This window comes from Protobothrops mucrosquamatus, unplaced genomic scaffold (assembly GCF_001527695.2).
Source record: "Protobothrops mucrosquamatus isolate PMUCROS unplaced genomic scaffold, P.Mucros_1.0 scaffold2164, whole genome shotgun sequence".
NCBI lineage: Eukaryota > Metazoa > Chordata > Lepidosauria > Squamata > Viperidae > Protobothrops > Protobothrops mucrosquamatus.
Window position 1 is genome coordinate 180882 of NW_015388260.1, and position 129558 is coordinate 310439.

The window sequence follows — 129558 nt, forward strand, 5'->3', positions numbered from 1 at the left end:
TGCCCTCTTCCCCCATGATCTTTCAATTTCCCCCCCCCCCCCATTTCTATCCATCTAGGAAGAAAAGACCAATGTTAGTTACATTAACTTTACCTACAAGTATCCCAGGAAGTCAGGAAGTTCAAGATGGGGGAAAAAAAGAGAATTAAAACTCCATTTGCTCTTTTAAAAGATGTGGTTTTTTTAGGTGGGATAATGAATAGAAGTAATAATAAGCAAGGAGAAGGGCGGGGTAAAAAATTCAATAAATAAATAAATAAATAAATAATAGTACATATAGCTTAAATTTTGGCATTTTTACCAAGTAAAATTACTAGAGACACTTCTGCACACTTGTTACTTTTGCCTCCCTTATCTTCTGCATCAGTCTTATGAGAGTATCTTTACTCCCCTCAATGCCTGTGAAAGGTCACAGAATTACAATATCTTCATAGTAAGAGGCAGGCTGAGGAAAAATTCAGGAACTAAGGGAATTAAATTAGTAGGGAACCACTTATTCTGCAGTTCCAGTAAATACTGCAGACGTACCTCCACAATTATGCATTGTGAAGATACCTGGAAATTGTGTTGCTTTTTGGGAGTAGGGGGTGAGGGGTGTCACAGGCCAAGCAATCTTATCAATGGAAGGGGCCTGACAGCACAAACCGGTTAAATGGGGGTACTTCCAAGTAATTGATTAAAACAAAAGTAAGAAACCTTTTAGTGGCTGAAGGCCATACTTAATACAAGTGGTGGGAAATGATGGGGAGAGTCAACCTTTTTTTCGGCATCAGAATGATGCAAAGTTGATGCACTGATTCTCCATGAAGTTTACTGCAACCTACTTATCTATCTGTCATCTATGTATTATCTCTATGTATTGCTATCTTCTCTCTCTCTCTTTCTTGCTCTCTCTCCACATACCTTAAAAACCTCTGCCTCAATTATGTCACTACAGGTAGTCCTTGCTTACAATTGGCTTCGTAGCAACCGTTTGAAGTCACGACAGACTTCCCAAAAGGTACAACCTGCTTTGGAAATTCTGATGGCTGGGGGCCCCTGCAGCTAAGTGACTGCCTTTTGGGTCTGTGAGGTACATAATAAATGTATATGTTAAAAATTTTCATAATATAAATTAGTTTATATTTTATAAAAACTATTTAGAGCCAATATTTTAAGGTATAATCGTATAGGCAAAGTGCAGCCATATTTAACCTTGTTAAAGTGATGACATGCACAACTTTTGGTTTGAAGCAAGCATTAATTACATTGTAGATAGATAGGCAAGGGAACAGGGTTGAAATATTTGTATCATCCAGCTTAGACAAACACAATCCTATTGTGAGCTGGTTGAATGTCACGAACATGAAAAGGGAAAGATAAAGGTAAAACAAAGGAGAATTGTGAATTGTACAGCTGGAGTGTCTACTAAGCAGTTAGAAAGCATGTGACCAGACTGGACCTATTAACTGGGTCTGGAAAAGAAGGATGTGGTGTATTCTACAGGACAAGTATAAAGGTTTACAGTATGCTGAACTAATCTAGGTGTGGCCCTTTACTTGCAGGTATAAGGGTCCACCAGCCTTTGCAAATGCTTCAATAAAACTTGTTTTGTTTTCCAACAACCTTGGAGTTAAATTTCATTCCTCACAGGCCCTCAGCAACTACCTGCATTTATGTCGATTTGCAGCATTCCACGGTCATGTGACCATAATTTACAAATTTTTTTGCTGCGAACTGGCCTTTACTTCAGGTTTTCGGCAAAAACACCCCATGACTATCTCAATTCACTTTACATCCATAATGATTGGCTTACAGACTGCCACCCAAAAAGGTTGTAAAATTGGGTCAGTCACATGATGACCTACTTTATGACTGTGGTAATTTACGAACATAATGGGCAGGCACCATTGTAGTCGTAAGTTGAAGGCTATCTATATAATGCTTAGTTACAAAAATAATAAATGCAGGATATAAATAAATAAAATAAAATAGTCCTAGAATTGGCAGGCCCCCAAACCCCTAACTCAGTCTTGCCAGGGTTCAACTGAAGTCTGTTGTTCTCCATCCAGACCCTTGCAAAGGACCACCACATCCAACAGCCCTCTTGTGTATATTGTAATAATGTTGTCGTATGCATAGTACATCCACCGCACCTCTCTCCCATCTCCAAATTGTAGTTTTCCAATTCTCTGCTAGCAGAGAACTGTTTCCTGCCATGCTTTCCTATGGTCACTCATTACATGACCTTCATCTGATGTAAAAATATTGCTAAGAAGATAGAAATGAGCTATACTTCTGGAATGTTTATACTGTAATATATTTCTAAATCTTTTTGGAGGTTGGGGTGGGCAATAGACAAGCATCTGGAAATTATATATTTCTCCTGCAATGTCTGTATTTACCTATAGATGGCAGACAGTTCACAATTAAGGCGATAATAAATGACAGCATCTGTGTCCTTTCTGCCCTGCTTAGCCTCACGTAGACAGACCNGACCTAGGGAGGATTTTATTTGGGGTTTATTTTTTAACAATTTGACAGAGACACAACTTTAAAATTTGATTTAATTCGGTTTTATCGGGGGGGAATGTATTTATGTTTTGTTTTAAATATGTTGTGCGCCGCCCTGAGTCCCGTCGGGAGAAGGGCGGCATATAAATTAAATTTATTATTATTATTATTATTATTATTACAGTTTTCAACAGAGGCTGTGGAGATATTTCTGGGTAACCAAATAAAAGGACACAGAGAGAACTAGATCTCCCTTTTTTTATGTTCTGACAAATAATACTCTGAACATACAAACTATAGGCTGCCATCATGATTAATCACATTTCAGAGTCCCATACTTCAGATATAATGTATTGCTACTAAATGGGTAGTTACATGACAGATATTGCCCAAAGGTAAAGTTAAATATCCCTATTATTTAGTGGGTAGTAAAAATTTAAACATGGAACAAATTATTTGAGAAATCAGAAACATGAGGCAGAAACATGAGGCAGGCCAAAATATGTAGGGCAAGAAAGAAGGCCCTAATTCCTACTTTTAGGAAGAAAAAGGAAGGAAAATCTAGAGTCTTTTTCAGTCTTAAAAATTATTGGAGCATTAAGAAACACCCACTGAAAACCTCAGTTAACCAAATGCCTAGAAAAGGCCTTTTGATTTCGGCCTTCAATTTTGTATTCACAACACAGAATTCCAAAGATTGTTCATTTGTTTTTTCAAAATTAATGTCCTAACTCTTCCCTGCCCTCTTCCCCCATGATCTTTCAATTTTTTCCTTCCATCTAGGAATAAAAGACCAATGTTAGTTACATTAACTTTACCTACAAGTATCCCAGGAAGTCAGGAAGTTCAAGATGGGGGAAAAAAAGAGAATTAAAACTCCATTTGCTCTTTTAAAAGATGTGTTTTTTTTAGGTGGGATAATGAATAGAAGTAATAATAGTACATATAGCTTAAATGTTGGCATTTTTACCAAGTAAAATTACTAGAGACACTTCTGCACACCTGTTACTTTTGCCTTCCTTACCTTCTACAGCAGTCTTAGTACCTTCACTCCCTTCAACGCTTGTGGAAGGTCACAGAATTACAATATCTTCATAGTAAGAGGCAGGCTGAGGAAAAAATCAGGAACTAAGGGAATTAAATTAGTAGGGAACCACTTATTCTGCAGTTCCAGTAAATACTGCAGACGTACCTCCACAATTATGCATTGTGAAGATACCTGGAAATTGTGTTGCTTTTTGGGAGTAGGGGGTGAGGGGTGTCACAGGCCAAGCAATCTTATCAATGGAAGGGGCCTGACAGCACAAACCGGTTAAATGGGGGTACTTCCAAGTAATTGATTAAAACAAAAGTAAGAAACCTTTTAGTGGCTGAAGGCCATACTTAATACAAGTGGTGGGAAATGATGGGGAGAGTCAACCTTTTTTTCGGGATCAGAATGATGCAAAGTTGATGCACTGATTCTCCATGAAGTTTACTGCAACCTACCTATCTATCTGTCATCTATGTATTATCTCTATGTATTGCTATCTTCTCTCTCTCTCTTTCTTGCTCTCTCTCCACATACCTTAAAAACCTCTGCCTCAATTATGTCACTACAGGTAGTCCTTGCTTACAATTGGCTACGTAGCAACAGTTTGAAGTCACGACAGACTTCCCAAAAGGTACAACCTGCTTTGGAAATTCTGATGGCTGGGGGCCCCTGCAGCTAAGTGACTGCCTTTTGGGTCTGTGAGGTACATAATAAATGTATATGTTAAAATTTTTCATAATATAAATTAGTTTATATTTTATAAAAACTATTTAGAGCCAATATTTTAAGGTATAATCGTATAGCCAAAGTGCAGCCATATTTAACCTTGTTAAAGTGATGACATGCACAACTTTTGGTTTGAAGCAAGCATTAATTACATTGTAGATAGATAGGCAAGGGAACAGGGTTGAAATATTTGTATCATCCAGCTTAGACAAACACAATCCTATTGTGAGCTGGTTGAATGTCACGAACATGAAAAGGGAAAGATAAAGGTAAAACAAAGGAGAATTGTGAATTGTACAGCTGGAGTGTCTACTAAGCAGTTAGAAAGCATGTGACCAGACTGGACCTATCAACTGGGTCTGGAAAAGAAGGATGTGGTGTATTCTACAGGACAAGTATAAAGGTTTATGCTGAACTAATCTAGGTGTGGCCCTTTACTTGCAGGTATAAGGGTCCACCAGCCTTTGCAAATGCTTCAATAAAACTTGTTTTGTTTTCCAACACCCTTGGAGTTAAATTTCATTCCTCACAGGCCCTCAGCAACTACCTGCATTTATGTCGATTTGCAGCATTCCACGGTCATGTGACCATAATTTACAAAACTTTTGCTGCAAACTGGCCTTTACTTCTGGTTTTAGGCAAAAACACCCCATGACTACCTCAATTCACTTTACACCCATAATGATTGGCTTACAGACTGCCCCCCAAAAAAGGTTGTAAAATTGGGTCAGTCACATGATGACCTACTTTATGACTGTGGTAATTTACGAACATAATGGGCAGGCACCATTGTAGTCGTAAGTTGAAGGCTATCTATATAATGCTTAGTTACAAAAATAATAAATACAGGATATAACTAAATAAAATAAAATAGTCCTAGAATTGGCAGGCCCCCAAACCCCTAACTCAGTCTTGCCAGGGTTCAACTGAAGTCTGTTGTTCTCCATCCAGACCCTTGTAAAGGACCACCACATCCAACAGCCCTCTTGTGTATATTGTAATAATGTTGTCGTATGCATAGTACATCCACCGCACCTCTCTCCCATCTCCAAATTGTAGTTTTCCAATTCTCTGCTAGCAGAGAACTGTTTCCTGCCATGCTTTCCTATGGTCACTCATTACATGACCTTCATCTGATGTAAAAATATTGCTAAGAAGATAGAAATGAGCTATAGTTCTGGAATGTTTATACTGTAATATATTTCTAAATCTTTTTGGAGGTTGGGGTGGGCAATAGACAAGCATCTGGAAATTATATATTTCTCCTGCAATGTCTGTATTTACCTATAGATGGCAGACAGTTCACAATTAAGGCGATAATAAATGACAGCATCTGTGTCCTTTCTGCCCTGCTTAGCCTCACGTAGACAGACCTATAACTGCTAGCCATTTTTTACATGAAATTCACAGTCATTTTTCTCTTACTCTCTGAGCTGCCAGCTCTCTGAGCCGAAGATGCCAAAAAGGCTATTTAAAAATCAGGTTTTTGCTTAATGAGTACACCTATAAAATGATTTTAGCAAAACCTCTTGCTCTTTGGTTCCTGGCCCCAAATAAATGCAGTTGTTTAGTATGACATTAGTGCTGTAAGGCCAAGTGATTATTTAGCTCATTTTTTTTTAGCAAATGGGCTTTGGTTGATGTTGCCAGGCACTGACAGTATTATTGAAATGGGAACTTACTGCATTGCTTCCCAGTTTGAGTGTAACAGAGCTAAAGAGAGAAAGAATTAAATTACCTGAAAAATTCTGGCTGGTTTCACAGATTCTATGAATCAGAAGTGATGGATACAGGAGGGAATATTTCTTCATATCCTAATTTACTAAACCACAGTGTATTAAACTGAAGGCATCTAATTATGCTTCAATTCTCTCCCCCCCCATTTGCTATCCTAGTGAGTGACGAGGATGGGAATAGAAAGGGTGCTTTTAAATTTGTTCAGTACTAAGCCAACCGTTAACGCGTTAATTAAAAATTAGCATTGACATTTATTCACCTGTTGCCTGAAATATGAAAAAGTCGATACTAGAACCCGGGAGTGTCCCTTTCCCCTACCCTCAGGAAGACTTCTCAGTCATGGTCCCTGGAGAGTATTTATAACTGTAATTACAGTAGAAGATCCTGAATGGACAATAAATGACTTATAACTGGTGCTTGGAATACAAGCCTTTCTTTACAAAATCTGAGCATAAAATTTGGATCCCCAGCAGTCTGCTTGTTAGTTCATTCCACCCAACATCTGACCCCATCTTGTTCAACAACCAGAATGCCCAGAGCAGCTATGAAATTTCAGACAGGATCATGTGGGAGAAAGCATCTTTCCAGAATTTGTCTTCACTGGTGGTCTATATTTCCTAATCAAGACATCCCTAGTCTATTTAATTCTTGTAATTTTAATTGTTCCTATATTTATCATTTTTATTTCTATTTTTAATGCATTGTAAGCTGTCCGCTCTGGATAGTGAGATGGGCAGTATATGAATTTAATAAACACATAAGTAATAAAAATGTGGAAAAAGTGAAGATGGAGGCTGCAACAGTGTGACACAAGCTCTGCAATCCACATAAAAACCAGGCAGAGCTTGGACTGCACTGTCTCTTTTTTTCCACCATACCCTGTGGAGAACCATATTTCTAATTTTAAAAAAAGCCTGTTCTGTGGCTGTTTTTTCTGTTAAAGCAATACTTAATTGCAGAAAAAGAAGTGCAGACAAACATACTTCAAGTGCAGAGTTAAAAAACATAGCTTATGTACCAGAATACATTTGGAAACTCAAGGAAAGCATTCAAGATGACTGTCACGGGCTGAGATTGTCTTGTCAGAGAGAGAGAGAGAGAGAGAGAGAGAGGGAGAGAGGGAGAGAGAGAGAGAGATCAGTTGCTCTCAGTGGTTTTCTTAGTACCAGATATTTTTTGCAGGGCCTATTACTATTTGGCAAAACTTTTCGAGTCAACTGAAAAACTACTTTGTTTGGTCCATTTGGGGATCTCAGAAATCCTAAAAGGCCAGACTGGAATCTTGCTGAATAGCTGCAAGAATTTAACTGTTTCTTTTCTGATAGTACACATTGTGGTCTTTTGCACAAAATTCATTACATTTTTTAGGTTCAGGGCCTGGTGATAAGGACTATTCAGGCTTGGCATATTGGCAGTATATAAATGATGTGGGGTCAGTGGTACGATTGTACAATCTGTCCTTAGATACTTGCAAATATTTATTAAGTATACACCCACTTTCCATCAACAAATGCTTTCCAGGGTGGCTTATAATTTAAAAAGTAACAAACTTCACCTACCTAGCTGATATTATATAGAGAAAATAGAACCCCAAAGAAAAAGTTGTATAGGAAAATGCCCTGTCTGATAATACTTTCCACACCTAATTTATTGTTTAGAAGGGTCTACAATCCTTAGGTTTGTTTTATCGAAATCTTAAGGTTCTCAGAAGCTTCTTTCTTCTTTCCTAGATGGACAAATAAGGAATGGTGAATTATGATTTTTCTTAGCAAGTATAGTCACAGTTTCACTCAGTGCTTTTTTTGTAAAAAAAAAAAAAAAAAAAAGGTGCCGGAACTCAAACATGTCATACAACTCGCCTTGCCTAACCTACAAGGTTCTATCCAAAAAAGGTGCCGGAACTCCGTTCTGGGCGTTCTATGACAAAAAAAGCCCTGGTTCACTTAATGTCTGAGTTGCTAGGCCAATTTTGATAGCTAAACGAGAACCACCTGTATACCAAATTGTAGTAGAGAATGCTCTGGTTTACTGCCCAGCCAGTCATGCCCCTTTCAAGAATATTCCATTCCATTGCCTCAGGTCTACCCTGTGAGCTTCCCATATTCATCCAGCATTCCATTTCCTCTGATAAAGTTCCCCAGGATTTATTTTTTACATGCAGTGGAAATTCTTGACCTTGCCAATTCTCCTTTTGTGAGTGTTTTGGTTACCCGGTGACTCCATTCTAAGTATATGATGATAAATTATCTCTAAATTGTATAGTGGTTTTTTTTTCCAGTTCAAGGCCTCATTTGGGTAATAACAATTAATTGCTACTATTTTATAGTTCTGGCAAAATAAAAAAAGTAATGGTACTTGCATTCTAATCCCTTGTGGGCACAAGAATATATCAAGTGCAGAGTTCAATATAAAACTTAAAAGAGCGTCCCTAGATTTTGTTGATTTTTCTTTATAAGCTTTGAGGAGAGACAGCATTATCTTGATAAAACATTGATTAATTGGACAATTAAAAGGAACACATATAATGGGGGGCGTTAATTAACCTTTCTTGCTTTAACAGGAAAAACAATAGAGGACCCTATTTGGCAGCCAGATATAAGAAAAGCAGTCAGCAATAAAAAGGATCAAATGAAGCATAAGTAAGAATAAAACCAGTAGAATAAGTTTAATATGTTTACCAGATTAATTGCAAGGGATTTACCAGATTAATTGCAAGGGAACTGAGTTTTGAGCACACAATGAGTCAAAACGTGTGCTAGAATAGAATTTTGGCTGCTCTCTTGTAATGGCATGACTAATTTTGAAAAGGCCAGGGACAAACTTCCCATGTTACTTTCCCATGCCTGTCCCACTTTCTCTTCCCTTACTTTTAAAACTACTCCCACCCCAAATCTCTGCAGCATTACATTAGCTACTCCTCTCCTTTCCCACTTGCCATAATATCGCCTGGCAAGTTCCAGTGAGCAGAAACAAGGCAGCACAACTGTTTTTAGTGGAGATCAGTTGAGACTGATAACCATGGAAAAAGGGGAGGAGGAATGGCAGGATGGCTCCACATCTCCAACCAAGGCTGGTGGTATCAACCAGATGTATCCTTTCGAGTCCCAACATTCCAGAATTGCAAGGCAGTAATGGTGGTTGACCTCTGACAAATTAGCCATCAATAGACACTAGACATAAACAATGTCTACACCTACTATGCAAAAGAAGCAATCAACAAGCCAAAAAGGGATCAAAAAGACCCAAACATTCCCGCCAGCAATCAGCATCCAGATGAGCATAGATTAACTCCAAGATTAATAACAGACCAATAATCAAGTCAACAATACCCAATCAAGGAATGCCAAACAAGCCAACAGTAAACAGCCCAACCAAGAATCTCTAAGACCACCCTCACCAACACTGACAGGCAAGCCACTAGAATATAAACTCAGAGCAAACCCCATTACTTATTAGCAATGAAGATGTTAGCTAGTTTGGGTAATGAAAGGTCTGCAAGAAAATAAGCAAGCTCAGAGAGCACCAAGTACCCCTTATGTCAACCCTAAGATCCACATATTCTCATTTCAGATGGGAATAGAAACCAGTCAACTGCAATCTTGGCTCCTGGAGAATTACATTGCTTAATCCAGCATTAATCCATCCACTGGCACTCACTTGCCAAACTTCAGTGTGGTTGGGAGAACACCAAGCTGCGTCCAGAGGTTCAGCTTCCTGAGGTTTTTGATGGCACAAGATTGGCATAATCTTTTGCACCTGCAGAAGATTATGCAGGCCACCGTTCAAATAATCCAGCAGCTATAAATCAAACATCCAAAATCAAAGAGAGCTTTCTAGCTGACTTAGTCCTGAGGTCTGCAAAAAATGCCTGTATGAGCTCCAGTGAACTTACGATTTCCTTGATATTCTAATGACACACTTACCTTTTCCTCAACTTTTTAAAAATATTTTTTAATAGTCAAAATTTAAAATCCATGTAAAAGCAAATTAATCTCCAGCATTAAGCGTAGTTCTAGAAAGGTTAGAACCTCATAGCATTCTTGGAAAATAATGTACCACTGCCTTGCTTGGAAGTTTACCCAGAAAGAGAAGAGAAGAGAAGAATAAGCTGGATTGTTTTGGTGGATTAGAAGGAGGATAAACTTCAGCAAATTCCACCATCTGGTGGATGGCCCGTCCTAGCAGCCATTTGGTCAGAGCACCGCTAAAACCCATTCTAAATTTGAAATGTGTCCACAGACTCCCACATTTTGGAAGCTCAATCCCAAATAAAAGACAGAAGGTTCAGAGCTAGGCTTCAAATGAAATCCTGGCTTTGACGGGCACCACACCCATTTTGCAAATTAATAAACAACATTCTTGAGAAGATAGTACAGGTGGTGGTCCTCGACTTACAACAGTACATTTAGTGATTGTTTGAAGTTACATAGGCATTGAAAAAAGTGACTTACGCCCATTTTTCACACTTACGACCGTTGCAGCATCTCCATTGTCACGTGATTAAAATTTTGCCCCTTGTCAACTGACTCATATTTATGACGATTGCAGTGTCCCAGTGTCATGTGATCCCCTTTTGTGACCTTCTGACAAGCAAAGTCAGTGGGGAAGCCAGATTCACTTAACAACCATGTTACTAACTTAACAACTGCAGTGATTCCCTTAACAACTGTGGCAAGAAAAATTGTAAAATGGAGCAAAACTCACTTAACAAATGTCTCACTTAGCAACAGAAATTTTGGGCTCAATTGTGGTCATAGGTTGAGGACAACCTGCATAAATGGGAATAGAGCAAAGGCTGGATGTGTTGGTAGGATGATCAGCAGTCTAGAACAGGTTTTAGATGGGACTCAGTAAGTGGAACACAATGTAAGTGTTTGAAATTATACTTTTTGAAACTTGTCACAAATGATAACTGTTCTGTTCTGTGCGTTGGTAAGGCATTGAGACGAGGCAGGCGAACAACAGATACTTCTTTATTGAATCTCCAACAGAACCAACACAAAATGGCGCAGATTCCTTTATATACCCCTTTGCAGGGACAGTGTCAGCCAATCAATGCAACGGATTCTCCCGCCTTGCGCGTGCGCAATAGGCTGGAGACAGCCTGTCTGGTCCCGGGCAACCACGTGGTCTGGTCCCGGGGCTCTCTGCAGCTTCCTGCACCTGCTGAGTCACTCAGCAGGCCCAGGTCATAACAATAACTATTACAGCAGAATGCCTAAATTTATTGATAAGGTTTACAAACTACTCTATTCCAGAATTCTAGGCAATATACAAAATCAAAATCTAGGAACAATCCAAGGATTGGATTTTACAAAAAAAGAGAGGATGTACTGTAATAAAAAAAAAAAAAGAGAGAGAGAACTGTACACAAGAACAAGCAATATTGATGTGGATCTTTCTCTACCTGCTCTGGAAAGACAAGTTTTAATTGTTCTCTGGAGGGCCATAAGAATGAGGGGGGCATTTTTGCCTCAGGGATAAACAGCTAATGAAGGGAGCATTCACCAAGGATGCCCGTCTCCATGCCCTCCTTTCTATGTAAACGTCCTTCTTGGGAAAAGTGCATTTTTTAAGGATGAATCATGAAAGGACTCAGGTTCTTTGACAGAGATGGTTGATGTGGGAGTTGATTCTCAGACTGCTAAAGACACTACAACTTTTATCAGAACCATGAACAGGTGCAAAGCTTTCCTGTCTTTAGACAAACAGCTGGCTTTCAGTCCCCTTTATTGTGAGAGCCTGAGAAAACATATAAGGCTTTGGCTGCCAAAATTGGGTAAATAGAGAAACCTCATTTGAAAAACAAATGGAATTCTTGTACTTTAACCTTCATCTTCTTTCTAATAAATACTACTAGTTTTTGAATTAACCGTTCCTTATCCAGACTGCTAGGAGGAAAACATGGCAGGTATGACTTACAGGCAGAGAGCTATGTGAAAGGCAGAGAACCACTGATTCAGAAGACAAGATCCGTATCCCCATCTCATTGGGCTTTGTAGAGAAGTTCTCCCCATGTTTTTATCATTGTAACCTGATTTCATCTCTTTGGTATCTCTCCTTTTCAGGGACACAGTATTGTCTGGAGGCTGTTAGAGCCTCCTAACAAACTGAAGCTCGGTCCCTGTGAGGTAGCATGGTTTTAAGTGACAATTCCATCTGATTCCAGGAGTATCCCATCTTTAAACAAGGGCGTAGTCCCAAGGTCAAACTAGTTCATAATTTGGGAATCCTTTTTGACCCTCATTTCCTGAGAAGCAGCCATGGCAAAGAGGGCCTTTACACAACTCTGTCCGTATGTCTCCACTGACCCTTCTTACAATGAGCTCCTTCTCTCAATCACATCTTAATTTCTCCTTACATGGGGCTTTCTTTACGACTTTTTTTGGCTTTCTGATCACCTTTTAGCTTGCTGGTGCTGCCTTCTCCTACAGCAGCGGTTCTCAACCTATGGGTCGCGATCCCATTTGGGGTCGATCGACCATTTCACAGGGGTCGCCAAGCAAGGCTGTCCGCCATTTTTCCCCCCCTTTTCCGGCGGGTGCCTTACCTCCCTTGAGCTGGGCCAGCTGGTGGTCGGCCTGCTCCGTCTCTGCCGCTTGCCAGCTATGCCTCGGCCGGTGCATGGGGCGGAACCACGCATGTGCGGCGCTCCCGGGCAGGGAAAGTCCTCGACTTACGACCGGTTGGGTAGTCCTCGACTTACGACCGGTTTAGTCCTCGACTTATGACCAGTTGGGGGTCGCGGCATTAAAAAGGTTGAGAACCACTGTCCTACAGGGAGGAAGGATTTATTTGATCAGTTCATTCAGGTGACTAATAGATCCAGATGGATTTCACAGAGGGCTTAGGCTTTTTCTTGGGGATGTGTACGTAGTTCAACTAAGGTTTTAATCTCTGCATCGAATGGGTATGTGATGAGGGCTTTGGATTAGATTGTACCTATGTGTGCATCAGTCAAGTGGTACTCTGGTTTTCTGAGCGGTTGAAGTAGCAGAAGAGACACTTAGAGCATTCAAGTGAGAACTTTGGCTTGAGTTGTTTGATTATCCATTTGTTTATCTACTTGGCCATATCTACATGATATTCCCAGGAATCTTCTCAATGCTCTTTCTCTCCTGCTTTTTCAAATCCAGTTTTCACTTCCATAGAGTGTCACAGGGAAGCCCACTGCCTGCATGATTCTGAGCTTTTGTAGTAGTAGGCACATCTCTGCATCCGAATATCTTTTCCAAGGTCTTCACTGCCTCTCTACTTAGGGCTAGTCTACTATGCATTTCATGATTGCTGATTCTTTTACTGCAGATTATTATTAAGATCAATTGATTATGTGCCATTCAGTCATTGTCAACTCTTAGCAACCAGACACTGTTTATTTTGACTCTTATTTACAAAAAAGGTATATGGAAACTGCTCAAGAGTTGGTTACCAACTAGAGCAGTATATACAGCCTGAAAATAAATGAATAAAATATACATTTGAAGAGGAACTCAAGATCCAGGGAATAAAGGGAACTTGTGCATCACGTCTGGACAGAAAAAGGACTGGTTGGCATTTTACTGGGTACTGATATTCTGAGAGACAATAATTCCAAACCTCACCTTCTTTGAAGCAAGAAAAAGGCTACTTAGCTGGAACTCCTTTCACAGAAAGAAGAGCAAATTCTTTTTTTTTTAACCTCCCTGATAAAAAAAACAGGCTGGCAACTCAGAATAATGCATATTCAATAGCTGTTCTTTCTTGCTCGCATGATGTACTCAGCCATTTCCTGGGCCACTGCCACAACAACCATATGTCTTTATCTAATCACATTGAGATAAGCATATCTGTTCACATAATATTCCAGTTCCCTGCAGCAAGGCAAGGCCAAGTGTTAAATTACCTTGAAAACAAAATCATGGATGCTGGAAATGTAGGTGTCCTCTTATGTTTAGGGGTTGTTGGGGAAGGGGGAAAAATTTCCATGAACATGCCTAAAACAAGAAGCCACTCAAATACCTTATTAGGATTAGACAAATGAGTTACAATACAATTAACCGTAAAATACTTAGGGAATCTTAGCAGCTATTATAGAGAGAGATAGTCTGATATAGCAGTGAAAGCACCAGGCTAGAGATCAGGAGATTATGAATTCTAGCCGTGCTTCAGGCAAAAAGCCAGCTGGGTGATCCTGGGCCAGTCATCCTCTCTCAGCCCTAGAAAGTAGGCAAGGGCAAACCACTTCTGAAATCTTGGTCAGAAAACTGCAGGGACAATTGTCAGGAGTCAATATCTATCATCTGTCTCTCTTAAACTTTTTGTCATAAATAAATTCAATATTACATTAACATCTTGGAATCTATTTCTCTTTCACTTTCTATTTCAGATTAACAATAATATGAATATTGAATCCAAGTGGAACAACTGTAGAGCAAAAGCCAACCATATATGTGATCATTTCAAATATATCACATTTCCAGCATGAAAATTGCCATGTCAAAATAGGAAAAATATCAACAAATATGTCTTAGTGCAGGGGTGTCAAACTCGCCATGTCACATGACGTGTCACGACTTTTTCCCCATTGCCGGAGCTGGGGTGGGTGTGGTTTTGGCATGAAGCATCCGGCCTGCGGGTTGGCAGTTTTACACTCTTGTTTTAGTGTTTTACAGGAAAAAGCTACCACAAATATATCCAAATCAAAATATAAGCCCAACAATAAAGTTGAAAATCAGGAAAATTAAACTCCTTATCTTTATATGGAAGGCACAGGTTAGATTTTAAAAAACCTGCAGAGAGGGCGGAATTTATTCATCCTATAAAAACTCTCTCAATGACTTATCAATATATTTCACATACTTATTAACTTCAGGATCTTTTTTCCTAGTGTGTGTATGTGTCTCTGTATATATAATTTAATTATATTTATTCTTCCCTATTGAGTCATAAGACGTTTTAGCAATTTGTTTGCTATATTCCTTATAGAGGGATGAAATTCAGATATTTAAATATTTATAAAGTCAACATTCAGATAATAGTCAAGACATTTGCTCAAAATAGCCTTCTTCTTCTTCTAAATAGTTTTCTGTGTTTCTAGTAATGTTACATATCTTCCAAGATAGATATACTTTAGATTTTTGTTACGGAACCCAGAACACTTCAGGGTTTAAAATAACATATTTTATGAAATATATTAGAACGCAGGGTTGACATTTAATCCAGCCACAGGCATGGCTGCGATTCATGTCATATCTAAATATTTAGCTGATATGAATGCTAATTGTCTGTGGCACTTAGTAATTTAAATATGGCTTCTGGTTCTATTTTTAAAAGATGCTTTTAGCAAAGATGAGACAACTCTAATATTGACTAATGTGGAAGAAGTTTCTTTGATAATCTTCGTTACCAGGTTAAAATCAATGTTGAAATATGTCTATGTTCTCACTTTCCTTTACAGCCAAATAGCACCCGCCTCTTGGCATTTTATTTCTATCTAATTACAATGAAAGAGCACAGAATCCATCACTCTTTTTTCTTAGGTTATGCATATAGATGGCAGGATTGTTCTTTTTCTAAATCTGTCTAGATACCAGAGATTGTTTTATTCTGAAGCATGTCCCTTTCATGTGCTTTTAGAACCTGTTTTCAGAAAATAAATTCTATATATCCAGATTCTTAGGCCCAAGTTTCCCAGGCGTTATTGAATGCCTTACTCATCAATGGGCTAAGAATGTTTTGCTGTTTAGTTGGCTATGATTAAGATATGTTCCATTAGGTGTGCTGATGTAGTGGTTAAGATGTTGGGATCAGAACTGGGGAGACCCTTAGTCATGGAAACTTGTTAGATGACTTTGAGCCAGCCACCCTCTCTCAGTCCAGTCTTTCAAGGATTGTTCTTGTGGGAGAAAGTGGAGGAGGAAATGGTATGTATGCTATCTTTTGCTGCTAGAGAAAAGGTGAGGTGTGAATGTAAGAAACCAATCAGTGAATAAGTAGTAAAATATGAAGCAAGTGTTATACCAGCTCAGATCATGAGTCCATCCCAGGGGTAGGCAACCTTGGCTCTCTTATGACTCGTGGACTTCAACTCCCAGAATTCCTGAGCCAGCTATAAAAGAGCCAAAGTTGCCTACCCCTGGTCCATCCACTAACCTTTTAAAGGCAGAAAAGCAGGACTGGCCTCTCTTCCTTACTCAGGCAGGAATCTTTGTTCCTAACTGTTTGCATGAGCAAGTAAAGTTCAGATCCAAAGCAATAGCATATCATGCCTCTTCTCCTTTGCCCAGGGATAAAAAATGCTGAAAAAAGGAAATCTAGTAAGATTCTAAATCCCATTCATTTTGTCTCCTTCCATTTGAATTAGTATATAGCCAGTGGTGGGATTCAGCCAGTTCGCACCACTTCGGCAGAACCGGTAGCGAATTTTTTGTTGCCCAGGCCCAGACCTCCGGAAGCGGTATCCACAAAGACCACCGGTTGTTCACATATTTGAAACCCACCACTGTTTATAGCTAGTTCTCAACTTATGACCACAATTGAGATCAACATTTCTGTTGAAGTTCTGTTGAATTTTAGCCTATTTTATGATTATTATTTTTTGCCACAGTTAAGCAAATCACTGCACTTGTTAAGTAAATCATGTGGTTATTAAGCAAATCTGGCTTCTCCCATTAACTTTGTTTGTTGGAAGCGAGCTGGGAAGGTTAAAATGGTGATCACATGACCATGGGACAATGTAACTATCATAATTATACGCCAGTTGCCAATGCCCAAATTTTCATCACGTGACCATGGGGATGCTGCAACGATTGTAAGGGTGAAAAAGGGTCATAAGCCACTTTTTTCAGTGCTGTTGTAACTTTGAACAGTCACTAAATGAATAGTTGTAAGTTGAGATCCATCTGTATATAAATGTATATAAAAGTCACTGGATGGGATTTGATTATCCCAAAGCAGCTAACAATAATCCTGAATGGGGGCTGCTGTGCTGGGACTCATATTTACTTATGGGTGCAAATAATTACTATTGTGACAATTCTTAACATGAGCAAATGTTGCCATGAAGCGATTCCAATTTATTAAACAAATCTTAAATAAATACATATTTCTATAAATAATAATTTATATTGTCCTGGAATGTGGGGCAGAGTCATAGGAGAGAAGGGGTCTTTCCCAAGGAGCTAAAAGGCAAATCATCCTAAAATCCTTGGTAAGCAGGAGGAGTCCCAAGGTGGAAATCCCCCTCCCCCCAGCAATTCACAGGGACTATATATCTAATATGTAGACAGATTGTGCTTTAGTCTGGCAAGAAATCCAGTCTATGGGTGGACAGCAATAAAGAAACTACTCTGGGTAGATCCTGGATTCATTCTTGGTTCCTCGTGCCTGACAACATAAATATAGTACTAATTTATTTCTTAAATAAAAAATATTATTGAAGTTTACTCTAAGCCACCTTCATTGATTTGAAGATGGCTTTTTAGTCAATTTTCAGGAAAGGCTATGAAGGGCATTAACAGTCTCACTTTTTGATAAACGTATAAAAATGCTATATGAAAACATTTATGTTTGTTAAATATTCATGTAATAATGACACAGCGGATTCCATTCCCACTCTGAAAGGAATCAAACGTGGCAATATTTTAGCTCTTCTATTATTTATCTTTTCTGTTAACAATATTGTTTCGGGCTCACACCAAATTTGATTTCCATCCCTGAACCATGGCCCGCCAATCAATTTCTATCCAGCTAAATGCTGATGACATTGCTTCTTGGATTGTGTCCAGGAATGGCCTGCACATCTTGTTCTGAAGATAAAAGCTGGAAATCAACCTTTGAGAATGATGACAGATGCATCACAAAGAGCCAAACGGCTTGCATAACTGGAAATTACGGTATATGCAAATTGAGCAGGTCAAGATATACCTGGAAATTTATTTCAAATCTTCCACTGCCTGAAAAACAACAAATTCATGACCTTTTAGTACAGGCTACTAATGCTAAAATCAAACCTATTAGCCATATGGGTAATAATTGTATTTCAGCCACAATCAAACTATTAAATGCCAAGAAGACAAACTTTCTCATGTAGAGTTTTGCACCTAAATACATGGATGCATTTGCATTTGAAGCAATTCCATGCAAATTTTGGAAATCATCCAGTGTGCCCTCTCCTTTTCCCACACCGGGGCAAATATCGTCCTCCGGCTGTGCCTTGTTAAAGGCCCCAATGAAACCCTGCCAGTTGAAATATTGGTTGAAAGAAGTATTTGAAGATGAGTTCTTGGCTCACCTCTCCTTGGCTGATCAATTTTCCTTTTCTTGGAAGAAATAAATAGCTGCTGATTTGGGTTATTGTGGCCTCTCAACCCACACTTTACTCATGCTGGTTTAGTAAAAGCTATAGGTGAGCTTACACATAAAATATTTTATTCAGATTTTCAAAACGGAATATTTTATTCAGATTTTCAAAACGGAATCTCACCCCTATGTTACTCTTATCAGCACGTCTTCCAAATAATTTTACATATTCTTTTAGTTCCAAGCAGAAGGACATTTTTTTTTTGATAAGTGATCTTTAAAAATCATGGAGAGATTTTTTTAAAATGTTTGTGGTGACCCCTGGAATGGAATGCCCACTCTTATTAGGCATGGCATGGCTAACGAAATGGAACCCCAGGGTGGATTGGAGAACCATAGAACTGTTTAGCCCAGGGATACCAGAAAAAGTCGCATTAAGTGCTGTAATAGACTCTGGCTGCACTTGCTGCCTCATAAGCCCAACCCTGGTGGGGAATTTAGGAATCCCGGTGAGGAGGCTGAAGAAGCCGATTTCATTGGATGAGTGCATTGCAGGGGGGATCCCAGCCACCCTTGCCACATAACCCGTTCAGTTTACCATAGGGAACCACGTAGAGTAACATTTGTTCAAGCAGAGCTTGAATCAATCACATGGGCTTTTTTGGACATGTCTCTGGTACCACACCTGATACCTGGGTTCTGATTATTAACAGTTGTCCAGGCTCATCCTCCTAATCCTAAACTGATTTTTCTTTTCTAGAAAAATCTCTCAAAAGTCTGTTAAAATTTGTGGATCCAGTCTCCATACTGACTTATAATGTCCAATAGCATTTTTGTTATGTTAATATCTGCTTTCATCATTATTTTACTTCCTTTTTTGCTTTTTTACATTCACTTCTTGACACATTTTATCTATCTTTTCTAATTTCTTACTGTTCCTTTGGTTGTGACTGCAATTTTTTAAAATAGATTTCATTAAAAAAAAACTAATTATATTTTAAAAATACACTCAAAGAAAAATATATCAAATGTGAAAAAGAAAAAAGAGACAAAGAAAAAAGGAGATGTAAAAAAAAGAAAAAGAACATAACCCATGAAAAATATATGAAGAAGTGGCTTCTGATTTTCCTCTCGGCAGTTATACAATTGTAATCAAAGCTCTCTCTCTCCAGGGTTACATCATAATTCCCTTTCTATAACCTATTCTTTCTAATCATCAAAACCATACGTCACAAAATCATTATTATTATTATTTTACACAAAAAAGAAAACATCTCTATGAAACTCTGAAGCATTTTATAGAAGAGAAACAACAGGCAAAGACAAATGATTAATGGCAGAATGATCTAGTTGTCAACAGTTTTCCCATTTAATTGCCAGAAAAATTTCAAGTGGATAAAAATACTTATGGTATGGAACAAGGTAAGACAGAAATTTGAAGTGCAACTGTGTCTGGTGATGGCATGTAATTGTTAAAACATATAAACGTTTGTTGAAATTTGAAATAGACAAAGAATAGGTTATTTATGATAAATGGGCTAAGAATTATGGTTATAATATACAGATGGATCAGTGGGAAAATATGTGGTGTAAAGTGTTGAAATGTATGTTATATTTAAGAAAAAAAATTATAAAATGATGTATTGTTGGTACATAATACCAAAGTAACTATCTAGAATGTATAAAGGCATTTCTAATGTGTATTGGAAATGTGAATAGTGTGAAGGGAAATTTTATCATGCTTGGTGGACATGTAAAAAAGCTAAAAAAATATACACTGGTAGAGAATTTTAAAGATTAATATTCAATTGAAGCCAGAACTTTCCTTTTAGAACTGATGGATATATATAGTTAAAAAAGAATCATGAAACATTATTTCAGTATATAATTACTGTGGTAAGATGATTATACGCACAAAGATGGAAAGATTTGGTATTACCCACCAAGGAGGAATGAATGGTGAAATTGACAGAACTTGCTGAGATGACCAAACTATCTTCTTTGATTAGAGAAAGGTGATTATTGATACTCATGGATGCGTGGAGACTCCTTATGGACTTTTTGGGTCTATGAGTATAAATTTAATAGATTACAAGATCACAACCAGGAGGGTCACAGCATCCCTGCACATTGTTAGTTAAAATATCAGATACCAGCTGAAGGATGTGTTCAACTGAGTGCTTTGCTACTCAGTGTTGACAAAACTGACTTGGAGAGATGAATGGTCTTACCTCAGAGAAGGTCTTTCCTATGCTTGTTCTTAGATTTTGCTAAACTGGGCTGAGATTAGGGCTCGAGTGTAGCTTTGAGGAAAGAGCTGCTTCTGGTGATTGCAAGCTGAAAGATGAATACACATGCTATGACAACATATTTAGTTTATTTAGTACAAAATATAAGCTTCCAATAACAGCAGTGTCTTCTACATAGATCTGCTAATGATTTCATGGTTTCAATTAGATTTTGCCCACATCACTTATCTTTTAGTTACTATTGTGCCAGCCACATGTATTTAATATAATTACTACTATATTATTCTATACATTATTAAAAATATCCAATCGATTGCTTTAATCTTCTGACTGACTTCTGCAAATCTTTGACTAGACAGTAATTTCTACAATTATTTTAGAGAATATGCGAGAATTACAGCATGATAAATAGTTTTGGGATCCTGCTCAGCTCCTAATGTTTACAATACTTGAGGCGTGATTACTTAATGTCCCAATAGCAAGACATTGAAATGCTAACCACCATTAAAAAGTAGCTTGTGAACGAACTCCTACATTTGTAGCTAAACTAAAGTGGTTTTGCAAGCAATTTCTTATGTTTGTATTTCAATCCAAAATTCAAAGCAAAGAGACTCCGGATTTTGCTATGCAACTGATGGGAATTCTATTTACAGATCATTTCAGGTGTATGGTAGAAAATGAAAATAAAGTAGAAAACACACCCAACTACAATCACTTGCTGAGAATTCATGATTGGAATAAAATTAACAGGTGTGATACAAGAATAGTATTTCTTTGAAAATGTCAACACTGCAGTTCTACTTCTGCTGTTGTTATAAGTTTATTAGATTAGTGAAATAACTTTGTCTATCTTTTCAACACAAGCAAAAGTATTTAATACAGAGAGGCTTAGGAAACATCCACAGATTTTAATGAAGACATAGTTTTGCTCAACTAAATATACTGGATATATTTTAACATTATTTGGAAGCATTCATGACCTGAAAAATGTTTGAAAATGGTGTAAGTTTGATTTGGGTGCTCTAAAACAGTCTCGTGTTTACAAACCTTTAAATAAACATTATGATAAGCATTATAGCTTGCCTTAACCCATACATCTTGCCTATTGACCAAATGAGCACTTGGCTGCAAGGCTAATATTAAAGATATAAATCCTGTATTAGAGAAATGCAATCTATTTTGAAGATAAAAATAGCTGTGTTCCCAGAAAACAAAAGGCCCTGGAAGGGTTGGAATACAAATCCCAAAATAAAGTCTGGCTAGAGATATTAAAGATTTATTTATGATAGTCATCATACTTTTTCAGGGTTCAGCAAATAAACTTGGAAGAGCAGTGACATTACCCTGAGAGTTTTCTTTCAACAGGAAAAAAAAAAGTATGGGAAATGTAGGAATGATACAGGAAACAGCTGTTTCCTGAAGCCAGCAAATATTCCAGCAATTTTGAAGTGCTTCAGCAATAACACCTATGATCACATCCTTTTCCTGGAAGTTCAGACTCTTGACAGTGTGAGATCTCTTCAGGATAAAAGTATAGTCTATACACATCACCAAGAATAAATAGTCAAGGATACCTTGTAATGAATGGAGCCTACGTGAGTTTGATGTAGTGGTGAAGGCACCAGAAACCAGGAAACCAAGAGTTCTAGTTCTGCCTTAGTGGAAATCTTTCCAAGAAAATTACAGGCACTTGTTCCAGGCAGTCACTGAAACCAACACTCATTTGAAGGTGTGTGCATTACACAGGCTGTAATAGACATGTAGGCTTATGTTAAACTGATCTTTTTGAATTTCACATTTGCATTCTAAGCTTAAAATGGGAAGATACAAAGGCAGTTTCAGGAGGTCTTGGCATTTATCATGTTGGGATTTTATTGGAACTAAGTTTAATGTTGGGAAGTGGGCTCCTTTTAAACCTAACAGGATATGCTACTGTTTTAATAATGCAATATTTGTGTGTTTTAATGGATGTGGTAGTTCTGTATTTTATTGCTATTGCTTGGGATATGGGTATCTAACCCAGGTCATGGTGGTTATATCCAGCCATTAATTAGAAACTTGAGTCCTGGTTCAAAGTTATGTTCCCTTCCAAAGTGGCAGATTGAATCTTCCTGCTTTTGGTGTAACATGTGAGCAACAAATGTTGGTAATAGCTGCAAAGGCAATATAGGAACCATCTCCAGTGCAACCTTTCCTACTATGGTTCCCTCAAAATGTGAGATTACCACTATTGTTAATTCCTACTTGTTTAGGGACAAAGCTGATTTAATCTATTATTCAAGTGCTGTAATGAAGGGCAGTATAAATATTTTCCTATGAATCATAGGCAGCTTGAAGAACCTGTATTAAACCGAATGCCAATGTGTTGAATGAAAATGCTGACAAGCTTAAATTGCTTTGAATGAAAAACCCTTCAGAAAGAGATGCTGTATTGGTGTGTATGCATGCACATTTGTAGAGTATAAACTCTACAAATCATATTTAAGTGACTTCAATATTTACTTTATCATTGTTTTAATTTACTATTTTACTTTACTGACCAAATGTTTGGTTTTTGCATTTTTGTTTTTGGTTCTTTCTTTTAGCTTCTTCTGAGTGGGTTTTTACAGCTACGATGTTTTTCTGTTCTGAAACGTTTTATGTTAATTCTTCTCTAAGGAAACACATTTGGTGAAAGAAATGTTTCACTTCTCACCAAAAGCACCACTTGAGTTTTACACAGTTGAGCCACGTTGCTATTTCTGATTCTTAAATGTATGATGTTTTGAAAAGTAGTAGCAATTTTCGGAGTACTGTGTACCAGAAGAATATTTGGTCGTTAGTTTAAAGAATCGTATTTGTATCTTAGCCAAACATTCTTTGATGGTGGTGGGAAATAACACTCCCTTAGGCATAAAATGAAGAGGGGGGGGGGTAGTAGGAAGGACCATGAATATTGATAGAAACTCCTTGGAAGACTGAGAAAAATATACTGTAGTTCCAAAAATCCTTCTATTACAATTGAAAGTCACCGGATCTAAAGAAATGTGGTCCGGACCACAAAAGTGGTCCATTAATTTTGGTAGCATTTCGTGAACTACTGCAAAAACTAATGAATCACCGTTGGCAGGGTAGGAGCAACACCTACACAAATTTCAATTGAGATTGAACAACCCAAAGGGCGTAATCTATTCAACTCATAGAGGAAGTTGTTTTACTGAGGACGAAGAGTTGTATATTTTAATGATCTAAAAACTGGGCTGTGATCTGTGAAATCCTATTAAAAACACAGCTGAAAGCCTCAGCTATTCATCTATATTAACAAAATGCACAGGAAGCATTTGGAACAATTAGGAAGAGTACTAACGGTGGCTAGGAAATAGTATTATGATATTATCGAATTAATAGGGTTGGAAAGTATCTCTACCCAATCCAGGAATCTCATACCATTATTTAAAGCCGCTAATGCATTGATACAATGAAGTGTATTTTCATGATTTAAGTTATTAATATCTTTTACCCATCAATCAGTATCTTCTGCAGCACAAAAGGTGGTTTAACAGAACGATTCTGTAGCCCTCATTACTATCATTATGCCAGTGCTGGATGCAAATATGAAACTAGAGCTCTAAAGGAACATCAATAAAACAGAGCAGCATCTAAATACATTTTAAAAAAAGTTATATGCATTGTGTTTGTTAAATTGAGTAAACAATTTGGGAATCACCCTTTTATGGGAATATCCCCCAGCATTTTGGAAGTCCAAATTTTTTTTAGTGTCTTTATCTGCAATTACTGATGTTTAGTAGTAGGCTTTGCATCAGCTGCAGTTAAGTTTTATTGCATTTTCTTTGCATATTTTCATCAGTGCAGAGAACTGTGTCCACACTGACACTAATTTTCATAAGAGCATCTCCTCCCTCCAAAGCTGTCAGCCTTAACAATTACTTTTCATCAGTGTCATCTTTCTCATAGGAGAGGTCAACAAAACTTGTGAGTTGAGCTTGCCAACCTACCATTAATTCTACATTAAGATAAAATGGACCAGGCTGAACAGAAATAAATTGAAACTCACCGTGGCCTTTCATTTGCATAATAGAAAATGTGACGTGTGTGGACTTCCAGGGAAGAATGCCGAATTGAAGATGGCTCCAGTAAAAGCAGAAACGACGACCACAGCAATGAAAAGCTGGCAAATAGATTGGCTCTTCATTACTCCTCTCTGGACAAGGAGATACTCGAGATTGCTCACAAGCATTCCAGACAATTGCTCCTCATGAGGGGACAAGAAGACAGCAGTCTCCAGTGGGCTTAGAGCTCTGGGAGATGAGGCAAAGACATCTTCACTCAAACCTAAGTTGGTGCCTTTCAAAAGGGTTCACACTCTTTCCAAAAACTGCTGGTTAACTGTTTTTCAGCTGTTAGGAATCTTTTAATCTAAAATTTTACAGCACTGGGTGATTTTCTTTCAATCCTTAGTAAAAGAAGTTTTACATACAAGTTTAAGGACTTACTCTTTTTTTCTTTTGGAATAAACAGCAAAACAGAATGGAACAAAATATCTTTGCATTGGATGTATTGAAGGGTATTTTTGAACAATGGACCCAGAAGTTATTTTAAGAGTGCCTGCCTCTATAGATAGTGTCCAAAAAACGTTGAGAGGAACAAGTTTTATTGGACAGAACTGAAATGGATAAGATGATTTCAGAATGACAGGTTACAAGAATGATATGGAAAACAATACTGCATTGAATATACAAATGAAACCTGATGTCTTAATAATTATTATTAATAATAAAAGGGATATGCAAATAATAAACCAAAAGATTGACCTGGAAAACTTTCCTATATGAGTTTTACAAAAGAGACCTGTTAAAAGTTTTGAAGGATATTGTGAGGAGGAAGAAAGAAAAAATGAAATAAGACCAAGTTCTGGGACAATGTTTGAAGGGACTAAAATCAAGATTTGTCGGTGGAGATTCTGTTATCCAGGTCATATTTTGAGCTTAAGTTGCTGGATGAAGTTGCCTTTTCCATCACTATTTTCTAAATTTTATTATAACCATATGTTCCTTACACCTTTGTGCCCCTCAGTGTTTTCCAGTGTTCTCAGAAGTGGGCATGTCTTCAGCTCCCCGAGACAAATTGATGAAAAGTAAGATCTCAAATGATACTTGTGATCAGATATAAAATGGAACAACTTTGTCATAGCTTAGGTTATTTTTGGTCTGTAGAAAGCCAAAACAATTCCTTTAAACCTTAATACAAACAGTATCATGTAAACATTCTCTGATATTACTAAACTTCAAAGCGAATGATTCTACAGCAAACATTTTTTGCCAGAACTACATCAAAGAGAAATAACCAGTGAGTGAATTCAAAGTACTTGATAAAGCACTGCAGATGGGGATATGGTCAATGATTCAGATGGCATCTTACCTTGACTTATACGATTGGCATCTTAAGCATTTTGAATTAAAGGAAGTATATAAGCTCAGTCTCCAGGTATGTATCAATCTTCTGCTCAGAATTACAAACATTTTTGTTTCTGCTTGTTCTTCCATCTATGGCTTCATTTTGCTTATGAAGACTGTAATAAGTTCTATTTATGGAGTAGCAGCAATAACACAATCACAACCAGATGCAGATAAGCAACAAATAAATCCTAACTAATTAGAATTGGGTCTAAACACTGGGCCTAAAAAAAGTGAATGGAAATAATGCTCTTAAATGAAAGGAAAAAATGTAGGAAGAGGTACCGGTATATGAGCCAATTGGAAACACTATGGGAATAAAAGAGAAAAAAAGAGGATTTTTTTATATTCTGTATCTTGTATTTTTGAACAGAAAATGAACTGTGAACAGCAAAAAATAATGGATGCTGGGAAATAAAAAAAAAGATGACCAAAAAGTACATAGTTTTGTGTTTCGACAAACAAGAAATAATTCTGGACAACAGAAAAAAAGTGCCAAAAACTTTGCATATGCATATATTTAAATCCATTTTTACAGCTAACAGTGAGCATTTACAACTCTTTTGATCTTTAACAATAAATGTGAAAAATAAAGAAGAATGAGAAGGGAAGTACTTTCCATGGCTGAGATGTCCATATTTATTTTTCCCCCCATAGGCATTAAAATGGCAGTGAAGTCTTCTGAGAAAGAGGCAAAGAATGAGAAAGGTGCAGATATATTTTGACTGAAGTTTGTGCTTCAAAAGTACACTATTTGTTTTAAAAACCAAATGATATTTATTTATAACAATCAACTCCATATGTGTTTTCTCTTTCTCTGGCCAGAGTTGTCAATATTTGAAATCAGTTTTAAAATGACACATGGCATTAAAATGATGGCACTTCTAACCAATGTGGCATTTCCATATTTACAACAACTAAAAAGAAATTTACAAGACATGATAGCATACAATCTTGACATTTAGTAATAGCGGTAAAACAAAATGGCATCTGGGCATCTTTTTCTGTACAACTATGAGAATAAGACTTCTATTCACATTTTTTTTTTAAAAAAAAATCATTTGTAATTTCATCTGATCTACACATTTCCCAAATCCATTTCCCTCAGTTCTCAAACCTTTCATCACGTTGCCCACACCTTCACCGAACTATAGGAACTACAAATAATGAGATCTAAAATCTAAACAGAGCAAACCTCCTCTCTTTCCAATTTCTCTCCCGTCATCCTGATTATTAAAACTCTTCCTTCTTTCCTTCTTTGTAATTCACTTTCACACTTCTCCCTCAAAACAATGAATCCATTACTCAATTTCTTCCCAAGCAAAGTTAGAAACTGTATGATTTATGAATGCTACACCCAAGAATCAGGGGACCCAGGATATTGTTCTGTTCTGTAAGAAGGTCGTCTGGTAGAATAGAAATCGACATAGTTTGTGGTTGATTTCAGTCCATACTGTGTCGTGTAATCTGTAGAAGCTGGGAAGTGAACCCGATCATCAAAATATGGGTCTTCGTAACTATGTGGGGATTGCAAATACAATCTATATGCATCATAATGCTTTCTGTTGGAATCATCTTGACTGTAGTATAAGTGCTGATGCTATTTGGAAAATAAAACAAAAGCACAAGCAATATTATTCACTTTCTTAGAACTGTATAACAGATTTCCATGCATAGAAGTAGCAGTAAATTAGTCGTATGAGAAATGAGTTCTGTGATGACATTTCTACAGTGGGAAATAATATTTATCAAATCTTGCGCAGTTTATTTTTATTAGCCTTTTTTAGATCCACTTTCAAGAAGGCCAACAACGAGCCTGTATAATTTGCAGCATAATGAGTTAGCTCACAAGTACAGTGTGTATATAAAATAATACTTTTGATCTGGTATATGAACCCAAGCATCTGTGGAGTCAAGAGACAGTTTCTTAATCAAGTATGAAGATGATGGTGATTATGCACGCTTCAGTCTTTAATTAACAGTATTTTCATTTTTTGTCCTCCCTAGTGAAGATACAAATAACTAACAGGAGATATTTATTCTTAGGAAACTGTAGTCCATTTCAATCGACACTTTCATTGTTATTTAATAAAACATACCTAAATTACTTTCCTGAGGAATATGGTGGCTCACGTGGTTAGGGTATAGCCGGAGGTTAGAAGCTCATGTTTGAGACATGAGTACTGCCGTGGAGCAGGTTTGAGCCCCCGTCCTTTGCTCCATCTCCTGCCGGGGACATGAAAGGAACCCCAACTGGGAGTCCCCTGGGCAATGGTGATGTCATGAGCTAATCCTTTCAACCCAGAAGTGCCTCGATCTCTTCTTCAAAATAAAGTTGCAGTCTTCCATTCAATACTTGTTCCATTGCCTATTCGTTTATCTTGCTAGAATGCTGAAAATGCATTATTTTCTCTCTAGTGCATTTGTGTTTGGGCATCATACACAAACTAATGTCCTCCTTAGAGAAATCATTCACCTCTCTATAAACTTCCATCTTTGACTACGCCCTGAGAAGAGTTGCTTTTTTTCCTATTATTAGTTTGTACTTTTCCCACAATTCACGAAAATTCAAAATTGTTAAGAATTATGCCCTGCATTTGAACAAAGTTCATTACTATGAATAATGATGGAAAACCAAAGTGTCATATTGTTTCTTCAGCTGTTTCATTAGTAAGCTCACACACTAGCATCTCATCAACCTCCTGCTAAAGGCATTTTTCTGTATTGAGGATTTGGTTCTATGTCATTTTTCATTCTTTACTAATTGCAAATCTTGTTGTGCAATTGATTTTACAATTTTCCTTTTTCTGGTGGCACATTTTAAGGATATGATTAATTATGCCTCTGTAGGAAAAAAATATTTTTCATGTATAGGCCACCTCATGTGCAAATATTGCATATGTGCTTTCAGTGAAGATGCTCCATAACCCATTTTGGTATACCCATGGCTCCTTTGTTTAATTTGTCTATGTGTTATTTGTATCCCTGTTACCTAATGTCATTTTGCTTTTACTTATCAGACAAATTTCTTAAGGAATATAGTTAGACTTTTTAGGACCTTGTTGTGTCTACTTCCCTATCATGGGTATTGGCCAGAGTTTTTCTTGGAGGAAAGAGGGAATACATTTATATTCCTGTGCTATCGGACATTTTTGGTGAAGAGATTTTTTTTCCATAAAATTTTACATGATTCCTCAGGATAATGCCCTGTTTAATGTCCTCAGATTACTGCAATGCCATTAACATAAAATCCACCCACACTGGGACACAAACTGATTATCTTTAGAATAAGCTTCCACACCTTACCTGTAGGCGCCGATTTTGGTCCCTTGCTGGTGAGGAATAGGAACTGATATAAATTGGCGAAGGTTTACTAGAGCCTGTAGGTAAATAGCAGTATTGTATTAAAACCAAATTTCATGCCAAGTGATTATTTTATGCTTTATTGAAAGAAGAACAAACTTTTTCAATCAATATCAAAAATAAACTGGTCTGGTATCAGAAAAGCTCCACTGGCACTCAATACATTATTTTAGAAGCTATTTTATAGGTGATTTGCAAATATAACCTCAACTTGTTTACAGTATGCTTCCCCCATCCCAACCCCTGAACTTTTATAAACAAAGAGGTTAAATAGAGAGAGTAGTTTACATTCCTGCTTTCAGTTTCATCTCACTGGGCCCTTACCAGTATAGATGTCTTTATGTGCAATCCCATCGCCTTGGCTATTATAATATTGCATAGAAGACTGGGTCCTATCATATTCGGAATGAGGGTCTCTAATTCCCAAGAGTGCTGGTGAGGAAGATGTGCTGCCAACTGAGGAAAAGAAGGAGGCAGAGAGAGCGGACCAAACCAAGAAAAAAGAGAAAGAGAAAGAGAAAGAGAGAGGGGGGGGGAAAGGGTTGAGTATCAGATCCATTCAGAAACTATACAACTGATTGATAATAATCAACTACTTGACTAGTGACAAAAAAAGGACAACAGGTGTATATCTGCCAATATTAATTGTGATCTGGAAGAGAGATTTTGCACTCAGTGCAGCAAGTAATCTGTTAAGATTAGAAATATGATGATCCAGTTAAAATGTTAATTTCAAACTCCAACTCCAGCAGTTTATTGGACAATGTGCCCATCTCTAGCTCTCCACTTATCCAATTGCACAAGGCTATTGTAAAGATTAAATTAGTGGTAGCAATACCATGGACATAATGATGGGACACAAGTTTGAAAATATGTAATCAGCAACTAGGTAAAATAGACATTTACTAGACATTAAATACATGGCTTTTAAAACATTAGTTAAGTTCCTAAGTAGTGGAACAGAAATGATTAAACCAAAATAACAACAAACAAACATCTTTAAAAGCAAGGCTATTTCCTAATGTATACAAAGGCATTAGCAATTTTCTAGCGAAGAACCTTTTGACTTTATGGATCTTTAGAGGATGTTTGCTGATACTTTTTCATTATCACAAAAATATATCTACTTATGCAAAGTAATTGCTTTCTTTAAGCAACACAGCCTTCTTTTGGTCTCTGCTGCTCCAAGAGAGAAAATAGCATATATCTCCTGAAAAGAACTTCCCACTTCAGTGGATCAAAAAAGAAAAAAGAAAAGGAATAAAATTCATATCTGAACGCTGGACAACGATAAGCATCAAGGAACATTGATTTCTGCCACTCTTTCATCTCCAATTCAGTGTATCTGATACCACATGTGTATTGCAGCATCTTTTGGAAATCACATACATCTTGACAGCTGGCAAGAAACTGAACAGACCAATATGCTTGGACACTGGAATTTCTAACGCTTGCAGAACTTCAAAGAACCAGCCCCCTGCCTGATATATTCATGATTTCTGATCAGCAGAAAACTTCCTGTGTATCTCTTTTCGTCTTCTTGCCCCTCCCTTATCCTGTGCGATAACACATCTGTGAGGATTGGTCAAAGAAGTTCTAGCTGGGAGGCTGCAATGAATGGCATAGCTGTAGAATGCAGGTGCACAATATTCAAGAATGCAAGTGGATGGGTATAGGGGCTAAAACTATTTGTTGCCTCTGATTGAAGGAAGATGTTGCTGTCTTTGGGGGCAGGACTATGCATACAGAGAAAGGAAGCACTAGTTCCTCTCCTGCTTCCAATAAAATGAAAAGTTGATTAATTGTAGTTAGACTTCTAGGCTGTTGAGCTTAATATTGTCAACACTAATGGGTGGCTAACTGAGAGGGTTTCATTCAAGAGTTTTTCCCTTTCGCATCTATAGAGACAGGAAATTGAACCAAGGGCCATTCAAATACTAAATTTGTACTCTTTCTCTGATCTGAGTGTTCCAGTATGGATACTGTTAAAGTTTAACTTCAAGTATTCTCTCTTTGATTGTGTCAGACTGCTTTATAAGTCACCTTGGAGAGCTTTTGATTAAAAATTTATAGTCTAGCTTTGTCCTATCAAAATCAAGTCAGGAAAGATAGCGTCAACTGCATAGGAGAAGAGAGGCTGACAGAGAACAATTTTCTAAGGTTTCAAAAGATGTGTGCAAAACCTGTTTGGTTAATGAATATCAAGTTTGGCACATACAAAAAAGGTGATTGACTGACCAGATTGAATAATAGGTGACATCTGCTGATTTGCTGTAGACAAGGAGGGATGTGACTTGAATCTATCACGCTCAAGTGTTGACACAGGAGTAATAAAATGATTTTGATTCCAGCCATCCTGTGGAAGAAGGAAAAGAAGGTCACAATAAATAAATTCCATTTAATTAAGAGAAATTGTTCAGACTTCACTATGGCATTGAATCTTAAAGAATATTATCTTTGTGAGAAAAAGTTAATATATTACCTTTTTATAAATGCTACGGAGGTCACGATATTGCCATAATGTGTTGAGCACCTGGGCTGCTGCCTTGACAACCTTCAATGATGATCTAAGAAGGAAAGATGTATCAGACACGCACGCACACACACTACACAATGGCTGGCATCCCAGTGCTAAGTTACCGTTAAAATAGTTTCCTTTAACAGAATTTTCCCCTTGCAACCCCAAAATCTAACTCTGAAAGCAGAGTCTGCACCTCTGAAAGTGAGAAGTTCTATTAAGCTAACATGGGTCTGCTAGCAACATTCCTTGACTGAAAATTAACTTCTGCTTTACGTGAACCATAATCCACTTGAAAGAACATCAGTGTTTTATGATCAAAATGAACTATCAGCAACGAACAGATAAAGGGATAAGTTGGAAAGGAAGTCTCATATCCCTATAAAACAAACAGGTTATGACCCAGATAGCAAAGGACCTTGACTGTACACATGGAAAAAAGATGAGGAGAAAACCAAATGCACCCTTTTACTATGTGCATGGCTCTTCCTTTTTAGGAGACTGAAGTGCATAAAGGCTGTAAATCAGGGGTAGTCAACCTTGGCTCTTTTATGACTCGTGGACTTCAACTCCCAGAATTCCTGAGCCAGCTAAGCTGGCTCAGGAATTCTGGGAATTGAAGTCCACGAGTCATAAAAGAGCCAAGGTTGACTACCCCTGCTGTAAACCAAGAGTTGATAGGTTAACAGAGAACTTATTTCATATGCCTATCCTTTTTGGGTAGCATGGCACATGTATTTCACCTTATAGCAGTTATGCCAGCATACTATGATGTACATTTCAAAACCACCTGGTGTAGGGAGTTAGATTGGCATGGACAGGTGGGCTTTTTTGATCTATCCAGATGTGTTCTTTATTTATGGAATGGCTATGGTAATTAGTTAACAGCACCTAGGAAGAATTAATCTAAGTCAGTGGTGGCGAACCTATGGCACGCGTGCCAGAGGTGGCACTCAGAGCCCTCTCTGTGGGCACGCGTGCCATGCCCCAGAGATGACAACCGTCCCTCTTCAACCAGCCGCCCGCTAACTCACCGAGGTCTCATGTGGCTGGATGCATCCCAGCATGGCTGGTTTCCCTCCCCCCCACCCTGCCTCGCCTTGTCTCACCTCACCCCACAGGACGAGCCTCCTGCCCACTGCCCCACCTGCCAGAGACCCCCTGGATCTCCCCCAACCCTGCCTGGCCCCCACAGGCATCCCTCCCCACAAGCAACATCGAGGTGACCACGCCCACCTTGGCCACACCCACCATCTGCCATGACCACCACAGCCACGCCCACCCAGTGGGCCACGCCCACCTGGCACCTGGTGATAAATAAGTGGGTTTTGGGTTGCAATTTGGGCACTCGGTCTCTAAAAGGCTCGCCATCACTGATCTAAGTGGTTCAGAAAGAGGGGAAGACAAATATTCATTAAATTACCACTAAGAAACGAAGCTCTTTATAGACCTGTAGCACCACCGATCTAATGAGGAAAGGTGCTAAATGCTAGACAGCATAATCTGGAAAATGCCTAATGAGGATGAGGGACTCCAAGTTACTAAAGGGATATGAGATTCTTTCCTATATTTACACTTCTCTGTTGGATGATGCAGTGTCTTGTTCCCTTGCCTATGAATATTTTCTATCTATATTATGTTTTTTAGTTAAAGTTACCCCTTTGCTATGCTTTGCATAATAAACATTTGTGTTTTTATTTGTGTGTTTATTGCTTTCGAGTCCACAAAATCCAAAATCCAGTGTTATTTAAATTTGGGGTATTTCCAGATGAGATCGTAGCAATCTTTTTTTTTTTTTTTTTAATGTGGAGATTGCCACGCAGAGCTTTGAGTATGTAGCCATTCCAAATGAAAACAACAGGGCTCGACACTCATTAGCAGAAACAAGCTTGAATGTATCATACTTCATTTAAAAGTGCCTTAGTTACCACTCCATTTACAAGCCCAATTAAAGATGCAGGTTTTGGCTTACATGATGCGAGTTCTGAACAGCTCCTTCCATATAAGCTGAAAGCAGCGATTCTCAAACTAGGGTCTGTGACTCACAATTGAGCCACACAAGGACAACTGTAGTCTCCCTGCATTCACCATCAGCCAGCTGGCTGGGCAGAACATACCACTTCAATCCCCACCTCTCAGTGTCGTTCCCTGCCAGTTAGCTGCTTCATAGGAATACATAAAAACTGAATTCACTGAAAAGTGGCACATGGGTACTGTATTAAAATAGTAATCCACCCCCCCGAAGAGGCATCCATTTAGTTACCCACCCTGCATCCATGGGGTACCGTGCTGCATGGAATTGTGACTGTGATTATAGCAACTCAAGAAGTAGAATGGGAAGGGGAATAGGAAATTTGATGATTTCTGTTGGAAAATGGGCATGTTTGTGCTAAGAGTTGATACATATGACATATGCTGCACAAAATAATTTAAATTGTATGTTGAAAATTTTGGAGCTGTATTGATATTTAACAAGTTAAATATACCTTTGTTTCAAAAACATTTTTGCAGGTCCATGATCAAAATAAAATGACTGACTGACTTAATTTTTTGGTACATAATAAATTTGATTAAAAGGGACTTTTAAAAAGGGGTGGGTGGGAAGGCACACACAAATGCAACTATAGTTATCGTTCAGTGAAAAATGGTATTTTCTATGAACATGTAGGCAGGGCTCTTTTAACTTGGAGATCCGTGCATTTGGGATTACTTACAAAAGAGTTAACAAACACTGGTCTAACTGTTTATGAAAATCAGGGTTTCTATCAATGATGACCTCTAAACATGACTTTTCTTTCCTTGAAGCTAGAATTTCACTTTCATTCTCCTCCTTTATTTTGTTGGGTTTGATTTACCTTATGAGATTGGAACATGAACACAGCACCATTTATTTATTTATTTATTTATTTATTTATTTATTCATTCATTCATTCATTCATTCATTCCTCGTATCCTTTATTTTATTAATTGCCATTAATTCATTCACATTGTATTCTGCTCTGCCCCAAAGAATCTGAACCACTAAAACACTGAACATGAGAATAACAGAATTCAAAGCCCTAGTAATAAGAATAAAATATTTTTTAAAAATTCTATAATACAACTTAAGAAACAATCCCAGGCACCAATCTTATGATCTCCAAATAATTCTTAAAGAGCCAAGACAAGATTTAGTTCTTTTGAGTGTTGGAGACAAAAGAGACACTGTAAAAAAAAAAACCTACTTTCACACCACTCCTTATAATCTGATGAGGAGACACCTAGACATCTTCTTAAAGGTTAATCAAATAAAATTGGCAGATTCTGTTTGAAGTAGGAAGCCCTGAAGGTAATCTAGACTTATGCATATAAAGCTTTACAAGTAATAACAGGAAACAAGCAGATAACTAATGCAGCACCTGAAGGATCATTGCTATATCATCAAACCAGCTTTTAGGAATTTGATAATTCAACTGAAATGTACTTTTATGCACTTTGACAAATATAATGGCTAAAAAAAATATACTGACACTTTTAAATAATCAAGATTGCATCGGCTGGCAGTATTGACTAGCACGGGGCAACAAAATTGAATACAAAAATGTGTGGTGTTAGGGCCACTGGCTTGGATTGGCAAGTGCTTATGTAAAAATTCAAGGTCTTTTCACACACTTCATTTCATTTAGGAGAATCCCACAAGCTCAGAAACAATTGTTCATGTGTCTAGAAGTAGAGATCAAGAATTCCTTTGGTACAGGTGACCCAGTGTCCTTATATATGCATAAGAATTGCATATTTAATCTAATTTAAAAAATCATCCCTAAGTGGCACTGAGACTAAATACCAAGAGAGATAGCAATAGAGAAAAGAGACTAGACTTCGAACACGATTTAATGCTTCATAATAGCATCCTTCTTTTCGCTCTCTCTTTTTTTCCAATTTCACAGCAGACATTCCCAGCAGCTTTTTCATGCTTTGCCACATAGCCACCTTTTAACGATCAGGCAGACATCGTCTTTTTATGACACCAACCAGCTTTTGGCTGGAGGTTCCGACAAATACATACAGAGAGACATATATATGTGAGCACATATATACCCACATTTTCTTTGATCCGGTGCACAGCATCAACTCGGCAAAGCGATAAATATCACTGGCATTTACAGAAATTTTTAATCCTGAAGCAGTTTGCAAGAAAAGTGCTTACAAATAAATGCTCTGTAACAAGGAAAGCGGCAGGCACTATGTGGACCTTATGAAAATGAAAACTGGAAAGACACTAAGTTCCCTCTATTTCCTCCCAAACAAACAAATATAAGGCTAGTCAGTGAATTTAATAAGCGGACACAGTGCGGAAACAAAGTTCCCCAAATCAACAGCTATTTCCTTAATTTAATACGTTCCTGTTCTCAGAAGCTACCGAAGGTTTCTATTGGAGAAATTCAAACATCCGGTACTGACCTGTCCCCTCTTCCTTTGGTTATGTTCACCAGTTTTTCTATTCCTCCCGTATCCGCCAAAGCTTTGGCATTTTCCATGTTTTTGCTGGTGACCTCGTGCAAAGCACAGCAGATGGCTGCTACTGTTTCGTCAGAGAGAATGTTGGGCCCACTGCCTCCTGGAAGGCGGTTTACCAAGTCCCGCATAGCGTATTTACCTGAAAAGCAGGCGATGAATTATGCCACAGTATATACTTTCAACATCATAAAGAATGATGATACGGAGAAATACAGGCATTCAAAAACAATGGAAAGAGGTTCTATTTAATACGGGAAAATTAATTTCATAAAAAAATAAATAGTCCTATGCAACTCTTTATAGAGCAGTGTTTCCCAACCTCAGCAATTTTAAGATGGGTGGACTTCAGCTCCCATCATTCTCCATGCTGCTTAGGGAATTTGGGGAATTGAAGTCCATCCATCTTAAAAGTTGCTGAGGTTGAAAAACACTGGTTTAGAGGGAAAAAGTTAGGTACTGCAACATCAATTTTCAAATTAAAAAAAATATGTACTAGATTCTTTTATTGGATTAAGGGAAAGTGTGATTAAAACGATTCTGGCAAGAAGCCAAAGTACACAGACATATACAAATCTGTTTACTTATTTTAGATAACCTTGTTTTAGCTGAGCTATTTTTAAAGATAAAAAGGCACAGTCGAATTAATTGCATAGCTTTCAATATGTGGTTTCTTGACACACGGCAGATATTTCATCAGGCTGCTCTCTCTTTTTCTTTCAAGCATAACATGGAATACGCAGACAACAAAACAAGACCAATGTTACGACCTAATCTTGGCTCTAGTGAGTATGGAGGCAATAAAATGTGTATAGAAGAGAAAAACCAGTTCTTCACATTATGGGTCTGTTCTTTGAAAGGTTTGAATAGGGCACAGATATTCTGCTTGCTTCATTTTTCACCTGTTACAAATAATCTCTGTGAATCTCTTAGAAAGAAAAAGATGGACATTGCATGATAAAGAAAAATAATGACCTCAAGCTTTGGCTTGATACAATTTAGGGACTTTTAATTAGTCTCTTTTTTACAAACATGAAATGTATATGGATATAAATCGTAATTAACATTTGGATTTAATTAGACAAGTCATGCCCTACTTGGATCATCCTTTCCCAGATATTTCATTACTGAAATAGAGAAACAGAACGACTATGAACAGACTGCTATTGAATCAAGGAATTCTATTGGAAAATGAGTAGTGTTGTTTCCTTCACTGACAGTACTGAAGGAACAATATTTTTTCATCATTTCGGGGAAACGTGTAATGCATGTGGAATTGATTTTTTTCATTGCTTCATTGGAGGGAACCCAAGATAAGAGTTCTTTGAGAATAGTTCTGCAGGAATCTTCATTGAGATGTAGGAAGCTGTCAGAGTCCGTTTAAAAATATGATTGCATGACTTCCTGAGGGCTAGGGCAGGATTAGTCTACTTCAATGGTTCTCAACCTGTGGTCTGCGAAGGCTTGAAGAAATGTTATGATTTAAATCTTGAGTCTTGGGGGTCCCGTGGTGAAGAAAAGGTGGAGAACCACTAGCTGATCTCCAGTGGCCGAAGGAGGGGCTGGTCAATATTCATTTTCAAAGTAAGAGCAGTTGAAAAATGAAACAGGACTAAGGACTAAGACAAATTGGCTAATGTATTTGACTGAATATCCAGGCTTATGTTCATGCCAGATATAGCTGTTGCTTCTTTAAGAGCCACATGATGAGTCAATTTCTCAGTGCTGGGTGGGGAAGGAGCAAGATTGGCTGGGAAACTGTCATGGAATGTTCAAAATGACTATCATGTGACTGCAGCAGCCTGAAGCACCCACAACTTCCCCAAATTTCATGCTCTAAGGAATCACTGATCCCGTATTTTGGACACATTTGGTAAGTTAGTCCATTTGAGGTCCCTTGGTTCAAAAACTGTTGTCCTATGGAGCACTGTTTCATCCAGATAAAAGACATGGTAAGTTTTTTAATAATATATAGATGAGAAAAGCATTAATTCTGTGCTATAGTAACCACAGACAACTTTCAGTATTTAAGTAAAAACTACGATCGATCATACATTTAAACATTTATATTGTCTCCTTACAGGAGGGGATGGGTCATCCCCTCCAGTTGATGCCAATTTGTGGTTCTCTTAGATTCTCAGCTTGTGCCTCATTGAAATGTGAACTGAGTATGTATCTCATCCTTTTTTCAGCACTTCTCTCAATTTTTATGAGCTGTGTTATGAGGCCTGTCAGATGATAAAACAGATGCAGCATAAATGATTCTTCAAGTTATCGTCTCCATGATTTATCTGCTGCATGAGCCCTACATTTTACAGAAAATGTTGAAGCCTGTTTGAATTTATACATTTTATCATGATATTAAGCATGTCTGAAGAAGCTAGAACATGGCTAACAAAATGTTAGCACATTCTCATCATCTCAGATGCATCACCCTGGTATCATTTCACCAATTGATCAAATACATTGGTTCCTTATCCCAAATCCATTTCTTATTCTTTCAGCTAAACAAAATCCCAAATCATATTATTATGTACAGAGGCATATTATAAGCTTTTGCCCTGCCTATGAATCCCTTTCCCAGGTGTGTTGTTTCCCAGGTAAAGTGTGTTTAAACTTTCCTATTTTCCTAGCTAGGTTTTAATTAGCTTTTTATATTAAGTGATCACAAAATCACTTTTATATATTTTAAATGCTTCCTTGCACAACTTTTTAATGAATTTCATAAGTTTCCACTGCTTTTAATAATTAATTTTGTAATCTCTCCACACGTTGGGAGTATTTGAAGGAATATTTTGTCCACTGCCACTACCAAAAGGCACAGAGTATTCCAAGCACTGCAGCCAGAATGTTATTCTGATTTCTTCTATTTGATTTAAACTTCATAAAAAACTTGGGTTTAGATCTAAAAGTGTAACCTCATATACTTTCTGCTCTACAAGAAGGAACATTTCTTAGCTGGCAAGCTATATTTCAAGCAAATTCATCTGGTTTGATCTTGAGAAATACCAAATCAATTCCTACTCATAGGCTTTTCAGAAACTCAAACCAATAATCTAGACTGTACTAATAAACATATTAATAAACATTCTTCCTTCATTTATAAAAAGAAATCCAGAGGAAGAAGGGAAGAGTGGCTTATTGGTAAGAAATGGGTCTTACGTATCCACATTGCCATTTTGAGAGAAATACAAAAGTTAAAAATAAGATTTTAAAATTATTATTTTTTTTATAAAAAAAACCCTGTAAATCTCCAAAGGAAAAGCATCTTCGGGAGCTGTCAGAACCCACCATTAGATGTAAAAGATCTATGGTTATACTGAAACTGGAAAAAAAATCCAATCAAGTTCAGCAAATATAAATTCCACCCAAATTAATTTATCTTTGGTGGTAGTTTTCCACAGTGGAGAGGCATGGAATGGATAATAGAATTCTAAAATGATTTTTTTAAAAACATGTCTTCAAAGTTTCTCGTATTTATAGTTTGGCTGGTGCCCCTCAATACTCACCAATAAGCTCCTTGTTACGCACATCTAGTGCCATATTTCTCAGGGCTGTTGCCACGGAAGAAACAACTCTATCATTGTCCATTCTTAGCAATTCCACAAGAATTGGAAGTCCTTTCTCTTTCCTGACAGCTGCTCGAATATATGCTGCAAACTGTTGCATAAAAATAAAAGTTACTTACAAAAGTCTTTTCTTATTTATGAATCCATCGAAATTACCTTTCAAAACATAAATTTTTATATCTTTTCAAAATTTATTTTATAGCTTTTCAAATGAGTTTATTCTAACTATAAATGGGAATCCTGCATCCAGGGCCCATTAAATTAAGTGCGGGTTTGGCACTGATTGAGTTCGGAAGGCTTTTTCTTATGAGTCATAGAGAAATAAAATGAATTAAAATACTAAATTATGTGATCATTGTTTCAATCGCCATTAAAGATGTAGTGACACTTATAGAATAAAGACAAAATGTTTGGAAAGTTAAGCTGCTGAAGCAATTTAACATAGCAGTATGTTATTTATTTATAAGTATCTTCCAAAGTAGATATTAAAAAAAAAATCCTTGGAATGACAAAATACTTTGTAAAGTAACGTTGACAAACTCTGTAGTCCAGTATCTTTGTCTTTCACTTTTTTCTGGAAACCTAGCTGTATTTCAGCAAAGTCAATTAGCTAAATTAAATTCTTTTTCTTTTACTAGAAAAATGCTAGATTTTTGAATTTTACTAGAATATAATCTAGAAAGTATGATAAATGATACTACACAGTTATAAAACTATGTTCAGACAAGATGCTCCAGTATTCTTAACAGAGTGCTATTTGTAATGCTCTTCTCCTGAAAAAAAAAAAGATTTTTGTTCCTGTTATATGCTGTAAAAGATCAGATTTATAAACTGCAGAAGGCAGTGATCAAGAACCACCATCCATCTCTAATAGCTTATTTTTTAAAAAAAAAATTAGGAGAGAAGAGTTGTAGCTTTGTCCTTGAGAGGAGCGGGAATTTGAAACCGTGGGACATGTTTTGCTGCATTGCCTTTTTGTAAAAAAAATATGAGATACTTGTATTTCCCTATGTATATAACATAAATACCTAGGCAGCATAGGCCGATTGCCTTAGCCCAGGGGTCTTCAAACTTGGCCCTTTTATGACTTGTGGACTCCAACTCCCAGAATTCCTCAGCCAGGCACGCTGGCTGAGGAATTCTGGGAGTTGAAGTCCACAAGTCATAAAAGGGCCAAGTTTGAAGACCCCTGCCTTAATCTCTTGCTAATTGATTGGAAGCAGGGATTTCAAAGAATGTAGCCTACTTCTGTATTAGAACTATGATTAAACCTAAACAACTCCTTCAAGTGAGGTGATGCTGAACCTTAACGAGGCTTCCATAACTCAATGTATTTTCTCTCCCCATTTCCTCCCTGCCTTTTTTCTCTTTTCCTTTTAAATATGCACATAAAATTCTATGTTTTACTCTGCTATTTCTTGGTTATAATTGATTGGGCCATACTTGCTACAAATAACTAGGACAGATAACTAAAAAAAACCATAATGATATTAGAAATTTTAAGATATTACAAGAATGTAAAGCTATACTAGCTTATATTAAGTCTAATACTTGCTGAAGCCCTGCAAAAGGGTTCATTTTATCCACACCTTATTTTATTCTATCAATTTGAATTTTTTATTTTTATGTTTGTTTTTGAGTAATTGTTATGTCATTAGTTCTATGCTGGTCTATGAACAAAATAAAATGGATGGATACAAAATGTTCAAAATATAAGAATACCTTCAGATGTATCTTAACATTTAGCATTTGTTTGAATTTAGTCATTGGATCTGAAAAGAATGCAATGAATATTCAAACAACTCTCTGATTTTCCACTTCTATTAAACAATGAATGTTGAGGAGCAATTGGCTTTGTTCAATTGGCCTATATATAAAGGCCTAACTATGCATGACAATGATTGGAAAAGCAGTTCTACATTTTGATGTAGAGCTGCGATATACCTGCCAGGATCCCCAAACCATGCTGTTTGTTCTTCAGAAGGACAGAATATTGTTTAGAGGCCCAAATATTACTTTCCTGGTCTTGCAATTGTTGTTGACAGCAATGGTAAGGTCATGAACTACATCAGCTTCAAGGTCAGCATAATTCTTCCTCTATTCTATGACCATATTAGAAGCCTGAGAAAGCTAGGAAAGATTCCTAGCATGCTCAGGGAATGTCTATTAACCTTCTCCCTTTTCTTGCTGGTTCCAGTACCAAAGCTTTTTCAGCTGGCTAAGAAAGAATGCCTAAATACATATACATATTTGCCCTTCAAAATCCTATCTTCTTTTTCTAGCCCTAAAAATATATCGTATGTCTCTGAGGATGCCCTTCCAGACTTCACACAATTGCAACCTAATGTTAAATCTGCAGATAAGTTGCAAATGCACTATAAGGAATCAGGTCAATTAATTTTACTAGCTGAATAACAGTCATATGATCCTACTTGTAAATTCAAGTTTTGTTAGACTGAAGTAACTTTAGAAACATTTCAGGACAGACCTTGTGATTTCAAGCAATTGGATTAAAAAAAACAACGGTTTGCAGTTAGCTGTAATATTGCAACTCATACTCCAAACTTCACAGTCTACATCACAAATATCAATGTTGTAAAGGCAGGAGGAATGAATTATCACTACTCCCAAGTTTCCTACACTACCTACCTTCCAGTTGCCTGCAGAAAGATTCTGAAGAGATCCTGCAGAACCTTCCAAAGTGGCTGGATTGGAACTTTCAGCTAGAAGAGTTAGATATGGTTTTACGACAGATGGGTGCCACAACATTTCCACGCCTTTAGGAGATTTGGACAACCCTGGTATTGGACCAACTCCATCCCACTGTACAAAATAAGCACAATAAAAATAATTACATTCAAACAGTTGTTTCTTTTTTTTAACGTATAGTGACTCAATGTTCTCATAAAAAGCTTCCACTGTAATATAAATAGATAATGGGAAAATTCTTTTTGGTATTCCTAAGAGAGTTACTACGCAAAAAGAAAAAAGAAAAGAAAAGAAAGAACCTGATCCTCTTGCGAAGTTTTCTTCTTCTTCTTCTTCTTTTTTCCCCAGCAGCTTGAGTCAGAATCTTTGCTGGGCGATTCCTTCCCCAAAAAGTCATCCAGCTCACTGATGCCAAGAAGGCGGGCTTGAGGAACCTCAAGCTCTAGACGATAAGAAAGGTTCCGAAGTGTGCACACGCAGTTTTCGACGGTCTAAAAGTGAAACGGAAGAGATTCAAAGAAATCCAATAATGATTTGGGCAGATAAAGTTTAGAGACTATTTAGGGAATAAATGTGTTGAGGAGAAGAAAGAAAGAAAGAAAGGAAGGAAGGAAGGAAGGAAGGAAGGAAGGAAGGAAGGAAGGATCAAGCTATTTCTCCTTAAGTTTTTCACTTCTCCAAGTAAAGCAATGACGATTAAATTTTCTAATCTTTTAATATCATAATGTTATCCAACTCAAGGCTTTTCAACCAGTGGTACGGGTACCACCTGTGGTACATTGGCACCTGGCAGGTGCTACGCGACCATCCTAGAAAAGTGGTAGTAAGGGAGGGGAATGAGCTGAACCGGTGGCAGCACCACACAAGCCTGAGCGAGAGACGGCTGGAGCTGCAGGGCGGTCAGGGCTCAGCGGAAGTGCCAGGATCAGCGCCAGGCTCCAGCTGGAGCTCGGCACTGATCCTACCACTTCTGTTGATCCCAGAAGAAGCGCCAATCAGCTGGAATGTTGCAGCATCTCCAGGGTCTTGTGATTTACATCCAGATGCTTGGCAACTGATTCATATTTATGACGGTCACAGTGTCCCAGGGTCATGTGAAGTGACCAAAACCTGCTGCAACCACCCAGCAGACCGGGGGGGGGGAATAAAAACCAAACACCCCCCCACCCCACCCCCGTTGCCAATCTCAACAGAAATGCTCACAACAATGAAAACCTCGGACAGGAGGAAGAGCACCGCCGGGTGGGCAGGCAGGTGTCTTGCTCGGCACTTTTTTCAGTGCCATTGTAACTTCGAACAGTCACTAAGCGAACTGTTGTAAGTAGAGGACTACCAGCACTTCATCACTTTTTTCCTTTTTTTTTTTTTGGTCATCAAGTTTTTGACACCTTGCTAGGCAACTGGTGGTACTCAGATATTGCCATATCCTAAAAGTGGCACAATGGGTGAAAAGGTTGAAAAGCCCTGATCCAACTCATATGGAATGTTAAATTCCTAAACGACTGCATTTTTCAAATCCTGAATTTGTGATATTGAAGTAATAAGAAACATCAATCCTATCTGAAATTTAACAAACATGGCACCTCAAAGCTGACTCTGTCTTTTTGGCTGTATTGTGACTGTGGGTTTTTTTTTTATCTTTGCTGAAATGATATAAATATTTTAAGATGTTGTGGTATATCCCGACTGTTTTCCTTATTTTGAAGTACTAACTTAATGAATTACTGTCAGTATCAGATAGTGCTAATATAGCTAACACCCTCCTGTAGGTGTTCACAAACTTTATTACAGTGAATCTTCCCTAAACAACAAGTATAGTTTTTTTTCTTAAAAATGCTAAATTGGAATAAGGGGTGAATAGGAATTAGAAAGGGCTGAAAAGTAAACAGCAGCAACAGTAGCAACAACAAACCCCTTGTCTGTTTAAGTTGTCTGTCTGCACAAAAAACATACTAATGATGTCATTTCACATACAAATTATTCAGTAACAAAACGACAAATTCTGACTTAAAATAATATAGACATCTGTCAATTCTACATAACTCTTATTTGAAAAGAAAATTGATAATGAAAACATTTGCATACCTTGCTATCATAATCAGAAGTGTTCACACATGTATGGATCACATATAACAAAGAATCAACCAATCCTTCACAAGATCTCATTTGTTTCCTTGCCTCTTCTCCTGCAGAACTTAAATTCCTAAGGCACAAAATAAAGCAAAAAATACAGAACCTGTGATATATCCACCATATTTTATTATATCAGCTATAATATACCTATACAATAAATTGATTATAAAAGAACATTTATCCAAGATGATACTATTGACTTGTGGGGAAGTATAAAAAATCTGGAAGCGTTCGGTTTGATGTATGATGATGATGATGATATTATTATTATGTACCCATAGTTTATCAGACAGTTCTGACTAGTTTTGCTACTTTTTACTATTGGATCCTTTTCAAGAATCTAAGATAGTTAAACACATTATCTGTTGTTGTTGTTGTACAAGGACATTGTCATTATTGTTTGCTAAATGAACAGGTAACCAAAACAATAATTTAACAGAAAATCTACAGTATTTTCACAATGGGCAACAACTAACATGGTACAAACAGATTTCTGCCTCCTCTTCCATTTCTCTGATTTGCTCTGGTGTTTACCTCCAACACTCGAGTTCATTTGGAGAATATGAACAAAAGGAGAAAAGGCCATTTCACTGGAGAATATAATAGCAATAGTGGATTAGCATCTCTGAATACAACCTATTCTATTTTTTTTCTAAGACCATTCGTATTTGGAGAGAAAATGCAGAAACTTCTACAATATTTAACAAGGTACGGCTTTCTTTAAACATATCAGTTCACACTGATCAAGCTACACATGCAAATTTGACAAATCTGTGAATGAGATCTTCAGCACCTCCCTTCGGAGCCCCAAAACTATTGTGTTTCAAGTATCTCTTTAAAACCTATCTTTTTTTTTGGCCTTCTCTCTAGCCATGGTTCTATTTTAGTTAATTTAATTTAATTTATTTAATTGTTAAGTTTTGTGTGTGATTTTTAATTTATTTTATAACTACTGTAGTTTGCTTCTGGATTTTCAGTAAAAAAATCTCTTTCCCATTATTTATGTAGATAGGTGCCTGATTTTTTTGATTCCCTCAATAGGGAATTAACCCTCCCCATTTATCCGGGCTTGGGACCGGCATATAGATGTGTTACTATCTATATGGCTGGGTTGACAGTACTGGGATAATACTGCTGCAGAGTCAGCTTGGCAACAAGAATACTGTATATTATATACCAGTGATGGCGAACCTTTTAGAGACCGAGTGCCCAAAAAATGGCCCCGTCCCCGCTCCACCCCCTGCCCCGCCCCTGCTCTGCCCCCATCCCCCGCCCGCCCACAGGACCACTCACCGCCTCCAGGGCCCGCCGCAGATCGCCCAGGCAGCCCAGCAGCGCTATGGCGGCCATACCCTCTGCCCGCACCCTGCAGCATCAACTGCATGATGGGGTGTGAAGGCAGAGTCTTGTCTACGCTGCCTGGCTGCCATGTCCTTGGCTGCGCTGCTCCGTGTGGGCCACGCTCGAGGGTGAGTCTTCTTCAGGGGGGCTGCTGGAGAGGAGGGGGTCACGGGGGGAAGCAAGGTTGGGGCAATGACATGTGTGCCCACAGAGAGGGTTCCGAGTGCCGCCTCTGGCACCCATGCCATAGGTTCGCCACCACTGTTATATACTATATTGCACCATCTTGGAGGTCACATGCATAACATCAATGATAACATTTGCAAACCCCATGGTACCTTTACCGAAAAGCTGAACTGATGGAATAATGTTTCCACCACATCTATAGCCACTACGAAATGATGTACCACTTGGAGAAAGAGTTTAGGTTCTCCTCCAAAACCAATACCAGAGGCAAGATCAAGAATCAGAGAGACTGAAGAGGCTATAAAATAACTAAAGCAAGGCACACAGCAGGTTGATGTGATGAGGTCAAAGCAGAAGCACTGAAGTCAGGAGGTAAGCTTTGCCAAGACCTGTGCTCATTAATTATGCCAACCACTAATTCTCCACTTTCTGATCTGGACATCAAAGCAAGCCATCAGAATATCCATATGTAAAAAAAAAGGGGACAGCCACAAGTGCAGACCTTATCATAGGATCAGTTTTACTTTCTATTGGTGATAAAATATTCATATGGACAATGCAACTCCAAATACAAAAACAAACAGAACAAGAGGCTTGCTGGTTTCTCTCCAAACTGCTTTCACCAAATATTTATGCTACATCATGTAATGGAAGAATGAATGAAGTTCAGCTAGCGCTGGCCACTGAGGAAATATCAAGCAAGATCCCATGCTTCCTACAGCACAGATATAATATCTTAATCAGTTGTGTTTGCCTCAAAAGTGAATTATAAGAGGGTTTCCCAGAGCACACTGGGTATGCCAAGAATGTTACTGTTGTTCAATACTGCAGTAGATGCCTTCATGAAAGAAAATCTCCACCATTAAGCATGGACTTGAATATGGTCAGGGACAGCTCACTGACGACTTAATGTATGCAGATGACATTGCAATTTTTGCCATGGGAACATGGTCATTTGGATTGGTAATCGGTATGGAAAATATGAAAATATTGAGTGGTGATGGCTCATCAAGAGTCATGTGGCTAATGAGCTACAATTAAAAGAATTCAAATATTGCAGCTCCATAGTACAGAAAAAGAGAGTCCTCTCAACACCTCAGTGTAGCTGGAGTGATAAAAACTAAATTAGTGCTACCACCACAGCTTTTGGTTAACTTATTTGTTGTCTACTGTTACTGTCTTTTACTTTTACTGTCTAACATTACTGTATACACCAATTTTTCAGTCAACGGTACTACCAGTGCTATTCTATGGGGCTGGATCACAGATACTTCTACAATTAGAGATCTAAAAACAGGATACCTTCCAAATGGAAATGTCTGTGTAAGATCCTTGGCATCATACTGATGGACTGCATAAAAAAATGAAGCCATCCATCAGTAAAAGAACCACTAGCCAGTAATAGCTAATGAATTCCCAAAACAGTTATGGATGTAGCATATTTGCATAACTTTTTATTTATCTGTATTTCTTTATTTTTACAAATAACTCAAGGTGATGAACATATCTAATACATCTTCCTTTTCCTATTTTTCTCACAACAACCTTTTGAGGTGGGGTTGGGCTCTGAGAGAGAGAGAGGGGGGAGAGAGAAGAGAGAGAAGAGAGAGAAGAGAGAGAGGGGGAGAGAGAGAGAGAGACTGGCCCAATATTGGGTATAATTCACTCTGTTGCAAAGTATGCTGGAGAACATGACCTCGTGGCTGGAAAGTTCAGTGCAGGGCACCAAGTAAAACGTAAATAGGCTAAATTGAAACAGAGCCAGTCTGCTGAAAGCAGTTTTCCCAATGGCAGCTACAGAAGTACACTGGTTGTGAAACTGTATTCAGCCAATTGTGATGTTAGGAAATCAAGTTGTGGGATTTTACATGATGACAAACTGCACACAAACACCATCAATAAATAAATAAAGTGGTCAGTAATATGACTGAGCACAGAAAGCATAAGATTTACAAAAGAGAAAAAACCGACCATTTTTTCCCTTAAATGTTTCCATTTTGTTCTTGGGGATCAGCAAGTTCTTACCCAGATACACAGTCATTAATAAATGACCCATATGGCGTATTCCTTGCCATGTGCTGTTGCTGCCTGCCATGTCACTTGGCACTGTAAGGCACTGTCTGATCCAGAAACAGAGCATAACTGAGAACTGTCACCCAAAAGATTTTGGAATCTGCAATTAACTTTACTATTTAGAAAAATGGTGAAGAATTTTATTTGCTCTTTAGATGTGCATAGAATATTCTTCTGTGAAAAGTTCCTGCAGTCTGGCTGCAGTCTGGCTCAGAAGACCTTGTACTAATTCAAAGAACTGAAGAAAGAGGCATATAGATCAGCCACAACTTTGGAAAAAAGAGCATTTGCAAAGAAAAAAGAGCTATGAATGGCCTTTCTGTGGAGATGAGTCAGAGGTGCTGTTACTGGAGCTCACTGAATTTTAGATGACAAATGATGAAAGAAAATGATATGACACAAGAGTGGAGAAACTGAGATGTTATTTCTTTCATCCCTGACACTACACGAAGCAGGCAGCACTTGCTAAAACATGACTACATCTTAAGCTGCTATGATTTGTTGCTTGGCATGATGATAAAGAAGATAGTAATTCCTTGTTTGTTCTTTCCCCCCTGAACAATCACTTGTCTTTCCCTACATAAATTGTTGGTAATAGCCTGTAGGAGCTTGGGGATTAGTGGTATGCTAGGAAAAAGCATTGACTGAATACTGTAAGAATTACATTCTTTGAAGTTGAATTTCCTGCTTTCCCTGTCTGTCAACAGGTTCCAATTTTGGTGCTGGGATCATACTCAAGAGTTATGGAGGTTAAGGTAAATGACAAGGCAAGAAAGTGGTAATTGTCATCCTTCATCTTTAATAGGTTCCCTACTTACCTAGAAGCATGGAGCATAATAAGCAGCTTCTGCTATGCATTCTTGCCAATCTAAGAACCACTGGAAGTAAAGGAATGGGCACCTGGTACACATACCTACTCACTCATAACTGGTGGAGCCTGGATGACATCCAAAACAATATTCAATAGCCATTTGGATAAGCTTACGGGTGGAAATGAAATAAGGTTTATTGGGTCAATGACCAGGAGTTTAAAGGTGGGCTTCCTCATATGGAGAGAGATCTCTTGGTCATTTATCAGCAAGTCTGGAGAAAGAATGGGCGGCCAGTTCAAAACAAAAGCTTTTAAAACCAGTAATCACCTTAATAAATGTATCAGTCGATGAGCTTCCAGAAAAGATTCTAAGTGGCAGTGAAGCAGCACCTGATTTGGATGGCAACTGAACTGAAATCTCCACTAAACCCAAGACTGCTTGAACCAGAGCTGCTAATGCTGAAGGGGCAAAAATCATAGGTAGAACTAATTCTGTAACAGGCAAAGATATATTATCTGGCTCCCATGTCAAAAGTACTACCTACTTTTGAACTTGACATTTCAAAGCCCCTGCAAGCTAATATGAAGATCAGTAGTGCCGAGAGCTTAAGCAATAAGGTTTCCTTGAGAAATTACTGTACTATTGTAAGGTAAGAAAAGCCCACTTTGAAAACATAAAGGCAGTCCAGTGGAAGTAGTAAGTACCTTTTATCCCAAGATTTTATTTATTTGTGAAATGTATATAGTCACTCATCTCACCAAAGGCAACTGATAAAAACCAATAACCAGGAAAGAAGTTCTGATGTTATGGTGCTCGGTAACTAAAAAAAGTTATAAATTGAGTGCGTTTTTAGATTTTGGGGTGAAAATCTATAGATTTATTTTAGAATCTGGATTTATAGAATGCAGCCAAGATCAAAAAGTCTTCCCTGAGCTGAAATTGTGTAGCTTGAACAATAGACTTCCATGCAAAATGGACATATTTGGCACTCATGGGCCTACTGAAACATTTTTGGTAAAATATGAGAAGTACATACATACATACCAGCTATTCTTATATTGATTTTGATGGAAGTACTTTGTCTTAATTTTGCAATGCTTGCATTAATAAAAACCATACAAACATTGATAATATGCTGCAAAATAAATTACTACTTTGATCTGGACCAAATCAACTCGGTGAAGGCTAAATCTGAATGAGCATTTAATCAAATACACAGGATTATTTGATTCATATAACAGTATATCTTTGGGTCTAACATTTGCAGCACTTCTTTCACTACTGAAAAGAAAGAAGATTACCTTGAATGAAAAAACGAACGGTTTAAAAGGATGCATAAGCATTTATTAGTTAAGGTGATTATTATGAAACTATGATTTTACCTTAGACAACCTGTTGTGTTGCGCAGAACTAAAGAAGTCTGGAATTTAATTTTATGATCATCATCAAAGGAAGAATTATTCCATCCAGAATGAGGAACTATCACACTGTTCGTTAATGTTGCTAGAGCATCTCGGATGATTGTCATTTTTACTGCATCACACGAAGACAGGTTCCAGAGGACACCTTTGGAATAAGGATATATCACAGGTTGTAACAGAAAAGATCAAGAGGCATATCAGTTTCAGCTATCATTTCAAAAGATCAAAGAACTCATAGCAGTAAGCCCAATACATGCATTTCTAATAGGAATGCAACCATTGCTAACATCGAACAGCATAAAAAATATCCTTTTTTTCTATGTGTTTTTTGGTCTGCCACCAAACATATTACAAAGAAAGAGCTCTTACTAGGTCTATAAAACATGAAGTGTCATAGCTACTGACGATTTAATAAATCGGAAAGAACTTAGAATGGCACGAGACTGTAGTGCAAATGGTGGATTGATGCAACCTAAACACCAACCCCACATCCATTTTCTTTGGAGTAAGCTGCATTTAATCCAATAAACAAATATAGCATTGTGCACTGCTTTATAAAGGTTTTCCAATATATTTCTGTATATTCTAAGGCAGTGGTGGCGAACCTATGGCACAAGTGCCAGAGGTGGCACTCGGAGCCCTCTGCGGGCACGCATGCTGTCGTCCCAGCCCCGCCTCCCCCCGCAGCCCCCTCCTCACCAGCAGCCCCCCCAGAGGAGAGTCACCCCCGGGTGCGGCCCGCGCGGAGCAGCGCAGACAAGCACATGGCAGCTGGGCAGATGATGCTGTGGGGCGCGGGCAGAGGGTGTGGCCACCATGTTGCTGCAGGGCCACCTGGGCAATCTGCAGCGGGCCAGGGGATGGCCCAGAGGGCGGAGCAGGGTGGGGGCGGGCGGATGGGCCAGGATGGTTTTTGGGCACTCAGTTTCTAAAAGGTTCGCCATCACTGTTCTAAGGAATGAAAGGAACAGCGACCCGCCATTTATAATGGAAGTACAGAGCAGGAGTAATTTAGGAAATATGTAAAATTTTTGACTCAAGGCATTGTTAAAAATTGATTCAGTGTAATAGTGGTTTAGTTATTTTTTTCAAAGAATCAGAACATAAGCAATCACTATAATGGATTTATTGTAGATGAAATTACAAAAGCTATTTTTGTAAATAATGAATATAATGGAATTATATTCCTTATCTTCATAAAGATTGACAAAAAGAAAAAGGAAAGAAGTATTGCAGTATCAATTTGCAAATAAAGCCTATCCTTTCTGCAGCTCTATAAATAATACTCTTAATTCATAGCCCGAAACAAAACATTTAAGGATTTTTTTCTCTAGAAAAAGAGTCATATAAGGGCGATCATTATAAGTGTACTCAGTGAAGCGTGGTGTGGAGAAAATAAATGAGTCTTTCTTCGTCTTTCAAAATTCTGAACAGTGGGGTCATCCAAGGAAGCAAACTGTGTGGGATTCAGAACAGACAAGAAATAACTTTTTTTAAACAGTGGCACAGTTAAACTAGGTAATCATGCTGACATATCCTGATGACTGCTTGCTTGAATGGCTTTAAAAGAAGCAAATTCATGGAAGATAAAAGCCCATTAATGGCTACAATCATAAGCCTGACCTAATGTGTACCACCAATTGAGTCACTATAGTTTGTAAGAGAGAGTTGAAGTGGTTTCAGCATAGCTTTTTCTTTTAAAATCTTCCTGAGCTAATATTTACTTCACTGTTCAAACTTAATGCTTGACAAATACTTACAAGAAGCGAATCTGAAATAACAATAATCTGTCTCACCAAATTGCAACGTATTTTTTGGTCCAAACATTTTTAACAATGTACTTTTCCCCTTAGATAGTTCTACAAAGATAAAATATTTCCAATATCTGGAACTTCTGAGCAGCCTCTTCTTAACAAATATTCTGTTAGTATCTGGGTACCGAAGAAGGAATGTATAATTCCAACATTTCCCATTTTATGGTTCTTTCTCTACTGTCAACATATCCCAAGTCAGTATTAGGGCAGCAAAAATAGGATGCTTTCTATCAAATTAGCTGTCAGCTTTCCTTCCCAGAATCCTTTCTGTTTTATCTGTGACCAAACTTTGGGGAGATTTTCTGTATATGAATCACTAATACTCCTATCCACATGCTTCCTTTGTTATAATTTGTCACTCTATTGAATTGTTTTTATAATATTTATTAATTTTATGGGTATAATTATTCAACCATTTTTTCTTCTTGGTATAAATAGGAATGCCACAAATAAAATCTGAAGTAAAAAAAACACCCCTAAATGTTGGCTTGACAGTGCTATTTAAAATAACCTCTCCAGTATTTGAAATGAGTACTAGACTTTCCAGAATATGAAAAATTGGAAGAATTTTGAGAATTGATTTTGTTATAATTGATCTCTTTCATTATAATTTCATTTCATAATATCCAATTAACCAGTAGGAATCATCTGTAAAGAAAGTGAAGAGTTAATTATTATAAAATATGATTTCCATTCTTTTACCAGTTCAAACCTAATGTTAGGCAACATATTGTGTGAACATGTTAAAAGTCTGTTTCCCTTCTCTCTTCCTTCCCTTGTACATATTATAGATATGGAAAAGGCAAAAGATTTACAGTCCCAGTAAAATGACATTTGCATAATAGATGTAGTCCTTTCTTAAGGACAGCTTCCAACAAGCAGAGTCAACAGAGAAGCCAGCAATAAAACCGCAAGCCAGTCATGTCTTGTTTAATGATTGCGGATGATTTGCTTAACAACCATGGAGGAAGTAAGTCTGTTGTGGTCATGTGATGTCTTACTTAATGACCATGTTGCTTATGACAGAATTGCCGGACCCAATTGTGGTAGTTAAGCAAGGACTACCTGTAACAGATATTTGGAGGAGAAAGTTTTTATTTACAAAGATTTGGGGCAATTATTCAGCAAACAGGGTGGGCTGCAAACAAGAATACGCTTAATTAAATTTGGCATGGTTTAGTTGCAACTAATTACTGACATGCTTACATTAATATCTCAGAGGAAATGGAAAGTGCTATTTTTCGTACTCAACGCTAAATACGACTGATGAGTAATGGCACTACAATAAATGTTAGTCCAGGTGCCTTCATATTCTTTTCTTGAGGCAACTAATCACTTTGCACTGCATATTCTAAAAAGAAGATATAGGAAAAGACACATACTGCCTGAATCACTTCTAAAATGATGAAAATCTTTAATGACAGTTGGCTCTAAAATATTCTGTATCATTTCTTGCCAGTTTTGATTCAGCTTTAGATTGTATGATTTATATTCCCTTATTGTTTGAACAGTAGGATAATTCTATTCTTAAGTTATTACAAACTTAATAACTCTTGCAGATACTTGAGAAAGGAGGATAAATGAAATTTCAATGAGAATTCTAATAATAAAAATGGGGAAATGTCTTAAGATCAGTTTCAATGCCATCTCAAAATGTACCAAGCTGAAATCCAAAGAGCCATGTGTAAAGAACATATTTAAATAGTCATGCATTCATAATTACAGCAATATTATGTATTCTTGCTTGCACTTGCAGGTGTAACACACCAGGAAACCCTGGTTTACTTTGAAATTATGCTCTTCTGTTAATTTGCATGTGCAGAGTCAAACACTTGATGTAAGTAAAATGCCAACTGCATACAATTCCCCCTACCCAATAGCACTGTTTTATTTTTAACATAAGCCTAACATTAAACTTAAATCAGAATATTCTGAGGTCTGCATCTATGATTATTAGCTGTGTCATTTTCCGGCTGCTGTGCTGAACTGTTTTCCATCCAGCAGTGCAATTTATTGGAGGTTTGCATCTGACGCTGGTGTGCAGGGCAAACTGTTGTAGGCATTCGTGCAGAAAGAATAGTTGTTCCTTGGTGGAGGCTTGCCTACATGCAAATTTCTGTCATTTGCGTGCTTATTGAAACATACGACATCCATATGTGGCTCCATCAAAAGAGAATATACATAGCTCAGGACTGAACTATGGAGTGCTTAGTGTTCTCTCAGCTTAGTTGTTTGCAGATGTTTCCTTACCTGACTAGATAACTTCATTAGGTAACAACATTTATTTTATTTATTTATTCAATAAGATTACTTGCCAATCCTCCCAGGTAAAACAGGCAGGAAACATGATAAGCTAAATCTACTTTACTGTAAGGCTACATTGACAGAATCTTGAAAGCCTGAAAGTAAGATTCTTCTGCCATCAATTTTTAATAACCTGATCCTAAGTTTCTTTCTCTGTCTCTTAAGCCATTAGGGAGTTCCCCCACTCTTGGTTGATTATTCTCTAATCCAGGGGTCCCTAACTCATGGGCCTTGAGCCCTTTGGAACCAGGCCGCGGAAGTGGAGGGCGAACGTGTGTGTATGCATGCGGATTCCCACTTGCCGAGCAGTGGGAAAGCATGGCCGTTCCATTTGCGTGAGAGGTGGGCGTGTACGCCCACTTGTGCAAATAGAATTGTCCGCATGTTTGCCTGCCACTCACGCAAAACCATTCTCTCTACCCTGCGCCCCCCACCCCCAGCCAGTTCGCAAAGCCGGAAAGGTTGGGGAACTCTGCTCTAGGCAACATCTTTTTCTCTCATCCATCAAGATCATTCCTACATGCCAATATATTATCCAACTAAGTATCATCATTCATGAAAAACATGAATACCAGAGTCTGAGAGAATCATGGCAGCGTTAGAGCTAATGTTACAAATACTACACTGAATATTATGTAAAATATTATGCATGCCTTCTAGCTATGTAATGGAATATTCAGAATCTTTGGCAGTATGCATAATCCATGACATGGATGGAAAATGGGCCCTGACCAAAACTGGCGTTTGTTATATACTAAATTGCCAGTAGGACTAGTTTAACAACATCATGCTATCTATGTACTCTTTTAATTTAATTTTAAATTTCTTTAATTTCCAACGCAAATTGTCATCTAAGTAGTTAGTATAAGCAACAGTTCAATAATGTCCTGAATGAAATGGTAAAGAAAGAATATTTGTATAATATCCTGGGAAAAAATAAGTACAGGTAGACCTTGACTTATGTCTGTAATTGAACCCAGAATTATGATCATGAATTGTGTTGGTCATTAAGGAACGGCTGCTGGAATTGGGTATGTCTAGTTTAATGAAGAGAAGGACGAGGGGGGACATGATAGCAGTGTTCCAATATCTCAGGGGCTGCCATAAAGAAGAGGGAGTCAAGCTATTTTCCAAAGCGCCTGGAGGCAGGACAAGAAGCAACGGATGGAAACTAAGCAAGGAGAGAAGCAATCTAGAACTAAGGAGAAACTTCCTGACAGTGAGAACAATTAACCAGTGGAACAACCTGCCTCCAGAAGCGGTGAATGCTCCAACACTGGAAGTTTTTAAGAAGAGACTGGACAGCCATTTGTCCAAAATGGTATAGGGTTTCCTGCCTGAGTAGGGGGGTGGACTAGATGACCTTCAAGGTCCCTTCCAACTTTACTACTACTACTACTACTACTATTATTATTATTATTATTATTATTATTATTAAGCAGGTCACTGTGTGAACATGCCTGATTTCATAACCTTTCTTGCGGCAGTTGTTAAATGATCCATGGTTGTTAAATGAACACCACAGTGTTTAAGCAAACCCGTTTAAGCCAATGGATGTTTTTTTTTGCCTGAAATGAAAGTAAAACTAGTTTCTGGGGGGAAAAATAAATGTTGTAAATTGTGGTTATGTGACCTCAAGACACTGCAAATGGCTGTAAAAGTGGGCCAATTGTCAAATGCCCAAAATACAATTACATCACTACATATGGGAGGGATTGACTGTCTTAATTTTGAAACTGGGTCATAAGTAACTCTGGGGAGGTCCATTGTAACTTTGTAAGTTAAGGACTTCCTGGAGCACTATAACCTGCAGTTGCAATATTGTTGTTCAGAGGGACAACAGTGTTTTCCCATCTTTTTTTCTGACTACTGAGGTATTCCAGGATTGGCAAAGAATGTCTCTAGAATTCCAAGCTCCTATTTTTTCCAATTATTGGAGCTACCAAAAATAGCTATATAAGATTATTCTCTATCATAAGCAATTATATCATGATCTTTGTTTCTGTCTTACTTTGGGGAATGGAGAAATGCAGGAAATAGTTGTCAACTCACTGTATGTGAGTACTCAAAGTGAATGACTAAGCAGTGATGGAACAACTTTCTAGGAAATTGAAGGTTTCAGGTTAAATAGGTTAGAAGCAGCAGATTTAGGTAAATAGGTTAGAAGTAGCAGATTTACTGAACTGAAATTTGTCTGCAGAGCAATGGCGAATAAAGATATTTTTCAAGGATGCAGGGAAGCAAAGAGAAAAAAAAAGTTCTCTCTCTTTTTTAATTTACTCCAAGTATTGCAGATTTCCTTGTTCTTTACAACTTGCAAAAACTAACAACATTCCAGAAGTTCAGTTCGGCTAATTCTTAATGCATGTGTCACACTCTGTATAGTGCGAAATGTGTGAATATTTTCTAACACTGTGAATAATTTTCTAAAACTGCAATCAACCACGCACACTCATTTGTGTGGGTCAGAAGTTAAGATTTCTGAATTTGAAAGGGATTATTTTGAAGTGAACAGTTATAGTGTTTGTGAGCACAAGCTACACATAAGATAGAAACCCTCTAATTTCTCAAGCCAGTGCTTGAATTTAAAATAAGATATTGAGGAAGTGAATCTGCACACAGATTTTAGATTCAGCTGGTGTCAATAAATGTTACATCATTGGATTCTCACAGAATATATTTCCCAAATTAGGGGATCAGTCTTTCCTATTGGCATTTGTAAATATCACGGGATTTCAGCTACCCAATGATTAATTTTTTTTAAAACAAGCTTAGATTAAGAGAATAGAACAGAATTTTTATCGTGCAGAAAATACACAGCACATTTCTCACTCTGAACACACAGTGAAATCATATAGATATATACTAAACATTTTACACTGTTTAAATAATTTCTGGAGAGATTGTAGGCTTTTAGGCAATATTTTAAATTTTTGCCTGAGTTATCAATACAATCTTACAGAGAAGACTATTTATAGTTCAGGATTGAACTGTGGGGTCCTTGGTGCTCTCTGAGCTTGATGGTTTTCTTGCAGACATTTTATTACCAAAGTAGGTAACATCATCAGTGCTGATGAGCGCTGATGAAGTTATTTAATTTGGTAATGAAGTATCTGCAAGAAAACCACCAAGCTCAGAGAGCACCCAGGATCCCAAAATACAGTCTTATGCCTATCCAACCAGAGGTAAGACTTACTCACATATAAGATATCATAAATTGTTACCCTCAGATCTTTACAAAAGAACATGATGACCAGAACTGATAAGGAAATGATAGGAGCCGATATACAAAACATCTGGAGGAAACCAGGTTGTCTAACTCTAGTATAAGTCTCAGTGAACCGAACAGACATGACTTAGAGGTGTGGTAAGTATTTTTTTCAAATAAATAAGAGCTATTTCAAAGGAACGCTTTTTCTTGCACACATATTCATTGTACCTGACTATAAATCATTTATTTCCTATCTATTAGCAATTACCTGTGACAAGTTCTCTTACTTCTGCATCAATTGATTTTCTTAGCAACCGTAAAAGTGCAGCTATTCCACCAACATTTTTCATTGCTATCTTATTTTCATCTGTAGATTTCCCAAATACCAGGTTCCGCAGGGCACCGCAAGCATTCTTCTGAACTTCAAGAACTCTGTGGTCCAACAGGTCAACCAAGTGCTTAATTCCACCTAACCTGCATACCTATAAAATACATTGAATAGAGGAGTCGGTGAATACGTGAAGTGAAATTCTGGAAAAATATATTTTTTTCTCTCACACTGGCTGCACATACCAAGCTGACTGTCTGCCTAGTTAATATTTGGCATTTCTAGGGGATATACAGTATGTCTAATTTATTAAAATACAGTGCTGTGTATAGCGTGTGTATTAGCCATCCCCCCCCCATTTTCAGCTAAAATAAATGTTCTGGAATTAAAACATGATTTACAGATATTTTAATAAAACCCATTAATAGTAATTTTTATAAACATGCTTGGCTGTATCTCAACAGTTTAGAGATGCACTTTTCTCAATCTTAAAATCTTTCATATGACTGTAAAAATAATATTCCCAATCCCTGGCCACACAAATATTTAGCTGCTCTGATTGCAGATGATGGAAGCTGTCATGTAACACCTCTGAAAGACAATAGGTTAAAGAAAGTTTTTAGGGAAAATTGTTTTTTCAAACATCTTTATATTAATGAAGGTAACTTGAAGTTTATGTTTAGTATAGGGGGTACCTTGCTCAATAGTAGTAACTGTGAGAGGGATCTCGGAGTCCTAGTGGACAATCACTTAGATATGAGCCAGCAGTGTGCTGCAGCTGCCAAAAAAGCCAACACAGTGCTGGGCTGCATTAACAGAGGGATAGAATCAAGATCACGTGAAGTATTAATACCACTTTACAATGCCTTAGTAAGGCCNAGGAGAAACTTCCTGACAGTTAGAACAATTAACCAATGGAACAACCTGCCTCCAGAAGTGGTGAATGCTCCAACACTGGAAGTTTTTAAGAAGAGACTGGACAGCCATTTGTCTGAAATGGTGTAGGGTTCCTGCCTGGGCAGGGGGTTGGACTCGATGACCTCCAAGGTCCCTTCCAACTTTATTATTATTATTATTAAATATCCAGAAAATTGGCATTAATCCAAATCCCTATATAATATATATATAGCATATGCATTATTATAGTGCATCATTTTTATATGAAATATCCCGTTAGCGGTTTATAGATATATGATAATAAACATGACCTTTTCAAGTGCTCAAAGCTCAAAGCAAATGACATGAGTTTTGTTTTAAGATTGGAATAAAATGTAGAGTTTTATTCCCAAAATTAGCTGCTTCAAATGTTTTCATTGTAGGTGTTTCAAGGGCTGTCTGAGCTTTGTGATTAGGATTCCCCTCCCTTCAAAGTTTTTCTAGTTCAGTCAGTAGAGCAGCAGACACCAATCGTGTACTCAGTACTATTGGTTTGGAGTTACTGTAATGGAGAGATGTAAGAATGGAGTGCTGAAAAGAAAGCAGCAAATAAGGATGCAGGTAAAGATTGCTTGCAGCTACATTTCTGCCAGCCTTTCATATTACTTGGCTTTTTTTTTTAAAGTGTTACTATCAGCAAGTTAGAGTTAATACTTGTGTACATCGTTTGACCCTCTTGCTTTCATAGCCTCTGAAATCCTGCGTGGCCTTTAACTCAGACAATTTATTTAATAATTATTCACAAGTGCTTCTGTTGTTATTATGGTTTGTCACACAGTCAGCCAGATGCTCAGACTGGATTTGGAATTTCTGTCTACCTATCAAGTCTTTTCCAAGGACCTGGGATAGACAGATGTGGATGTTTGATGGTGTTACAGATATCATTGCAGGTTGTAAGCTGTTCTGAGTAAAGCCAGCTTTTACAATTGGCTGATGGTGAATTTGTTAATGCCAATGGTTTTCAAGTGGTGCTCCATTCATTTGGGATTGTTATTATTATTATTAATATATTAATTATCAAAACCTAAAGATAGCTCTCATCTTGTCAGTGTTACAGATGTAACTAAATTTGAAGGAACTTTGATCAAAATGTTATGAGAAGACAAGGTAATCTGTGCTACCTATCTACTACTGATACAGAGAAATTGGCCAAGGGGATTTTTAACTTAAAAAAAAGAAAGAAAAAACATAGGAACAAAAATAATGTAGTATATTTTGTGTTGCCAAGATGGCTTGCTTATCTCCTACTGGAAAGCAAACATTGGAAATAATATAGTTCAAATCATGTCTGTTATTCATAGTGATGCTTCAGTCTCAGCTGAGCTCAAGATTAATGAGTAAATCCCATCTCTGTATAAATAAACTTGCTATTTGAATCGCTAAGGATAAAATCTAAGAAAATATTCATGCTTTTGTCCTAGAATTTAAAAATCTGCAAAAGTCCGCACTGGGGGTTTTAAATTTCCTTATAAAAAGAGAAAGCATGAAAAACAAAACTAGAAACACCTTTCAATTTGTTTATTTTGAAACTGGCTTAACAAGATTATCTTTGTATATATACTTCCTTATATAAATACTGCATTGTGAACACAGGAGAGAAGTGTCCAGAGAGATGGATTTCTTTAATGTTTAAGAGGTGGCAACTAATACTGGAAAGCATACTTTCAAATAATTCGAAGTTAAACACTATTCTTTGTAGTATTATTTTTCCTTCCATTTCATATATGCATAAATTTCACTAAAAACTTCATAAATATTCATATACTTGTTTTAAAGAGCCACACAGAGAAAATTGAGATTTTAAAAATCTCCCCCATTAGCCTTATATGCAAATATTTAGAAACGTTCCACAAAAATCACCAGGGTTTGCGTCTAAGTGTATGAGCAAATTATAATGTTAATGAGGGAAATAGCTAATTGCACAATGTTTTTCTACTGACCATAATAAAGCTTAAAAGCATGACTATATTTCCATTACTGGGTTTCTCAGTTCATAGAGTTTACAGTGTTTAACCTGATGAGTATTTCAACATTAAGCAATATGTTCTAATAGTTATGAAATATTCTTCACCGACAGTTGATCAGTAAGACCTGTTCCATACCTCGGTTTTTACTTTATTATCTCCAAAGCATAGGTGCTGTAGATAGGCTGCTGCGTTGGCCTGAACTGATGGGAACTGGTGTTGAAGCATATGAATGACTTCTGGCAACTCTGGATCCCGCCATGCAAATTCTCTTCAGTAGATAAGAAAATTCAAAGGAAAGAATGAATGCATTGTTATTTTATGAGATTTATTAGTTAGCCCCTAAGAGAGGTGGCTTTGAGAATGTGTATTTGAATCCAACAATAGTTTGAATTTTTGGATATCGGTAACTAAACTTAACTAAATTAAACCAGAGGTGAAAAACTAAAAATGAAATTCAAGGAATCACTTAAGGATTTATCTTTATTACTCTTGTGCTAATTGTACGTAACTGATTAAAATATCATTTATACTTGCCTGGGATCTTTCTGAATGCTGTCTATAGAGGGAGATCGTGTTGTTCCATCATCAGCAGGGACTGCATGTTGCATCCTGTTATAATTCGATTCAGACATCCGATAATGAAGTGACCTATAGGGTTCTGCGTAGGTAACTGATGTGTTCAGCGCGTAATTATTTCTTTGGTATGTAAGAGTGCTACGCTGACTAGATGATCTTTGAAGATTTCCAACACCTGGTATACCAAATAATTATGAGAATACTCCTTTGTACGGTTAACACACATATAGTATACACTATAGATACCAGCATGTATTCTTTGTTGTTGTCTTTCTCTTAATTCCTTTTCAAGAATGTTAAAAAATATATTGAGTGTTTCTCTCTCTATTGGTTTGTGAAGAATGTAGCTAAGCAGAAGATAGTTGTGATCCTAAAATAAGTTGACTTAGAAAAGAATATAGCATTATAAGAAAACTCCCTGCATCAGACTAATGCAGTGATTCTCAACATCAGCAACATCAAGACTTGTGGGCTTCAAAACTTCCAGAATTCCCCTAGCCAACATGCTGGGAGGAGAGGAGGGATAAGTCCACACAGTTTAACGCTGCTGAGATTGAGAAACACTGGACTAACGGCTCCTAGGTTCATTATTTTTTCTGCTGAGCCAATCAAATGCTTATGGGCAGTCCAAGAGTAGACAATTAAGGGTAATAAACTTGTCCTATTATTGCTCACATAAAATATATTTGCAACTAAGCATTAGTCAACATTCTAAGGTTTATTGCTAAATAAATATGAATGGTATTGTTCACACAGTGGAGGAGGGCTTATGTGAGAGACAAATTCCACAATGCCTTTCCTCATATTGCTTGTCATAGATCTACAATCTTCAGAAGGTTTTTATGAGATTCAAAGGAGAGGAATAGTTAATGTATTTCCTTCTATGAACTTCCTTAAGGTAACTTATTTTAGGATGGAAGGTACAGTCTTACTTAAAAAAATATTTTGAAGTTTAATTTCAGTACTGATCGACCTTTTAATCTCTTATTCTGTATCTTCAAAACGAGTTAGTCATAAAAGTGATAAACAGAGAGAGCTAGATCCAAATTTAGCCCTTCTTTGAAGTTAATCAACTAAAATTAATGGAATATAAATTAGCCATGACAAAAACCCGGATTTGGTCTGCAATAAATAATGCATTTGGTTAATGACTTGTTTAGAAGAAAATAAATTTGGCCTACGATAATACTTTCCTACACTTTCCTCCCTGAAAATCTCAACATCTGCTCCGAATTTGCTTTGGATTTTTTTTTAAAGCAACATACTATTTTTTTTCACTAAGCATTCACACTAAACAGGATTTAATCTTTACACTGTTTTATACTTTTTATCAAAATGTAGGAACATTGTTGAAATTCTATATTAAATGAGAGTAAAGTAAAAAAGCCATAAAACAAAAAAGTCTAATATAAATTCAATGTGCCTTAATAGAGACATAAGGCTGTAAGTAATTTTCAGAAGGTGACAATTTTGTTTCCTGATGCTACGAAGGGCTGCAAAAGGCAATCTACTAATATTGTGATGCAGCTGGAAAAGGTATGTCCAAAACCTTTGTCTGGGGTTTTTTTTTTTGTCCTTTGGGGAGTTTTAAAAAAGATTAGGAGGTGCAACCCTGTGAAAAACAGGCTGAAATTCGGCCATTTTGCTGTCAATTCTAGCAGTGTAATCAAAGAGTGCTTAAAGAACCCAAAGGGCCTGGTGAGTGTGTGGGTCTGAGCTCTCCATCTTTATAGTTAAAAAACAAGCAGCAGCTGCAGTTATATATACATAATTGCACAGTCACACTGTGAAATGAGTAGAATGTTGAACTAGAAGAGGATCAATTTCAACTCATTGGTTTGAACCTCACAGCAAATTATCTCTAAATCAGCTTACTTTATACCATGTTTCTGAAGGAAAGGTTGAATATGAATTTAATCACAATGAAAGAATATAATGCTGGTGCAGAGGTTCTAGGATAACAGAGAAATAACTGTTTCAAACTTACCTGAGCCAGTTCGATACAATGCCGTTTGAGATCCTTGGGGTACATCACCTGTTCCATGGCTTGGACTGTGGTACACTGGACTATAATAAGGTCTACCTTCATAAATGGGACTGATATGTAAATCAGGAGATACAGTAGAACGTAACTCCTGTCCAAGTTGACTATGTTGACTAGCATATGAACTCCTTAAACCTAGGAAAAGAAACAGGAAAAAAAGCAATAAATGGGGTATGATGATTACTATGAGTAATCTATTTTTCTTCCTCCAGGTTTTTGTCAGTAGTACTGGGGGGGGGGGGGGGGAAACCACAAGAAAAATTCACTGCCCCAAAAGAGGAGACATTGAAATAAGCAGGAAGTAATTTAAGCTAAATAAATTCATATCCAGACTTATACTTTTTGAATGAATTGGCATCCTGTTATTTATTGCCCTTTATTGTTTCTAAAAATTTCACTACTTACTAACCCACTTCTTTTTGAATGGACTACCCAATTTTCTTAATCAGTTCTTCCACATGATTTAGGAGCTTATTTTTCTCTTTTGGTTTTCTTGTTTTAATTTTGATCTAAAGTGAAAAGTTCAGATTCTATCCTGGTACTTTCTCTTATTTATAACCCTTATGATTTTTGTGCTTGTTTAATCTTCATCCACTCCTCAATTCCACTGTTATCCAGATCTGTGTTCATTGTTCAAGATGGCAGGGAAATAAAATATGTGAAAATTGATGTACTGTAGTGGTATTATAGTTAATAATATTCCATTTATTATCTGGAATATTGCCTTAGGTTTGGAAAGCAATCCCTTTCTTAAGTGATCATTCCAACATAAATCAAAAGTTGTTCCGCAGCCATATATGATGCAGTACAAATAAACTGCCCAAACTAGGAAATGCATCACATTTACTTCATTTCCAATTGTCTGATTGATAGACATGCTTTTTGATCCTTTAAACCAGTGAAGCTTTCTTCACATTTTGACTATGTCACCTTCACTGTTCCATGACAAATGTCTCCTTACAGCTGCAACTTTTCTTCTGAAATGTTTGCCAGCAATATTTAACATTTAGGCAGTATAAGAGCCAGAACACCTTGGATTTTGGAGGACATAGCTGGTGCTTCTGTTATTGAAAAACAAGGCTTTCTTCACGCCTCAGAAGTCTCCTGACCTTTTCTCACCCTTCTAGTTTGGGTCTGGCTACCTGGCCAGCTTGTTGACAAATAATACCACCCACTGTAGTGTTTCAATAGATTGACTGAAATAATAATAAAGTCAGTGAGAATTTGGAAACATATAGATGTACACTTGGCACATACTCAATCATTCCCAACAAATTGTAAGTTATCATTTATTATTTTTTCCTAAATTCATGTGGAATTGTACAATTGAGACTGTTAAACATTTAAATTTACAGTGCATATGAGAGGCTGTGTTTATTTTACATCTGACAACACAATTCCATTCTTCAAACAGGTGAAAAAGCAGTCTTCTATCTATCTATCTATCTATCTATCTATCTATCTATCTATCTATCTATCTATCTATCTATCTATCTATCTATCTATCTATCCATCCATCCATCCATCCATCCATCCATCCATCCATCCATCCATCCTATTTCTACACACAACCTTTCCCATCCACCCATCCATCCACCCATCCATCCATCCATCCATCCATCCATCCATCCATCCATCCATCCATCCATCCATCCATCCATCCATCCTATTTCTACACACAACCTTTCCCATCTCAGCTAAGTTACACTCGACGGTTTCCAAATATGTTATTTAGCTCCAAGAACATGCACTTCTTAGATGGTTTAGAACAGGGCTTTTCAACCTTTTCACTTATTGTACCACTTTTAGGATATGGCAACATCCGAGTACCACCAGTCGCCTAGCAAAGTGTCAAAAACTTGATGACCCCCAAAAAAATAAATGAAAAAAGTGATAAAGTACAGGTAGTCCTCGACTTACAACAGTTCGCTTAGTGACTCTTAGAAGTTACAATGGCACTGAAAAAAGTGCCCCCCAAGCCACAGCCAAGCAAGACAACTGCCTGCCCACCCGGCAGTGCTCTTCCTCCTGTCCGAGGTTTTCATTGTTGTGAGCATTTCTGTTGAGGATTGGCAGTGGAGGTGGCGTGGGGGGCTGTTTGGTTTTTATTCCCCCCTTCTGATGGGTGGTTGCAGCAGGTTTTGGTCAATTCACATGACCCTGGGACACTGACCATCATAAATATGAATCAGTTGCCAAGCATCAGAATATAAATCACAAGACTCTGGAGATACTGCAACATTCCAGCTGATCGGCGCTTCTTCTGGGCTCAGCAGAAACTCCAGGATCAGTGCCGCTTTCGAGCTGATTGGTGCTTCTTCAGGGCTCAGCAGAAGCACCAGGATCAGCACCGAGCTCTAACTGGAGCCTGTCACTGATTCTAGCGCTTCCACTGACAGCCCCGAAGATGCGCCAATCAGCTGGAAAGCGGCACTGATCTTGGTGCTTCCGCTGAACCCTGGCAGCTCCAGCCATCTCTTGCTCAGGCTTGTGCGGTGCTGCCACCGGTTCAGCTCATTCCCCTCCCCTGCTACTTTTCTAGGATGGTCGCGTACCACCTGCAAGGTGCCAATGTACCACAGGTGGTACCCGTACCACTGGTTGAAAAGCCCTGGTTTAGAAGATACCTGAAGATAATTTATGTCACTAAAGCCATTGTGAGTGGTTGTTAAAGAGTTCTGAACTAAAATATCATCAATATTAAGATTTTATAGGCAAGATTTTTTCCTACTATCTAAATGAAATAGCAAATGCTTAAGGATATTTTTGGAAGTCTAAATGAGACTGATAAATTTAAAATGAAATAGATAAAGCAGAGGTACTGAAAAAGGGAGAATGATCACAGAGGTTATTGTGCTTACTCTCAAAAATCAGATTGGTTTCTTGAGGTACAAGTAACCAACCAACCAATCAGAGGTACTGTCTGTTGGATGTTGAGTAGCTTCTGTGAATTAGTCAGAGATTTTCCAAAGTCAGTTAATAAGTGCTTTCTATTAGAGAGGTTAATGACTGCAATGTATAGTAAACTGGGCTAGCTTTGCTCTGTAGAAATAATTTAAATTATTTCTATTCTGATAATCAGGGTTGTTGACTACTATCTTGGAAAGCTCTCAAAGGAGAAATTCATGGAAGGCAGGCCCTTTGAGGCTTATTATTAATTCGAACATTTAATACTACTTTTATGCTGGAGCAGCATGCCTCCAATTACCAGCAAGAGAGCATCATGACTCCATCTGCTTGTGAGCACACTGGAAGCATCTGGTTGACCTTTGCAAGAAATAAAATGCTGGACTAAGATGGGCTTTGGTCTGATCTATTAAGGTCATTCTTCTGTTCTTGTAACAGACTTGTGCAATTAGGCTACTATGGGCTACTATGGGATTGCTCCATTAGAAAATGTAATTGATTATGATACCAACACATTTGTTTGTGGAACACCACTAATTATTACATACTACCCTTTCAGCATCTTTTCAGTTAAATTAGCATCTAAAAACAACAGCCATTTCCAGAGAGGAAACATCCTTAACCAATACTGTATAGACAATAGTGTTACTTCTACAGAAAAGGAAATCCTATTACAATATAAAGTAAGCATTTTTATATTTTGAAATATGTATTTGCTGGCTATGTTTAAAAACAAACTGGACTATCACTTTTTTCCCTTTTTCTTCTTTCTCACTTCTTTTGTTAAGTTATAATCCGCTAGTTTAGAAAATAAAAATGGATGGCCATATAAAGTCCTCTTCATTATCTGAAGATTTACTTTTTATGTTTCAAATTTAAAAAAAATAAAAAAGGCTTCATGTATTACACACAGGAAATCAGAAAATACACACCATAATGAATCAAAGAATGAATAAGGATTTTGAGGGCAGGGGAACGTCAAGTATATAAAATGTTGTCCACAAACAACTGTTATGGTAGGGCATTAAATTTTTCTTCCGTGAAGAACACAAGCCATGTGCAGGAAATATGAAATAAGGTAGGGCATTCATTCAGGAAGAAAAGTTGTACTTTGGTGGAAGTGTCCCTGCAGGCAGTTTTTTCCCATTTGCGTGGTGTCTGTAGATGACACCTTCACCATAATAATAAAGGACCAATGAGAGAACACCATTAAACCATCAACAATATTTTTAAAGAAATCCAGTTTACTAGAGAAAAACAGCAACTTGCTATCCTTCCTGGACATCCTGATGAGCAAAGACCACAATGGCAAACACAATGGCAAACTACAAAAAAATCCCAACTATACTAACCAGGTGCTCCACTATCAAAGCAACAACCCAACCTCCCACAAGAGAAGCTGCATAAGGACTTTATTTAAATGAGCCCAAACACAGTGCAGCAACCCGGAACAGCAGAAAAAGGAAATAGAGCAGTGTTTCTCAACCTTGGCAACTTTACGATGTGTGGACTTCAACTCCCAAAATTCTCCAGCTAGCAATGCTAGCTGGAGAATTCTGGGAGTTGAGGTCCACACATCGTAAAGTTGCCAAGGTTGAGAAACACTGAAATAGAGCATCTATACAACATATTCCAACAAAATGGATATCCATGCAACTTTATCAGAAAGTCCCTGACCACTCAACCCAATACAGCACAACCAACACAAACCCTAAAAAGAATTATATTGCCATACATCTCAGAAACCACCAACAGACTCCTACAACCACATGGAATCAGCGTAGCACACAAGCGAATTAAAATCCTTCAAAAGGACCAAAAGACCCAACAATCCAAGAAAAAAAAAGTCATCTACAACATGCAATGTACCGATTGCAACAACCACTATGTAGGACAAACAGGCAGAAGACTGGCAGAACGCATCCATGAACATAAACTAGCAGTCAGGAGACATGATGAAAATTCTTTAATTTCACAACATATAGACAGATTTAACCATAGTTTCAATTGTGAAAATGTGATCATCCTACACCAGGCCAAGTCCAAAAACGCCAGGGAATTTCTAGAAGCCAGGCACTCTGACAAATCATCCATCAATAGACACAGATATTAACAACATCTGTAGACTATGCAAAACAGACTATCACACAGCCCCAAAAAGGAGCAAAAAGACCAGAGCACCTCTCCACCAGCAATCAGCATCCAGATCAGCACAGATGAAGTCCAAGGTTAACATCAGACCAACTGTCAAGTAAACAATATCCCAGTCAAGAAACTGCCAAAGAGCCAACAGTAAACAGAATCTCTAAGACCACCCCCACCAACACTGACAGGGCAAACCACCAGAATATAAATTGACAGTAATGTGGAATAATGAACAATTACTAAAATAATGATTTGTCTGCATAATTACTAGAATAATGATGTGCCAGGAATAATGCATAATCACTAGGAAAATTCTGTGTCAGTAATATGTGACTAACCTAATGCGCATTGCACATGGATACAATGTATGTAGCAAACCCTCCATTGTATACCCATGAGAAACGAACCTAATGTATTACAATGTGTATTTCAATGTGTAGTCCTTTGTTCCTGAGAAAAGGAAGTATAAAACTGAAGTTTGAACCCGCCCTCAGGGTTCAGAATTGCTTGTCTTTATTGCTTCTGAACCTGCGCAATAAACCTCTCTGCTAAAACCCTCTGGAATTCGTAAGAGTCCTTTCGTTTTCCACAAGAACAGCAAACTGCACTCCTTACTACTGTGTTTCCCTAAAAGTAAGACCTACCCCCAAAATAAGCCCTAGTTTTTGGGCGAGGCGCACGCCTAAAAATCAAGGCAGGGTGGGGGTGTGGAGCTTATCATTGCAGCCAGGCCTCCCATGGATTGACACTTGCCTCGCCGGCCCACTTCTTCTGTGGCCGAAGGAGCAGCTTCATTCTGCAGCTGAGAATGGAGCTCAGGCCTACATTTCGCAGTCAGAGGCTATAGCTCAGTTCTGGGCTGCATAGGCCTTCCGGAAAGGCCTCTGATGGCGAAATGCAGGACTGAGCTCCATTCTCAACTGCAGAATGAAGCTGCTCCTTCAGCCGCAGAAGAAGTGGGCCGGCTGGGTGGGGCTGTCAGTGCCGGAGTTGAGTGGAAAAGACACCCCCCGAAAATAAAACCTGGTGTCTCTTTTGGGGGCAAAAAAATAAATAAAAATAAGGACGGGTCTTATTTTTGGGGAAACACGGTAGCACTGATGTTACCTAGGTTGGTAATGAAATATCTTCAAGCAAACAAGCAAGCTCAGAGAGCACCAAGGACCCCCTCATCCCAACATACAGTATGTTCCCCATATACTATTTTTTAAAATGCGGTCCTGGGACTCCTAGAAATTCTCCAAGAGGCTGTCAGAAATCCACAAAATCAAAATTATTTGCCAGCCTATATTACAAATAATATATTATTAAAATTACATAAAACAATTGTGAGAAGCAAAAGTGCAGCAGATACATCAATTTTAATTTTTAATACAGTAAATGTTGATAAATATAACCCATATGAACAAAAGCTCTCTTGGGATTCTCCATAATTTTTAGAAGTGAGAAGGGGTTCTTAACTGCATAAAGATTTAAAAATCTTAGGGAAATAGAGGGAAATTCCATTTAACAGATCCTTATTTAGCAGTCTTCAAATGCAGCAGATAAATTTTCAATCTGGATATCCATCCCCCTGCCCCCAAATATAATGGATAAGCCCAGGGCACCCAAAGTAGTCTAGATAAGGCAATTGAATATGTTAATTTTAATGATACTTTTATCTCATTTGATATTTGTCATTTGTGTAATGATGTCATTATGTAAATGACATGAATTGAGGTGAATTACATCATTTATTTAACAATATCATTATGCAAATGATACAAATTATTGTAAATTATATAATAATGCGATTTGACAGACATTTGGGAGTAACAGATGCTATCTCCCCACAACTGGTCTGTTAACATTTGTATCAGAACTCTTATTTCAGAATTTCAGCTGTCTTATATGAAATAACTATAAACAAATTTATGCAGATGGATATTTATTTTATTTATTATTTATTTTAGTGAGCTTAAACGCTGCCCCAATTATAACTGATTCTGGGAAGCTTGCATATTCTGTGATATAAGGAAAAATATATGGAAAATGAAGCAAATAATAAACAGATCACAATTCTGTGGATATCATACTTCGAAAGAGACTCATTAAACCAATAAAGGTTTTTCCTTAAAAACATTCTGAGTTTTCTTTTTGGGGGCAAAATGAACATGATGCAGTCATAATAAAGCACTTAAACATATTTTCACTGAAATTTGCTGAATCAAGCAAAAAGTATCAACTTTTACGTATCTCTTATAAGATAAATTTAAACACATTTTCTCGGCTGCCATATTTTATTTCTTAACAAAACCTGTAAAATTTATTCATGCTGGTTTAATCTGTTTTGAAAAATATCACTGCATAAAATGGGTTCATTTCAGAATTTATGTATCTAGTGAAAGCATTTTAAATTGAAACATGAAAATATTCTTATGCTGAAATTATACTAATGATTGTGATGGGGCAAAAGGATAGGAATTTCTAAATAAACACATGCTCCGTTTTAAGATCCAGCTAACAAAGAATATAGAATCTTTCCATTCCCCACCATCCAGTCAGAGCTGAAAAAGCTTCTTGGATGAGAAGCGAAACGTCTTCAAAGAAAAACAAAAAAGTCCAGTTGCCTCTTGAAAAAGCAGTTTTGGGACAACTGTGACCTGGATGACTGAGAATTTCCATAGACATCTAACAAAGAATATAATTACCTGTAAGGTAATGCTGGTGCCAATGTTATCGGATTTTCATGTCAGTTGAAGACCTGATTTTTTAGCTCTCGGATTTGACAATTCATGTTATGTTTCACCAGGCCTTTGTCTTTTAAATGCCTCCCCGATACTTGTTCATTATAGTTTTATATTGTATTTTTAAGTAATTTATTATTGATTTTTTACCCGGTGCTACTCTTTTCTCTTTTTAAAAAAGGATTGCAATTTGCCATGTGAGTCAATAGATTGTGGGTGGGCTATAAATATTCCAAACAAATAATTAAATATCATGTTGGCTACTAAAGATATAATTATCAACTGCAAAAGTAATGTTTCAATAGCTTATTTGCCTGAAGTTTTTTTTCCTGAAAAAGTAGCTTGTGTTTTTCTAATTCTCAAGATACTTTAGAATTTCTTTAGAACAAAAGTTAATGGCATTTTTAACTAACTTCACCATTGCAGAGCAGAAATTGTGTTCATGTTTCATATTTCTTCACCATTTTATAGCCTCCAATATTTTGTGATCTGAAAAAATTCCATGGGGGAAAACTTGTGAGATATTTTGTTGAAATTTAATTGAGGAGTGGAAAGCCAGGGAAGCTGCAGATCTTTAGATCTTTATTATTATTACTGTATAATTACCGTATTTATCGGCGTATAACACGCACTTTTTCCCCCTGAAAATAGGGGGCAAATGATGTGTGCGTGTTATACGCCAATATAATATTATACGCCGATATACGGCCAGCCCGGGTAAATTCGGCCGTATTCTTCAATACGGGCCGGCCCCAGCAGTTCCGGCTGGTTGCCGGCAGTTGGCTGTTCCTCCCTGGCCGCCTCGGCTCCCCCCGGTTTGTCGGTGAGCGCCCGGCAGAGCGCAGCGTTGCCGGGCCTCCCCCCTTCGCGTGAGGCGTCTGGCGTTCCCCCTCGCGCTTGGCTGTGGCGGCCCGGGGTATTCCGTCCCGGCCTCGACACGCAGCGCCGCAGGGAACGGAAGGGGGAGGGCCGTACCTGGAGCATCACACGAAGAATTGGCTGAAGAATACGGCCGAATTTACCCGGGCTGGCCGAGAAAGGTGCACCTCAAGCCTTCCCCGCAACGGGGAGAAGCCCCCTCCCTTTTGCAAGGTCGCCCCCTCCCTGCTTTTGGGATGGGGGAGAATTGAGAGAGAGAGAGAGAGAGAGACACACACACACACACACACACAGAGGAGAGGGGAGCCGGCCGGCCCACCCGTTTCCCCCTTTCCCTGCGCCTGCCCGGGTAAATTCGGCCGTATTCTTCAGCCAATTCTTCATGTGATGCTCCAGGTACGGCCCTCCCCCCTTCTGTTCCCTGCGGCGCTGCGTGTCGAGGCCGGGACGGAATACCCCGGGCCGCTGCAGCCAAATACGAGTTGGAACGCCAGACGCCTCGCGCGAAGGGGGGAGGCCCGGCGACGCTGCGCTCTGCTGGGCGCTCACCGACAAACCGGAGGGGCCGAGGCGGCCAGGGAGGAACAGCCAACTGCCGGCAACCAGCCGGAACTGCTGGGGCCGGCCCGTATTGAAGAATATGGCCGAATTTACCCGGGCTGGCCGAGAAAGGCGCACCTCCAGCCTTCCCCGCAACCGGGAGAAGCCCCCTCCCTTTTGCAAGGTCGCCCCCTCCCCGCTTTTGGGGTGGGGGAGAATTNTAAATTCGGCCGTATTCTTCAGCCAATTCTTCATGTGATGCTCCAGGTACGGCCCTCCCCCCTTCCGTTCCCTGCGGCGCTGCGTGTCGAGGCCGGGGCGGAATACCCCGGGCCGCCGCAGCCAAGTACGAGGGGGAACGCCAGACGCCTCACGCGAAGGGGGGAGGCCTGGCAACGCTGCGCTCTGCTGGGCGCTCACTGACAAACCGGGGGGGCTGAGGCGGCCAGGGAGGAACAGCCAACTGCCGGCAACCAGCCGGAACTGCTGGGGCCAGCCCGTATTGAAGAATACGGCCGAATTTACCCGGGCTGGCCGAGAAAGGCGCACCTCCAGCCTTCCCCGCAACCGGGAGAAGCCCCCTCCCTTTTGCAAGGTCGCACCCTCCCCGCTTTTGGGGTGGGGGAGAATTGAGAGAGAGAGAGACAAACACACACACACACACAAAGAGGAGAGGGGAGCCGGCCGGCCCACCCGTTTTCCCCTTTCCCTGCGCGAGCGTGTGTGGATTTCCCCCCCTTTTTTTTCTGCCCGCCTGGTTCCAGCTTCTCACTATCCAGGTGTTTCTGCAAAGCGGGAGGGGTCGAGGGAGAGGGGGCGGTTGGTGGGAAAAGAAAAGATGGAGCAGCAGCCAAGGATTTATAAAGCAAGCGGCGGAGTCCTGCAGCTCAGAGGCGACACGGGGGGAGGGAATCGGAGCTAACCGAGGAAGGAGGCTGCTGTTTCTGCTGCTGCCGCCGCCAGCCGGGGCATAATACGGTAAATAAATACGAGCATAGGGGATCCGCGTGTGAACGAAGCCCCACTCCCCCTCCCCTTTTGCTTTCGCTCCCGAGCCGGCGCTTTTGAAAAGGGCTTGACTCCAGCCTGGGATTCGGAGCGGGAGACGCCGCCGCTGCTGCTGCCGCTGCCTGCGCTGCTGTGGACTTACAATATCCGAGCAAAAGACTTTGCAAAAGACCACCCCGCCAAGGGGGAAAGGCGCGCAGTTGGGCACCGTCTTCCTTCGGCGTCTCTTTAAACGGTGCTCGGATATTGTAAGTCCACAAAGAACTGGGGAAAAGAACCGGGCGGGCGGGCGAGAGAGGCGGGCAGAAAAAAAGGGGGGGGGAAATCCACACACGCTCGCACAGGGAAAGGGGAAAACGGGTGGGTTTCCCAGATAGTAGCGATTTCTGAGTAAACTTTTGTAAAAACAGAATATCCAAGTTTCTTTGTTAAAACAGTTGCTTTTACTGTCCTTTTACATTATTTACCTTATAAGTGGTAATAATATTAATAAAAAAAAGTTCTGAGCTACCCTTATTTTGCTTCAAAGTTCTTTATTTGAAATTTAAGTTTTTTTCCTGAAATTTCCCTCTTAAAATGAAGGTGCGTGTTATACGCCTGTGCGTGTTATACGCCGATAAATACGGTAGACGCCACCAATGTATAAGTTAAATAAATTGAAAGCCAGTTTGGTCAGTTAAGTCACTAGGCTAAAAAGTAGGAGATTGTGAATACTAGTTCTGCCATAGCCATGAAAGCCAGCAGGTGATCTTGGGTCAGTCCCTCTCTTTCAGCCCAACTCACTTCATAGGCTGGTTGTTGTGGGAAAAACAGTAGGAGAAAGGTGTGTTAGATAAGTTCACTGCCTTGAGTTATTTGTAAAAATAATAAAGGCAGGATACAAATAATAAAATAAAATAAATGCACAACCCTATGGCCAAATAGTGAAAAATCCATAAAAATGTTCTTAGAAAAAATATAAAAACATTTCTCCCCATCAAATTGATTCAGTCTTGAAAAAAATAGCAGAAAGGTATTTTGGAGCATAGTATTAATAATTAAATTATTAGGCAAGATAAATGTAAACTATAGAAGAATATTATTCTGTACTTTCCCCCCTCTTATTTCTAAAAAAAATGCTCTGAGAGATTAAGAGGACACTCTATAATGTGATTATCAATTTTTAGGCCAACTAAGATAATAGATTTTATTTTTACCATTTGTTATTTAGGTTGAGCAGGGGTATCAAACTGCCGGGCTGGATGCGTCACGCCAAAACCACACCCACCCCATTGCCGGCAATGGGAAAAAAGTTCCGATACGTTGCGACACGTCATGTGACGTCGCAAGTTTGACACCCGTGAGTTAGAGCATAATCATTTGTGCAATAAAAGCAAACCTAAATATGTGAGATCTGACATATATTTGCAGCCCAGAAATATTAGTAAGTTTGTATTTTTTTAGATTTGCTTATTCTTTCTTCCTCAGCTTGAAATTCAGTTCTGACTTAGAAAAGAAAAAAAAAGTGAAAATATGCAACCACGCTAACCAATTGTTATTATTTTTTGAAAGAATCAATTCCTTTCTTTAAAACATTCATTTTCAGAAAAATAATTGCAATAATTGCTTCCGATAATTCCATTTGTCATTAATGTAACATATAATTGCACAAAATTTTAAGTTGTGTCTTTACCTTTTTACTAACCTGTAAGGCTGTCTGGACGAGGTGGAACCATTCTTTCATAGATATCATACTGCTGTGCATATTGCTCAATGTCATGAAGTGTCCGTTGTAATGATGTTCCCAAATGTTGTGGAACAGCAGTCATCCCAGAGCGCTTTGGTGACGAAGATCCAACTTGAGTTAAGGGTGGAGAGGCTACTCTTGTCTGCGTATCATTTATTGTGAGAGGTGAACCAACTCTGACTGAAGGCTGGTATTGAGGAGTTCCTCCATTGGGGTTGGTTGATTGCCTAGATGTTATTGAACCAATTCGGCGCACTGCTACTGGTGAGGCAGGCCTCTGTGTAGTAAATGGAGATGCTGCTCTTTGAACAGGTAATGTTGAGAAAACATTAGAGCTGACAGACCGTGACTCAGTAATAGATGGCGAACCATAGCCACCTCCTAAAGAAGTTCTGAGTGATCCCCTTGAAGGGGAAACTCCTGTAGTGGTTACATATGAGGGAGATTGGGCCCTTGATGGAACAGAACTTACACGTCTCATGGCTCTGTTGGTGGAAGCTATGTTTGGTGCTGTCTATTAAAAAGGAGAAAAATAACGATATCAACAAAATAAATTTAAGTGTAAAGATTAAGTGAAAACCTCATATACAGATTTGGGATTAGGCCCTATTGGATGCACTGGAAAGTACTTGTGAACTTGTAAAATACTTTCCTTTTGTTACACTGAGCCTAAAATATTCTTAAACAATTTTATTTATTACAGCATCCATCTAGAATGCATTGTTAGAGAACACTGAACATTCTTTACTAAATAGAAAAATAAAAAATTAAATAGAAAATATTTTTCAGGTTTCCTTGAGAGAGGCTATAAAAAAATAACCCTGTAAAATGATTATATAATTATAACATTATAATTTTGTGTAACTGTATCTTTAGTTTAACAGTCATCTTTCCATTACAAATATAGGCTCAGGTTTATATAGTTGACTATAGTTATTGCAATTTGTAATAGTAAACAATGTTTTTGTTAAGTTTATCTTTACTTTTGTGGAATAGCTGCGATAAATATTGTGTTATTTTATTATTTTTATTTCTATAAATTTTATATGATTTGTTTATAATCTATGGACAATTATGTCTTATGACAATTATATTAATTTGGTAAATATTATTTTTTTATACTGCATATACACTAAGTTATAATTTAGTGGACTTTTCTTAAATGTACATTCATACACACACTTTCAAAATTTAAAATTCACAGCTTTTCAAGTGCTGTGATATTTTGTTTTTTAATGAACAATAAATTGAGTAAATGTTGCAAACTTTAAAACATTGGGCACCTTATATGGCAGAACAGTACCCAGGAAGAGAATATATTCTTCCTATATGCTGCCCATTCTCCACATCTGCTCAAAACAGTTGGAAGCCTTTCCCGAGCAGATTTTGGAGGAAAATGATGAAGGGAGGGGGGAAGGCTGTGAAGAAAGAAAATCCCATGGTACTAGAAACGAGTGCCCCATAGGCAGAAAGAAATCAGTATCATAATAAAGATCAGACCTCTACTACATAACTTAGGGCAGGGGTCCCCAAACCCCAGTCTGTGGACTGGCACCAGTTTGCGGCATGCCAGAAACCGGGCCCCGCAAACAAGCAAAGCCCCATTCACGGGATGCAGGCAGCACAGGAAACCATGCCCCCTCTGGTCTGTGGAAAAACCTCTCTCCACAGAACCAGTCCCTGGTGCCCAAAAGGTTGGGGTCGATGACAAGGCCTTTTCTTATAAAATACAGACATATCTCCTTACACAATGACAAAGCATAACTATTTCCAAATGATCAGCAAATGGAACACTGAATGAAAACAGGTGCTGGAATTTAGCTGTACCTGTACCAAAGTTTGTCCTTCAGCACGTGAACTTCGCACTAAATGGTTATTATTTGCTCCTGCAAAAGAATGCTGCTGTCTGCTCTCTCCTTTTCCTGGGTTCTGGCTGTTATGGAAACTGCCTACTTCCTGGTACCCACTATCAGAATATGAATTCATCTGTGTTGAACTTCTAGAGTTACCAACTGATCCTGCAGAAATAAATCATTACAAGACTGACATTATTACAAGTTACCACAAAAAAACTCTTGAATTGAAAAATGTCAGATTATTTAAAATGTATATAACAGACCCTCACTTTCATGAAGCGATGTCTGCTCTGGAGAGTAAAGATTTCCTTGTTCAGGCTCTGTTCCAACATGATAAGAAGCGATAGGAACACTCTCAGATGTTCTGAGCTTATTTACACCTGTGTTTGGAAATTCTGAAAGCAGAGTTTTGTTAGTCAATAAAAACAGCTTACGTGTACCTTTCTATACATTCATGACTTTATTCTACATAACATTACCAACAAAGATAGGTAGTATGGTATATTCTCCATATGAAAACAGATAAGTAAGTGTATGATTTTGTATGGAATATTTCTATCTGAAAAGTGGCCTCTTTCGCAAATGATCTTTTCTTTTCAGCTCCAAAAAGATGATATCATACATTTCCCATGTAGGGAAATTTGAAAACAATAACTGAAGAAATTGTCAGCTATTCTGGTACCCCTAAAATGAAACCAATACAGATTCCTAAAAGTCTTCAATATCTAGAATGATACCAGATGTTGAAATATGAGGTCTGTATTCAGAAAGTCATTAAACCTCAGGTAATCTTCCTTTCTTTGTTACTACAGAAATGTTAAAAAAAAACCTAGGGCTATCAGATTTGGAAGGCAAAAATGCAGTCTATCTCAAAATGACAGCAGAGTGTTCATATATTCTACTGGTCATCTGAATTTTTATACAGGTAGTTTGCAACTTACAACCATTTGTTTAGCGACCATTTGAAGTTACGATAGTGCTAAAAACTGACTTGTGGCTGGTCTTCCCATTTACAACCATTGTAGCAACCCTGCAGTCATGTGATCAAAATTTGGGTGCTTGGTAACTGCCATTTATTTACCATATGTCACCGCTGCTAACATTGAATGTTCTTGCTTTGACAACATACGAAGATACAGCCTTTTTCTTTCTTATACTTTACTTTTAGAATTAGATGATGCTGAGGGAGGAGGAAGAATGTGATGGGAGTTAGTTAGACATAACAATATTGTACTAGTGTGTGAATTAAGAGATGATAAGAATTGGCGGGTTGGAGAACAGGAGGAAAAGCCTGCATTTCAAACTAATTGGAGAATGTGATTTATGACTGTAAATTAAGGGAAGGGAATTGTATTGATACTATGTGCTAAGGGAAGGGGAATCCAGATTTTGGCCTCAACTCTGTACATGCCGATGCTATGCAACTTGAATAAAGATTCTTTAAGGTAAAAATGCCTCAAAGTTCTGTGAAAAGTTTCATCTGTCGGAACCATGACACCATAGTTGCTGGTCCCAGGTCATATGACTGCCAATTACAACCTTTGTAGGGGGCTTTCAATAAACACAAGTCAACGACAGAAGCCAGATTCGCTTAACAATTGCATGAGTCCCTTAGTGACCATGGCAAAAAAGTCATACAATTAGGCATGACTCTCTTAGCAACTGCTTCACTTAGTGACAGCAGTTCTGGTTCCAATTGTGGCTATAAGCTGAGGACTGTAGTCCAGCTCTGTTAGCTGCAATGATCTATTTTATATACTGTATCTTGTGTTGGTACTAGAAGAAATTTGAGGGCTTTCTGCCTCATGATTTGTTCATGTCCATTGATGGCTCCTTTTCGGTTTCAAGTTGTTACATTTGTCACATCCTGCCAGCTGATGGCCAACCAAAGTAAAAATACCACACAGGATATATACTGTATAAAAATACCTCCTTCCAAACAAAGGGAAGTGGTATAAGTCATGTAAAATCTCCTTGGAATATGACACTCTGTAACATCCATACTTCTTTGCTCTAAGAGCTTAAGGAAAAATGGACTATATATGCCATTCTGATAGTTTAGATATGTTATCAGTTTATTTCTCCAAACAATTCTATGATATTGAATGAAGAAAGTTTTGACGCAATAGCTGGCAACTTTCAATATGTCTTAAATGAAATGAAGTTGAAAGCATTTGCACCAGAAGGAACAAAAAAAAAAAAAAAGATTGGAGCATCTGCGAATCAGTGTTTTAAAATCAGCTTTTGGTTTGTTAGTTATTTAGATAATTTTTCCTTAACTACACAGCTTAAAACAATTAACAGGCTAAAAGCTCAGGCACTTAGCACATAGAAAATATGTTTGGGGGTCAACTCACTATATGAAGGAAGCATTACTAGAATTATGGCCTTGACTTAAAATATCCACTTACTATGAAATAGGCAATGGCTTACATTTTAGACCTATTGATATATTTATCTGCATTATAACCAAGGGAACAGAGAAGATAACAGACACTTAATACAGAAAATAATTAACAGTAAGAAGCTCAGACACTTAACACATTAAAAAGAAAATGAATATGTGTGGGGGTCAACTCATTATATGAAGGAAGCGCTACTAGAATTATGGCCTTAACTTAAAATATCCACTTACAATGAAATAGGCAATGGCTTACAATTTAGTCCTACTGATACATTTGGATTACTACCAAAGGAACAAGCAAGGTAACAGACATTTAATACAGAAAAATTAAATTGAGCTGGTCCTGCAAATCTCAGTCATAAGGAGTTGTTTGGATCATTGACTGCTTGGTGAACAACTTGATGATATTCATGATTATACACAATTCATTGATGTTGAAGGAATTTTCAGGTAAATTAATTTTTATATGACAGAGAAGTATTTATTAAATTAACTTAGCATTAGCTGTGTCACATGCTTCATTCCCTGCTAACTGAAAGATCAGTATTTTGGGGCACATTTTGGCCAATATGCCACAATAGTAGTCAAAGTTCAAGTTTTATCCCCAAATTCAATCATATTATTCTATGCATGCTAGAATCACTAATCTAGTGACAACCTTACGAGCCAATATAGCTTGTATGTCCTATCACCTTAAAGGTTCGTGCAATGTATGACACACAGGCGAGATGCTACATGGAAGTAGGGCTTGGTTGAACCCAAGGAAACATAAAGTGAATCTGGATGCAGTGGGGGGGTGTGTAGTCCTTGCTTACTTACTGCAATGGGGACCAGCAACATTGTTGCTAAGTGGTGCAGTTGTTAAGTAAAACATCAAGTGATCACATCAACTTGCGACATCAGTTCCGTCTGTGGTTGTTAAGTGAATCGCCTGTAGTCATTAAGTATGACATCATGTTATCATGATTTACGACAGGGCTCTTGAAACTTGGCCCTTTTATGACTTGTGGACTTCAACTCCCAGAATTCCTCAGCCAGGCATGCTGGCTGAGAAATTCTGGGAGTTGAAGTCCACAAGTCATAAAAGGGCCATGTTTGAAGACCCCCGATTTATGACTTCCTGCTGGTTCCCCATTGATTTTGTTTGCCAGAAGCTGCCTGGGAAGATCGTAAATGGTGATCATTGACTGCAGAATACTGTGACCAACATAAATGTGTGCCAAGCTATGAAATCATGATCACATGACTGCAGGAAGACTGTGACAACTACAACTTTGAGGACCAGCCATAAATTGTTTTTCAGCACCATTATAACTTTGAAAGGCTAGTGAATGAGTGGTCAGTAAACAAGGGCTGCCTATACTGGAGATTTATGTGAAAACAAGAAGAGTTTGGATCAAGAATGAATGGTGCTGAATGAATGGAGAGTGAGTATGAAAGATGAGCAGTATATTTTTTGGTCTAATATTTCTTGCCCCCTTTCTACACTTTGCATAATGTTGCTTAACCAGAAAGGAAAGCTACGTCATATATCACAATTAGATTTTAGAGTGCTCCTCTGTGTTGGGGTGGGGTTAGGAAACCATCTAAAGAAAATGAAAGCATCACAAAGGAAAAAAGTTCCATTTTTGCATCACAATCTGTGGAAGCTTTCATATTTTCATTTTTCCTTTCTGCTCTTCAAGGAGAACAGATGGACTAATAGCGTAAGCTACACTGGGCAAGTGATGGCAGATGTGGGGGTGGGACTAGGAAGGTTGAGTTCAGATGGGTTGATGGGATATGCTATATTAATTGATGCTGAATGGAGGAAAGAAGGGGGACATGATGCACCAATCTGGCCCTTCCATCCACTGCTCATATTCCTGGCACTTTCTCTATTCTTCCCCTCCCATCCCTGAACTACTTTTGAAAAGTTGAACCCTGTTTTCACCCATGCACAGTTCAAAGAACTCTCTTTTGTTCTGTGTACAGACTAAGTCTGAATGTTTCAGTTAGGGCCTGGATTGCATGAAAAACGCTATTATGTAAATACAACAGATCATGCCAGGAACATTTATACATCTCCTTAAAAGATTATATAACAGCTTGCCTTTAGTGCAACTTATATTATTGTGGTTCAGAACAAGTGGGTTAACCAGGAAGCAATGAATTATGTAGTCATAAAAGCAAAACTATACCTGCAGATCTCCAGGGAAAAGACTTCTCAGTAGAACTATAGAAAAGGAAACAAAGAAACCAAATTTAATTCTTTTCAGGCATTCACATTCTTTATTGTTATAAATACAGAGAGTACAGTGTGATCAGTACCCACACATGTAAAAATTTCTCATGAGGGTAGAACAGTTCTACACATCTCCCTTCACCCACTATCCTTATGGACAATTTTGAGCACAGGAGGACAGTTCAAGGAAAGAAAGTGTGTTCTTCCCACATCTGCATTCAGGTTATCTTTTTAGCTATCTAAAGTTATAAGAGATCCTTATTTAACCAGTGAGAACTGGCTTGGAATGCCCTATCCCAAATTGACCGTTGCACTGCTGTGCCAACAAAAGCGATGATAAACATGGGTCTATTGAACCCCATAGGCTATTTGCTAACATGCCCATTATATCTCATTACGAAAAGCAAGCAATTAATTTAACGATCCTTCACCAGGAAAGCATAGAAGTGGACTAATTAAGTATTCATTAATCTGCCAACTGTTGAAAAAGATCTTGGAGCTCTGGCATATCCATCCAGTGAACTTGCCTATAAAGATCTCTGGGACCGCACAATTTAGAGCTATATTCATTAGCTTGTCGTAATTGCTGAGAGTATGGTGGAGATCATTACAGTGCAAAGATGGCAGTAATAAATACGAAGGTGTATTCCAAGCCCCCTTGAACTCTTATTGACATCAACAGGGGAATTAAAATAAATGTATCCAATCTGCAACATATTAAGTCTTTTTGACTAATTAATAAGGACTAATCAAAACTGTATAGTAAAATCTTTCCTTGTATGATTAATTTTAACATTAACATTTGTTCCTGCTCTTACTCTTCTCATGTTTGAAAATTATTCCTGCTTAACTACCGACGAATTTTGAAATAATACTTTAACAAGCATAACTGAAATATTCATCTTTAACTGTATAAACAGAACTTGCGATTAAAACAGATATTCTGTTCCTATAGGACAGTGGTTCTCAACCTTTTTAATGCCGCGACCCCAACCGGTCGTAAATCGAGGACTAAACCGGTCGCAAGTCGAGGACTAAACCGGTCGTAAGTCGAGGACTAAACCGGTCGTAAGTCGAGGACTACCCAACCGGTCGTAAGCTGAGGACTTTCCCTGCCCGGGAGCGCCGCGCATGCGTGGTTCCGCCCCCTGGGCCGGCCGAGACATAGCTGGCAAGCGGCAGAGACGGAGCAGGCCGACCACCAGCTGGCCCAGCCCAAGGGAGGTAAGGCACCCGCCGGAAAAGGGGAAAAAATGGCGGACAAAGAAAATGGCGGACAGCCTTGCTTGGCGACCCCCGTGAAATGGTCGATCGACCCCAAATGGGGTCCCGACCCACAGGTTGAGAACCACTGCTATAGGATATGTGATTCCCCCTCCCAACCTTGATCTGAATGGTTATAATGCAATTTCCCTGGCAGCCAATGAGAGAAAGGACAAATTGAATGGAAACTTGGTTATATTCACCTCTCCCCCCCTTAGGCTATAGTAACTAGATTCCCTTGTGAGCACCCTGTGAATAACGGCCATACAGATGCTCAAACCTGTACAGGTAAAGTTAGAAAAATTTATAACTAAATACATAGTTTAGTTATGCATCTCAGTTAATCACAATGGTCTCTTCTAACAACCGGTTGCTATTTCAACCACAAATTAGCTCCTAATTTGACCTCAATGATAAAGAATTTTATGGATGGTACCACTGTTACACTAAAAATATTTTTATAAATTGAGGTCCTTCTAAAAAATTATGTCAAGGACCTATGCCAGTGATGGCGAACCTATGGCACGGGTGCCAGAGGCGGCACTCAGAGCCCTCTCTCTGGGCACGCGTGCCGTCGCCCCAGTCCTAGGCCTTCAGCTAGGTTTTATAAAACTTTTCACTTTAGGCCTCCGTTGCCGTGTGCAAAAAAAAAATATTGTTCAATCAATCAGTCAATTTCAACTTCTCGCGGGGAAAAAAAAGATCTTGCAAAGTTGGAATTGATTGAACTTTTAGTCCCACCCAGTCTGCCGTTACCACTGCAGCCACGCCCACCCAATGGGCCACACCCACCCGGCACCCGACGATGCATAAGTGGGTTTTGTGTTGCAGTTTGGGCACTCAGTCTCTAAAAGGTTCGCCATCACTGACCTAGGCTGTACTTCTGCAGGCTTATGCCTAAAGGCAGCTGAAAAATAGTTTAAATTTATGTTGACTGCTATTATTGAAACTGCTTATTCTGGAAACTATAACTTTTGGAGTAGAAAGAGACTAATCACTGGATACATGCTATAATCATGTAATCATCAAATTTTACCCCACTGGTCCTATTCATAATTATTTCAGCTTAGTGGAAAACGTCTATGTGGTTGCTCATGGCTGCTACACCATAGCCAAAAGAGAACTTTGGAGAAATTATGCAGAGATGGTTACAAAAACATGTACAAAAACACGCTTTAAGCCTGGGAAACAAAGAAAGCATCAGAAAGAAATTCAGATAGGCTTTGCCCTAACTGTCTAGGGCAGAGGCCCCCAACCTTTTGGGCACCAGGGACCGGTTATGAGGAGAGAGGCTTTTCTGTGGACTGGAGGATGCAGGTTTTGTGTGCTGCCTACATCCTGCGGATGGGGCTTTGCTTGTTTTTGTGGCCTGATTGCTGGCATGCTGTGGCTCGGCACAGGTCTATGGACTGGGGGTTGGGGACCCCTGGTCTACAGTATAAAAGAGAGGAAAGGAAAAATGCAGAACCTCTTCCCCCAACAATATATTTATTATATGGTAAACGTGTATATACAAGACACATATACAGAATACACATAAGCTAAGACAGACATACCCACCCATTTATCCATATGGTATTCGTATACATTTAATTTAAGACAGTTTACTTATGAAAACTAATGGGAAATTACATAGAAAATTTCTAGAGAAGCTTCTGAGTTACTTTCTAGAGATAAAATACTTGTTCAAAATAAGAGGGGAGCTCTTCAAACCATTATTAAATCCATTATATAATTTTACAGACAATGAGCATCTTTTTCAACTTTGTGCACACATCCATCCTCCCTCCCTTTCACTAGAAACAGATGCATGCAGTATTTTTTTTAATTTCCATCCTATTGGTATATAGTAACTAAAAAGAAGAGGGAGTCAAGCTATTCTCCAAAGCACCTGAAGGCAGGACAAGAAGCAACAGATGGAAACTAATCAAGGAGAGAAGCAACCTAGAACTAAGGAGAAATTTCCTGACAGTTAGAACAATTAATCAGTGGAACAACCTGCCTCCAGAAGTTGTGAATGCTCCAACACTGGAAGTTTTTAAGAAGAGACTGGACAACTGTTTGTTTGAAATGGTATAGGTTCTCCTGCCTGGGCAGGGGGTTGGACCAGAAGACCTCAAAGGTCCCTTCCAACTCTATTATTGTTATTGAACAACAAGGCCAACAAGTCTTCCAAAACAATGAAATATTTTTTATCCAAAGTGAATTACTAAGCATTGAATCACACCATGTTGGTTGTGCTTGGAAGATATTTCCAACAATAAACTCAACTTATATCCTAGACAAATGTGCAGGATGTCAGTGTCATTAATAGGTTGTTCTCCATCAATTCAGTCACAAAAGATCAGGTAAATATAGGATTTGAAACTGAGGAACAACTAATATGATGATTAAAGATCAAATCCAATATCTGACACAACATTCCTATCTTGCTTAATTTGACAAAGCAATTCTGATCCCTGCTTGGTCCGATTCAGCTAAACATGCAGGAAATTATAATGGTTGTATATCTTATTTTCCGCAGAGGTTTTAAGTATGAACCAATGAATAGATATTGACCTATAATTTTGCTTAAGGTCTAGGTTCAATTTATTGTTTAAAAATGGAATTGCAACTTGGAAAAAAATGAAGAAAACCATATAATTTTAGTTGTGTGATTTTGTCTGCCTGTCTGTCTATCTCTCTCTATCCATCATCTATCTATCTATCTATTAAATGGACTTTTATACACTATTGGGGAAAAGCATTAGATATTTAGATTTTTACTGTGTTATCTTGATTTTTTAATTTAATATGATTTTTTCAACTTTTCACTTTAATTTCTTAGTAGTTTAACAGTATGTTTTATATATGTATGTCTATAAAGTTAACCATATTAGTTAAATAAATATTACTTTAGAATTCTATATATACTTTCTATTATGTATAGAGAATGTTTATTTTCTACATATAAATTATAACTTTTTGAGGTTTAAAAACATTTTTTTGTTTTTAAATAAATAAAAAAAACAATTATGAAGATCTGCTTGCATAGAAAATATATTATCTGTCTATGCTCAGTGATCTATAATGGGACATTCTAACAAGTCAAGCAAAAACTACTGGCATCTAACACATGGAAATGTCTCTTGGTTATACTTAAACATTATTGGTTAGATCAAAAAATGACCCGACATCCCATTTCTGGATCAAATCCAGTGGTGGGATTCAGCCAGTTCGCACCACTTCGGCAGAACCGGTAGCTAATTTTTTGTTGCCCAGGCCCAGAATGGACTTCCGGAAGCGACATCCACACAGAGAACCAGTTGTTCACATATTTTAATTCCCCCACTGATTATATCTTGAAATTTAAACTAAGGCTACTTGAGGAGATTTGGAAGTTAGGAGATGTCTGTAGACTAAACTAGATTAAATGGCTTTATAAGTTACTCATTTGAGTACTAGTAAAAGAAAAGGCAGTGAGACCTAGGTCTCTTGGTGTTCTGTAAGTTTAAAGCCTTAATCAATTATAATCATTTAACCTTTGTTTTAAAATTAATTTCAGCAGAAATAGTATTCTGATTATGAATGTATACTTATCTCCCTTACACCATAAGAGCAAGATCAAAAGGTTCTGGACTATTTAGCAAGGTTGATAGCTAACCAAACAAGACTCCTCCAAAAGGCCTCCAGAGCCAGGACAGGAGATTGAAATACAAAAATGAAGCCAGATGTATAAATTAAACCTGTATATATTTCACAATGATGGGTGCATATGGTCCTCAATCCAAGTATGAGAATAGTACTTTAATGGGATGATAAGAGATCAAGTTCAAAGGAATTACATAGTGTATGTTAGGTAAATAGCGTACCAGCTATAATGATTATGTGATTGTATCTCATGATCTCTTTCATCTTATTGATCATTTGTACTACAATGTCACCCAAATAGTGATTATCTGCCTCTAACATCTAGAATGCTAGACTTAATGATTTTTTTGTGGGATTTGGTATTCAGCGATTAGATTAATAGGCTTTAGGATGCCTTCATAAATCCAAACTATGGTTCAATGAAAAATGCACACATGCACACACACGCCTACCTTCATAATCAATTATAAGAGAGAAAGTAATTGGCCACAATAAATAAACATATATACAGAAGAAAAGGAGAAAGGATTTTGATTAAGGCAAATAACTATCTGTAAGGAGAAGACTACCAACATAACTGTAGCAGTTATGTTGAGAAATTTTCTTTGTTTTAAAAATATTTTTATTGGAATTTTTTAATAAGATACAAAATTTAAAAAATAAGAAAAATATATAGAAATGAAAAATGAAATGAAAAATAAAGAGAGGGAGAGAGAATGGAATGGAATGGAAAGAATTTTTAATAAGACACAAAATTTAAAAAATAACAAAAATATATAAAAATATGAAATGAAATAATGAAATGAAAGAAAGAGAAAGAGAAAGAAATGTTTGTTCACTATGGGCTCTTTTTTTCAAAAGTAAATACAGGTTTTGCAAAAAACATTGTAAATTGTGATCACATGACCATGGAATGTTGCAAACGGCTGTCAATGAAGGCTAGCTGAGACTTCCAGTTAGGTGTTGCGGCATCACAGATGCAGGAAGATAGGGCTCCGTCTTCCACGTTTGATTTCGCCCTGCTGGGTCGAAAGTCGCCCCGGAGAGGCAACAAAGAAGGAGGGGACTCTCATCAATCGCAGAGGGGCAGTGGCCCTTCCACTGCATCCAAGGAAGCCCTCCAAACTGGCAGGGGAAAGACTGGCTACTTTCTTGTGGCCAGACGGAAGCTACTGACAACCAAAGAGAAGCACTAACTAGCAATTTTTGAACAATGTGGATGGAACTGGGTAAGACTTTATCATCTTTTTATGACCTTAATACTACTTTCCTGGAAAAAAGAATGCCCAAAGAAAAGAATCCTCCCCGATGAGAAAGGGAAGGGAAGTTTTTACCCTGCTCCCTCAGGAAAAGAAAAGCGGCAAATTAATTGCTTTGGCGGAAAATAGAGAAAATTACAAGATCAATTTGGAATTAATACAGATATATAGCTTTGAAATTTGGGGACAAAAAGTATCTTTGAGACTTTTTTTAGAAAAGATATTTGAAAGTCTGTAAAATAGGCTTGGATTTGGAAAGCTGGAAGATGGTGTCAACAACATCTAGTGGCGAATCATGGCACTACAATTTATTATGTTTAAAGGAAACTTGGCTTGAAGCCCGGACTTAGATAATACTCTTTGTTGTTCCTGGAAACTTTCACTTTTTTTTCAGACTGCAGCTAGGAAAAGGGGGAAAAAACCCTCTTGGGCTGCTTATCTGTGTTGGGGACCCTATTGGACTATAATGACTATATACAAAAGCAAAATGGGTGTTCCATACTTAGCCGCAAATGGTAAAAAAACATCTTTAACACTTGTCTCCGAAGCCCCCAGCTTGATATACCAACAAGAAAATGTTAATGAATATCAGAAAGAAATTCTTTCTATGGTGAAATCAATCCAAGAGATAATTGTTTTATTTTATAATGAGACTCAAAATAACGCAAATGAGATAAAAGAACAATTTTCTAACTTAAACTTACAAATCCAGACAATGACTACAAAGAAGGAGCTAATAACCCAAAAAACAGAAGGAAAATTAGAAGAAACGGATTCGAAGATGGAAGACCTAAAGGAAGGAATTAACAGACAGATATATAGACTAATGAAAAATTAGAAGATGCAGTGATAACATTGGAAATGGAAAAGATATCTTACTTGTCAAGATCTCAGAACACATTTGAAGATAAGGAAGAAGAGCTAATCGAACGGATGATAAAGCTGTTAGGAGAAATGCTGAATATTGACAAACAAGAAATGAAAAGAAAAACTGAAGGAGAAGGACGGAGGCTGTTTAATGAATATAAATGGGTTGAGCGTTCTTCCAAAAATACTTCAATTGAATTCTCTTCCTCATTCCAAACAATATATACAAAAACAGAGGAAGAATTACTTAATGATTAAAATGCACTGACTTGAAAAGTTATTTGGCAAAAGAAGAAAGCTAGAGTAAGACTGAAGAAAATAGAGGTTTGACCTATTAGATGGGATATTATACTATTAAACAGATGTTTGAATATGGTTAAGAAAATAGGTACCTGTTAGAAATAAAAGTATTATTATAATTAGAAGGATAGGATTTGTAACTAGAATATTATACTTTGTTATGAGATGGGAAATATGAAAATTCTAAAAGGGTTTGAATAAGGGAAACTTTTGGTTACCCAAATATAATTTATTATGAGAAAATTGTAAGTGACAGAGATATTTTGAACATTGATGGGAAATTAAAATTTTTAAAAAGCGGGAAAAACAGGATATTGATCGAACAAATGGACTTTTAAGTGCAAATTCAACTGAGATATGTTCTGGCTAGAAAAGATACTATAAACTGATACTATCGATATTATGTATAATACCAGAAAAATGTGATGAAAATGTCTATATTTAATTGTATATGCATTAACAGTAACAAGAATTGTATTTGCCCAGTGTGGAAAAATGCATACCACCGGAAGAAGAGAGGACCAAGGAAGCACTGGATGATGTAGTATTGGAACTAGACTGAGAAAGTTAATATGTACCACTGAATTACCAATGGACCCAGACAACACGTTGTTTATTAAGTACTCATGACTGTAAAATTAGAAAATTAATAAAATATTTATTTAAAAAAATGAAGTCTAGCTGCTGAGCACCTGAAATGTGGTCACATATCCATGGCAGGGTGATTGTCATAATTTTGGAAGCAGGTCATAAGAATCTTTTAGGTTGCCCATCATAAATTTGAATGGTTACTAAGTTAAGGAGTACCGGTTGTACGTTAATGACCAACTGTAATATAATTTTCAACAGAAGGTTAGAGGCAATTCCCTCTATGAAATGGGTAAACATAGATGTATATTTTAAAACCCTAATTTATTAATTATTTTTTCTGATTATGCTAACCATCCCTCTAGCCTGAGAATGGATCACTGTCCATGTTATTCTATCAATATAATACAATAATCAAACATTTGGGAATAACATTACATGGCTAAGCATTCTTTTGCAAATTTGAACAGCTGGGCATGAACTATAAAAAACAACAAGCATATGTTTTTATGAAAAAAAACCAGAGAAAACTCCACAGAGATAACTTTGATAAGAATCCAATTAGACAAGTAAGCTACTTAATAGAATTGGTGTGGACTTCCAATCATCTGCAGAGGAAGGTTGGAACGCATTCAAAATATACTAAGCAAATGTGGCTACTATTACATATGTCTTCTGCTCTAAAGGGAACTATTAAATCTTTAAGGGAGGAAGAGTATATGAGGCTAAAAAATATCCTGGCTGTTGTACAGAATCATTCAGATATTCTAGAGAAAAAACTGGCAGTTGGAAATGGTTCAGCCTAAATAATTGCATTTTATTCTTGTAGCTTTGCAGTCCTGGGCGCTGGGCAATATAAACAGAGAAACAATCACATGTATGTTGTGCTTGGAGACAAGATTAGTTTTGATGGAAGAGTCTGGGTCTCCTTTAATTTTTGGCTAAAAAGTGCCTATATTCAGGTGGTTCCTTTCATCCACAAATATACATCTATATGGAAATTTTGTAGATTCTCTTTTAGATTTGGTACTGCACCATTGTTTTGAAAGTGATCTGGCAAAGTACCTGGATGCAGAGTCACAAAGTAATATATGTTTGATTTCCAGTCATGTGTATGCTAAATTGGTTTATAGCGGCTTTGTGTCTAGACCCTAACTTTCCAATATAGTAATAATAAAATACTGTATGGCTTTTATGCTAGCTTAATTTAACACTTTCTCCTAGTATTAACAATGGGAAGACACCAATACATATTTTAGCAATTTGCCTAGTCTTGTGGAAGTAACTTCAATTATGTTACAAATGTGAATTCAGCCAATAATATCACCTGGCTGACCTTGACCATACTCAGTAGCTAAACAGGGTTGTGCTGAACTAGTGCTTGGATAGCAGACTACCTTGGTACACCAGAGCTGCAGACCAACCTTTCCAAAGTTGCAAAAAACATCTTAAAGAAGATAATGGCAAACCACTTCCACACCAGAAACACTGCATATAACTCCATTAAATCGCCAGAAATCTAAAGGAGACTTTTTAAAATAGAAAGGTAACACAAGTGGCCACTCTTCCACTCTAATCAACCGCTCTAATTTCTTATTCTATTCCTCCCCCCAAATTTTGAATGGCTAATTTGAGATAACTTAATAACTATTTAATGACACAATATTAGAAAGAGCATGTTAAATCCTTCAGTATTAGATGGGATTATAAAACACACAATGGCCTGAATCTATCTGAAGCCATCAAAAGGAAAGTCTAGCAATGTTGCATGGAATTTCAGCTTTTTTTTTTTTCTTCCAGTGTTTTTCCTGCAGATATGGAGTCTGCTTTTTCAGATCAACCAAATGTTGATCTGTTGTTTAGGACAGGAATTGACCACTAGCTTGTCACCCAAGCATGACATCACGAGCTGAGGGAGGGTGACTGGCCAAAAGTTATCTAACCAATTAGACCAAATTGGCTCTCAAGACAAAACTGGCTCTCAGTCCTGTTGCACAGAATAATCTCATCAATCTGAGATTAAATATTTTGAGGAATCTATTGTTAATTTGACTCTTCAAGCAGGTGCACCTATTAAAAGGTTGAAGCAGAATCCTGAAAAAAAGACAGTTTTAACAAATAACAGAACTGCACTGTGCTCATATAATTGCTCTGAATAATTTTTGCAGTATGCACAGATTTAGTTCACAGCTCAGCCTTGTTGTGCAATCTGGTGGGACATGACTCATCGCTTGCTTAAGGATCTACATCTGATATTTCACTGGACCACAATTACCACGTCATAAAAAAAGCAAGCCACAGATCATCAAAACAGATCTGGCAACCAGGAATAATTTACTATGGAACAAACCCAGAACACAAAACAGCAGAATGCCACATGCATTCTGAACCTACATGTTCCAGTGCAATCGTTCAAAACTATTGTCTATAATGCATTCTGTACAACTCATTTTACATATTTATTGATTGAACTTGTTATACCACAAGGCAATTTACAATGACATTTCCTTTTACCAATTTTGGGTAATGGTTTGTATTTGTTTATAGCCAGACATTCAATCTAAATCAATTAAATTACACAAATACAGGTTTAAGAATGAGATTCTATGTTTGCTAATTTGCCCCCGAGCCATTATTTCACCTCCATTAGATTTTAACTCTATCAATGTGATATGAGGAATGCCTTATTAAACACTACAGAAGTTACATTAGTCTCCCCCCCCAAAAAAATAATAAACTGATAAAAATCTGATATTAGAAAAAGCAATATTTAAAAACTATGGATAAATTTTTCAGATTCCCAGAACAAGCTGAAACCGACCTTACCCCCAAATCAAGTATCCTCATATAACAAATTATATTGCAACACCTAACCAATCTTGACTAATCATGAAAAGACTAAGCAGGGTCTGAGCTAATTGGTAATTACAGAAAAGGCAAAGAAAAAAAAAAGAAAATCCCAAAGCTGTATATTAGATTTGGTAGTTCAAAAAACAACAACATCCCAGACAACAGCAATGGCAAATCACTTTTGTGATGCCTTACTTATCTAAATATGCGAAATATGCTAATACCAACTTTCCATAAAATGTTAAGAATAGAATGAAAAGTAGTAAGAAGAATTTCTGCTCATTTCAGTTACGTTTATTGGTAATTAGATGCAAATATAAAAATGGCTCCCAAATTATAGAATTTGCATTTCCCTTTTCTACACCAATATACAATTACAGCTAACTTGGGAGCACTGGGGACTTGACAGGCAGCCAAAAAATGGATTAAATATGTAAATAAACTTTTGAGACTAATCATATTATGTGAAAGAGCTGTTTCACTGGAAACATTATAATTTTATACAAAAAATGTATTTATTTAAAAACAATGACAAAATTGTCATTAGTGCACTGCAATTAAAATCTGTCGCAGGTATATTTTGCCTGCAATGGTAGAATATGCCTCAGTCCTCACATATTTTTATTTTCTCCGGTTTATGCGTATACTCCCAACTAATCTAGTATGTCTCTGTGATCCTTCTTTGTGGAAGGATACACAACTGTTCACAAGGAAAGGCTTCTCAGGGAAGAGACCACCTCTCCTTGTACAACATTCTAGACCTAGTAACTTCTGGGAAATTGAGGTGTTCCATTCAAAATCTACTAGAGATCTCTACAGTATTCTTTAGCTATTGCTGGAAATGTACTATTTAGCTTCTAGTATGGGAGAGGAGAGGGAAGGAGTATATTTATCACCAAGAATCATCCAAGAGTGCCAGAGGCTAGCATTTGGTCTCCCCTCCCCCCCACCGGGAGGAATTTAACTTCTCTCCTCATCTGAGGGAAGAGAGAAAAGTATCGAGAGGGATTCAGGAACTGGGAATTCTTTAGCGGCCCTACTCTACTGCAGACCAGCTTACCCTAGGAAGTTAAGAGTGGCTTCCAGTTTCACGTCCTTCAAAACTTGCCTGTTCCAGAAGGCTTCTGGGAATTGGACTATTAGGAGCTGCCAGAGGTCTCATTGTCAAAATATATTCTAACTTAATAATCTTATTTTAGAATCACTGCATTTCTATGTATTTATTATTTACATTGTTGCTGCTCTTTTCACACCAGCTGGACTTTTAAGATTGAGGCAGTTTAAAATGCAAACAAACAAAATAAATAAAGTTGAATATCAGTCAACTTGGTAATGGACCATCAATAGAGATTTGCATTTCCATCCTGCACTACCTGCAAAATAGGTCAATATGAACAATCATTGTAGACAGAAAAGCTAAGATACTCAATGAAAATTTTTGAAAAGCTGTAGATCAAACCAAACATGAAGAATTGGTGGAAAGCAAAGCTTCCAGTGATCCACTGACATAGCATACTGAAGAAAGAATTCTCAGAGATTAGTGAGAATGACAAAGATCAATTCCTGTATTCTTTTGGAAGGAAGTCAGGCTTTTTATTCAGTCCCACACTAGTGATTCCATTAGAATAATGTACAAATGCTATATCACATAGCAAATAGTGTGAAATCGGCAGAGTAATAATTTCAAAAAAATAACAGCCATTTCAGCAAAAATGGCACTGAAATCATCAAAGATATGCAAGCATCAGCAATTTTAGACAGAACCGGTGTAACTTTAAAGAGAAAGAATTATGCATCCAGAAGATCAAGTTGTAAAGCTACATACACACACAAACAAAAAGAGCAAAGAAACCAGCACTAATTTGTTTCCTTAGATATTTTCTTTATGCTCATATTCTTATGATATGTCCGTACTTAAATTTATTATTTATAGCCTTAAATAGCCCGGTTGTCTGAGGTATGACTAGATATTAGCAACCAATGTGACAAAAGGCTATTTTAAACAGACAAAAGGAAAGCATTTCCTTTAAAGGTGCTTTGGTTTATTTATCAAATTATACAGATAGTCCTCGACTTACAACAGTTCATTTATTGACCATTCAAAGTTACGACGACACTGAAAAAAGTGATTCATGACCGTTTTTCAGGTACGACCTTTGCAGTATCCCCATGGTCATGTGATCAAAATTCAAATGCTTAGTGACTGGTTCATACTTATGACCGTTGCTGTGTCCAAAGGTCATGTAATCACCTTTTGCGACCTTCTGACACGCAAAGTCAATGGGGAAGCCAGATTCACTTAACAAACATGTTACTAACTTATCAGCTGCAGTAATTTGACTTAACAACTGAAGCAAGAAAGGTTCTAAAAGTTTGCAAAACTCACATAACAAATGTCTCATTTAGCACAAACAAATGTCTCACTTAACAACAGAAACTTTGGGCTCAATGGTGGATCGAAAGTCGAAGACTACCTATATAGCCGCCCATCTCACAAATATGATTCTGGGCAGCTTACAATAAAGTAAAACAATAAAGTAAAACAAGTCTTAGTGATGGGTGCTAAGTTGGGTGACTTTAAAAGGAGATTGGTTAAATTCATGAAGGACTAGTCTATCAAAACCATTAGCTTTGAAGAGTCAACATTACCACTGCAGTGGGGAAAACTTGACTTCAAATTCCAGTTGTAGGAGATCATTGGTGGGAGAAGGATAAATCTCCTGCTTCCAAATTATTGGTTTTCAGTGTGCAAAACAAAATGCTGGACTACAGTGAGCCTTGATCTAATGCAGTGGGGTTTTCTTTATGTAGCTATGCCATTCATTGTCCACTTGGATTAGTATATGATGGATGTTTTATTCTCAAATGTATACTTCTTACAAAATCAAGAGAGATTAGGCTAAGCATGCATCCTTAAATGTTTGTTTAAAACCTGAATTTCGTTACAGATAGTCCTCAGCTTATGACCATAATTGAGCCCTGGCTGTAAGTCATGCTGGTCATTAAGTAGGTCACCATGTGACCATGCCTGATTTTACAACCTTTTTTATGGTGGTCAGTAAGTGCATGCTATGGTCATTAAGCGGATCCAGGCCTTAGGTAAAACATTTAAACATTAAAGGTCAACATAGCTCACTTTCCAGCTTACCTGGAAAGCAAACCTCACCTATCTTTTCTTGTTGTACATCAAAAACACTGTTTTCAACTTGTGGCCGCAGTGTTTCTGTTGATTCAACTGCTATTACAAGCAAACACCTCCACTCCAGTTTGTACATCCCCTACCCATTTTATTCTGGATTTGCCTGCTTCTGAAGAGAGCTCAATTGAACTTGTTTCTTTTTCTTCATTGCACCAATGTTTTCCTTCATTATTATTATTTTTAACCAGATGAAATTGATAAGCACAGGTGAAACTACAGGATATCCACCACTTGTGAATTATGAGCATACTCAGTGAAGGTGGATGTCAATTAGGATAGCAGAGTCCCAGCCAGACCTTGGGAGAATGTCTAGCTCTAAATACAACAACAACAACAATAGACTTGGAAGGGACCTTAGAGGTCATGTAGTCCAACTCCCTGCTCAGGCAGGAAACCCTATACCGGGGTAGGCAACCTTGGCTCTTTTATGACTCGTGGATTTCAACTCCCAGAATTCCTGAGCCAGCCCACGAGTCATAAAAGAGCCAAGGTTGCCTACCCCTGCCCTTTACCATTTCAGACAAATGGCTGTCCAGTTTCTTATTAAATACTTCCAGTGTTGGAGCATTCACAACTTCTGGAGGCAGGTTGTTCCACTGATTAATTGTTCTGTCAGGAAATTTCTCCTTAGTTCTAGGTTGCTTCTCTCTTTGATTAGTTTCTCTCCATTGCTTCTTGTCCTGCCTCTTTAGTCAAAGTGGGTAAAATCCATTCCAGCATGCCTCTGGGAGAGGACAAGGTAACTTCTCTAATTGGGCAAAGCCAGGAACATTGATTATATTAAAACTTTGCTCTATACCTCCATGTGTATGGGAACAACCAGGGCTTTTTTTGTCACAGAACGCCCAGAACGGAGTTCCGGTACCTTTTTTGGATGGAACCTTGTAGGGTAGGCAAGGCGGGTTGTATGACATGTGTGAGTTCCGGCACCTTTTTTTTTTAACAAAAAAAGCACTGGGAACAACTCCCCAGGTTCCTGAACAGTACTTTTGCGGTTTCCTGTCTTTTGCTCTGTAAATACACCATCAGTTTGATTTTTGGGGGGTTGGCTTTTATGGATTCCTCTGGCTCTTGACCCACAGACTGTTCTTGGATGGCCTACTTTTTCTGTCTACACTCTGTATGAGCCAATAGCTTTGTGCTGAAATAATTTACATGCAAGAATGCCATCACTGTGAACAAAGCAGAGGAAGGGATTGAAATTCAGAAAGGGATTTTTTCTGCCAGCTTTATTTCCAGGTAGTTTATGTATGGAAATCAAGCAGCTTAAGTTTGCAGTACAGAAGAGCCCTTACTGTTGAGCAATGGGATGTATTTAAACCTTCACAGTGGAGTGGGGAGAAAATCACATATTCATCACAGTCACACTGATTAAATCTCTGTTAGAGCAATGTTTTTATTAGGTTCAAAATAACCAAGTAATAAACTGGTCTAATAAAAATATTGCCTGTGTTTGTTACCTTTAAGTTAGCCTAGAGTCTTGAAAAACTACATGGACACTCTCATGTAGTTTTCTAGGCAACATTTTTAGAAGTTGCTTGCCATTTCCTTCTTCCTGTGGCTGAGTGAAAATGTCTGGCCCAGTTACCCAGTTGTCTTCTGTGTCTAGGTCCTGTCTGTGACTTAGGACCCCCCACTCCTGGTCCAGCATTTTAACCACCAAACCAAGTGGTGCTTAATGCCCTGACATGGACTTCTAAAAAACATACTGAGGGTTGTTAGTTAAGGAAAATAAAAGATTTGAGAGCAGAGATGATTCCTATACAATAATATTGTGAGCAACTGTTTCCAGAAAATGGTAAAAAACTGTCGAACTTTCAAAAAAGTTATTTTGACATGAATAATAGTTATGTAACCAAGGCATCATAATAGCCAAAAAAAATCATGGTTTTGAAAAGCAGCTAGACAACTTCAAAGAGGATAGCTGTGTGAAAAGATTAGCGAGATTTCTAGCTTTTTTTAACCCTTCCTAAAAGAAGTTCTGTACATTGAGACATATGATGTTGCAGACAAGCTGACAGAGATGTTAATTTCTTGTTACTGTGATTCTAGATTATCTTCAAATTACTAATACAGAAAACAGAATTCTGCTCTAGAGAGACTGGTTTTCTTGTCTGTTAATAGTGCAATTACTATTGAGCACCTACTTTCTAAATTTCTAAATGAGAAATTTCTGGCAAACATAAGCCAAAACATATGCACAGTGTATTACATGTATTCAATACTTGAATGCCAAAGAATAATTCTCAAGAATTGAATCCCTAGTTCAAAAGGCTACGGTCACTTCAACAGATCAATGCCACTTATAGATATCAATTTCATCATTCTTCTGCTATTTTTGATGGGCTTAGCCAGTTTTAAGTGAATGAGTAATGGTTTAAATTGAATCCTGGATTAAACTTGCACATTTTATATATATATTTGCTAATTTACTGAAGTTCATATCTATAGCAAGTCATTTGATGGATTGGTGAATACAAGTACATTTTTTCTTTTTAGTTCACTGTTGTACACCACCCAGACTCACATTTTGTGAGATGGGCGGCCATATAAATATATTACATAAATATATAAAAAGAACACATTTGATTTTTCAAATCTCATTAAGTTTATAAATCAGGTCGTCCTTCGCTTAGTGAATCACTGTTCCTGAATAATACTTCAAAATTATCATTATCTTGTAATAGAAATGTGATATCTGAACCCTAGCTTAATTTCTTGCACCACCCCACATAAACCATTTTATGAGACATTTATTCTCACTTTGTCTTTCAAACAGAGCCAGTGCTTCTAAATTATCAAATTAAAAAGTTACACACAGTTTTTGAACATTTTAGATATTCACAGGATAGAGTCATGGGATTTTCCCCCCCTTCCAGAATGGAAATACATCAATTTTCTTACTGATCTATTTTATCATGTTAATTTTGGCAAGGGATTATTTCCCCCTCCCAGAGGAGATTAGAAAGATATAAAAGAGTACCTGTGAGAGATAAAATTAGTTAGATGAATGACTGGGATGGAGATAGATGAAATGTGGGACCACACAGCGCACCACGTCATTGGTTTTCACATGTTGTAGTAAAAGTAGTGACATTAGAAACAGAAAAAACTGATCTTAAATTAATCTGCGATGTTTGAAATGTACTATATAAAGTAACATCTACTATAATATCGCTTCCAAAATTCTGTGCTTCCCAAAAAAACAGAAATTTGGATTGGAGAGGGATTATCTCAGTTTCCCTGGTCCTAATCTAGTACTTTCATCACCGTGTCTTTTATCACCTAGGTCCAGGACATAAACTACACTGAATGTAGTTTGAAGTTGACTAAGTACATTGGATTGCAGTATTAAAATTTTCACTTGTGCAAATGTAGATATGAAAGCAATAGGCATCATCCAAAGAGAATGTATATGAAGTGATATATCAATAACTCTTACCTCAAGAAACCTTAAGTCACTTTTCTAAATTTGTAGATTTCAAGAGGCTTGTTTTTTTAAGAAAACAAATAATAACTAAGCATTTATGGTTTAGCACTTAGACAGTAAATAATAATAATAATAATAATAATAATAATAATAATAATAATAATAATAATAATAATAGTAAAGTTGGAAGGGACCTTGAAGGTCATCTAGTCCAACCCCCTGCTCAGGCAGGAAACCCTATACCATTTCGGACAAATGGCTGTCCAGTCTCTTCTTAAAAACTTCCAGTGTTGGAGCATTCACCGCTTCTGGAGGCNATATATATATATATATATATATATATATATATATATATATATATATATATATATATATATATATATATATATATATATATATATTTGCTAATTTACTGAAGTTCATATCTATAGCAAGTCATTTGATGAATTGATTGGTGAATACAAGTACATTTTTTCTTTTTAGTTCACTGTTGTACACCACCCAGACTCACATTTTGTGAGATGGGCGGCCATATAAATATATTACATAAATATATAAAAAGAACACATTTGATTTTTCAAATCTCATTAAGTTTATAAATCAGGTCGTCCTTCCCTTAGTGAATCACTGTTCCTGAATAATACTTCAAAATTATCATTATCTTGTAATAGAAATGTGATATCTGAACCCTAGCTTAATTTCTTGCACCACCCCACATAAACCATTTTATGAGATTTATTTTCACTTTGTCTTTCAAACAGAGCCAGTGCTTCTTAATTATCAAATTAAAAAGTTACACACAGTTTTTGAACATTTTAGATATTCACAGGATAGAGTCATGGGATTTCCCCCCCCTTCCAGAATGGAAATACATCAATTTTCTTACTGATCTATTTTATCATGTTAATTTTGGCAAGGGATTATTTCCCCCTCCCAGAGGAGATTAGAAAGATATAAAAGAGTACCTGTGAGAGATAAAATTAGTTAGATGAATGAATAGGATGGAGATAGATGAAATGTGGGACCACACAGCGCACCACGTCATTGGTTTTCACATGTTGTAGTAAAAGTAGTGACATTAGAAACAGAAAAAACTGATCTTAAATTAATCTGGGATGTTTGAAATGTACTATATAAAGTAACATCTACTATAATATCGCTTCCAAAATTCTGTGCTTCCCAAAAAAACAGAAATTTGGATTGGAGAGAGATTATCTCTGTTTCCCTGGTCCTAATATAGTACTTTCATCACCGTGTCTTTTATCACCTAGGTCCAGGACATAAACTACACTGAATGTAGTTTGAAGTTGACTAAGTACATTGGATTGCAGTATTAGAATTTTCACTTGTGCAAATGTAGATATGAAAGTAATAGGCATCATCCAAAGAGAATGTATATGAAGTGATATATCAATAACTCTTACCTCAAGAAACCTTAAGTCACTTTTCTAAATTTGTAGATTTCAAGAGGCTTGTTTTTTTAAGAAAACAAATAATAACTAAGCATTTATGGTTTAGCACTTAGACAGTAATTAAAAGCTGAAGAGAACAGATCCCCCAATAAATCCAGGGTAGAAAGGGAAAAAGCAGCATTTGAATGTTCTAATTTTTTTTAAAAAATCAATATATTTTCTCTTATCAAAACATATAGGGGCTATTAATATGTACTTGCTCCAGAGATAGTACATATTAGAAACTCAAATAATGTGTGTTCAGCGACTTGAAACTTCAAAGCTTTTAAAAGATATAAGTATATAAGAAAATTTTATTGGGTATACAGAGAAATTTAGTGATATATGGACCTTGGAATCTCATCCCCAAAAAGGGAGATGCTGTTTGATCCAAAAGATATGACTATAGGCAATACCAAGTACACTCAACTAATGAAACTATATGATATTATTAGATCTGGGATATTAGTGACAATTTGTTCTTTCTTTTTTGTTCTACAGAAACCAATTATTTTTTATCATCTCTTCCATTACTATGACACTGGCAGTTTTATTTATGTTTTTGTGCTGTGGGAATGCTCAGATTGTTTTTTAAAAAGCTAACCAGAGCAGTTCTGTTCTAAACCCATCAACACCTACTCTCCAGATGGGTAGTGTTAACTAAAATAAACATGACCTTCTCTTGTTGCACGTGGTAATAGAATTTGTGGTTACATCACAAAAAATGTTCTTAAAGATGTCCTCTTAAATTAATGTTAAAAGACTTTTCACATGAATCCAGAAAAGCAAAATAAAGGCATTATGTAGCATTAGGTGAATTACTTAATTTACTGCAAAGTAGTAACATTTGCAAGACAAGGCATGGATTTAAAAACAAAATACTATTGAATTTCACCTTTAATAAATGAAATGTTTTTAAGTCTTCTCCAATCATAAATTATGAGAACCTTACATGCACACAAACATACGACCTTTAAAGGCTGTAACTCAATTTACTTGCAGTATCAACTGAAGTTTGTTTTGGATACACACTGCATACATTTTCCTGAAATTAAACAATTCTTTTGTTTTTAGTTTTTCAGATAGTCCTTTCTTCCTCTGTCCCATAAAACACATAGATTGGGGGGAAAAATAGCTTCTGTAATTTTATATAAAAATATGATAAATAATTCAACAGCCATTTAAGGAAGACTGCATTAAACGAATGGAAATGAATGCCAAAATACATTCAGCTGAATTATGATCGTAGTCTTGGATGATGGCAGGAAAAAACATAGATAATAAAAAAACTTTTCATTAACTTTTACAAAAACAAAATTTCTTAGCCAACAATGCCCAAAACATAAGCAATTGATTTTAAAATGTTCATTAAAAGCAGCATCTCCAAAATGACCTTGATGTTCATTTACATGGTATATAATTTACACAACTGATAGGAAATTATTTTAATTGTTCCTGAGACTGAAAACATGAATCCGTATCATTCCCTCTGTTTATATTGTTCAAAGTACAGGGAATGGCTATTAAATAATTCAAGTGGCATTATACAGATGCAAAAGGATCTTATTGACAGAAGCAGTATGTGATGGGGTAAAAAGCCAGCAGAGAAGGCAGAAGTAGGCCAGCAGTGTTGTAGGACCAGCCAGGACCCTGAGGATTTCTGTGCAAGTGGCCTGTTGAAGCCTGGTGACCATCTTACTCTGCCCCATGATTGCTTGACCCAGGAGAATGGTGTACAGTCATAGCTGGACTATGTGCTTATTCCTGAGGCCTATCTACTGTTAAAATATTTAGAGAAAAGCTGTGGAATTTTCAGACTTGTCATCTATGAATAGATGGATGGATTTTGTTCTATTCACTATTGGGGGTGGTTGCCTGAGGGCTGGATGAGAGTGGGCTTGATTCAGAGTGCACTGTACACGAGTTGGATAGTAATTGAGGTTGCTAGGGGAGGAATTGCTGGGCTGCTGACTGCAGAAGCATCTCAGCAGCCTGGACCCTTTTTGGTGAGTAGATAATTAATAGGAAGAGAACAATACCTTTGGCTGGGAGGGAGGTTGTCAGGTAATTTGGGAAGAAGACATTTCAGGGGGGTTGAGAGCAGGCAGGGACAATTAGCTAGTGATGGATGGAAGAAGATATGATGGGAAGCAGGGATGGACCTGATACTATTCTACCCTTTATGCTCAGTCTAAATCCTGGTCATTGAACTTTCAAAGGGCTTCTGACTGCTGCTGCTGCTGCTACCGTAAATAAGGCCTCTCTCATATGTGATTTGTTGGGAATGGAGAGAGTGATTACCCTTTTAGAAATCTGTCATCATCCAAAATACTAGGGTAAAGTAGTTATGACTGTCTGGGGCATTCTGCTGGCAGCCAGAGGTGTTGCTCTGCAGGTTACTGGGCATGAGACCTTGTTTGTTAAATTGGCTTATGGTCTTAGAGGTCTTCAATCTGCATTCCTTTGGGATGGAGTCTAAGACAGTTCAGGAATTCACGGTCACCATGGTAGCCATGAATCGAAATCAGGTCCCTCTTTGGACTTGTTTTCCTGTTGGAGCAGTGGCGACATGATATGGAGTTGGGCCGACTGTCATCACTCCCCTGCCATAGTCGGATGACTTTTTCATCACCTGAGAATGCTCTGGTGCCACTCCTGACTATGGAGAGGCTGAACCTATTTGACTGGTTCTCCTCAGGGGCTTAATGAAGCCAGTGGAGTTCCAGAGGGAAAAGGGAATTATTCAAGAGTTAGGGTTGCACAAACAATCTGAGACTTTGGTTGTCACTTGGGATAAGAGGGCAGCTCGGGCTTTGGACTTGATTATGCCTACGTTGCCTTCCCTGTGCCATGCAGCCTGAAGCTATCCTTGGTTTACAGAGGAGCTGGTAAAGATGAAATGGAAGATGTCTACAGGACTGCTCAAGGATGAACAGTGAACCTGATTTTCTATGGGTTAGAGCCGCTGTTAATACCTAATTATGAGCCGTGGTGGCGCAGTGGTTAGAATGCAGTACTGCAGGCTACTTCTGCTGATTGCCAGCTGCCTGCAATTTGGCAGTTCAAGTCTCACCAGCTCAAGGTTGACTCAGCCTTCCATCCTTCTGAGGTCGGTAAAATGAGGACCCAGATTGTTGGGGGCAATAGGCTGACTCTGTAAAACACTTAGAGAAGGCTGTAAAGCACTGTGAAGCGCTATATAAGTCTAAGTGCTATTGCTATTGCTACCTTGCAGTGATAAGGGTAGCAAAACTTCAGTACTCTCCCATCCTTGTTGCGTCTCCATACAATTGCCCAACAATCATGGTGAATTCTCCAAATTCCTTTGGAATGGAAAACCAGTCCCAAGATTTTAAAGGCATGGATTTGGTCTGTAGGGTTCCACTCTTATGTTCCACATTTGTATCTTAATCTTTTAGCAAAGACCACGATTTTAGATTTTCGGAAGAACCATCCTGTTTTGTATATAATATTGGACTATAGGTTTCATTGGATTTCTAAGTCATGTAGGAGAATGGGCAACAAGAACTGTATCATCTGGAGGCAATATTGGGGTCTAGTGATAGTTTGAGTTGCTCACTGATTCAATCATGGAATTAATAAATTAAATAGGGAAAGGGCCAGAATGCATCCGTTCTGCACCTCTCTCTGTGTGTTATCATTAGAAAACAGCCTTGATAGTTACATATTATTCTGAAGCAGGAACGGATGTAAAAGTTCTGGATCAAATAAAGATGCTGCCTTATCCATGCTACTATTTCTGAGCTTATCCCACAAAATCCTTTTAGCTATAGAAGATAAATTTAAAGTCCTGAAATACCATCTGACATGGGGGTTTTAATTGTGCACATACTTCGTGCACCACCAGAATATGGTCTATAGCAGAGGTCCCCAACCCCCGGTCCGCACAAACAAGCAAAGCCCCATCCGTGGGATGCAGGCATCACACAACCACACGCCCCCTCTGGTCCACGGAAAAACTCTTCTCTACGGAATTGGTCCCTGGTGCCCAAAAGATTGAGGACCTCTGGTCTATAGTTTACTGAGGGAAAATATAAGAGGGAATACTACCTATTTTACCTTGAACTCCTGAGTGAAAAGCCCTGATATAGACATATCTAACTAAACTCCCCTAAACTCCGATGAAGATGACAAAACATTTGGAAGCCAACCCATAAGCTCGGAGAACAAATCTCCACCCTCATATTTAACTATCTGATTTATATAGTATTTATGTAGCATATATTAATCTTCTATAGTTTAAATTACATGTTTGAGAGGAGGTATGATAAAGACAGGGAAAAAAGAAATTGAGATTGTTTATGTATACAATCAAAAATATAGTTTTCAACAAACATGTTAACAAAATAACCTACCTTTCTTTGGGAAGACCTTGCTCTAAAGACAACCCATAGTTTGGAAGCCATTCAAGCACTATTTCAAAACTATTCAGCTTAAAATGAAAATGTTCATAAAGCCTCAATAGTAGGTCACTGCAGCCAGCTGCCTGCATCTATTTAATAAGAACACTGGCTGAGTTACCCAAAGTATAAATGTTCTACAGAAGATTTAGATATACATTTTTAATTCCAGTTGGTGGGGACTGTTACAATTTGGGTTTTTACATCCCTGGGGAAATTGACTTGTGGCATTACAGGTTTGTGAACAGAATGGTAATGAGTGGAAGTAATTAAAAATGGCTGCTTCAAGAATACTGCTTCAGTGAATTGCTCCAAATAAACTGCATTTTTTGGGGAGATACACGTTTCCAGTACATACTACCTAAGACTGAGTATTGGTCAAGCTCTATTTTAAAGCAAGAATATTTTTCAAAATTTGTGAACATTTAGTAAATTCAGAGCAATGTTAATAGTTTCCCAATACTAGTTAAGCAGAGACAATTTAACCACAAACGGTATTTTTAAATTCAGTATCCAAAATACTCAGCACAAGGATCTTATATGCTGGAGGGGTGAGACAGGTCACTCTCTCCTGCCTTCTCAGTGTTAAACTTGTCCCATAATGGTTTCTTTGCTGATCTTCCATTGATTCCCAATGGAAAATTACACTATCATTATTTGCCAGTTTGCCACCACCTTCCAACCTCATGACCTAAGCTGCTAGGGTCACTAAAACAACACCAGCTGCTTCCAACTTATGATAAGTGAATATAACCTGCAAAATATAAATCTTTTATTGAAAAGTGGATGGGAGAAGACAGGAGATTCTTGAATATGTCAAGGTAACAAGATTTCCCAGATTGAAAAGGAATAGGAACAGGATTACTACGAGAAACAATCATATTTCAATCTGCATAAGGGGATACAAAAAGCCAAAATAACCCATTCTAATAAGGCTTGCTTGGCTTACAGTGTTTCCTGATTTCATGATGTGCAAATGAATGGCCTGGTATTGGCTATAAAATACATTGTGGATCATGAGCTGTGATGGTTTTCAGTTGGGTGCAGACTGAACGAAAGGTTTCCAAAAACAGCATAGCTAAAGCTGTACTGTATTTGGAAACCTTTCCTCCCTCATCTTTGAAGTGGCTAAAGCTGCATTGTTTTTCGAACCCATAGCCACATATGGGAAACATTTGCCAGAGAAGCTGGGCATGAAAAGGAGAAACAAAGGCAATGAGGCACTAGGTGCAAAAGGTTGGTGCGGAAAATTGGGAGACAAGGCTCTGAACAAATAAATGCTTGCTGGTGTTTGCTGGGGAGCAAAGGAATGCTTGCTGATGTTGGTTGGGGTTCCTGGGGAGTGGTAAGCAGCCATAGAACAGCAGAGTTTGTGGCTGCTTGCTGCACCACAAGACAGGATGCAGGGTGGCCAAAAGAGCACAGATGGGAGAGACAGGCAGGTGGGGGTAATTGAAGCACCCCCATGGTGGCAAGTGTGGGCAAGCTGCCAAGGATCTGAATTATGATCATGTGACTGCAGGGGCACTGCAACAGCTATAACTTGGGGCATGACTCGTAAGTCCATTTTTTCCAGCGCCACTGAAAAATTTTGTAATTTTGAATGGGCGTTGAGAGAATAGTCATAAGTCACGGACTACCTGTATATTAAATATGGTAGATACAGGCAACTTTTAATTCCTTCACAGCAAGACTAGGGCTGGAGGACCAGGCATTCTATCAATCTTTTTGCAGATTTCGGCTGATTATGCAAGCTACTGTCTGATGTTTTGTTAAATGCTTGTATCGAAAATTCTGACAACAATCTTGGCAGATAGCCCTATCGATGATTTTACCTTTGATTGACTATCAGACAGTGCAGTCTGGTTTCATAGGAGCCCTTTAATTCCCCTTATATTTAATTTGAGGAATTAAATTTGGCCTATCTTGCTAGGCAACTGAAAGACATTCTGGGCATTAAAATGCATGAGCATAAATTATCATTATATGCCGATTGTATATCTGATCTTATTGTCGATTAGAAACATTCCATACCAATATTTATTAAAATAGTACAACAGACAGAAAATTACTAAGTTACTCAATTAACTGGATTTAATCTCATATTCTTCCTATATAGGCTCTAATGCAGATATGCCAAACTTGCGACGTCACATGACGTCGCGCAACGTATTGGAACGGTTTTGCCATTGCTGGCAAAGGGGTGGGCGTGGCTTCCGGATGACGCGTCCGACCCGGGGGCCGGCAGTTTGACACCCCTACTCTAATGTGTTTATAGAAAATTAAATATCTTATAATATTTCTCCCAGAAGCAAAATATCTTAATGTAAATGTTTTAAAATATTTATCTTAGATTAATATTCATATAAAAAGATAGTAAAAATCTTGATTACTTAAAAACTGACATATGAACTCAAAAGGATTCGCAAGCTGTGGTGACCTCAGCAAACGTATCATCATATGAATAATGTTCTTGTATGTTTGCATCTTGTTTGCACACATAGCTCATTCATTTGACATATAAAACAGCATATTGCCCTTTTTGTAACAATTAAGATTAGAACAAGTCAAATTATTAAAATATGATTTAAAGTTTGATTACGTATTCTAAAGCTGGTGCTTGTTGACTTCCCATTTCACATGCAACACTAAACTATAATTTTCTTGAATCAAAATCTGTAGACAAGGCTATCTTATAGAGTTTCCACCCACAGGCAGAAGTTTTACTTATATCTTGGCATATTGAATTTGAGGCAGTAATAGCGGAACAGTACTAATTTTCATAAACCACAAGTTGTCAGGTGCAAGAAATCAGCACAGGTTTATTTCATGTCATCTCTAAACAAGAATCTGAACTACTAACGGTCAAGGCAAATTGGCAGTAGATAACAACCAATGGAATTCAAGAGGGCTGGACTTAGATCTCTTGTGGGTGCGAAGGGACTCCAAACTGATGATGCACTCGATCCCTCCCTCGGGCTCAGCCTGATGATCTCCTACACAAATTTGATCAACTGAATGCTTTACATATCCATTTTAATCATGAAAGTGTGGGCACTATTTTAAGGTATTTCCTACCCCCAGACATATTTGATTGTTTTGCTGACTGAAAGTTCAGAGTTTGTAAACATAATAGAAGAAATATAGAATGGGAAGTTCTCAAGCCAAAAGCCTCAGATCTGATAACTGTATTTAATTTTAATCCCTTGCATTCTGTACCTCCTTTCTCGATTACGAAAATTTGTTATTTATAATTAGTGAGGTTCTTGGTTGAAAAAATTACTGCTTCTGAATTTTTGATTCAGATAAAATTGCACATAATTTTATGGTAATGTTTTTCCCCCCAAGCCTCCATTATCTTAATCACGTGGACAGCCACCTAGTAGAAGAAAAAGAATCATTACCAGTTGTTTATAGTAGCAGGTGTTAGGTTTAAAAATATAGTGGCGTGGTTATTCTGCATTTATAAACATAATCAAGCTGCAGAAATTTATTTAGAAAATATTGAAAAAGCAAAAAGCCTGCCTGAACCTATGAAAAGCTAAATTATTTCAAGTTTTGTTTTAAGATTGATGAAGCATTCAAATACTTATAGACCATATAATTCCAAATTACTCTAAGTAGGTTATCTTCACAAAGTTCCCCAGTGCAGCTATTATAAAAATGACAATATGTAAGCAACAATAGGCAATCTGAATTAAAGGTAGATTAAAACAAATTTATCATTAGAATAATCTGAATTTAATATTTTTTGACTTGCTTATGAATGATTTGCTGTTTGAGATGAGCAATGATGTGGTTAAGTGTGATGATTTCCGTTATTCTAAAATGGTTAGTGCAAAAAAAAAAAATCAATTTTGGAAAATGGACATTAAACTGGTAAATTAATTCAATATGAGAAAATGCAAAGTGAATGGTGCTGATCCATAGTAACAGTAATAATAACAATATTCATGTTTCAACTTGGAACAGCATCTAAATTATGACCATATATTTATCCCAGATTTTTGGGAAGTATTAAATCCAGTCAAAACTATCTGGTAGGCTATATATTATTTTTTCATATAAACTGGTATGCTTTAAGTATATGAAAAGAGAAAATGAAATAATAGTTCAGTTCGCTTTTGTGAAGGCAATGTTTGGGGTTTATTAAAGAAGGAATCCAAAATAAAATTATAGGTAACATGATGCACAAAAGATTACACAAATCCCGCAATATCGTGTCAGGTTATGACCACTAAATCTCAAAAGGATGATTTAAGAGCAAGACAACATCCCTACAAGAAAAGATTAGGTAAGATACTAGACTGTTGCCTTTCAGATCAAGCCACAGATCCGTATTGTATTCAATATGGAGCTGTAAGATGTTCTAAAAATCTGCATATCAGAATATGCTTGTATCAGTATATTAGTTTCCAACTCTTTCATATGCACACAGTCAAAACAATTGTTGAGCTCCAGAATCAAACTGATCCCTTTTAATACATTTATAACAGAACTATCTGGAACTGAAATTCTAAATTTCTTATATATATTACTAGCATAGTGATACAGAGACAAATGTTATTACTTGTATCCATGTTTCAAGTCAAAAGTTAATTTAATAGTGCAGAAGTTAATGTAATAGTGTAGATAGTATTTGTTATTATTTAGCAGGGCTACACTGATGTTATTTAGTGAATTATCATGTGGGGCCACCAAATCACTTTGTTGAATCCCTCAATAAATCAAATAACAACATCTTAGAGCAGAAAGAGACAGGCTTCAGATGTTCAAGATCAATTGTGTGCATTGTGGTGTGTGTGTGTTCCCTACAAATCCAAAGGCCACAAACCAGAGGTGCAAAATAATTGTGGTTGGGAATACTTCTAGAATTAAGGAATAAGGGAGCTTCAGAACTCATGCCCATCCTATAAATCTGTTTTCTATAGCAGAATGATTCTCAAAATATAGCTATGCAAAACGAACAAAGTTCATGCCTTTCTCTTCCACTGCTGTGCTTTCATTTAAAGCAAGGAGAACTGTAGGCTTTGTTAGTGATCTACTGCACATCACGGAGAGAACTGCCAGTGACAATTCCAATCTGTCATCTGCCTTCCCTGCTACAGAGCTAAATCCACGATTCCCAGGTAGCTGGCAGGAAAATGGCTGTGAAATAATGCTGAATGTGGTATTTATAGATTGAAAAATTTTCATAATTCATGCTGTGATAAAGGTTTATTTGAAAGAAGTAGCTGACAATTTGAAAATTAAATATGGACCGATACCTTGTGCTTGCAATGCTTGGCGATTCTGCTCCAAGCCGACATCTTTCTAACTGACTGGCAACAATTTGTCTTTCCACTTCAAGTTCTCTGGTGAGTCTTTGAAATTGGAGTTCCTGTAATTAAAAAACAATTTAAAATATATTTAGATAGTGGTCAAATAAAATAAAAACTAGTTCACACATATGAAAACAAGATTCTACCGAGATAAATGTGAATTATATGTAAAGCACTAACTTCTCTTTTATCTATAAATGAAAGTTAGGGACCCATGGGTAAGAACAGACTTTCAGCGCTCAAAGGTTGAAGCCTGAAGATTCCCAGCTCCTGAAAAATACCTGGTAGTAGGATATGCCACACCTATTCTTGGTCAAATGGCCTGGATACATGACTTGAAATGAGTTTATTATAATTAGTTATTAATTATTAATTAATATTAATATATTAATATATATTAATATGCCAATAATAAATAAATAAAAGTAAACACCAGGGTAAAATCATCAAACTATAAGAGTTTAATGCCAATACACATACGCCAAGCCATGGATGCACCCAGGGATCACGTTTTTAGTGTAATTATTAACATATATTAATATATATATTATTATAATTAGTTTTTCCTACTATAAAGTTTCTGCCTCTTAATTTTTTGGTTACAGAATGTACCACAAATTCAGTAATTGCCTTAAAGAATATATTTAAATGATAAGCAATGCTTAAACAAGTAGTCCTCGACTTACACTTCATTTAGTGACCATTCAAAGTTACAATGACACTGAAAAAAGTGACTTATGACTGTTTTTCACAGTTACGACTTTTGCAGCATCCCCATGACCATGTGATCAAAATTTAGATGCTTGGCAACTGGTTCTTACTTATGACTGTTGTTATGTCCCAAGGTCATGTGATCACCTTTTGCTACCTTCTGACTAGCAAAGTCAATGGGGAAGCCAGATTCACTTAACAACCAGGTTACTAATTTATCAGTTGCAGTGATTCACCTAACTGAAGCAAGAAAGAATGAGACAAAACTCACTTAACAACAGAAATGTTGGGCACAATTGTGGTCGTCATTCAAGGACTACCTGTACTACCAACTATTTGGCTCCACTCTGGTTTAAGGCAAGAAACAGAACAGAGGACATTCATTATATCCTGATATTCCTTATATACACCAGGATATTCCTGGTGTATATAAGGAAACCTCACAAAACCTTTTCCTAATTTTAAACAAATGAGTTACTTATTCTGATAGGTTCTTGGCTGATTCACCTCAAACTTTCATTAGTTAACAGGTTTGTAATTATATTGACTGTGCATTCACCTCTCCCATTCCAACCAGGGATCAAATAAGATGTCTTATCCTCAGAAGATTGTAAAGTGCCAATTGAAATAATTAGAAAAATAGACCTATAAAAGCATAACATTGCCTCAACTACAAATCTACTTTGCTTCACCAAAACACAGGGATTAAATCTAATTCAATGGATGTAAGTGATGCCCAGTGATAGCCAAGCATATAAAAATACTTATTTATTTATTATTAGATTTTATCCCACCATTTCTTTATAAATAACTCAAGACTGCAAACATTCCTAATCTTTCTCCTTCTATTTTCCCCACAATAACAACCCTAATGAGGTGAGCTGGACTGAAAGAGAGTAACTGATCCAAAGACACCCAGTTGGTTTTCATACCTAAGACATGACTAGAACTCACAGTCTCCTCGTTTCTAGCCCAGCACCTTAACCACTATACCAAATTGCCTCTCAGTAGTAAACTGCACAGAAGCAAAAGCAATACAATAACTAGGATCAACATTATAGGACAGATAGTCCTCGACTTACAGCCATTTATCAGTCATGATGGCGCTGAAAAAGAGAGACTCATGATCAGCCTTCATACTTAGACCACTGCAGTGTCCGCCATGGTCAAATGATTACAATTCGAGCACTTGACAACCAAGAATGTATTTATGATGGTTGCAACATCCCGAGGTCACATGAACATCTTTTGTGACCTTCTGAAATGGCTTCCAATAAGTAAAGAGGGAGGAAGCTGGATTCACTTAACAACCATGTGATTCACTTAACAACTGTGCAAAAAAGGTTGTAAACTCAGGCACAACTCACATAACAACTGCATTGCTTAGTATCAGAAGTCCTGGCCCCAAAAGTTGTAGGTCAAGGACTACCTGTACAACAAATCACCACATAGCATTAGAAGTGTGATGATGTGCACGGATTTTTACTACCCACTGCATATCAGCTGTTTTGGGAGGAGTTCCACAATCAGAATGTTATTACAGGTCGTCCTCACTTAATGAGCAGTTGCTTAATGAGCAATCGTTTAACAATAGTTCAAAATTATGACAGACCTCTCCAGCACATATTACTGTATTTTCATTATTTCACTGTTTATTTTATCATTTCACTATTTTGTCACTGTTTACACTTCTTTTCATTTCTTTATTTTTACTGTTGTAATCTGCCTAAGAGTAACCCCATGGTGAGACAGGCAGCAAATAAATTTAACAATCAAACAAATAAATAATGGCTTACTAATACTGGTATTATTTTTATTATGCTACATGTTACATGCGTTGTTATAATTTTGCAATCTGCTTATATTCAACTAAGGGGCATAAAAATACCAGTAATAAATAATATCTGCTTAGATAAAATGGAAAGTATTTTGACAGCCATGTACTGATTCATTTCATTTGTATTTGTTAGTCTTCATGATAGAAGACATTTTATATATATATATATATATATATATATATATATATATATATATATACATTATATATATATACACACAGAGTTATTCTTAAACAAAAGTTGAAGGCACACAAGAGCATTCATAATCCTAAAATGTTATTATTTTGCTCCCTTTTGTGAACTATTGAGAAATGTTGAGTATCAAACAAAAAGAATATTAATCTATTTAAATATGACAATGTTTTCACTGTGTCTTGTAACAGCTCTGAAACAAGAGTTTGCTTTACATGGTTGGTTTCACCATAAGCTTCTGGAAAATTCACTTGTATTATTATTTTTGCTTTAAAAAATTTCTGAATGCTGTAAGAAAAGAATATAGCAGGATAGCAACAAGAATTCATATATTGCAGATATTCAACAATAATGTGCTTCATAGCATTGGCATACTAGATTAAAAAAAATACCAGGTTGTACTCAATATCATAATTCACTCCTAACTGCAGTTGTTGACACATGGAATAGAGAGAGAGTGGAGAGCAAGGGAAATTATACTGCATGGACATCAAAAGAAAAATATTTCATATTAGGAATTTTCTTTCAGGTTACTCAGTCATAAATGACTTCAAATTAGTAAAATTAAGCAAAAAGAATGGAAGAAAATATCCACTGTTTCCTGGCCCTTGGCAATGAAATAAGGCCAGTTCACATATAATAACAAATTTTGTTGCTTTTATTCAGAATAGCACTCAAGTTAGTATTGGAAAGTTTAAAGAGCCTTTTGCTAAAGTACTTTCCTCCCAAGTACATATAATAAAGGCCAAATGTTCAACCTTTAACAGAAAAACAAATTAGTCCAAACAGTTAAGGAGACTACATTTTTGTAGCTTACCCCTTTATTAAGGATAATTCTATGGCAGATACATCAAATGAACTTTAAACATTGATACCCCATATAATCAATCCCTCTTGATCCAAGCCTTATTGCAACCTAGACTGTCCCTATATTACCTCTGATAGCTCTACTTTTTTCTTGCAATTAAAATAATTATAAAATAATAAACAAAGGAGGTGGCTTAATTCTAGCTGAATTATTAAAGACTTTTATTCCTGAATCCCTGTACTGGTTTCTTTACACATTCATAGTGTTCCCTCCATCTAACAATGATCTAAGGATTTTCTTTCAGTCTCTCAATCACAGTGCCCATTTATAAGAAAAGTGATAAATCTAACTTGTCCCAGCAGTATCTTTTAAAAAAAAATCAAAATAGGCTTTGTAAGCTTATTTACAAAACTCTTGCAGATGATCTTTAGAAAGGATGGTTGTGAATATAAATGTGGTGTATGAACAGCTGTCGAGTTTGAAGGTTTGATACTCCGCTTTTGAGTACAGATATGTCTTATGAAAGTTTTCAGAAATAAAATAAACATATAGTCTAATAAAAACACTAAAGAAAAGTGATCAGGGACAAACAGTTATTGCTCATTAAGATCATGAAACATGTAGTTTTTAAAAAACAAAATGCAAATAAAATTTTCCTATTATCTGAGGCAGCTAGTTTTTTTTAAAAAAAAATTTTAATGTTGTTTTTTTAATGTTAATATACATATGCCATATGCTAAATAAATAAATCTTGACAATGCCTTGATATTGCTTTGGTAAAGAATGTTTGACTTCTCAGCCTAGTTTTCAGCTTTCATATTTTGTAGTGTTCCCCTATCTAAGTACTAACTGGGTCCAACCTTGCTTAGTTTTTTGTTTTTTTTGGGGGGGGGGAGATCATTAACACGTAATAACTCCAATCATGAACATTAATTTCTTTTTTTAACAATTTTATTCTGCAGTTCCTATTACTTGCTCTCTACCACCTTGATGAAAAGCTGAGTATAAGGAATTATTCACCTGAGCACATCTAGCAATTTTAGTGGCTGTGGTATAGCAACCTTACTTATTTTGCAAAGGGAAACTCACTAAAATAAAAGGTTTACCTGAATGAAAAAGGAAGTTCAAGAGGCAAGAGCAAACAATTGTTTGAGGTAAATAAAAGTAAATAATTGTATTGGAAAACATTCATCTCTGGGCTCCCCGCCATATAAAAGAAGTATTTCATTATCAACAGAAATCTGAATATTCAGAAAGGCCATATTATTATGTAACACCTTTGATTTTTTCTCTTCAAAACCACAGATAAAGCACCTTTTTAATCTATAATTGCACACGTGGTCTAAAGAAAATATGCTTGCTTCACCTTTAAATCCATTTTACACTTCCCAGTATATCAGATTAAAACTTATTTGCCAAAGAAAACTTGAAATGCTGGTTTTAAAATTAATCTCACAATGTTCCCATTAAGTATTATCCATAAAATCCCTAATCCCTTAATTTAACTATTCAATTTAAGTTCATACATAACAAGGAGAAACTTCTGGATACATATACAACCACTACACCATAGTAACTGATTTTTTTTTTTTACCATTACAGTATTTTGTCATTCTGATATGCATTGTTTTCCAGATTTATTAGCTTTGTTAAATGCCTTTGCACCTTTTTCTTTGTTAGGACATGTCAGTGTAAGCACCAAATTCTTCTGTCTTTATCTATTCAAATCTCTCTTTCCAGTGTACAATATATTCGGTGGCTCTTTCCAATGTACAAAATATTCAGTGGAATGAATGAACACACAGACATACACAAACGCACACTACACATAGCAGGAATGAGAAGGAAGTGAGGAGGAGGAGGAAAAAAGCCATTCCGAGGGAAGCTGTAAGTTTATGGAGGTTGAAGGGGTACTTTCCCCCCATTCAAATTATGTTTCAGACATCTCCAGAAAGGACAAACTGTCTCCTATTTATGTGACTGGAAGAGAAGGAAGGCTAGAAAACCAAGATCATATCTTCTTTCCTTTCAATCATTTACCTAGATCAGTGATGGCGAACCTTTTAGAGACCGAGTGCCCAAAAACTGGCCCCACCCCTGCTCCACCCCTGCCCCGCCCCGCCCTGCCTGCCCGTAGGGCCACTCACCCGCTCCAGGGCCCGCCGCAGATCGCCCAGGCAGCCCAGCAGCGCCATGGCGGCCACGCCCTCTGCACACGCCCCGCAGCATCAACTGTGCGCATTGGGGCGTGAGGGCAGTCTTGTCTATGCTGCCTGCCTGCCATGTCCTTGGCTGCGCTGCTCCGCGTGGGCCACGCTCAGGGGCAATTCTCCTCCAGGAAGGCTGCTGAGGAGGAGGGGGTCGCGGGCGGAGGCAAGGCTGGGGCAACAGCATGTGCGCCCACAGAGAGGGGTCCGAGTGCCGCCTCTGGCACCCGTGCCATAGGTTCGCCACCACTGACCTAGATAAAGGAATCTGCCTTTTCTCTTGGAACCAATCCGAGGAGCTTGTGTAAATTCTTTTGAGACAATTTTAGGTGAAACAAAAATGAAGAGGACGTAAGCCAGAGAACATTCTTCCATTTGGCATTCATCACAAAAATACCCCGATGCAACCTGAGAAATTGAAGTGGTATTGGCAAGTACCACGTAGCGATAATTTCAATGAACATGATTTATCGGAAAATTGTCAAACCAGAATAGAGTGGGGAATGTTTGTGTCAAGCCATTCTGTGCATGCCCTGTTATTTATTCCTGGTAGAAGTTTGGAGATTCTCAAGGCTACGGGAACGGGTTTCTGCCAGACCACCTGAGATTAATAACACCATTGGTGCTATAAAACTCACATCTTGTGAATACCGTACACAGAATACAGTTTGCCATGAAAAACTGATGCTCTATACCAGGCATGTCAAACTCGCGACATCACGCAACATCTTGGGGCTTTTTCCACATTGCCGACAATGGGGTGGATGCGGTTTCGGCGTGACGCATCCAGCCCATGGACCGGCAGTTTGACATGCCTGCTCTATACCAATGGTGTCAAATAGAAACAGGGGCCACTAGTTTTGTTGTATGCTGCCCGGAGTCACTTAGTTGTGACTAAACTATAATGATCCCTGCAAACTGCATATATATATTTTTATTAATGCATCAACATATTAAAATCTGGTAGGAACTAGATACAACCAATATATAAAAAGAAACATTCTGAGTTTATTTGTTTTCAATATTTAAATGTATTTATATATTTTTGAGAGTATATAGTGTACAAACACAAACATTCCCCATCCCATTCTGGCTCCTTCCCACCTACTACCATATTATCACACAAACTACCTCCTCCCATTTGTACCTTTCTGTAATGTTCCACACATTCTATGTATAGAAAAAAATTGTTTCCACAGCTTCCAAACCAAGTACAAATTTGTGTGCCACAATATGAGAATATGAGCAAATTTCAAACACAAGTAATAGTGATGTTACAATATCTATTTCTTAGTTAACATAAAGAAAGTAGAAAGAATAAACAGTATGTCAATTCATTTTGGATCCTGGTCCCTTGCCCTCTACTTTTCTTGGCAACATTTTTCATTAGTGACTCCGCAGTTCTTTCTTCTTAGAAGTGAATATGTGACTAGTCCAAGGTCACTTGGCTGAATTAGAACTCCCCAACCAACTGGCTCCACCCACACATCCTTACAGATTATGATCCATCAATCACTGATAACTGCAATCAATATTTTGCAATAATGTAAATCTTTCTTTCTTTTTCTTTCTTTCATTGTAATGAAAGCAGAATTTAGAAAAAAAAATAAAGAAAAACATTTAGAGCACACCCTTATCATGTTTCTCCATTCTTTCCTTCTCTGGATGCATTCTGAACATTTAAAGGTTATTAATTTAAAAACTATTCTTATAAACTTAACAATAATCATATACCTTGTGAAGCCAAATAACCCCACAGATATTAATTCAACCTGTTTTGTAAACAGAAGAAAAAGACTTTAACCTTTTTTGATGGGCAGAGAGAAATTAATACAACCTAGTTTGGAAGGAGGCAGTCATTCATGTGCTGGAGGCTCTGGGGTCCGGAGCAGGTCAGCAGTGCCACCCAAAGAAAAGGCACAATCTCTCTGACTCAGCTTCTTCGCAGCATCAAGGTCACATGCTGCGGTTGCAGTGCAGACTAAGAGGGAACTCCTGTCACCTGGCACTCTTATTCAGTCTGCACCATAATAGCACCAGGCAACCCTCCCTGTTGTAGTTAAATTGAGATGGTGTGGAGCTTGTGCAGGATTCCACGTGCATCATGAGCCAAGAGTTTTATGGAGGCTGGTGACTAAATTTATTATTAGTTTTCAAATGTGTTATTTACATTTTATTGTATTTTTATTACATTTCCCCCCAATATTTCCCAATTTCATTTTAATCTGGTTCAGGATGCACTCAGGAACTTTTTCCACATTCATAACTAGATACATTTCCAGTTCAGAAAATTGCAATAATGCCATGTGTATTTGTCAAATTAAAATGTGAAATGTTTTAGAAGGGCAAATGAATTTCCACATGCAATAAGATTCAGAACACCAGCAATAGATTTAATTAAATATTATATTATACTTTTGACTTCCTACTCAAAAAGATGCAATCTTTTCAGAAAACGAGATTGCTAGTAGCAATTTTTAATTTTTGATTGGAAGCAATAGCTTCATTATACTGAAGAGAGCATAATTTACCTCTGGGATTTTCTCATTTTTCTCTACCCTATGTCTTGGGCAGTGAGCATTGCAAGGGTCACTTTATACCACATCAACCATCATCCACTATCTCCTGTTCCAGATGATAACTTATGGAAACATGCCTTGTTCAAACTGACTCATTTCAAAGGAAAAATAAGAATGCTCCAGAGTTTAAACTATTATGTTTTGCACATGATTACTATGTAGTTTAGTATTCTTTTATTTACACTAAAACACAAGCAAAACAAAAATAACCTCTTCAAGTTTTATGCCATTTCTCTGATTCATAAGATAATTATTTGCAAACAAGATAGCCTTGCTTAATAGTCACAAAGACGGGGAAACCATTAAAATCATTCTCATAGTTCAGAATGTAAAGCACCTCTATTAACTTACTGACAACATTTATATATAACACTCAATAATCAAGATTCCGAATTACTGTCTTGGATTTTTTGGCTAGGTTCAGATGGCATATTAATAAGAAATAAAGTAATTCTAATGCTGGTCTGTGACCGTAATAAAAATTGATTAATAAAGTAATTCTGTTCCATATAAGAATGTAACCCATTCTAGTGAAGAATTTCTAAATAAATTGGACCAAAATAAATTATAACTTGGGTGGAGAGGTGGGAGAATGTTTTCCTGACAGAAGTATGAATTACGAAATTTTTCTAGTCTATTTAGAACAGAATGAACTATATATCTAACCTATCTAGGTTGATGTTTTATTGGATATTTGGGGTGTGTCTGAATATGAAAAAAGGCTTGTACTCATAGTTTTCTGAAGCTGTGAAAATTGAGGCAAAAATTCTTGTGTAGGAAAAAAACAACTTGGTACGCTAAAAGACTTTCTAATTTCTAATTATGATGCGTCTATCCATCCCATTTTAGGAAACATTGCTCTTCTTGTAAGCTTCCAGAAATGGAGAGTACGAGCCATAGCACAACTTGCTCAATTAACTTTTTGAACACAGGAATCATTTTAAGTCAAACAGATAAGGAATGCTACTATTTCTTCTCTGAGAAGCTACCATGAAGAGTCTCTTTTGCAACTGGAAGGAAGTTGGTGGTACCTTCTGAAAATATAGCAACAACCATCATATAGGAAGGTTAGGTGAGAACAAATCAAATGGGTAAAACAAGAATAGGTACCTTGATGTCAAGCGGCTAAGAAAAAAGAACAAGAGGCACAGATCTCTCTTTAATGAATATTATACAGCTTCCTTGATCTTAAAATAAATTACTTTTTTTAGTTCTCCAAGAGATGTGATGAATTCCAACTTTATATTTTCTCTCCTAAAAAAATTACAACACATCAATTGTATCCAACTGAATTTAATCTAAAATAGGCTCCCCTTCTAACTCTACAGATGTTTTTTACATGATGGATTCCTCTTCCTTCACAGATAAATGCATCAATTCATTTTAATAGTGTTAACCAATACCCCAAATAGTACTGTAAATCAAATACGATGCTGGCAGAAACACTAAAGTCTACAAATATATTTGATGCTCTTAAAATAAATCTATATACAGACAGTCCTCAGCTTACAACCACCACTGGGATCAGATTTTCTGCTGCTAAGCAAGGCCATTGTTAAATGAGTCACACCCAGCTTTACAACCAGTTTTGCCACAATTGTTTAGCGAAATCACTTCAGTGAATCACACAGTCATTAAATAAATCTGGCTTCCCATTAACTTTGCTTGTCGGAAGCTGGCCGTGGAGGTCATAAATAGTGATCACATGATCTTAGGATGCTGCATCCACTGTCAATACATGCTGGTTGCCATGTGCCTGAATGTTGATATGTGGCTAAGGGGATACTGCGATGGTCATAAATGCAAGGACCAGTTGCAAGTCAGTTTGCAGTATGGTTATAATTTTGAATGGTCACTAAATGAATAGTTGGTAAGGACTACCTATAGTTCTGCACCTTTTTTTTAGCTTGTTTAATTAAGTCAAAGAAAACACATTTTCCATTTTGTGTACACCCAAAATTCAAGATAACATTACCTAGAAAATATCAAAGTTTGTTATTATCCATTACAGAATATGATGATGACTTCATAAAAGTTGAAAAAGAGATAAAAAACAGTGAAACTAAGCAAATATTTTATCTCAAATATGTATGTGCAAGTCAACAAAGTTCAAAACTACCCAAACACAAAATCCCAATATATCTACTTATTAATTACATCTATGTACATTTTTTAAAAAAAATACCTGTTCTTTTACAGAAGCTAGAATAGTAGTGGCAGTAGCCTCTGTTTCCATGGCAGGATTTGCAGAAGATTCTTGGGTGTTCGGTTGCAGCCCATCTTCCAAAGGGATCTGTTCAGGAGCTGGCATATTGCCTGGTGGGGGGAAAAAATTAGTTTGATATCTGATGTTTATGGATTCAATTCACATGCTACCTTTGCTGCTCTAAAAATATTCCATAACATTTCCCAAATCTAAATGAGTATAATATGAAATTAAGCAATAAGAATTTCATATTTTTACTTCTTATAATAATGACTAAGAAACAAGGTGGAATAGGTAATAGCTCCCATCTCATTTTGACCACTAAAAAGTAATAGCATGGTATCTTGTTACTGTGATTGGAAAACATATGAAAGCTGTAATATATCTCCTAAAATAGGATGTCACAGCTTAAAAAACAAGGGGGAAAACCTCAAAACTCCCTCTCCAGTCTTACCAACATGTATAATGGAGCCTTTGTCCACAAAAAATTGTCTGACTTACAAGAATGCGGTAATCTATGTATATCTCTATTTTAAAACAGATTAAAGTATCTTTGATAGTCTGTAGCCCTAGATTTAAGGAATTAAAGTGTTTGCAGTAATTTTGCTGGATAGCTATTATATGATAATTGGTGTAATTTTCCCCAGATACACCTATATGTTAAAAATATTAAGCTTTTCACCTTTTGATAACCTCGGGTAATAATAATGATTCAATTGTGTTACCTGCTGCTTCTTCAGGAAGTCCTTGACTTATGACCAGAATGGACTCCCGAATTTCAATCATAAGGCAAAGCACCCTGTGACCAGACTCGATTTTTACAACCATTTTTATGAAGGATGAAAAGCAAATCATAATTGTTAAGCAAATCCATTTTTTAAACGCACATTTTTTGTCAAAAACCTGGAAAAAACACCAGAAACCAGGAAAAACTAATAAATCACAGTCATATGACCATGAGACAATGCAGCTGGTCATAAATGTGAGCTGGTTATTAGCACACAAAATGTGATCATGTGACTACAGAGAGGTGCATGCAGTAGTTGTAACTTTGAGGTCGAGTCATAAGTAGGTTTTTGTCCAAGTCCATCACCATATTGAATGATTCTTAAGTAAATGGTTGTAAGTCAAGGACTACCTGTATCTAAGCAAGGGCATTATGTCCCTTTATATCAGGGTCCTTAAACTTTGCGCTTTTATGACTTGTGGACTTCAATTCCCAGAATTCCTCAGTCAGCATGCCTGGCTGAGGAATTCTGGGAGTTGACGTCCACAAGTCATAAAAAGGCAATGTTTGAAGACCCTGCTTTATATGCATCATCAGATAAATGGTCTTCATAGATATTTGCTATAGGATGTGGATATCTTTCTGCCTTAAATGAAAAGTCACAATTTCCATTATATATATATTTCATGCAAGTGCACTAGCTTTTTCCTATTTCTTAAGATTCATATAAGCAAGAAATCAGAAACAGGAAGAGGAAAATATCTATGCTGGCCTTAGACTGGGATGACACCTCTGCACTTGACTTATCAGACTTGGTTGGTTGATCAATTTTCAATTGCTAGCAAGTGAATGTATCTTGCAAGATACAAATCCTGTAATCATAGCTAATACTAATTGATACACCAAGTCCACATATCCCACTAGCTTATCTCTAGTCTAAGGAGACATTAAAATAAACTATTTCTACTTTAAAAGACTTAATTTCCTGAAGGAGTTTCTTAGGTCAACCAGAAGTCTATAAACAATATACAAGCTCCTTGTTTCCTAGCTACTGGTATCAAGAGATTTTCTACTTCCAATTTTGGAAACGTGGTGATTTACATGTTTGCAAGATGCAGTACTTTTCATTATCTTTCTTTAACACACATAGCAAAGTATATACCCTCCAAATTTCAGAACTCCATTTGTTATAATTTTATTGGCAAAATACAGCATAAGCTCAAGTACTTTTTCTGACCTTTCTCACTTTTTCCAGCAAAGTTACACAGCTTCTATCGAGTCTAGATAAGATACGCAATTTGTATTTACAGTATTTTTGCTATATAAATCTATTAGTTTAAATATAGTTAAGCTATGTACCTTTAACAAGTAATGAGCTAATATTTTCAAAGAGCAAATTGTTGACTTGAATGAGTTTAAGAGTTAACACTATGAACAACCAATACCTTACGATTATCAGAAACAACTAATAAATCCAACTTTAAGAAATAACTTGTATTATCTTGAATGTGAAATCTGCTTTAAACTGGATTTTTGTTGTAATTCCCTTACAAAAGTTTTATTTCCAGTTCAATACCAAATCACCCAATTTTTTAATTCAATATTTTTTTTTATAAATGCATTCAACGGCTCCATTCAAGCCTTTATGACTTCAGTGTTAGCAATGGTGAAGGCTAAAGAACAATAAATGAGGTACAAAAATAAACCACCCCTATCTTCCAACTGCCATGTCACCTGCCATGCTCAGGATACAAAAGCTAGGGTGCTGGTTTACCTTAAACAAATGAGATACTCAACAATATGCTTGAATGAGATGGAGACTTTTTAAAGCGCCAGTTATTGTAGAGTGAAATTGAAGAGCTGATCAGTTATCACAATATTTCATTTTGTAAACTCTACTTGGTTGAATAATAAAATAAGGGCTTTCCTATTTCAAATTCTTACAATTAGCAGATTTTAACTGCCTGGAACTTTGATATGAAACTTCAGTAAACTCTGTTCCCCAGTGCAGAGGAATGGCAAATACCATTTGATAATCAGAGTCTACCTTTATACTACTAAAACTCTTGTGTCTATTTGTTTGTAGCCTTCAAATGGGTGGGAGAGTACATCAGAGGGCAATGATTTTCAATCAACATACCTCAAATGGGCTAATTTACAGAATATGTCCAAACTCTGGGACCGATGACTTGTTGGGATTGAAATTTGGCAAAGATGTGGCCACTTCAGTGCTGTTGTGGCCACATGATTGTCATTTCCAACTCTCCCTGCCAGTTTCCTACAGGGAAGTCAGTGGGGAAGCTGGCAAGAAGTTGGAAGTTGCTCCCATTCCCACTGTTGTTGTTTTTTTGCCCATTTGGTCATTTTGTTTCTCTGTTTAGGTAAGGAAATATCTCTGAATTTATGACTCAACGGGTCATGAGTTAGCTAGTATTGTATGAAAGAGGAAATAAATTATCTGAGAGTAATTTCTCTGGCACCCCTCAGGCTCCTTTCTCAATTTTGTTTTAAAAAAAATGTTTCATAAAACTTAAAAAACCCTCCAACCTAACATAATTATTTTCAAGAATGTCAAGAACGGTGCTGCACAGGCTGAAAAAGCATTTTTTAGAAACCTAGAAATCTAAGTAGCCAATGCTTTATTGTGAAGAATGCATCTGTCCAGAAAAAGACAAATGGAAAGCCAGGCGATTATACAACATCTTAGAGGAGCATATGGGGAACAGCCTCAACAGCTTGCCTTCTAGTAGATGGCTGCTTTGAGACTGACTTACACTTACCATGATTGCCATTATATAGATCTCAACAATATGCACCCTACATGCTCTTGATTTTGCCTTTGCTTAACATTCATTATTTAATTTAAATTAAAAATTAATTCCATCAAAAACTGGGCTCTTTTTGCATAGTGAGGATTTTTCTAGTTTGAAATATCTAGTAGCAAAACACGGTCTAGTTAGAAACCTTTATGTTAAGGTTTTACAGATTCTTGAGGCCACTCTGAAATCCCAAAAGATGTGTGCACTAGGATTATTTTTTCCAAATCCCAGACAGCTTTTATTGCTTCAAGATACTCTTCTTATGCCTAAGTGTAATGCAACAACCTTTTTATTTCAGTAGTTGATCACAAACAACACATTAAGTGCTCTTTGCTTACACACAATTTTTTCCTACTATACAAAGACTCTTTGAATGTTTTTGTAAAGAATATCCTGCTATAGCAATAGTAATTAGACTTATATACTGCTTCATAGTGCTTCACAGCCCTCTCTAAGCAGTTTTATAGACTTAGCCTATTGCCCCCAACAATCTGGGTCCTAATTTTACCAACCTCGGAAAGATGGAAGGCTGAGTCAACCTTAAGCCGGACAGGTTTTAACTCCTTATAAATAATTTTGTTTTAACTCCTTATAAATGTATAATCCTTATAAATAAGCATATATGGATATGGAGCCTCAATTTCATTTTACAAAGTAGGCAAAAATCAGGAATAGAAGCTTCTGTTTTTCCTGTCCTCCTCACTGCAATTATGATAGTATTCCATTAACTTTTCCCACAATTTACTCAGGCTCCTTGTATAGAGCTCTTTTTTAAAACTATGACAGATGCAAACAGTGGCTACATTTACACATGGCTTGCTGTAAACTTTGTCTGTTGAACTCAGAAACAGGCCAGAGTCAATCTTGCAAAGAAGTTAAACAATAAGGGCATTCTTGGCCAATTCCTGACTTGTTTTTTTTCATTTTAAGCAGTTTTTTGCTTGCATTGTGGTAAACAGGAGTAATCAGAAAGTCCAAACAATGGTAATCCTATTGAAATGTCACCTTAATGCCACAATTACAATTAGAAAGCTGATCATATGCCATGATTTCAAACAGCGGTTTATATCTATATCTATCTATCTATCAATGTAAATGTTTGTTTGTTCAAAATCTTAAATCTCCGAAAGTTCTTCACTGATTGCTTTGAAATTTTGACACAACGTTGCATTTGAATACGCGCGTATTTTTATATACCTATATTATATAGTTGTCACACCTGTGACAGGTAAAAACATGCTTTTTTGAAAAACAGCACCATCTGTTGGACGTAAAAGCATACCCACAAGCATTGTGAAATTAAACATATTACAAACGTGCGCTTTTTCTTTTCTTTCTTTTCCATTTAACCAGACTGAGCCACAGCAACGCGTGGCTTGGTACAGCTAGTTGCTAAATAAAGGAATCTGCCTTCCTTTACCTTTAAAAAAAAATAACTTAAAAGCAAATGTGAATTTGGTTATTGCAGTTTATCCACCATGGATAATATTTGAAAAATAATTACAATAACTATTTTTATTTATTATTTTGTCCTTTACATATATAGATCAACCAGAATTCTTTGCTTTGGGGGATTTGCAATGTGTTTGATTGCAAACTGGCAACTGAGGGGCCTTCAGGCCGCAGGTTGCATATACCTATTTTTTTGCATATACCTATTCAAGGCAGCTAATAAAATACACATATTTAAAAAACACACAAGAAAATCCAGAATTTCTAAATCAACCTTAATTCCAATGTTTAATCTAATTATCTCTCCTGTGCCTGAAAAGTGAGCTCTTGCCAGCTGTGTCATCCTAAGAAGAGCCTTTTCCATATTTAAACACCTAGATAAAGGCCCTCCTTTAAGTCAAGTTTAACTCCTGATGATTTCATGGATGTCTATGGAAACTATGGATGTACTTTTTCCTGGCAGCACTACAGGGATGGTTTCCCGTTGTCTTCATCTGCAATGTTTCTCAATTTCCCAGCCCAGCCTGCTACTCTGGTATTTTCTCATCGAAATACTAACCCGTCCTGAATTTGCCTAGCTTCCAACCCCAGACAAGGTTGCCTAAGGGCTACCTCCTTCTCAAACCTAGACAAGTTGGTAATGAGAGAAGATATTTTTCAAATAGTCAAATCTTAAGCTCTTTAGAATGTTAAGGACTAATGCCAAAACCAAATCTTGTACTGCATCTAATAAGCAATGTAACCAGTGAATATTTCTCCGTACGGACATGATGTAATGCCTGTATCTTGCATCAGTGAGCAACTGAGATTTGTATCATTTGTGACTTCTGGACACCTAACAAGACCATCCCACAATAGAGAGTGTTGTAATAATCAAGACAGAGATGTAGCAAAAGCACAGGGAAATGACTGAGAGGCTGCTATACCAGATGTAATTGTGCAAACGAACTCCTTGTCAAAGCTGTGAATCTATGTCAGTGTGTATCTCACGCCACAAACCTGCTCTTTCGGGGAGTTGAACCCACAAATAAACAGGCTAAACATGAATTCTCATGCTCATGTTCTCTATTCCCCAATAGCACCTCTGCCTTGTTAAACTTCAACTTATTCTCTTCCATTCACCCCACAATTAAATTTATTTAACAATATTTGAGAATACCAGATAATTCATTAGAATTGAACAGTTGGCGCTGAGGGACCCCACACTCCAAAGCTCCACATGATCTGCTCTAGCAACTCTGTGTAAATATTGAACATCATGAAAAGCCGTTGTTTTTTTTCAGGCTGAAAACTTGAGAACAGCGTTAAGCTATGATGAGCTAGAGAGAAACCATTTTAATTATAATTGCCAGAGATTAGTCAAAACACGCAATGGGAAACACAAAACACAATGAAATGGGAAATACAAAATGATAAAAATGATATAATAGACTTGACATAGTTAAAAAAGAAAAAAAAATTGTTGACTGTCCACCTAAAAAACTGAAAAAAGCTTGACTGTGTCCAAGTACATGACATGGGCTTTTTTTCCTTACAATAATCACCCTGAGTCGTCCCCCAAAAGACCATTCGTGTTCCTTGCAATCATCAAAAGGTTAACAGACCCCTCTGCTAAATCATAACTTAACATTATGTGCAAGGAGACAATTTTGCATCATTCGGGTTTTGTAAAGTGTTATACTCCACCCACTCAATCAAACAATTAGAAATAGTTTTCTACACTTATCTCTTCCTTTATTGGAGTAAAAATCTTTTTGTGATGTTGGGAGAGTAATTTTGCTTGAACTATGAAGATCAGATAGCACATATATTCGATAACATCAAATATATTATTGCTCTGAATCTAGTTTTATATATTTATTTTATGCTCTCATAATTTTCTTTTGCCATTGTAGATGTTATTTCTTTTTACATAGTGAAGCTATAATCATTAAAGATAGATGCTTAAAACATTCTGCCAGACTTAATCCTAGTAAAAGTGGATAGAATTCCAGCCTAAAGTTGTTTAATGATGCACCATATTTTTTTGTGTTATGTTTGACGCTTCAAAGTTTAAAGTATTCGTAAGCAACCCCTAATTTATCAAACCTTTTTTTTTAAAAAAAAGAAGAAGAATCAAGCACATAAGAAGAGTTGTATAAAGCATTTAAAACAAGTGCTTACCAAAGTAAGTTACTACAATTAAGGACCTCTCTTTGAAACATAAGAGTAAGGTTGCTCTGAAAGTTTCTGCATATATCTGTGCATAAGAGCCATGATGGTGCGGTGGTTAGAACTCACTATTGCAGGCTAATTCTGTCCACAGCCAGGAGTTTCATCCTGACTGGCTCAAGGTTGACTCAGCCTTCCATCCTTCCGAGGTTGGTAAAATGGGGACCCATATTGTTGGGGGCAATATGGTGACTCTGTAAACCATTTAGAGAAGTCTGTAAAGCACTGTGAAGCGGTATATAAGTCTAAGTGCTATTGCTATATGCATCTCTTAGTTTTACTGGCTGTCTCAAAAGCACTATCAGTTCATGCATACACAACACATGCAGACTTTTGAAGCAGGTGTGCAAACCTTCTAAAAGATACAACTGCTTTTATGCTTTGAGGAAGGGAGCATTGCTGGCAGTAAAACACATTGGAGTCCTTTGAGGTAGGCCAGGTCAGGAAAGAGACCCAACAAGAAATATTAGAATTTATGTTCTATGTCAGAGGCCCCCAAACCTTTGGGCACCAGAGACCGATTCCCTGGAGAGAGGTTTTTCTGTGGACTGGAGGGGGTGTGGTTTCGTGTGCTGCCTGAATCCCGCGGATGGGGCTTCGCTTATTTGCGCGGCCCAGTTTCTGGCATGCCGCGGACCAGTGCCAGTCCATGGACTGGGGGTTGGGGACCCCTGTTCTATGTTATATTAGCTTTAACAACAGAATTTGAAACACTGACAGCAGCCCAAAGTCAATGTGGGGTAACTTAATGTCTGCCATTCTTTCTTATGTTCCTGGGCTAAATGCATGTTTTGCTAATGGACTGAGCTCACGTTTTGCTAATAGTTTCTGCATACTTAGACATCATCTCTGTGCTCCTCTACGCTCCCTTTGCAAAGGGCCTCTTTCAATATTTTACACAGTCCCAACTAATAATCCGTCTTGGCGATTAAATTATTTCAGTATCAGGAAGCTTCTATCAGCAAGTTCTCAAGACCATGACCTTTTACTTAAGATGTATGTAATACCGATATGGATAATATGTTTCTGTCCTTGCAGCATGTAA

The 129558-nt window shown here is 37.4% G+C and overlaps 1 protein-coding gene across 1 annotated transcript; it reads right to left on the reverse strand.

Annotated features, from left to right (window-relative positions):
* Positions 1-26463: 26463 nt before the first annotated feature.
* PKP4 (plakophilin 4) lies at positions 26464-121409 on the reverse strand. Its single transcript, XM_015824223.1, has 21 exons — positions 121284-121409; positions 110710-110822; positions 82141-82175; positions 77820-77951; positions 77528-77718; positions 75659-76214; positions 63713-63904; positions 61684-61900; positions 61285-61417; positions 58187-58400; positions 50551-50734; positions 44709-44826; positions 42923-43114; positions 42564-42737; positions 39855-40005; positions 36292-36487; positions 31816-31900; positions 31572-31689; positions 29658-29789; positions 29277-29350; positions 26464-27570 (listed from the first exon to the last, which is right to left on the reverse strand). Exons 1-21 carry the CDS (start codon positions 121407-121409, stop codon positions 27322-27324), a joined length of 3582 nt encoding a protein of 1193 aa, XP_015679709.1. The 3' UTR covers positions 26464-27321.
* Between the last annotated feature and the right edge of the window lie 8149 nt (positions 121410-129558).

Excerpts from the sequence above, each read along its gene's own strand:
- PKP4 (XM_015824223.1), bottom strand. The coding sequence starts at position 121,409 with ATGCCAGCTCCTGAACAGATCCCTTTGGAAGATGGGCTGCAACCGAAC. Across the intron at positions 110,823-121,283 it reads TAGCTTCTGTAAAAGAACAG|GAACTCCAATTTCAAAGACT; the intron begins GTATTTTTTTTA and ends TTTTAATTACAG. Across the intron at positions 61,418-61,683 it reads AGCATTCAGAAAGATCCCAG|AGAATTTGCATGGCGGGATC; the intron begins GCAAGTATAAAT and ends TATCTACTGAAG.